This window comes from Phocoena phocoena, chromosome 1, assembly GCF_963924675.1.
Source record: "Phocoena phocoena chromosome 1, mPhoPho1.1, whole genome shotgun sequence".
Taxonomy (NCBI): Eukaryota; Metazoa; Chordata; class Mammalia; order Artiodactyla; family Phocoenidae; genus Phocoena; species Phocoena phocoena.
In genome coordinates, this window is record NC_089219.1 from 186,666,782 (window position 1) to 186,808,767 (window position 141,986).

Below are 141,986 nucleotides of genomic sequence, written 5' to 3' on the forward strand. Positions count from 1 at the left end.
AACTACTGAAGCCTGCGTGCCCAGAGCCCGTGCTCTGCAACAAGAGAAGCCACCGCAATGAGAAGCCCGCGCACCACAACGAAGAGTAGCCCCCACTCGCCACAACTAGAGAAAGCCCGCTAGTAGCAACGAAGACCCAATGCAGCCAAAAATAAATAAATAAATAAACTTTAAAAACCCCAAAAAACTAAATGCCCAGGTGTCTCGGGTGGCTTAAGTCCAGGGTGCCCAGCTGAACCTGGAACTCTGAAAAGTGTCATTTGGTCTCAACTGTGGGGTTTTCTGAGGCTGCCAACTCTAAAGTGGATGTTCTGGTCAAGGGATAAGGGGAGAATGTGTGGGTGGACATTCAAGTGAGTGCTTTGAAACCTCATGTGTACAAAGCTCAGATGTGACCTATTGCCTGTCACTGCCTTGAACAAAACAATTTTCACGGGGTGTCCTGCTGAAGGTGGGCACTTCAATGATCAAAGTGAAGCTGCCTGGCCATGAACTCAACACCATCGTCTCTCCCTTTGCCTCTTTGGCATTCATCCCACCTGCTGGCCGAGTCACCGAGTTACAGTCCTTCCATCCCCCTACTGGATAGAGCCCCTCTGACCCAGGGATTATAAATACATTTGAAACAGTGACATCCTCAGTGTTACCTGTGGAAATGACACTGCCCCCTTGACACCATGCTTCTTTACATCACACCAATTAAAATTAGTCCTTTTTACAAGGTATTTGGATTTATTTCTACTACCTAGACTATTTCCAAGTTTAGATTTTTATTTCTGACTTTTCCTCCTCCTTTTCTCTATATCTCCTGTTAACCTCAAAAATAGAAGAGGCAGTTATTTTACCAGCAAAATGGGTTTATTCAGGAATGGCAGAGAATTTCAACTTGGGACAGGCAAGCTGTGGTGAATCGCAGGTAAGCTGGGAGAGCGCAGAGGGACGTGCTTTCACCAGGTTTAGGAGGAGCTTGGGGACATGTGTTCTGAACAGGACACAGGGGAAGAACAGGGGTCCAAGGCTGTGAGGCTTCTCATTGGCTGCCAGGGGTGGTCAGAGTGGGACCACCACTGGGCAGGGAGGGAATTTCCTTCCCTTTTTTTTAAAGCAGGAGATAAACTGCCTATGTGAAAAATGCCCTCCCTTGTACCAGAGGGAAAAAAGCAACATCTTATCTTCCCTCTTCCTGCTGGTGATGCAGGCACGGGCGTGAAAGGCCCCCCTTCTGGCCTCCCCACTCCATGTAAGATGAGGTTCCTTGATTTCTTCTCACCTCCCCCGCCCACACACACTCATCTCAGCTCCAGGAATTTAAAATACTCCCAAGGTTGGAGGGGAAGGCCCACGGTCAACTCTAGTTTTCAAGCCATCTGAAGAATCCTGACAAGTCTGCATCCTTTTCTTCTCGGCACCCCTTCCCCATGCTCCCCCATCATGTAGCAACAAAATGACATGTAACTGAAGTGACAAACACGGTGAGCCTGGGCAGGGGAGGGGCAAAGGAAGAGGGAGAGTCTTTGTGGGAACAAGATTATCCTCTTGGTGAACAATCAAGGTACCAGGGAGACACCAGGGCCATGCCCAGGCTCATCATTCTTGAGCCAGTGACAAGGCTGTGCAGGTGGTTCCTGCTTTCAAACGACTGAATTACTTACAAAAGTGGGCTCTGTATAGGACCATTAGTTACTTTCTTTTAAAAACCTTTTTATTATGAAAACATAACGTGTTCAGAAAAGCGCATACAAGACGTACAGCTTAATTTATGACATAACCACTATGCAGATATTTAAAAACTAGAACGTTACCAACCTTGCAGAAGCCCTCCTGACCCTGCCCTTCCAGATCACGACCCCCACCTTTGTCATAAATCAAGTATCCATAGGCATGGTGCTGTTTCTGGGAGATTTTGTTTTACCCTTGTGACAAACTGTGGTGTCTCTCCAAAGGAGAAACTCTCCCGTCTGGTTGTCTCTCCAAAGGAGAAACTCTCCCGTCTGGTTGTCTCTCCAAAGGAGAAACTCTCCCGTCTGGTTGTCTCTCCAAAGGAGAAACTCTCCCGTCTGGTTGTCTCTCCAAAGGAGAAACTCTCCCGTCTGGTTGTCTCTCCAAAGGAGAAACTCTCCCGTCTGGTTGTCTCTCCAAAGGAGAAACTCTCGCATCTGCTTTTTCTCCTTGACCGTCTTGGCTAGTCTTAGTCCTCTGCACTTACATATAACTTTTATTTTATATTATTACTTTATTTTAAAAAATATTTATCTATTTATTTGGCTGTGCCAGGTCTTAGTTGCAGCACTCGGGATCTCCATTGCTGAGTGCGGGATCTTTAGTTGTGGCATGCATGTGGGATCTATTTCCCTGACCCGGGATCAAACCTGGGTCCCCTGCATTGGGAGCTCGAGGTCTTAGCCACTGGATCATCAGGGAAGTCCCCTTACATATAACTTTTAGAATCAGTTTGTTGAATTTCACACACACAAAACCTGTTGGGTTTTTGATTGGGATTTTATTAAATTTATATACATCAGTTTGGGGAAAAGTCAACATCTTTACAATTAGTCATGAGTTGGCAAAATTTTTCTTTAAGGACCAGATAAATATTTTAGGCTTTGTGGGCTAAGAGGCAAAACTGAGAATTTTATGTAGGCAAAAACCATCCTTAATTCACAGGCTCCTGAATCTCAATAAATCAGATGTCAGCTTGAATGGATCTGGGCTGTGGTTTTCTGGCCCTGTGAATTTGCTTGCTTTCCTTCAACTTCTCTGGGTAACGCCGTATGAGGTCTTGCGTTGTGGGCTTGCAAATCTGGCAGCTCCCAGTTTCCTAGTTCTCTCTCCAGCTGTGTCTAATCTTCTATTAAAACCTTCCAGTGAATTCTCACTTTTGGTTTTGGATTTTTTTAGATTCTAGAATTCACTTTTTTTTTTTTTCTCACATGTCTGGTATCTCCTTTGCAGAGTAAGCAGTTACTTTACCGTCTACCTCTGAAAGCTCCTGTTTCCCCAGCCTCAGTGGGCCTGTTCCCATGGCCTTTTGTTTTACTGGTTTTATCATCTTGTCTCATATGCTTGGTTACATTTTATTATATTCAGTATATTGTATTAGCAAAATTGTTTGCAGAAAGAATTTGAAGTTTAGGATGGTGACATCTTCCTCTAGAGAGGGTTTTTGTTTGCTCATGCCAAAGGCCTGGGGCAACGACCACTTGGGATCACCTTAATCCAATTTCAAGGGCTGAGATTTTGAAGCTGAGCTGCAATCCATCTTAGAAACTTTCTACTCCCCACCCTGCCTCGCCCTGCTTCCGGGGGGGGGGGGGTAAAGGACCGAGGGCACCAACCCGAAGTGAGGGCAGGCCGCCTGGTCCACACCCCGTGACAGGCCCTGTCCCTGCCTTCTGCAAGGCCGTCAGGACCACCCATCACCCTCCGAACTGCCTCCTCTAAGCTGGGAAACACCCCCAGGAGGAGAGCGTCCATCACACTAAGCCCACTGCCCGGGGCCTCCATCTTCTCCGTGGTCCAGATCCAGTAATTCTCCAAACTTGTGTTAGCGCCCCGATGCCTCCGGACTTTTAAAGTACGTATCCAGCCTTTCGAGCTGCCCTCACTGGGATGGTCAGTCCACCAGTACTGGGAGCAGAGGTCCTCATAGCCACATGGCGGAGTTCTGAGGAGCCTCATACAGTGCGCTAACAGCAGTAAAGTGTCAGTACACCGCCGTCCACCTTTAATTCTGTGTCAAAACAGGAAGGCCCTGGAAAAATCAACTGCTCCCCCACTGCAGCTGCAGCGTCGAGACTCACAGCCGCGGTCGTGGGCTCCCCCTTGTGCCCCGGCGCACACAGCGACCTGACTCACAAGGCTTTCCCCAGAGCCCACCATGTGTGGGGGGCAGGGAGACGACTTTCATTCCACGACAGACACCGAAGGGCTGATTCCTCAGCCGACAGACCCCAGGGTAAATCCTAAGGCGCAGGTCTCAGCCCTCATCTTTTTTCCAGTTATACATTCTTCCCAAGGACGCACAAGAATCTAATCGCCACTGCTTAAATGCCTTTATTTCTTTCAAATCAAGCTGAAAAGGCAGAATAACAACTTGATTTTTTGGCTACTGGAGGAACAAAGTTTGGGGATTCTCAAGAAACGAAACGCAAGTGACCAGTAAATATATAAAAATTTCATAAGAAATAAAATAAATGCAAATTAAAGCAACGAGACGCTATTTTTCCTACTAATAAAGTATCAACATATTCATTTAAGATAATAAATACCCAGTGTTAGGAACTGCTGGGGAGGAGGGTATAGCTGCACAGCCGTTCCGAGCTTTGCGCGTCGGTCAGCAGAGCCGCGCAGACGCACACACCCTGCAAGCCCGCTGCTGCTGACGCAGCCGGGGAAACAGTAGAAAAGCCTGGACAGATTCAGCCACAAGGTTGCACCTTATATCACATGGTTTAGGAGAGGCTGGAGACAATCTAACAGTGGACTGTGAAATAAATTACAGTACAGAAATACAACGGCGGAGATGGACGTCACCTACGGGGCAAGTCAGTATTTTGTTAAATGGAAAAAGCAAGTTATGAGAGTACCACGTGATCTCATATTTGTTTTACAAACCCTACGTTTATTTATACGGTACATACTGAAAAACACTGAGTAGAACATAACACCACACTACCGTCGGCAATCTCTGCATGGTGAAAATATGAATGATTAGAAACATTTTTATACCCACTTTTTTTTTTAACATCTTTGTTGGGGTATAATTGCTTTACAATGGTGTGTTAGTTTCTGCCCTACAACAAAGTGAATCAGCTATACGTATACACATATCCCCGTGTACCTACTTTTGTATTTACCTGCTATTTCTGTGATTAAAAAAGGAAAGAAAAGTCAAAGTCTAATTTAAAAAACACCTTGCCCAGGTTTTGGCTCATGACATGAGGGGCCACATGTCCCCAGAGGCATCTACGTGGTTTTGTTCCTTCTGACCTGAGTGGATATTCTCACAGTTTTTCTGCAAATGCCATAATCATGGACATCTGACCATCCAGCTAGAAAACAGTTCTCTCATTTTCTACCAGAGCTTGTGAGGCTACGGCCGGGGACGGAAACCACCTTTCTAGAGGAGGAGGTTGGTGGCAAAACTGTGCCCAAGGCCCACACTTTAGTTGGGGGGCCCTTAGACCAAGTTCTGGGGAGAAGGAGGGAGGAAGCAACTGGAAAACAGGTCCGAAGGAATGCCTGTAAGGTCTCCACTTAGCCCTCATTTGCATTCTAGGTCTCCTGAGCCTTAGAGGCATGGAAGATGGGAGGATACCTGGAACCTGGTTTCACAGATTCCTTCTGAGATGGTGAGTCGTTTCAGAAGAGAAATGACAGAACTGAGAATCGTACTGAACATCAAACTGTCAGAGCAACCCCACAGCTACAAAGAGAGGCATGTGGATGCAAAGTCTGTACTCTGGGTTAGTCTAGAGATTCCAACTGAATCAGAAATCTGTGAGGACCACGCCCAGCGCATACAGTAATGATGCCACCATCCACTTAAGAAGTCTGTCCTAGGAGCAAAGAGAGAGTTATATGAGAGTTATATGAGTCCGCGTAAGACAAACCAATGAAGTCATGTATGATGTGGCAAAGGCCCGCCCCCTACGTCCTGCCCTCTCCGCTGACTCTAGGAGATCTTGGGAACACAGCCAGGGCTGAGTTTTCCTCGGGGTAGCTGACAGATGGGGTTGGAAATCTGACTTTCAGCTTCACAGGCTATATATAGCAGTGCGGAGCTAATACAAAGAAAAACTACATCAAGATTTGAAGGGAAGAGTGGCTACACCCACCTTGACAATAAAGTCACTGTCAGCCTAGAGGAGAGGCCCCTAAATGTGGTCTTAGAGGCATGTCCAAAGGAATGTATTTCTGATTAGTGGTTTAAATACTGCAGTTGGGAAATGTTTTTACTTTTAGAAAGAATAAATTACTGTAAATAAAGTTAGCCACACAACAGACGTCCGTGCACTTTCCTGAACGAGAAAAAGGCGGGTTTCAACCGTCAGCACCTCATGAGCACCATCCGTCACGTGTCATCACGGCTAAAAGGTTGCATAACTGCTCGGAGGGTGAGAGCCCCAGGGTACAGGACAGCAGGAGGCCGGGAGGGGAGCAGATCTGTGGAAGCGCCCCGTGTCCTAAACCCGGGGGGAAAGGGGGCTGAGCAAAGGCGGTAACGCCTGTGAACTAAGCAGGAGGCCGGCGCTGAGGCCGTGAGGAAGCACGTGGACGCGTGCTGGACGGGGCGGGCTGACGCCCATGACTGACGTTAGTGCAGAGAAGGCGACACGGCCGTCCTTGTGGGGAGTAGCTTTTATAGTGGGGGTGGAGCTGAGTCCCCTCCCCTCAGTCACTCATGGGAAACCCGTTCCAAGGCCACATAGAAACTGTTCTTGTCGTCCAGGCAGTGCCAGCCGATGGGGCCGATCTCGCAGTCTGCGCAGACCAGGAACTTGATGTTGCCCACGTCCTTGGTGAAGCCCACGTTCTCGAAAGTGAACATGTCCTCCACCAGCCAGTGGTCCTGCAGAAGGTCGCCCTCAGGGCTGCCGCCGTCGGCCAGCGCCGGCTTCTTCCTCATGGGCGGGAGGCAGAGCTGCGTGGACAGAACACAGCAGAGCCCTGCTCACTCCGCACGGCCGGCCCCCGAAGCTCCCCCAGCCCAGGCGCCCGGCAGTAAGCCCCAGGCTGCCCCGGTCCTCGCCCACCTCTCAGGAGAAGGGGGAGAGGCGCTGCCTGGTTGCCGCGGTAACCGGGACGCCCTGGGTCCTCAGGACCAGCCGGTTCCTCCCCGCCCCCGCTCCCTCCAGGGCCAGCTCCTCCCGGACACTCGTCTCCCACGTGGCCCCCTCAGGGTTTCCCCCAACCCGACAACCTGCACGAGCTTCCCATGCTGCCCACTGCATGTGTATTCTTTAAAGTGGCTCGGCTGAGGCATAACTGACGCACACGGCACAGATCCAAAGTGCACAGTCTGACACATTCTGGCACACGTATACCGCACACCAACAAAGCTTTACCACGATCAAGAGAACGAGCATATTCGTCACCCCCAAATTTCCTCATGCTGCTCCATTTCCTACTTGTCGTTTCTCAAATCATCTTATCAGTTTACTGGCTCAGTTACTTACCAGGGGGCTCCCTCCACCAGCTCACTTTTCCTGTTCATTACCACATCCCCACTGCCTGGAACAGCAAGAGACACAGAGCAGAACGCAAATATCTGGGACAAGGGTAAACACAGGATGTCTGGCTTCACGCTATTCCACCACTGTTGTTACGAAGATACTGGGTTCATCTTATAAAAGGAATATTAAAAAGGAAAATCTAGTTCGAGAATTTGGAATATTATCTCTAGGACCCTTGCATCTCCCATTCACGAGGAGAAAGCATGCGCACACACGCACGCAATCCCTTTGACTTCTTCCACGTGGTTAGCGGACGCCTCAGCTGCCCCGCCCACTGCAGGACACGTCAGCCAAGCTCCTTCCCTGCTCCTCACTATGGCTGCCGCCAATGCGCGGAGTATTTCCCACCCCATGTTTCACTTCCAACGCACCCCCAAACTCTAATAAAATAGGACGGCCTTAATGTGCTAGCCTAGCATTGGCAATGAGGACAAAAGCAAACAATTTAAAAAGTTTTTTAAAAATTTGACTGACATCGATGCTCTGGTGGGGATGAGAACGTCAGGAAGGCCACAAGAGCCGCCAGTGTGTGAAACACCCTGGAGCCCGCACTTCTGAACTCCAGGCCTGCAGACGCTGGTAGGGTATCCCTGGCAGGGAGGAGGGAGCTCTGATCCAGAAGGTTCCCCCGCCCTGTCCTCCGAGCACTCGGCTTGTTAAAACACATCTGTGCATTTCCCTTTGCTGTGTCACCTGAGGCTTCATCTGAGGACATCATAAAATACGATAGTCCCTCTTCCTGTTATATTGTCATTCCAGCCACTCTTTTTGCCTCATCTGATGGTTAAATGAGTCCCTAATGCTTTGTTTTACCCTGAGTGAAAATGGGAACAGGCAGAGGCAAAGAGAGGTAGGAATCAAAATTCAGGAACCAGAAAACCTGAATTCCAGTCCTATGAGTAATTTTCTGTGGGCCTAAACGTCCCTATGTACATTTCCAGCCTACCTCCTATACTGTCGGTGTGAAATCACATCTTAACTAAATGCAAGAGGAGTGAAATGTGAGGGGAGAAAATCAAAGACTATATAAGCGTTAGCCCTCAGGACATGTCTAGCAAAGGAGCACGAAGCCCCCACATTGTCCCCGTTCGCAGTGCATAAGGCCACCTCTGCTGTCTCCCATTTGATTAGTGACTAAAGGGCAGGACTATTACTAGCCATTCATTCAAGGGGTGAGTCACGCTGGGTCCTGTTCCCGCTCTTCCTCAACATGCCCATTTTTACTGAAATCCTGTTAAGTCAGACCCATGTATTCGCACTTGTCTGTGTATCTGTGCCTGGATCTCAACAAAGTAGAGGACAACGCTAGGGTCACGCTGTGGGATGTATCACGTGGGACACAATGATGCTTTCTGGACAGACTACTGGGGTGGAAATCTAGAAATTAATACCTAATTTGAGGTGGCCAACTCGGCTGTCTGGGGGCCAAAGTCGCCAGACCCCTGACGAGGTGGGTTAGCTGTGCGGCCAGTGCCCCGCCAGCACCCCTGATCCCGGCCAGCTCTCTGAGACGCATTGAACACCACGACGCTGAGATTCTGCTGATGTCTCACTGAAACTTCTTTTGCTTTCTTCAAGAACTATTAACAGTACCCGTTAAAAAATAAAATACTTTCTTTCTCTTTGTAAAAATACATTCTCATTATAGAGAACTTGGCAAGCATGCTGTACTATAGATGAGAATAAAAACTGTCACAGTACAAAGTAAGCTTCTGTTAACCTTTTTTGTAATTTTTCCCCCTTCAGTGAGTACATGTGGTGGTTTTATTATTTTTTATTATTATTTTCTAAAGATACTGACATGGGGAAAGAACCCGTCATATATATATATATATATATATATATATATATATATATATATATTTATTTATTTATTTATTTATTTATTTATCGCTGCATTGGGTCTTCGTTGCCGTGCGTGGTTTTCTCTAGTTGCAGTGAGTGGGGGCTACTCTTCGTTGGGGTGCGCGGGCTTCTCATTGCAGTGGCTTCTCCTGTTGTGGAGCATGGGCTCTACATGCACGGGCTTTGGTAGTTGCAGTGTGCGGGCTCAGTACTTGTGGCTCACGGGCTCTAGAGAGCAAGCTCAGTAGTTGAGGTGCACGGGCTTAGTTGCTCCACGGCATGTGGGATCTTCCAGGACCAGGGCTCAAACCCGTGTCTCCTGCACTGACAGGCGGATTCTTAACCACTGCGCCACTAGGGGAGTCCTTTGTAGTGGTTTTAAAACCACACAAATGTCCACAAATTCTCTGACAACCTTTCCAAGATGTGGAGACTGTGCCTCTCCCCTTGAGCCTGGGCAGGCCAAGGTGGGTGGGACAGGCTAGGTTAGGGAAGGCTGGGCCACTTTTGCAGGTTGCTCTTGGAACAGTTGCCCTGGGAGCCCTGGTGACCCTGGAAGAACCATGGCTACCCTGAGGCCTCCTGGCGGATACCGGGAGGGGCGGCCCATCACAGCCTGTCCCAGGTGCCCGAATCCTCTCAGTCCACAGGCAGACACGGGAGTGGGCAAGCTTCTGAGATGACCCCTCTAACCGCTGCCCCGTGAAACACCATGAATGAGAGAACTGCCGAGCTGGGCCCTGCCAACCCCCAAATTTGTGAGCAAAATAAACGTTAATGTTTTAAGTCACTGTCTGGGGTGATTTTTTTATGCAGCAATAACTAGAACAACACTGCCCAACACACCTGAGGCATGTTCCATTTTAATTCCTGATTTTTCACTGTGATAAACTATACATAACATAAACTGTACCATTTAAATAATTTTTAAGCGGGCAGTTTGGTGCCATTAAGTACGTTCACATTATTGTGCAACCATCGCCACCATCCGTCTACCCTTTTATAACCACACTTGCCAACACCCCTGACCCGCCCCTGCTTCCTAAACCCTGGCAATCACTAATCTGTCGACCATTTCTAAAACTCAAAAATGTCATATAAATGGAATGATACAATAGTAATCTTTCGGGACCAGCTTTCTTCACTCAGCATAATTCCCTGGAGATTCATCCTCATCCAAGTTGTGGTGCCCGTGGTGTGGCATCATTCACCAGCAGAATGCCTGCTGGGCTGTTTCTGGTTTTCGGCTCTTAGGAATAAAGGTGCAGTGAACATTTGTGCACAGGTTTTGTGTGAACATGTTTTCATCCCGCCAGGGATAAAGGCCCGGAGAACACTTGCTGGGTCCTATGTTAGGTGCATGCTTAGTTTGAGAATAATGTCTCGGTTTGCTCTCATTCTCACCCAAACAGTGCTCTATCCTTTCTCTCCCACAATCTCATCTTCCACCCCCCTCTCCTGCCCCAACTGCCCTCTCCCTCAAAAGGTAAGAAAGCAACTATTCCCTTCTCTAACTCATCACCCTTTCCCTACATTATCAAGCTCTTTGGTGTTTCTTTCCTCTGTGACTGTAATTTTCTCTGCCCCAGACTGCACGTGAGATTTCACAAAGGACCGAGTCGGGGGTCTGAACATTTTCTAAAGAAACCGTTCACAGGACTTAAAAAAAAGGACACGTCGGGTGATCGATGGCGCCTGCGACACACGGATTCGCTCCGCCTGCTCTAACCCTTAGTCTCACGGACTGAGAACTTCACTCCCTCATTTACTTAAATCCGAAAGTCTGTGTCCTCCCTCACGCGCGCGCAGTCTCGGGGTAGCGGGCGCGGGACACGGGATCTGTGCAGCGGTGTGAACGACACTCCTAGTGATTCACGACGTCGGCGGGGATCACAGACCCGGGAGCGAGCGAGCGGTCTGAGGGTTCGGGCCTCGCCCCCAGAACGGCCCCCGCGTCCCGTCCCTCCCCCGCCCCGTGCCCACCCGCCCAGTCCCTGCGAACCGCCCCCCAGTTTCCCCGCCCACTCCCCCCCCCCGGGACCCCGCGCCCACTCCCGGGGCGGGGCGTGGCGGCGCAGTGGGAAGGAGGCTGCGGAACGCGACAGCTGGACGAAGGGCACCGACACCTGAGCCTGAGGAAGTAACGCTCAGGCTCCCTAGAAGGTCGGTCTGCAGCGGCCCGGCGTCGGGACCCCGCGGTCGGCAGGCGCGGCCCCGGGGCGCCAGTGTCCGGGTCCAAGCCGAACTGGACCCGGTGTCGCCGCCCCACCCCCCACCCCCGCGTCCCCTTACCTGCCGGCGGGAGAAGAGCGCCGTGCCCGGCTGCAGCACGCGGGAGCCGCTGCGCTGGCACAGCACCGCCTTCCGGTTCCGGCCCTCCGCCGACACCAGGTCGCTCGGCGGCGCCGCGGGCTCCATGGCCTCTACCCCCCGCGGTCGGCAGGCGCGGCCCCGGGGCACCAGTGTCCGGTCGTGTGTCCGGGTACAAGCCGAACTGGACCCGGTGTCGTCGCCCCCCCCCCCACCACCCCCGCCCCCGCGTCCCCTCACCTGCCGGCGGGAGAAGAGCGCCGTGCCCGGCTGCAGCACGCGGGAGCCGCAGCGCTGGCACAGCACCGCCTTCCGGTTCCGGCCCTCCGCCGACACCAGGTCGCTCGGCGGCGCCGCGGGCTCCATGGCCTCTACCCGGGCCCTTGGCGGCGACGCGCAGGCGCGGTCTCAGGGCGACTTCTTCGCACCGCGCAGGCGCGGTCGCGGCGGCTCTCCTTCAGCGCAGGCGCCGCTTCCCGGCCCCCCCCCCCGGACGCCAGTGCGCAGGCGCGGCCGTTCGCCGCCGCCCAGGCGGCCGGGTGTCGGCGTGGTTTTGTTATAGATGCCTCCTGGGATGTGACAGAGCTTCTGCCCAGGCTCGCCTGGGCGTTGGACTTCCCTTACACTGAGTGAAACCTGAGCCAGTCCAGGTGTGCGTTTAGTCCCGTGAACGACGGCGACGTCCTGGGGTCAGACCCCCATCAGCAAATCTCAGCCGCAGTGGCTCACACGGGACGCGACCTACAGGGACACCTGCCTTGTGGGCGGAGGCAGGCGCCTGGAAGCTTCAGTTGCTGCTCTCTGTTCTCATCATACTGACCACTAACTACGTGGCAAGACCTGGTGTTGACGCGCTTCCAGAAACGTCTCGAGTCCCAGTTTCCCCATGGGTCGGTCGTAGCGCAGTGAAGCGGCAGAAGTCGGAAAGGCTGCCTTCCAGGGCCCACGGGTGCAGGCACGGCCGTAGAGCCACTGCTGGGTCGTTACACTGCGTCTCACTCTCTCCGGTTCGTCTTCAGATGTCTAGCTTACTAGTTGTAGTACGGCAGGCGTGGCCTTCCTGAGATGGCAGGGGAGGCAGATAGAAGGGGAGCCAAGCCGCCTGAGAAACGTCTCATCTACCCACCACCCCCTGTCGGCGGCACGTTTTTCTTCTTCCTCTTTGTCCTTCATTAATTCAACATTTGCTGAGCAATTACAGAATATGCTACACCCTGAGGATACTACGACGATAGGCACTTTGTACTGGAGAACACAGTTTAAACAGGAAGACAGACCCAAACCCAAGGACATGTGATAAAGACAATCCAGGGAACAAAGTAAATGGAAGCACAGATCAGGGGTAATTCCATATGGGGAGTCAGAAAAGGCTTTACCTAGGTGACACGTGAATTGGGCATTAAAAGGTGAGTAGGATTTTGCCGGGACAGCAAGATTATTTCATATAGAAGGAACGGTGTAATATATCCACAAGGGTGAGAACAGATTTAGGAATGGTTAAGACCACTGTGGATGAAGCACGTGATACCTGGGGGAAGTGAGGGTGTTAGAGGAGGCAAGTTCAGAACGGTGCTGCGAGTCCAGATCACCATGGGTCTAATGTCATTATAAGGAATTCAAACCTTATAACATGGACAACGGGAATCTATGGACTTTTAGGCCAGAAATATCTGTTTGATATTTACTGAAAATGTGCTGTATGTTCGGTATTGTAATGGCCCTGTCCGTGCTTTAGAAAGATAACTGATGACAAAATGGAGGGGCTAGACTGGAAAGCAAGAGAAGAGTAGAGGTAAGGGTATCAGGAGACGATGCTCCATGAGTCTGGGCAAAAGATAGGGGGAAAAAATACAGGAATGGATTTGGAACAATTAAACTCATGTACAACCTAAAAACGAATCGGATGTCTGTATTGTGGTGGAGGTGACAGGTGACACAAGATGAAGGTGGCTTTAGCTTTCAGAGGTTGCATAACTTAGTGGCTGCCTGCCAGTTAACGGGAGCTAGAAAAACAGGAGGAACCACCAAATAAGGGGTAGCTGTGTGTAGGTCCATGAGCGGGGGAAAGCCCAGAAGATTGGGGAAAGAGTGGAAAGGGATGGAGGGGGCTATTCAGCTGTGGCTGCCATCGAAGAACTATTTGGGAATTTGGTCTGAAACTCAGAAGTCAGCCGTGAAGACAGCCCAGAGCCCAGAGCCATGGGTTCTTCACCCCCTCCCCTCCTCTGCCTCCCCTGGGCTCTTCCTGAGAGAACAAGTCACATGTCTCACAGTTCGATTTAATCGGCAGGCACAATCCCTCTGCTAGAGAAAGGCCGGCCGGCCTCTTTGCTGAACCTCTCTGGCTCCCCCTTCCCTTTGCTCTGGGAGTATCAAGATTTTTGCATTTCTGCAAGCCTTCCGCATAGCTGTTTGCATCACAAACAGCTGTTTGTGGCACAAATCGAGGCAAACGGAAAAAGGACTGGGGCAACTAAAACCCTAAAATTCAAGTGGTTACAAAACGAGCCCAAGATTGCCTCTTCTTTATCCCCTGTGGTTTCTAAGTCCAACTGTGAGAGTCCATGAATATGCAAAATTCAAATAACCTTGTATTGATGGGAGTCTCCGGAGATCTCTTACCTGTCTAACAGAGACACAGCAGAGCTAGTTGGCAAACACACAGGTGAACGGGCTGAAGAGACAGGACCTGCAGCTGATCCCTATGCCTGGTCCCCCCAAATGTCTGCAAGACAGGCACTGGAGACCACTGATTTTCAATATTTTCTTTAAAAAAAATACAAACAAATGAACTTGAGGTCAGTACAACTCAGGGAAAGAGGAAAAAAAGGAATTTCAGAGCAAAGGGAAAATGCATCCTTCCTTAGGTGATCACGTCCCCACACTCCCAATACCCACAGAGCAAGAATGTCACTGCACAGCACAGGGGAGCCTTGGAGGGACAGCGGGTACCGAAACTAACAAAAGGATTTTAGTTGTCGTTGATTATTCTGTCCTGGGATGAATAAAATCCACTTTAAAGACAGGGAAGGGGGGTTCTAATAGCAAAGAACTACACGTACAAAACACAGCAGTAAAAACCACACCTTAGCAGAAGTATGTCCTTAAAAGAATGAGGGAGTAATGAGGCAGCTGAACTTCGAGGCAGCTGCCCCCCCCCCAAACAGTATGGATGCATAACAGTGGAGTGAGTAGCATTTGCTTCAACAGAGGAAGACCTTCCCTGTATAGATGAGTCACGGAAGGGAGGACTACTGTGAAATCACAAGAACTTCGGGTTTATCCCTGGCCCACTGAGGGCCCATTCTCCTCCACCTCTGCTCACCTAACATGTGCTGGCTCTGTCTCTCAGTCCCCAGGGCCCACAAATACCAGGGGGCCATGGAAAGACCCTCAAATAACACTCCCTCCTCAGCCTTCCGGCTGTCGCAGGTTCACTCACATCCCACCACGTCCAGCTCCCTTCCCACACTCTCCACCCGGCTCTGATGCCAACCCTGGCCCCCTGTCCGCAGGCCCCCAAAGTTTTGACAGGGCTCTTCCCTCTGTTTCCCTCCAGATCGGAACTGTGTTGCCCCTGCTACCTGTAGACTAGGAAAGATATTTATTGTTGTGAAACAAGAGTTGGTACCCTTCCAATGATCGAGGTTGGATACCGCCCACACCCCGGCGCTGCGCTCATACCTTAATTCTCTGCAACACGCGAGGCACAACTTAAATGTATGTTCTCCCAAGCGCACGCTGAGTCAGAAACGAGGAGAGAGTGCCCCCGCGGCCGGGAGGAGAGGTGGTCTGGCCTCCCACACCCACTCAGTGTGCAGCCTCCTCCTCTGAGGGTCTGCCGCCCCCCCTCCTCGGGGAAAACCACCAGTGCCAGTGCGAGGGGCGTCAAATAAGCACAATCATCGCGGCACCGGTGCCTGTAATCACCCTGTGCACACAGTGAGAAGCAGACATTCTGGAAAGGATCCTCGGTTCCCTGCGAACTGTGTCGGACTGGTCACTTCTCGCGGAGAACACACACGCCAGCGTCGCAGCGCTGGGTTCCCATGGAGGTCACGACCTCCCAGCTGTCGATGATGGGGTCGTAGCACTCGATGCTGCTCAGCAGGGAATTCCCGTCGTAGCTGAGGGGGAAGAGGCGGGACTGAGCTCTGCAGCCGCACGGCCCCCTCCCGCACAAGGCGTCTCCCTCCCGAACCAAACCCCATCTCCACCCCAGACGCGGCTCGGATCACACCGCTCTGGATGCCTGGTTTAACCCTCACCCTGCAATTGCATAAAGTCTCCCCCGAAGCACCGTGGCCCCGACATAGCATCGCGGGGTGGTCATGCTCGTGACCGTTGTCCAGGAATCGGTGCGAATGTTGTACGCTTCGACAGAAGAAAGGTGGGCTGTACCATCGAATCCCCCAACCACATAAATACGGTCATTCAGCAGGGCTACTCCCGCACCTGGGGAAGAAAAGGTACAGCAAACGAATACCGCTAAGCTCAGGATCTGAATTCTAGAAACAAAACACTGTCACTGACGGCTAGCTGAATTCCAGAGTGGCCGAGGGACGGGGACGGGGCCAGACAGGCCTGGAAGAATCTAGTCCTCACAGGTTACCCGCCTGTAAACCCTCTTGAACTGGCTGTCATCTTCACCTTCGTTAATTCACAGCCCAACCCTTATCCGCAGAAAAGAAGGAAGTGGAAAAACGAAGGCAGTAAAGGGAGGAGAGGGGTTGTGACTGGCTCTGGAGCACGTCTTGCCCAGAGGAGGGGTGCTCTCCTTACCTTACCCCAGCCTGGGGGCTCAGGAAGCCCTCACCCTCAAACTGTACCCTAGTCAAAGTTTCGACTGCCTTTAGTCTCACTGTATTTAGAGACAACAGGCTGGAGGAGAATGGACCTGACTCGTGTTCCCCTCTGTCTCCAGTGAAGACGGGGCTGCAGCCCTGGTCCGATGCCTGGCCTGTGGCTGCACCCTCACTGCACATACAAGGTTTGGACAGCTCCGTCTGTTGCCCGCCCCCCGCCCCCAGATCTGACTGGTCTTACCAGAGCGCTTGGTGGCCATCGGTGTGACATTAGTCCAGTGTCCTGTATGGGGATCATACTTCTCAACTGAATTTAAGATATTCAAGCCATCGTATCCTCCTGAAAGACAAAGCAGAGACCACTCCAGAAAGAATGGTAAGTCCCGATGCCCATTCCCATTCTGCCTTTCTCGAGTGTTTCAACTAAGTCTTTTAGTTCCAGTTCTCCCTCAAGGGTTCCAATAATCCAAAAATAAATCTGGCAGTACCCTGTTTTCTGCTTCCATGAAAAGGAGAATCCCAGTTAATGAAAAATATACTGCGACAGACCGGGGTTCTAGTGGAAGGAAGTCTACGAACTTCATTCTGGTAAAAAGGATCCCACCCCGAGGCTGCCGCCCATCAGTTCTCCCCGCGTCCCAGCCCGCACACCTAGGCAGTAGATGACCCCGCTGGCCACCACGAGGCCTGCGCCTTCCCGGGCCGTCTGCATGTCTCCCAGCATGCTCCACTGGTCGATGTTTGGGTCATACCGCTCCATACTGGTGTGACGCCTGCTTCCGTCAAAGCCCCCAGAGACATAGATCATATCTGCTCAGAATGAACAAGTCACGGCTATTAGAGAACGAGAGCCTTCTAGTAACTCTTTTCTCTACAAATCTCCCACAACTCTTTCCAATGTTTGGGGGCAAAAACAAGTGTTTTTTTAAGGGATAAGTCAAGTAAGTCCTTTTTAAAGAGGACAGCACAATCGAGACATGTAAAAAGAATGGGGTAAGACGGAATCTTCAGAAACATTCCAAGACTAGATGGGAATTTGCAAAAATACAACTAGTGCCAATTCCCCACTCAGCACACTGGAACTTGATTTACCAACTCTGTTGTCAGCGTTGAAACACCCATGAGTATTTCTGAAAGCGGAAAGGCGTATCTGATCTTACCAGTAGCCTCCACGTTTCATAGAGAGGTATGAACCCCGATCCAGCCACCCCAAAATGCAAACACTGCCCTGTGCACCAGCCTACCTCCTAAGGTGGTGGCTCCAGCCAGGCCTCGTCGGACATTCATAGGGGCCACAGAATACCAGACCCCATCTTCGTCTGCTGTGTAGTCTAGACACTCCACTGAGCTGAGGCGGGAACGGCCATCATAGCCGCCAATCACGTAGATCCGGTCGTGGAGGGACACTGAGGCTACATAGCGTCTCTTCCGAGTGATGCTCTAGGATTCAGGAGGGAAGAGGTGCCTCTTGTCATTTCAGTCATGCCAGTCTTAGGCCTCACCTTTTGCTGTCCTTCCTGTTTATCTGTGCACCTCTGCTTCTTCACCTGTCACTGTGAAGCCTCCTGAGCAGAGGTTCATCTGCTGTCTGGATGAAAACCTCTCGCTTGTTGTGACGCTCTTACAGATTAAAGCCTTCGGTACACTTGCCTCCTTCCAAGGCTTCCAAAGGACCTAATGTCCTTCTGTTATCCAGTATCCGATTCCTCTCTGTTCCATAAGGCACTGGGCTAAAGACCGGTATCCTTCCATAAAGTAGAAAGCGATTACCACAGTGCTATCTAAGGGCCAGGACCCGAAGACCCGAAAAGTTACGAGAAATGATCAAAAGATTTCCAAGTTTTCTCAGAATTACTATTGTTCATCCAGCACGGAAACAGAGACACACCAACGGAGAGAGATACAAACTTCCAAGTTCCACTGGATGCCAGTTCAGCTTATCACAGTTTAACACAGTGTTCAGGTTAACAGGGCGCGAGGGGAGCACCCTGCGAGTTGCACAGGCAGCTTGGGAAGGCGCGGGAATGGTGGCGGCCAGCGGAGTGTAACTTGGCACAGGGTCATTAATATTTCTTATGTCTAATTAGTCAATAACTAACTACTGAAACTAACTGCTGTAAGGAACACGATGCTGCTACTAGGCTTTTCTACTCTAAGGGCTGGATTAGTTATGATCTGGAGCCAGGGACTGCATTTAAGCTCTTTCCCCAGGCTTGGTTCCACCACTACTTACTGGCAAAAAGCTCCACTCCTGAGTCTTGGGGTCGTACTTCTCTACCACGTCGATGGGAGACTGCTGGCTTCCGAAGCCCCCGACCACCAGAAGCACTTCGTTGGCTCCTGAGGACAAGGGAGAAGGAGAGAGGTCACTTCCCCATCGCTGCTGGGTAACTCCTCCAGGGAAGGAGGAGGAGAAACAGGGCTAGGATACCTTGTTCTCTGCAGCCCAGAGAAGCCATCTGAAATAGGAGATTCATCGTAAGCCTGCCTAATAGGAAACTATTTCTTCCTGAGAACCTGAATCTCTGAAATTTAAATTTCTGGACAACATTAAAACTCCGGAAGGCAAGCGTGAACACACCCTACACCATTTCAACCCATCTAGACAACTCTGGCTGATTTCACAACAGGCTCCAAGTGCAGGCTGGAGGCTGGAGGAGCTCTCTCTGCCCTTCTCACCCCGTAAAACTCAAAAGGGGAGTTTTTTTGCCATGGCAAAGAATGCTCTCCTAACCTTGTCCCCAAAAAGTTGAGAGTTGTGGCTTAGGAACCAAATGATAGATTAAAAAAATCTTTTCCATGACTTTTATTTTTCCAAATTTGCCGACTATACGACCACATTCCCTGCTAATTCGTCAAAACTGCCAGGTAATCATAAGACTAGGCTTTTAAAGGGAGTCTTGTTCTCTACTATCTTCCCAAACAAGACATTTTGATAGCTTTTGTATCGTCCCCTTTCCCCTAAGGACTTAATTTGGATAATCTTATTCTGATAATATTTCTTTTGAGGAAATCCCCCGTGTATTGTGCTACTGGAGAGAACACTTAGCTGGAGCATTTAGGGAAATTCAGTCCCAGGAGGGCATTTTGTTGACCTGGACTTGAAAGAGCAAATGCAGTACCTTTAAACTGACGAGGAATACAGACAAGCCCCTAATGAAGTCACGGCTCTGACAGTCATCCACAGATGCTATGACCATCAGGGGAAAGCTCACATACTGCTTCAGAACACTCAGCAGGAAGCACGCCACCATCACTTACGAAGTATTCTCGCCAAAAAGTTGAGGCTGAATCTTGAATCTTATCAAGCGTCTAGTCTAACCACCAGTTTACAGGAAATATAGGGGACAGAAGAATGTGTTAAATGAGACTACCCGGATGCAGTCAACAAAATCTAGACTGTGGGAAATTCTACAGGTTTCTTTAACAGATAAATTGCAAAGGGAAACCAAAGCAGGAGGGAAAAAACTATGGATTAAAAGAGACTAAAGAGGACTTCCCTGGTGGCGCAGTGGTTAAGAATCTGCCTACCAATGCAGGGGACACGGGTTCAAACCCTGGTCCAGGAAGATCCCACATGCCACGGAGCAACTAAGCCCGTGCGCCACAACTACTGAGCCTGCGCTCTACAGCCTGCGAGCCACAACTACTGAGCCCACGTGCCACAACTACTGAAGCCTGTGCACCTAGAGCACGGGCTCCGCAACGAGAGAAGCCATTGCAATGAGAAGCCCACGCACTGCAACAAGAAGCCCACGCACCACAACGAAGACTAGCCCCAGCTCGCTGCAACCAGAGAAAGCTCACGCGCAGCAACGAAGACTCAACGCAGCCAAAAATAAATAAATGAAGCCCAACAAAAAATATGTGGAAAAAAATAGTTTCAAAATAAAATAAAAGAGACGAAAGAGTGCTATGAACTCAGTGCAATGTGTGGGCCTTGTCTGGATCCTGACTGGAGCAACTGAAGTATAAAAAACTAAGAAAAATCAATTACGGGAAAACTGAGGAAGTGTGTATGTGTACTTGATATCTGATGAAGATAAATACTTGGCTGTGTGTTTCTTATCTTTTAGAGATACATACAAAAGCATAATATATATGGATGGAAGTTTATCCTGTCTGGGATTTGCTTCAAAATACGTAGGCTACGAGTTGATAATTGTTGAAACTGGACAATAGGTATGGGGGAAATCCTTATATTATTCTGTTTTTATACATGTTTGAAATTTTTCTTAAACCCACACATAAAGCACGGACTTTAACCTCCCCCTCTGAGAGGGCACCTGTCTGTGAACTTACCAAATAAAGTACGTGGCCCCTTCTCCAACGTGAGCAGCCATCTTCTTTTAGAAAACAAAGCATTTGAACAAAGGGCCCTTTTGTATGATGCAGATTTTATTTCTGAAATCCCTCCAAGCTGGGGCAGGCCAGGGCCTGCGTTGGCAGCACTTCCCCGCCATCTGCCCCTTTCTCCCCCTCTGACTTGAGCAGAGGAGGTGAGACAGTGATGAGTCCCGAAAGCACCCACAACAACCGAGGGGATTTTCTATGCTTCGCACATTAAAAAAAATACCATTGATTTTCAGCTTTAATTTCAAACTCTGGAGGACCAATAGCACTCCCGTTGGCTCCAGGCTTCTCAGTAAACGTCCCGGTAACCTGCATCCACAGAGGAACGTGGGCAGGGTGTCAGCGTGAGTCGCTCAGCGACTTATGGCTCTGAACCCTGGGGCTCCTAGACCACTAGAGGCTGGGGTGTCTGAACCTCTCTGCAAGGAAGGCCTACTTTCATTACTTTCCCTGAAAGATCCTGTGTTTTGAAAGACTGCCTGCCACGTGAGTTTAAGTGGTTAACCTCCCCACTGCGGCCGGAGTTCATGTCAGTGCCAACAGAGCTTTTGATAAGGACGAGAGGGCCAGTGTTTTAACACTGAAAACGTGTAATTTTAGTCAATTCTGATGTCTGTTTAGCCTGTGTAGCTTTTTCTAGCACAAAAATGATTTTCTTTTAAAAAGTTTAAAAAATAACTCAAGGGCTAGTATGACTGTCATCCTCACTCACATGTTACCCACCCTTTGGTTAAAAAGATTTAAGAATATTATGTCTTGTGATTATAAAACATATAATATATAAAATACATTTTCACTGTTAAAAAGCTTAAAAAGAAAGTGTTATGAAAAAATTTATAATTCCACAATACAAAGACACAGCAAAACATAAGATTATTTCCTTCCAGCTTTGTTTCTAAATGTTTATAAAACATAAATGGGACCATACTGTAGTGCGTCCTGTTTTTATTTCATTTTCTCAAAATATTAACAAAATCCTTTAATATATGATTTTAATATTCTTAGGCATTTCAGGAGTTCATGATTTGGGGTTACAAATAATCACATATAATCCTATGATAAACATCCTTGAATATGAAACTTTTCCCATTTTCTTAACACAGTAATGGGAGGGCTGTCTAGTGAAGAACATGAACCTTAAAGAAGTCTTTGGATCTATATTATAAGATACTGAGGTTGAAACAAATTCCATTCCCACCAGCACTCTAAAGGCGCCAATCCATTCTACTCTCTGTAGCACCGGTATTGTCTTTTTATTCTTTGATACTTTGGTGGGCAAAAAATTGTATTTATTGTTTTAACTCTTGCCTTAGCACTGCTAAGACTTTATAACTACTTCGGCTTAATCTTGCCCCTTTTATTTAGCAGGACTCCGCTTCTATGAGCCGTACACTCAAGTCTCTAGTGTTTCTTTCTTGCGTGCATTTTTATGAGCTGTTTGCATGCAAACGACTTTAACCTTTTGCTGTGGCTGCAGCAGATTTATTTTCCTGATTTGTCTTACAATGTCGTACGTGATTTTTATTTAGTCAAGTACACTGGCCTTTTCTTTTGCAACTTCTTCTATTGCTTTGTGCCTAGAAAGTCTTCCTCCCTCAGAGGAACTCCTAGGGTTTCACTGTCTTTAGACCCTCAGCTGGGACCACTACTCCAGCAGACTTACTAATGTGAGAAAGAGCCAGGGGAAGGGCTGACCAGAAGGAAGCCTGTTTGTTCTCTGCCAAGGAATGGGGCACTTGCCAAGTTAGATTTTTATCTTTACGATGAGGAAAATCTGTCTAAAACACCTGGTAAGAGCAGTGTGAAAAGGCACATTACTCACACGGAGGCCTCCCGACAGTGCCAGTCACTGTTTTTTTTTTGGGGGGGGGAGGGGAACGTGTGTGCGCTGGGGTGTTTTGTTGGAGGAAAGTGCAGACAGGCTGCAGGACTGCTAAGAACAGGTTCAGGGACCGACATTTCCACGTGCTCAGAAAAGAAGCCAGTGACAAAGGAGGAACTACAATTTCTATTACATCTTTTATGAGAGAGTAATAGGTAAGATTAACAATTAAAACAAAATCCCCACACATTATTTGGCATGCTATTTTTCCTCAGCTGTATATTTAATTTCCTTATGCTGTATGCAAAGAGCCATCATCCTGGTAACTGACTTAGCAACCTCTATGAATAGAGACGGGCAGAGGACAGGATGGCTGGAACAATTTACTTCTAAGGTACTAACGTGGAGATGCTAAATTAAGCATCTCGTAGGGAACAGTTTCATTATTTCCTTCCTAGAACTTTTGAAAAAATGACCTCAAAACTATGAGGGCAGGTAGAATCATATTCTAATCCCTCAAGGTCAGGACAATAAGCAAGTTCTCTGAGCAAGTAGGCGCTTTCTGCTGCCTGTTCAAAGAAAAGCGGGAAATGCACTCTAAAGAACCTTCTGGGTTTGGTGGTTCACACAAATTTTTATTGGACTTAGTTCGATTTAACAAGCAATTATGTACTGGTTGGGACACTTCTGGCTCTACAAGAAAGAAACACATCTTCTGTATTGGAAAGAACTCTAGTGGCTGAATTTAACTCCTTTCATATGCCGAAGAAGAAATGGTAATCCAGAGAAGCTGAAGGACTTGTCCAAGTTCAAACGGCACGTTAGCAGACTAACAGAACCGGGAGGAAAACATCAAAGTAAGCGAAATGTCTTACCTCCTAGTGCCAGATTCTTTCCTCTACATCACCGGCTCACCTGCTACTTACAGAATATATATTTGTTATCTTCTCTGTCAGCTTATGGTAATAACACGGAGGTATAGAAACAAAACACTAGTAGTTAATATTCCCCCGCAATCTCACTTTATTAAAGGTTTAGTGTTTATCCTGTATACATATCGTTTGTTTATGCTCAGGCAAACACACATATGTAGGAGGTTTTGCTTCCTTCTTTTCCCCCACTCAGCGTACACAATTAATCTTACGTGTATCTGACTCAATGCTTTTAACAGTTTCGTGACATTCCATGGTACAGCTGTGCTATAATTCAGTCAACCATTAATCCCCCTTTACTTGGCATTCAGGTTGTATTCATTTTTTTCTGGATATTAGCAATTTATAGTAAACGTTCTTAGGCATATGTCTTTCCTCATATGTGCTTATGTCTGTACTGACACGCTGTTTCTACAGTACAGATTCCCGGAGGTGGGACACACAGGGTGTGCCCGTTTTAAACTCCAGTGACTACCTTGTTCTAATCTGTGGTTCCAGACCTCCTAGTGGAGCATCTTTTAAGCACACGGTGTTCCCTCACGCGTCCTCCTCTGTGTGCTACCTGTGCGCCTCCCGTGCCGCCTTCTGTGGGGTCACTGCTCTTTTTCTTGTTGATACATATGGGTTCTTTTTACAGCAGAAATGTTAATCTTTTGTCATACATATTGAGTATATTTTCTCCCAGTCCCCGTCTTCTGACTTTACGTCTTTTGCCATCAATTTAAAAAAAAAAAAAACTGATGCAGTCAAGTAACCTTGAAGAGTTCTAGGTTTCTCTGTTTTAGTTAAAAAAGGGGAGTAGAGAGAAGGGAGGTTGCTCTCTCATGGATACAGAATCTCAGTTTTGTAAGATGAGAAGAGTTTTGGATACGGGTTGTACAACCGTGTGAATGTATTTAACACCGCTGATCTGTACACTTAAAATGGAGAAGATGGTAAATTTTATGTTATGTATATTTTACCACAATTAAAAATAGAAAAAAAAGGCTCCCACCCAGAAGTTAATCAAATAATTTTCGTATAATTTCTTCTAATATTTTCATGATTTTTCACTTAGCCCTTCAATCTTTTAAAAAAAATTTCCTTTTGTATTTTTTCCATTTATCTTGTGTTGATTACATATCTCTGTATATAACAAGCGATACAGATCACATTTTGTCATCTCCCAGGAATTAACAGAACAGTATCCCTTTAAAAACAACAATAACAAAAAGTAGTATCTCTGGGTGGTGGAATTATGGATGACTCATTTGTTTATTTTTTGCTTCTCTGTATTTCCAAAACTTCTACAGATATGTACTACTTATGCGATTAAAAAATGAGATAAATCATCATTCTACTTAAATCTATCAATGAAAGGCTTAATTATCAATTAACACCTTAGCACACGTGAGTCCACAGTCAGATAAGAGCAAAAATAGGAAGATACCACCCCATATACACAGAGTAATTTATAACCTATGAAATGCTATTACATACAGTTATCTAGGATCCTGGGACAGTGAAATGGAAGTGACGTAACATTTGAGCACAGATTACATGCCAGCTGCAATGTCAGGCATCTTACATGCGTGATGTCATTGGGCCTCCACAACAACCAGTGTGATAAGACATTAGCGTCCTCATTTCAGAGGCGGAAGCATTGGCTCAGACAAGTGGATACCCTGCCCAGGCTCACAACCAGCCAGTCACTGGCTGGGCTGGGATCTGAACCCAGGTCTGTCTGCTGACACGACAGCCTCCGCGCACAGCACTCACGTGTGCCGAGAGCCGTTCTCAGCCTTTCACTTGCTCTTCACGACAACCTTCAAGGGAGGAGCTATGATGGCCCCCATTTTACAGATGAGGCAACTGACACAGAGAGGCTGAGTTTCCTGCCGAACACCTGGCAAGTGGTAAATGGGGACCTGCACCCAACCCACAGTCTGGCTTGAGTCCAGGCCCTTGACCACTGCATGCCATTGCCTCTGACCACCCTGCACTCCTCTGCAGTTCACCACGCTGCTGCTTCCCCTTCCTCTTCACGTGGAGAAGGGCAGGGGCGGGGGAAGCGGACCACTTACTCACTACATGGCATTTGAGATATTTCTAATTCACAGGCTCCAAATATACTGAAATAATAGTGATAACGTATGTTGCATAATACTTGACAATTTATGAAGTGCTTTCACACACTTTATCTCATGTAATCCTCCAAAGAGTTATGTGAAATAGAAGGGAAGATATCCTTGGTTTACAGGAAAGCAAGCCCCGGGTGGTAAAGGGACTTGTACAAATTGACACAATTAATACAAGAGGCCAGCTTACCTAGACGCGCCCTGGTCCTGGGTCCCTGCATCTGACTACGCAGCTCAGGCCTCAGGTGAAACTTCTTTGCTTCGTCGACGAGGTCCCTGCACTGTAAACTACAGCGGATGAAAGGCTGCAATACAGCAGGTAGGAGAGTGAGCTGCAGGACCACCTCTAATAAAAGCATAAATGGCACATATAAAGAATTAAATTCTTAACACAGAAAACCAGTTTCCAAAGCCCTGTGGTTCCGGGAGGGCTGCTGGTAATAATTATGCTATGGGCTTCCGGAATGATTAAAAAAAGATCTTCTGAATAGACGTTACACGATTCAAAGGTATGTGTGGGGTATGTGAGTGGACTATTGAGGAAGAAATTACAAACAGGAGGCAAAGAATTTGAGATGTGACACTAAGCACTGGCATCTTTTCTAATGCAAACGACTGCAAAGCTGTGTCTGTAATTAACTTCCAAAGAGACCAGGGTTGGCCAGAAGCAGGAGCACATGCGCCGCCCGCCCATCTGGGCCTCACCTACACATTACAAATCAGCGGCCCCCAGGGTAGAGTCCAGGTAATGCGCATGGTGAAGGTCAGAAAATGCACCACCGAGATCTCAGGCTGGAGAAACACTTATAAACAAACACGATATGATCCAAGTTGATATTATTGGGTTGACCAAAAAGTTCGTTCGGTTTTCTCCTAAGCTGGCTCTAGTAGCACTTAGCTGACTTTAACTTCATTCAAAACAATATTTTTAGATTGTATTGTGACAGCTGTCATAGCGTGCATTAAAAAACACTTATCAAAATCGGTGAATTTTTCTGTAGCCATTTTAATACTGAAGATGGAAGAAAAAAAGCAACATTCTTGGCATATTATGCTTTATTATTTCAAGAAAGGTTAAAAACGCAACTGAAACGCAGAAAAAGATTTGTGTAGTGTATGGAGAAGGTGCTGTGACTAATCAAATGTGTCAAAAGTGGCCTGCGAAGTTTCGTGCTGGAGATTTCTCACTGGACGGTGCTCCACGGTCTGGGAGACCAGTTGATAGTGATCAAATCGAGACATTCATTGAGAAAATCAACGTTATACCACGCGGGAGGCAGCCGACGTACTGAAAATATCCAAGTCAAGCACTGAAAATCATTTGCACCAGCCTGGTTACGTGAACTGCTTTGATGTCTGGGCTCAGTATTAAGTGGAAAAAAACCTTCTTGACCGGATTACCGCAAGCGATTCTCTACTGAAAGGTAACAAAAATGTTCCGTTTTTAAATTGTGATGGATGATGAAAAGTGGATAGTGTACAACAACGTGGAACAGAAGAGACGGTGGGGCAAGCGAAATGAAGCACCAGCCAACCACACCAAAGGCCGGTCTTCATCCAAAGAAGGTGATGTTGTGTATATGGTGGGATTGGAAGGGAGTCCTCTATGATGAGCTCCTTCCGGAAAGCGAAATGATTAATTTCAACAAGTACTGCTCCCAAGTAGACCTACTGAAAGCAGCACTCGATGAAAAGCATCCAGAATTAGTCAACAGAAAACACGTAATCTTTCATCAGGATAACGCAAGACTGCATTTTTCTTTGATGACCAGGCAAAAACTGTTACAGCTTGGCTGGGAAGTTCTGATTCACCTGCCAGACATTGTACCTTCGGATCTCCACTTATTTTGGTCTTTACAAAATTCTCTTAATGGAAAAAATTCCAATTCCCTGGAATACTGTAAAATGCACCTGGAACAGTTCTTTGCTCAAAAATATAAAAAGTTTTGGGAAGACGGAATTATGAATTTGCCTGAAAAACGTTAGAAGGTAGTGGAACAAAACGGTGAATACGTCTTTCAATAAAGTTCTTGGTGAAAATGAAAAATGTGTCTTTTATTTTTACTTAAAAACTGAAGGAAACTTTTGGCCAACCCAATAAATGCATCAAACTCCTTTCATGCTGGCCTCACCAGAAGTCAAAAATAGACTAGGTAAGCAAAGCATCTTTTCCAAGGCAATTTGGAACAATTTCTGTTTAACAGAGAAGGGGACAAAATTTATCATCCGAAGTTGCTTATGCAAAACACCGAGGAGCACGTAAAATGAAAAGACAACAAAGCACAAAATTAAATTAAGCCATAGACTTTCATTTCTGCCAGGAGACTCCCCGCCCCAGGCCCCCCGGGACATGCTTCCCAGGACGCTCGTGCCTCCTCTGAGGTGACCAGTTCTGAGTTCAGGACACGAAGCTACAGGAGACGCCCACAGCCCTGGGTCCTGTGTGGCTCACCTCGGCATCTATGACATCCGTGATGTACCTGGGCGTCAGCAGGGGCATACGGACGTACTGCAGCAGGTCCGGCAGAGACTCTTCCCGCCCCTCCCTGGCGTGCTTCACCCAGTTGATGACGGCCTCGAAAACCGGCTCTTCAGAATCCACCTGTGAGTGCGTGACCACATGGTGGGGCTGCTCTGTAACCTCGCTTCCCTTCCCTTCCCGCCCCATTCCCGCCACCGTTATTTCCCATCTCCCAGAAATAAGTAGGCTCTTGGAAAAACAATCGTTTCACACACAACTTGCTGATATCATGAAGAGAGTTATAGTCAGATTCGGTGGAAAAAACCTAAGAGAGAGAGTACCTAATAGACCATCAGTCACAAATTGGCTTTAAATTCAGAATTTTCCCCATTCCTGATTTTTTTTCTGGTCATTTCTGAAACTTCAGCAGGGGAAGGGGGAATCTGCTGCCCTATTTGAAACTGGCTCTTTTTTTTTTTTTAATTTTATTTTTATTTTTGGCTGTGTTGGGTCTTCGCTGCTGCACGTGGGCTTTCTCTAGTTGTGGCGAGTGGGGGGCTAGGCTTCGTTGCGGTGCGTGGGCTTCTCATCGCGGTGGCTTCTCTTGTTGCGGAGCACGGGCTCTAGGCACACGGGCTTTGGTTGTTGTGGCACGCGGGCTCAGCAGTTGTGGCTTGCGGGATCTAAAGCACAGGCTCAGTAGTTGTGGCACATGGGATTAGCTGCTCCGCGGCATGTGGGACCTTCCCGAACCAGGGGTTGCACCTGTGACCCCTGCATCGGCAGCCTGATTCTTAACCACTGCGCCACCAGGGAAGCCCCCGAAACTGGCTCCTAAAATAACTTATATTCATAGGTGTTGTCTAAGGACCTCCATGCTCACTCTGGGACCCCTCAGCCAAGGCTGTGAGCAGGAACTTCCCTTACGGCATCGTAAAGAGTGCAGGGTCTTCAAAGCACCGTCAATTAGTATTTGAGCAACTACTCTGTATCAGGCACCGTGCTATTTGAGATGACACATATAATTAATCATTTGGTGAACTTAGGTCTAAGCTACATATGACAGACTGGATAAGGCACATCCTAGAAAACCTACATTACACATGTCCCTGGATAAGCACAAGGTACAGTAACACCTAGTACCTCCCCGAGACTGACACCTGAGGACTAGGCCTGTGTCCCTCCATCAGCCTCTGGAGTGTGTCTGTTCTGAGATAACTTTCAGAGTGTGACAGTGCCCAAAGACATCACTCTGTGGACTTCTCTCAAGAACTGAAAATACAGAAAATGTTTCAGAATGTTCATTCATTTGATGGATTTACCAAACACCTACTAGTGCCAGGATACAACGGTGAACAAATCAGACGTGAATCTTCCTCTTAAGTGGGGAGATAACTGTTAAATCAGAAAAACGAACAATCCCATTCTGTCATTATGTACCACATAGGAAAAGTACAGGGGCTATGAGACAGAATAACACGAGATTTCTTCATTTAGGCTGACGGGACAGGGAATGCCTCCCTGCAGGAGCAACAGGTTTAAACCTGATGGAAGAGTAGCAGTTAGCCTCGGGGCAGACAGAAAGCACTTGGAAAAGCCCTACAACTGCACCGTCCAACACAGTAGCCATGAGCCACATGTGCTATTTACATCTACGTTAATTAAAATGAAGTTAAATTAAAAATTCAGCTTCGGGAATTCCCTGGCGGTCCAGTGGTTAGGACTCCACGCTTCCATTGCAGGGAGCACAGGTTCGATCCCTGGTCGGGGAACTAAGATCCCGAAAGCTGTGAGGTGCGGCTAAAATACCCCCCAAAACCCCCAAAGTCTGTCCTTAATAGCAATGAACGTGGCCAAAAAAAAAAAAAAATCAGCTTCTTAGCCACACTGGCCGCATTTCAAGCTAGTGGCCAGTGAACTGGACAGCACAGACACAGGACCTTTCCACCTTCACAGAACTCTCTATTGGACAGCTTGGGAAACGACAGAGGCTGGTGTGGCAGAATGAATGAGGGAGGGGACGAGAAAGGTCAAGCTGGAGAAGTAAACAGAGCATCAGGAGACTGGATTTCACTCTAAACCGTTAACAGGCTTCAAGTAGGCCAGTGTTGGGCCACACTGATGTCTGGTAAAGATTACTCCGAGAGCCACGGGAGGGTGGTTTAGAAGGGCTGAGAGCTGGGAGGCCAGTTAGAGGCTACTCTGGTCCATCAGGCAAAAGGCGATGATGCTTAGACTACGACAGTGATGACAGAATCTGTGTAAGCAAACTTATGGGAGGTCAAACTAACCCAGCCTACTCACGGATTACATGCAGGTGAGGGTGCAGAAGGGTGGTCATGATTTTTTAGATAAACTTTGGTTAAAGGCAAGGATGACAGGCTAATAGTTCTGAACAGCTGCGTGCTACACTCTGACACATTCTAGGTTTAAATTAGATATATCCATTTAAAATGGGTTTTTCAACCGTGAGCAGAGATCCTCGATCTTACTGAGGACAGAATAAACTAGAATTGCAGAGAAACAGCTAAACTGGGAAGAAAAAAACCCCAATACTAATGCTTCACTATGGAGAAAATAGTCTCCATAATAAATTTTCCCAGAGACTTCGTTTATGTATCAGGCACTGACATTCTTATTTAATGCTCAGAACAGCCCTATGTAGTAAGTACGACTATTATCTACATTTTATGGGAGAGGGATCTGAAGGTCAGCGGTTAGGGGACACGCGTCACACAGCCAAGCCCAAACCCCAGCGTGACCCTGAAGCCCGTGCTGTTTTAAACAACGTGACACGCTGCCTCCATTGTTTCAAGTACCATTGTTTTACATGGTCCAGAGGAAGCGTTAGCCCGGGGGCCAGACATCTGGTTCCTGCTTCTGGCTGGTATATGAAAGAGAAAAAATGTCATTTGCTGAAAAAAAGCAAAGGCCAGTCTCACTGGACACTTAAGGAAGACCGTACGAAAGAGCTCAAACCGGCTTCTGCAGAGGTCAGTTGTTTGCCCTCCCTGTTCCATCTGGTTTTATCCCCCAGTCTCCACTGTTCTAAAATAAATGGTTGCTGTGACTACTTCCAGATCTGGTCAAATAGAAACAGAGCTCACAGCTCCGTGGTGAAGAGAACAGACTGGATGCAGATGGGCGGCACAAGTCCTGCCCCTCCCAGCTGTGTGAGGGTGGTGACTAATCACAGTGCCAGTTTCCTCCTCTGAAAAATGGACACAGTTCTGAGAATTGAACAAGATTTACAAATGCCGGACTTCCCCGGCAGTCCAGCGGTTAAGACTCTGTGCTCCCAATGTAGGGGCCCGGGTTCGATCCCTGGTCAGGGAACTAGATAGAGCCTGCATGCCGCAACTAAGCCCCGGCGCAGCCAAATAAATAAGTAAACGTTTAAAGTCGTTTCTCATTATTATCTCAGGAGAATGAGAGAGGAAAAAAAAATAACTCTTCGCCTCCTTAGAGAATCGAATGTCTCCTCACTGGGGAAAACAAACCCAATAGGTGGACTCCTCCCCAGCACTTGGCTCTGCTAGGTGTCTTCCAGAAGCTCCTAACCAGAGGGCTGGAGCCCTGGAGAGGAATGCCTGGCTGCGGCGACACGCACAGCGCCCGCCGCACTCACTGCAGCTCCCAGCCTAACGACAGATCCACACGCAGCACCCCCCCCCACCCCTGCTCTGCTCAGCGGAGGACGAAGGCTCGCTCCCTGCTGGGCCGCGTCCCTGGGCGCTCGGCACACGGAGGTGGGACCCTACCGCTTCAACGCCCGGTCCGCAGGGCCCTCTCCTCCCATGGGCGCTGATGAGCTGCCTCTGGCTCACCACCTCCAACCTGCTGCCCCGTCCTTTCTGACCCGCTCCCTTTACGATCCTGTTTAAATCCAGAAGGCTTTCTTCTTTCCTCTATGGAACTTCCTCCCCTTGAACAGGCTCATTCTCCTGACACTCAGTCATCATTTTTGTCTTCCTGTTTGTCACCACTACTACACTGGGAATTCTCTGGAAACAAGACTGTCTCTTACGCGCTCTTGGCTCCCCAGCACCTGGCGTGGCGACGGCTATACAGTAAGACATTCTTGGTAAATGTTTTAAAATGCTTATTCCATACTGTTTAATAGTGATTCTTAACCGCTGGGATCACAAATTTCATTGAGGGAGGCAGCGAACTCCCTTCCGTAAATAGGCAAATACGTTTGGCATGCAATTTCAGGGACATTTAATGAAACCTCAGAGTTTAATATGGGCCCTGCTACAGAAGTACAACTCCGCCTTGCTTTGTGGTCTTCTGGCCCAGTCCCGAAGAGAGCTAATGCCAAGCCAAGTCTGTACCTGGATCTCATCACACTTGATGAGCTTTTCCACCTCTCCTTGACTGAGAAGAATGAATTCTTCATGCTGCACCACTTCAGGAAAATGCTTCTGGCTAAAAACCTCAGCTGCTTGCATCAGATCAACACAGTTGTGAGTTTCCGCAAAGTCCCTGATACCCAGGCAGTTAGAAGGGTCCAGCTGGCTTTCCAAGAACTCACAGCAGGCTTGCTTCACGCCTAGGAGAGACAGAAACAGTGAGTCCTTGAGGACACTCGGCCAGGTGGATGGGCCTATATTCTTGGATCACAACATGACGTTGTATCAGAGGAACCCTGGCTCAACACCTAAGAATCAGGTTAGAAATTTTATGCTTTGGAAGTTCAAATCCTATTTTTGTCTTATGTGCTGTGTGGCCTTCTGCAAGGACTTTCCAAACGTCTGCTGCTGCATTAGAACAAGTACGGCAAGACGAATTGCTTCTATGGACACCACCACAATTAAACAAGCATGCCTACAGAACTCCTGGGAAGCAAGCTATAAAATCAACTTAATTTAGCACAGTGTACCTAATTTCTACTCCACATGAAAACTTACTAAGAGACTCCGGTGAAGGAAAAATAGGAGATACGGATAACAATCTCATATTTGTCTAACTGAAAAGCTCAGAGTATAAAATTAATGTTGGAGCTGTGCACTAATGCAAAAACTTCACACTGTTTCAATCATGTATCAAAAACTGAAAATAACAGAAACAGAACTGGAGGTTAGGACAGACAGGTTGGGAACTGGAAGGGGGATCATCTCCAATCCTGTGAAAACTTTACACTTTCATTTTTGTGTGTCAATTTAAATTTTTAATAGATAATTTAAATGATTCAACAAACTAAAGGTACAGAAGGGTTTATATGAATAGTCCCCCTAGCCTCCCTACCCACCTGGCCATCTAGTTCCCTTCCACGGAGGCAACGACGCGTATCAGTTTTCTGTGTCTCCCTGCAGGACTGTTGTGTACATGGAAGGAAAGGCATCTATTATCCCCTCCTCCACTTTTTTAAAAACAAAAAGTAAATGCTCTCTCCCAAAGAGCCAAAGACTCACATTTGGAGGCTACTCTATACTGCAATTGAAATCTCAACTTCTGTGCCATGGGCAGTAAACATGAGGCCCACAGTCTGTCTCCTTAATTTTCATGATTAAGTTTACATCACGAATTTTAAACATCTCCAGGGTCACTGTGGCACGAACAACTTTAGCATCTGTACCTTTCAGCTGAAGCAGGCAGGCTGCAGGGAGCAGTTCCTGGACATTCTCCACCGTCACGTGCACGGTCTCTGTGTACACAAAGTCCAACAGGATTTCCATGGTCGAGGCAGTTAAACCCTGGATATCTACATACGGCTTCCCCTTCTCTGAAAGCTGAAAGTTCAAAGGGTATGAAATCATGGTGGTTATAATTCCACAAGATTAAGGCAGAGTCTCATATACAAGAGCTTGAAGGGACGTTAACAATATTAACTGAATATAGGAGGAACCCTGGCTCAACGCCTAAGAATCAGATTAGAAATTTTATGCTTTGGGAATTCAAATCCTATTTTTGTCTATGTGCTGAAAGAGCTAAAAAAAAAGCTCGACTATTTTGTTTGATTTGTACAAAGCAAACACGGCATATATTTGTAGCTTTTCAAATGGGGGGAGCTATGTGTAACCCAAGAAGATACAGAGGTGACACCTTCCTGGAATATTAATTTTACTTGTGACTAATTTTAAATGCGGCTTTCATATTAAAACAAATACAGACGTAACACCAGATAGAACCAAAAGTTGCCATGAGCATGCCACTAGTGTCCATGAGCTTCTGAGATGAAATACAAACTTCGCTGAGATTTCATGCTTGTAGATGCCCCAGGAGTTGCAGCTCCAGACCCTCCAGGATGAGCCAGCACTGTCCTATCTGTCCCTAGACAGCACACAGGTCATCTTGAGAGGGCTTCTGTTGTACCACTGAAGACAACAGGATTGTCTGATGCTTTTTCAAATACTGGGTTGACTCTCTTTTAGGATTACCGAATTACTGGTGGTACATTTAGTCTAGACTATATCCTTGGAGTTATGAGTATAGTTGAGGCCAGATAATCATAGAAAATGGTTTAGCTGAGGGTAGAAATGTTCAGTTTTACAGGATAGTAAACTATCTGAAAACTGATTACCTTACAAAAATTTTATTAGATTGTAATCTTAGTTTAGAGATTCCAATTACTTACAAAATTCCAGTGCACGTCCATTATGAACTAAATGTCTTTATCATCAGCCCAGAATAATAATCAGAAAGTATTCTCTACCAAAGCCAAGAACAAAATAAATCCCTAACAATACAAAAAGTCACCAGTACGTTATTTTGGAAAAACATTTTACTAACATTTAACACAGTATAAGTATTTACAAACAGAAACATGAGTACATTTATGTCAGGAATTTCTTAGTCAATAAACTATATTCCCATTAGCCAAATAGCTTAAATACATAAATGAGATCACTGTGTACTAACTTAGAGTAACTGTAGTATTTTGCATTAATATTTGCTTTACAACTTTTCAGGGTGCCTCTCATTTACTCTTATTTCATCTGATTCTCACAGCAACCTGGTAAGGCAGTTAGGTCCGATATTACTGCCCTTTAAGACATAAAGGATCTAAGGTTCAGAGAAGTTATGTGACTTAACCAAGGCCTCAACTAATCGACAGATCAGAGCCAGGCCTCCTGCCTCACACTGTGCTCTTTCAGTTGCACCACATTTAAGGAACAATTTAGGGATGGAAGAGAACGAAGAAGCCATCAAGTTCAATCACCCTGTTCTACAGACAACCTAGTGAGGTTAGATGGTCACCAGGGTTCACACAGAATTACTAAGAGAACTGAACCTAAAATCCAGGTCTCTCCCACCTCCTAGAGAAATGAAAATAAAACCAAAAATAAACAAATGGGACCTAATGAAACTTAAAAGCTTTTGCACAGCAAAGGAAACTACAAACAAGACAAAAAGACAACCCTCAGAATGGGAGAAAATATTTGCAAATGAAGCAACTGACAGAGGATTAACCTCCAAAATTTACAAGCAGCTCATGCAGCTCAATATCAAAAACAACAAACAACACAATCCAAAAATGGGCAGAAGACCTAAATAGACATTTCTCCAAAGAAGATATACAGATTGCCAACAAACACATGAAAGGATGCTCAACATCACTAATCATTAGAGAAATGCAAATCAAAGCTACAATGAGGGGCTTCCCTGGTGGCGCAGTGGTTGAGAGTCTGCCTGCTGATGCAGGGGACGCGGGTTCGTGCCCCGGTCTGGGAGGATCCCACATGCTGCAGAGCGGCTGGGCCCGTGAGCCATGGCCACGGGGCCTGCGCGTCCGGAGCCTGTGCTCCGCAACGGGAGAGGCCACAACAGTGAGAGGCCTGCGTACCGCAAAAAAAAAAACAAAAAAAACCAAGAAAAAGCTACAATGAGGTATCACCTCACACCAGTCAGAATGGCCATCATCAAAAAATCTACAAACAATAAATGCTGGAGAGGGTGTGGAGAAAAGTGAACCCTCTTGCACTGTCGGTGGGAATGTAAATTGATACAGTCACTATGGAGAACGGTATGGAGGTTCCTTAAAAAACTACAAACAGAACTACCATAAGACCCAGCAATCCCACTACTGGGCATATACCCTGAGAAAACCATAATTCTAAAAGAGTCATGTACCACAATGTTCATTGCAGCTCTGTTTACAATAGCCAGAACATGGAAGCAACCTAAGTGTCCATCAACAGATGAATGGATAAAGAAGATGTGGCACATATATACAATGGAATATTACTCAGCCATAAAAAGAAACGAAATTGAGTTATTTGTAGTGAGGTGGATGGACCTAGAGTCTGTCATACAGAGTGAAGTAAGTCAGAAAGATGAAAACAAATACTGTATGCTAACACATATATATGGAATCTAAAAAAAAAAAAAAAAGATTCTGAAGAACCTAGGGGCAGGATAGGAATAAAGACTCAGATGTAGAGAATGGACTTGAGGACACGGGGAGGGGGAAGGGTAAGCTGGGACGAAGTGAGAGAGTGCCATGGACATATATACACTACCAAATGTAAAATAGATAGCTAGTGGGAAGCAGCTGCATAGCACAGGGAGATCAGCTCTGTGCTTTGTGACCTCCTAGAGGGGTGGGAGGGAGACGCAGGAGGGAGGGGATATGGGGATATATGTATATGTATAGCTGTTATTCAGCTATACATACGTATAGCTGTGATTCACTTTGTTATACAGCAGAAACTAACACACCATTGTAAAGCAATTATACTCCAATAAAGATGTTAAAAAAAAAAATCCAGGTCTCTGGAACCACTCCTTTAAACAACTTAAATGCAAGGGTATGCAGAACAGTATGGAGGTTCTTAAAAAACTAAACATAGAGTTATTGCACTCCTGGGCATGTATCCGGAAAAGATGGAAACTTTAATTTGAAAAGACACATGCACCCCAATGTTCATAGCAGCACTATTTACAATAACCAAGACATGTAAGAAACCTAAGTGTCCATCAACAGATGAAAGGATAAAGAAGATGTGGTGTGTATACATATATTGTGTGTGTGTATATATGTATACACACACACACACAATGGAATATCACTCAGCCATAAAATAGTAATAAAAACAATTGTGCCATTTGCAGCAACATGGATGGGCCTAAAGATTATCATAGTAAGTGAGGTAAATCAGACAGAGAAAGACAAATACCATATGACATTACTTCTGTACGGAGTCTTAAAAAGTGATACAAATGAACTTATTTACAAAACAGAAATAGACTCACAGACACAGGAAACAAATTTATGGTTACCAAAGTTGGGGGGAGGGAAAATTAGCAGTTTGGGATTCACAGATACACACTACTATATATAAAATAGGTAAACAACAAGGACCTACTCTATAGCACAGGGAACTATATTCAATATCTTGCAATAACTATAATGCAACAGAATCTGAAAAAGAATATACAACACACATGTGTAATTGAATTACTTTGCCGTACACGTGAAACTAACACAATGTTGTAAATCAACTATACTTCAATTAAAAAAAAAAACAAACCTCAAAGGGATAGGAGGATGAGTGAAACAGATGAGGGAGATTAAGAGGTACAAACTTCCAATTACAAAATAAATGAGTCACAGAGATGACATGTACAGCATGAGGAATAAAGTGAATAATACTGTAATACCTTTGAACAGTGACAGATGGTAACTAGATTTGTTGCGGTGATTATTTTATATTGTATAGAAATAATGAATTACTATGTCGTGCACCTCAAACACAGTGTTGTAGGTTAATTATACTTCAGATGAAAAAGACAAGACCATTTGACACTTTCTTGCCTGATGTCAGTTTTTAAAGAAAGACTATAAAATAATCACTGGTGAGAAAAAAAATAAAAGAGAGTTCTTTTACAGAACTCCACACTAATTCCTGAACGTGCAGAGAAAGAGTGAAGACAGGATGCACAACATGTAGTGAGCAGCCAGCAGTCCGAGTCCTCAGTGCTTCCTGCTGGCAGCCATGACATTCGCCCAGTTAAATAAATACCACCACTTCTGGTGCTCTTTGGGGTACTGTACAGGACAGGGTCTGTAATGTCGCCCTGCACAGGGTCACTTTAAAATTAGCCTGGGGCTTCCCTGGTGGCGCAGTGGTTAAGAATCCGCCTGCCAATGCAGGGGACATGGGTTCGAACCCTGGTCTGGGAAGATCCCACATGCCGCGGAGCAACTAAGCCCGTGCGCCACAGCTACTGAGCCTGCGCTCTAGAGCCCACGCGCCACAGCTACTGAGTCTGCGCTCTAGAGCCCGCAAGCCACAACTATTGAGCCCAAGTGCTGCAACTACTGAAGCTCACGCACCTAGAGCCCGTGCTCCGTGACAAGCGAAGTCACTGCAATGAGAAGCACGCACACCGCAACGAAGAGTAGCCCCCCGCTCGCTGCAACTAGAGAAAGCCCGCGTGCAGCAACTAAGACCCAACTCAGTCAAAAATAAATAAATAAATATTAAAAGAAAAAAATTAGCCTGGGTCTGCTGGGGCGACGTGTCAGGCTTCCGCATTCTCCCTACCAGCCATGTGACTGAGCGCTGGTTCAGCAACACACACGACTCTGGCTTTACAACTAGAACAGCGAAATCAGAATCAAGCTAATTTAGGATTAAATCCCCTCTACCATTTACAAGCTGTAAGGCATTTAGCACCTGAGATCTTATTTCTTCATTTGCAAAATGAGATGGTAACAACCACCCCTGGGGTGGGTGGGAGGCGACAATCACCTAACACAGCATCTGCCCGTAAAAGGCGGTTACTGACATTCTCATGACGCGATCTCTCCCACTCAGGTCAGCAGCAACACCCGCACTGATAAAAACCCTGGTGGTTGAGAGGATTTTTTAAAAAGTGTTAACTGTGATGAAATATGTCAGCCATACATATAAGTAGAGATAAACGATATAATCAAGTGGTGTACTCACCATTCAAGCTTAAAAAGAAATGAAGACAATTTATTTAAAATTAAAAAATCAGACTTGAGATATTGGGAGCTGAGGTCTGCAGTGGTCCCCTCTGCTCAGCTGAGTCCCTCACGATTCACCCAGCAGCCTCCTTCACATCTTGGCTGTCTGGCCAGGCAATTACTAAGGCAGTCTTTTTCCTAGTACTCTGAGAGCACTACCTCTCTTCTTGCCAAGCCAACCTGTTTCTAATTCCCTTGTTAAAGGCTTGTGCTCCAGAGCCAGCATATTTTTCTAGGTGATACTTCAAACACCCACAGAGTCAGGCACTAAGCCCTCTCCCTCTCATTTGCAATTACTCTAAAGCCTTCACTGGTAGAATGAAGACTGATTTTCTCCACATATTGTTAGAAGGAATGGGATGAGGACTGAGGCTCACTCCTCCTTCCTTCCCCCCTCCCTCTTCCCCAGTATTCACTTTAAAATATTAAACTTTAGAAGAAGGAAAACAAATTTAAAAATCAGTAAGTAGCGCTTCCCTGGTGGCGCAGTGGTTGAGAATCTGCCTGCCGATGCAGGGGACGCGGGTTCGAGCCCTGGTCTGGGAGGATCCCACATGCTGCGGAGCAACTAGGCCCGTGAGCCACAACTACTGAGCCTGCGCATCTGGATCCTGTGCTCCACAACAAGAGAGGCCGCGATAGTGAGAGGCCCGCGCACCGCGATGAAGAGTGGCCCCCGCTCGCCACAACTGGAGAGAGCCCTCGCACAGAAACGAAGACCCAACACAGCCAAAAATAAATAAATAAATAAATTTAAATTGAAAAGGCAGTAAGTAAAATCCAATAGCTGGTATTTGTTTTACTACATGCTAGACATTGTTCTAAGCACGTCATATGTAATTTTCTCAAGTAACTATAACAGTAACCGTATGCTATTGTGTATTACTATTATCCCTCATTCAGAGATGAGAAAACTAAGTGGCAGATCTCATCCAGAGTTGGCCCACTTAACACCATACTACACAAATTCACTATTACATCAAACTTCTACTATTTTATTCAGTGAAATGAGACAACTGTGAAGTGACGTGTGAGGTTCCACTTGTGAAGAGATGACTCACCACTTACCTCACTGGTGAACATGGCACAGAAGTAATCGCTGCAGGCAGCCAACACAATCCGATGGGCAGGGAAGTCTTTCTGTTCCACTCTCAGTGTCACATCACAGAGGGTATTGCTCTTCCTGAGGGAGTTCATGGAATTGAGGATGGATTTAGCATGAGTATTTGTCATTATGTCTTTGGGGGCCATAATGCCTCCCATCAGGCAATATGGAGAGAGAATGAAAGGGATCCTTGGATTCTGCAGGTACAAGAGAGAGAGAAAAAAAAAAAAAACAATGAGCATATTTGAAGGACTGGAGAAACTAAATATATTCAATTAGCTTTACAAATTAAGGAGGCTCCATCAGACTCAAACATCCACAAGTAGGAAGCACTCCTATTCCTGGTATTACCAACACAATCTAGCCACTAATTATCCCGAGTAAAAATGATCTCTTCTTCCTCTGAATTCCATTATCATCGAGTGCCCAAACCACTTGACATTTATTGTAATCAGTATGCAACTGTACTGTAAGTAGAAAGAGACTATACATTTTCTGCCTATCTTCACAAGGCTGCTGTCTCACATGATAAGGTGAGAAGATAAAATTTCTTAACGGTGTGACATCGCTATTTTTAATATAACCCTAACCCTTGACTAGATTAAGTAGGTAAATATTTAGAGGGTGGGGACCCTGTTTTATATATTTTTTTTCTCTCCTAGCAAGTGTATAATAAATGGTTAGTAATAGAACACAAGAAAAGAAAAACTGCATATTCAACCTAGGGCAATAAAGGCCAGTATCAGTAAAAATAAACTTTTTTTCTAAAGAAGCACACAAATAATTATTTATGATGACTTCCAACTATATCTAGATTTCTTCTTAAAGTGAAACTTCAAATGAGGACCCAATACTTATACTGAATAATGGAAACCATGCAAGCTTATTTATGAACTTTCTCTTAAGCTACTGAAGCTCTTCTATAGAAGGGTCTCCCTACTCTATTTGTAAACATCAATCAGCATTAACAAATCAATATTTGCAGTAATTCTTCTATACTGAGAGAGAGAGACTTACTAGGATAGAAACCTATCAAAACTCTACTACTAATTATACGGCCATAGCCAGTCACTTGTAAAGTTCACCTGTATGCATCAATTAAATGAACTCAGTAATATCAACAGGTTACATATAAAAAAGAATCAATGTAAGAAGTACTTTCGTGGTTGTTGACAGGTTTTAGTCACACTATTTTTTGTTGTTGTTGTTTATTTGCTTCCAGGACAATTTCTGGGGAATGAAATGGGGTGGTTATTAAGAGAGTCTGTCTTATGTGGAATCCAAAACTTTCTGAAAGGATCCAAGAAAATAAAATCAGTCTATAGTTTTCAAGAGTCCACAACTCACAACCATAATTTCATATGAATAGGAAAAACGAGATCCTAAATTCTCATCTACTCCTGTTTATACTTAGCGTATTATTCTGTGAGAGCTCCAACCACTCCGCAAGACCCATTTTACAGAAAAGGTGATTCATCAAAGCATAAGATGATTTTCAAAAAGATTTTCCTTAAGTCAACTTAGTTTCAACTCTGGAGATGTGAGAAAGGTCTGCACAGACACCCCCCCCCCCCCTTTACGGTGAAGACCTTCTCGGGGGGTTACGACCTGGCTCGGCCTGTCAAACCAACGCTACCCCAACGCGGCTCGGTCTCCCTCCCGGGGTTCTCGACCTCCGCCCCGAGGTGACCTGGCCCAGGGCTCCCGCGAGCCTCCTGGTGGAGCGGCTGCGCCGCGGAAGCCTTGGGCGGCGTCGAATTGCGGAGGGGCCGCCTTCCCGGCGGGCGAGGAGCGATGCTGTCCTACCCGACAGCCTGCAGGCGGAGGTCGGGGCGCTGCACGCCAGTAGACTCCTCCTCGCCCGGAGGGGACGACGGTGGGAGAGGCGGGAGGGAAGGGCGTCGGCCGCTGCCCCCGGGACACTCACCTGCGCTCCGGCCCGTGGGCTGGGCGCGGGGCGAGCAGGCGGCCCGGGAAGAACCCAAGCGCCGCCGCCCCGACCCGGAGGCTCCGGCGCGGTCCCGGCGGCCGCGCGCGGTGATGACGTCACGCCAGCACTGTCACGTGGGTGGCCACGTCACGTGACCCGCGGGTGTGCATTGCCGGCTTCTGCGAGCCTGGAGAAAGCAGCGAGGAGGGTTTGGGTGACTGGGGGCGGGGAACTGGGGGCGGAGGGGGGTTCGGGCGCGAGGGCCTGGGTGCCAGCCAGGTGACCGGCTGAGACGATGTTCCCCAGGGCCGCGAGGCGCGGCGGACTGAGAGGATTCCAGAGATTTCTAAGCTAAGGGGCTGACTGCAGGGCGTGTTTCACATGACAGGTATTCAGGAGCCCTCTTACATCGAGAAAACCCACGGAGGCTTCCAATTTCTTCACTTCCATTGTCCACAATGGCCTTTTCGGGCCGACCATCGCTGTGGTGAGAATCCTCTGAGTCCTTCGACCATGGACTTCAGCGTTCTCTGCATCACAGTCGGGCCTGTCATCACCACTGGGTGGTTCTCCTCTGCTTCTGCACTCCGAGACAGTTAAGTGGAAGGAACTTGCGGTCTGTAGAAGCTGCACCCTGCGAGGGAGATTGCGAAGGATCTTCTTCGAAGTCCCAGGAGTCCTCATCTCCCTATTCCGCTTCTGCTGCCTTTCACAGCTCTTGGATGCGGAGCTTCTCACTGATTTCGGCACACTTATCTCAGTAGCTCAGAAGGGAATGAGGTTCCTTGATTCAGTTCATGTGAAGGTCCAAACCAGTTGTGTTTGTACTGTTTTCCTCTGTGGGGCCTTTGATTCTTTAGGGATAATAAAACTATAGCCAAGTGGGTAGCAGTCTAATTTTACGTAGTGTTTCCATCTCTCATATCGTATCTCTGATCTAAAATTCTCTGATTTACATATTGTGAGTGCAGGATTGGTACAAGTTTTATGGGGGGCATTTTGGAAAAGTTCACCGAAATGATGAATGCAGATATCCTTTAACAGCGATTTTAATAAATCTATCCTGTGTATACATTCACACACATGTAAAATGATGTGTGTGCAAGGTTGTTTGTAGATCGTATTGAAAACAAGTATAACGCCCATCAGTAGAGGACTGGTTCAGTAACGTATAGTACATCGATACAGTTCAATACCATGAAGTTGAGAAAAGTGTGCATACTTTGCTATTAGTTGTGTAGAAGGGTTGGGGAAATATAAATAGTCGTACTTGCCTGTATATGTATAAAAATTGCATTTTGAATAATACAAAATAGAGTAGTAACATTAGTTTCTTTGGAGAGAGGAACTGGTTGGTTGGGAGACAGGGCGGGAGGGAGATTTTTTCCTCTGTATATTTTTATGCCTTTTGAATTTTGCATCATGTGAACTAAAAATATGTATAATTTAAATAAAAATAATCTCTTGTTTTCTGGTTGCAGAATAGCACCCAGATGCTTTAATGATATTGCCTAATTCCTGGCTGCTAAACTGAGTTTTTCCAAATATGAGAAGGAACTTAATAAAAGAGGCTTTGTTTAGAATATGCGCACTCCTTGTCCTGAGAGTAAAAGATGGAGAAACTGCTAGCAAGAAAGCCAGCACACTGTGGGAACTAGTTCAGGCTTCTGTTTTCTTCAAGGGTACAGTACAGCCCTAGCATGTTCTGAGTGCTTAAGTTGTGGGAACACGGTCCTCAAGTGAGAATATTTCTACTCGTTTGGACATCTGACTCAGTACGCTACAGCCCAGAGTGATTCTGAGTTTCTTAAGTCCGTTGTTGGAGGGCTGTGTCTGCATGAGGTGAGTCAAATCACCCAGGTTCCACACATTGCCCTGCCTTTTTATTTGGACTCCAGGGATGACTCTGGGTGTTTACAGCTACTGAAGGGTTTCAGTAAGGGAAAACGGGGATGTGCTGTGGAACTCTAGATCAAGTACGTAGAATATAGCTCAAATCTCTAAACCAGCGAGGCAGAGTGCATTGCATTTTTGTGCCACCAGAGTATGGCAGAAATGGGAATGCGCCTCTTAATTACTGAATGTAATCACAGCAGGGACCCAGCTGCTGCTTTGAAATTCATCGTGAATTTGCACCCAGGCCTACCTCATGCCTCCCAAGGGCTGGTTCCTGCCCCTGACCAGTGATAACACAGATACTAAGGAAGGCACTTTCTGGGGGAGATGGGACTCCTCTGTGAGCCGCTTTTACATCAAGGACTTCTTCTCCGAAGGTGCTGAACCTTTCTTAGATTGCAAGACAATAGATGTTCTATAGCTACAGATTAGTCTCTTCCCTGATTGTTTACTTATTGATAGGAAGAGGATAGAGTCAGATTCTTAGCTTTTATTCTTGGCCTCTCTTTAATCAAAACTTATCAATGTTTCTGTCATCACTTACTTTTCTCCTCTATTGCCTAGCACACCGCAGGTCCTCAACAAGTATTTAGGAAGTGCATGAACCATAGCATGCAGTTAGAGAAAGAAGGTAATATTCACCTGATGCTAGTTAGCAGTTTTGGTAAATGTAAGGGATAGTGAAATCAGGATTTTTAAATGATCTGAGTCTTTAGAATCTGGGGTTTAAGTCAGAATGATCTGGATTCAGATACTGCAATCCTGTCATCTTGTGAAAAAGTTTTGGTCTTTTGGGGCCTTAATTTCTTCATCTGTGGAATGGGATAATACCACCTACTTAACAGGGTTAAAAATAAAGACATAAAATAACATGAAAAGTACAAAGAAGATGCTCAAGACATCAAAGAAGATGTCTCGCTCAGACTGTTTCCCTGGTCCTGTCTACTGGAAGATGATGAAGCACATACACATGGGGTCTCACCAATTGCTGGGGGTCTCGTATTTCCTCAAGTACAACATGGATGGAGTTGGACCAGATGTGGTCCGTTTCCTTCCAGTTCTTTCTATACTGGTGGTTGCAAACTCAGATGCCTCCGGGGGCCAAGCAGGTGACCACACCGCTGGGCGGGGCCGAGGATGAACCTGAGAGTGCAGCCCTCTGTAAAGACACAGCCGCTATCGGTCCGAGGTTGACTGTTTCCAAACAGGTCACGTTTGTGAATGTTTGCGGCCTGCAGGCCAGCAGTTTGAGACTTCTGCTATCAGCCCCCTAAGTACTTTTTCAAACTTAAAAATGTTCTGTATTAAACAGATATACTTATTATATATGCAAGAAAAAGTGATCACAGTATAAAGAATACCCAGGTATGCACCTCCACTTTAATAAATATAAGCTTTACTTTAGAAATATCCAGTATGTTACCCTGTCCTTTCCCCTTCAGAGGTAACCATTTTTCTGAATTAACATTTCCTTTTTTAAAGTATTTACCATGTTTATACCCTTAAGCTATCATTAACTTTGCACATTTCTGAACAGTACATCAGTGCAATCACACCAGATATATTACTCCAAGCAGCCCCACTCCCTGCTCCGAATCTTGAGATTCAACCATGTTGTCATCACTGTAACTAGCTCTCACTGCTAAATAGTGTTTCATCATAAGACTAAACCAAGATTTATTTTTCCACTCAAAGTTCTGGACGGTTGGCTTGTCTGCAGTATGTTGCTACAAGGCAAAGCTACAATGAATCTGTTAGTACAAGCTAAGTTTCTCAAGGGTAATGTTTTTCAGAATGTGAGTTGTGACCCATTAATGAGTTATGAAACTTAGTGCGTCAGAACCAGCATTTAAAAAAAAATTTATTTTTGGCTGTGTCACTGTGCACGGGCTTTCTTCAGTTGCAGCGAGCACTGGGCCACTCTTCATTGTGGTGCACGGGCTTCTCACTGCGGTGGCCTCTCTTGTTGCGGAGCACGGGCTCTAGGTGCGCGGGCTTCAGTAGTTGTGGCTCTCGGGCTCTAGAGCGCAGGCTCAGTAGTTGTGGCCCACGGGCTTAGTTGCTCTGCGGCACCTGGGATCTTCCCAGACCAGGGCTCGAACCCATGTACCCTGCGTTGGCAGGCGGATTCTCAACCACTGTGCCACCAGGGAAACCCCAGAATCACCATTTTTTAAATGAAGTAACCCAGGATAGATATCAGATGCATCTCACATTGTATTGTTTCATGTAATGTTTGAATGTTGTAACATGTATACCCCACCATGTCCAAAGTGGTCCTACGGTTCCACCAGCAGCACCTGGTCAGCTTCACATCCATACCAACACTCAGTCTTAGAACTTTTAATTTGTGCCAATCTGGTAGGAGTAAAATGGTGTATCAGTTTGGTTTTAATTTACATTTCCCTGATTACCACCGGAGGTAGAGATTTGTTGGCCTAGTTGGATTAGTTTTAAAAGGATCACTTGTTCTCCTAGTTGTACAGACTTGACCCTTAAAGTGAACCCAACTCTGTAACTCAAGAAGATTCCCATCTGGGGACTTCCCTGGTGGTCCAGTGGGTAAGACTCCGCGCTCTCAATGCAAGGGGCCCGGGTTCGATCCCTAGTCAGGGAACTAGATCCCGCATACATGATGCAACTAAGAGTCCACATGCTGCAACTAAGAAGTCTGCATGCTGCAACGAAGATCCCTCGTGCTGCAACTAAGACCGGCGTAGCCAGAAATTAAAAAAAAAAAAAAAAAAAAAGATTCCCGTCCAATGCCTACATTAGCTCAGAAGTGACTACTGCAGGCCTTTTGCATCCAATGAACAGAACTCGTTGTGAGGCTGGGGAAAATTTGCAAAGGCACAAAAAGGCATGGAATAACCTCTTGAAGAGACCTTAATCAGGGCAGTTTTAAAAGAACTAAAGTCTAGAGTATAAATATCATGTAGTAGACCTTTGATGTTCACAAGGCAGGTATCTTCCTTTTTTTTTTTAAATTTTATTTATTTATTTATGGCTGTGTTGGGTCTTTGTTTCTGTGCGAGGGCTTTCTCTAGTTGTGGTGAGCGGGGGCCACTCTTCATGGCGGTGCGCGGGCCTCTCACTATCGCGGCCTCTCTTGTTGTGGAGCATAGGCTCCAGACATGCAGGCTCAGTAGTTGCGGCTCACGGGCCTAGTTGCTCCACAGCATGCGGGATCTTCCCAGACCAGGGCTCGAACCTGTGTCCCCTGCATTAGCAGGCAGATTCTCAACCACTGCGCCACCAGGGAAGCCCGGCATCTTCTAATTACTGAACTCTACTGCAGCATGACACCAACTTCTCCAGGAAATGTCTGTGCGCTAAGTGGAGACACGTAAAGTGGCCTGGAGCAGCACGTGCTAGGAGTTCAGTTAGGCTCATTCGCTGGCCCGCACACGCCAGCCTGTCAATACCTATGATTCAGATTCGTGCCTCTGCAGAATCTGCAATGATTTTACTGGTTTTAATCCTTTGGACTTAATCCTTTGCAAATAGCTGAGACCACACATGTTAAATCTTTGAATGCCAAGTGTCTTCTGTACTCTTTTATTATCATCATAGTCTTTGCATCAAGATACATAGCAATGATAGCAGGTTTCTTTTTAAAGCTTAGTATTAAATATTAAATATCTTTCCCCACTTTAATTTTACATTACTCTGCCAAGAAAACATGAAAACTCAAGTTATTTGAAGCCTGGACACACTTCCATGATTAGCCGGCTGTGTAAAAGTTGGTGGCTTTGCTCTTCCTGCTGTGTGAGCAAGTCCAGGCCCTAGAAAGATGGGCGAGGTTGTAACTGTTTCTCAAAAGTGTGCTACAAAAACGGATGGCCTGTTATAAGCCAGGTTACAAAGTCAAGACAGGGGTGAGGGAGGGACAGTTTCTTCCAGAAACAGAATTTCTGAAGAGTCCCAGTCCATCATTTTTCCCCAGAACGGTTGGAGGAGGGGTAAACTCTTAACATGAGCTTCAAAGCCCCGTCTCTGTGAGGGGACAGTAGTCGCCTTACCGAGGGGCGTGCGGCCATGTCTGCCCATCCCCACTGCTCTCAGCGAGGGAATGGAGAGTTTATTGCCCAGTGAGTGTGAAGTGGGCTGAAGCTCGGTTGGTTCTGAATTCTCTAAGAGGTTTCTTCTAGAAACAAGACAACTCAGACTCTTCCTCTCACTTCAGCAAAGAAGTTATTTTAAAAGCACTTGGGAAGTTCCTGCTGTGCCCTTGCGGGGCGGCTCAGAGGAGGGAGTCGTCAGTACAGCCCCCTTCCAGGCCGTATCGGAACTCCTGAAGGTTGGAGACCCCGTAGAAGTGGACGAAGGCGGCTGCCACCACCAGGACGTGGAAGATCTGATGAGACTGGAACTGCAGGGACACAAGAGAGGGGCCTCAGGGTGACGGCACGGAAGGCTGGAGGCAGTGGAGAAGGCACTTGCCTCTCCTCGTTCCTCCCTAAAGTTTTTTACATCATAAAAGTGATAGATTTGTTGGAGAAAAAAATTTTTAAGCCCTGTCAGGGATACGCCAAAATATTACTATCGGTCACTCCCCTCCCCGCCATTCTCCCACCTACATGCATGGACATGCATGTAGGAACTCGTGTGCACCCCCAGACACTACCTGACCCATGTCTCTCACTGCCTCTGACTCCGAGCTCTACCTGTGGGCTGGTCTCACCACCACAGGCCCCACTGAAGTGTCGTTTCTTACCCATATGTCGAATTTTCCAGGGAAGAAGCGCTCAGGAATCCGCGCGGCATAAAGGCCGGCTCCGGTGATGTACATCACAGCCATGAGGAAGAACCAGCCCATCTGGCCCACCGTGGTGGCCTTGACAAAGCCCTCCGCGATTGTAAAGTGCATGGTGGGCACGACGCCGCTCAAGCCAAGCCCCAGGAACACCCCTGAACAAAGCAGACACAAGAGCGTCAGGCATGGAAACAGTACCGCTTGGAAGGCACTGCTGTCTCACTCTGATGAGCTACTTTCTGGTGAACAGTACATGTTTATTGGAAATTTAGCGCAAGAAGGAGAACACTCAGCAGACACTTCTTTAACATTCAGAATGGGAAGAAGGCTGTGTAGATGGTGATACAGCTATTCCCTCCTAAGGAGCGCCAAGAACAAACGTCTCACATTCTTCACTACCCGTGAAGCAGCCGAGGAGACCATGTAGGTCAGAACTTCCTGATGGCTGCCTTGGGTACAGAACCGACATGGTGAGGCCTCAGGTAGTTTGCCAGCCAGGGAGGAGCAAGACAGGTTTCCCATTAAGGTCAGGACCCTGACCTCCTGAGGAGACAGAGAGACCCAGACTGGAAGTCGTCAGTGGCCACTGGACACAAAGTAAGTAAACGGACGGACAGAACGGGCGCCGGCTCAACACCATGGCCGTACACGCAACTGCAGGGCAGGGACTGCCTCTCTGTTTCTGCAGACGGCCTCGGTAAAGCATCAGTCTGGCACGTGGTCGGCACTTGATGAATACTTAATTATTTTAAATGAAGGTTAAAACACAGCAGATGTTAAGTCTAAAGGGACCGAAGACTAGTGCTAATCGATGTGTTGCTGCGAGTAATAAAGCTTGAGTCTGGATGAGACAACAGGGAGATGTTTATGCTCACAGCCATCATGTTACTTGGTGACAGTGTTTACGCCCAAAGTATTTTACTTACCAAGCCAAGCCTTCCATTCCTTAGTAAAATAACTTTGGGTGGTTTAATTTTAGCCCCTTGGTTGGAGCTCAGCGACCCTCAGGTTACTAAAATGACTGCTTTGTACATTTTTTAACTTCCTCAAACCAAATATAAGAGCAGCCATTTCTATACTTGTAGCTCATTGACCAGGTTGGTAATTATCTGTCCTATTAACATTTTACTGAAATAGTGTGAAACCTGGGGGAGAACTGAGCTTTGAAAATGCACGCTGTTTTGAAAGTTCTAAACAAACACAGGTCGGGGCCCAGGGCTGACCCCCTTGGGCTCAAGGTCCAAACACCTATGAGGTTTCCGCTCTGTCTCCCGACCCACCTGCTCTCGTCTGCCGGTGCTTAGGAGTGGCAAACCGGTCCCACTGGGCCACAATGATGGCAGAGATGCCCAGGACACAGACGCTGGAGAGGTAGATGAGCCGTGGCTGCGGGGAGCAGTAGAAGGAGTAGTAGAGCCAGGGCACGAAGCTTCCCATGATGAGCAGGGCGATCCCTGAGTAGTCCAGCCTGAAAACAGCCACAGAATGAGCGGAGCGGTGGGAGGAGTGAAGAGCTCCCAGGGCTTTCTGTTCGCCAGCGGCTCTCAGACGTGACCGCCCCCAGCCCCTCACTGCCCATACGATCTGTCCTGTATCCCGAATCAAAACCCCATGAGGTCAAGCACTTCTATTTTGCGGTGGAAAAGTCTGAACTGTATCCCTTTCCCCTGGCTGTGAACAGCTACATCCCCCTCACGGATACTTAAATTCAGGAATTCCACCATATTCCAGCCAGTCTCCAGCTTCCACGCAGGAAGGGCTCTGAGTACTCCCCAGTTCTGAGAGGTTGAGCTCTAAAAACAAAACCCTTAAATTGGGAGTATTATTAAGGTGTACTGTTCTGTTTTAGTCGACTTCTTAAAGATAAAAATGTATTCTTGTTACTGGTGTTACTGAGAAAAACAAAATAACTCACCATCACCTCCAAAACCACCACCACCACCAACAAAAAAAGCAAACAAACAGAACTCCAGGCTCAGAACTGGGGAATAAGGAGAGCCTTAGAGGATGGACATCTGGGGCTTCCAGCAGTATGTGGGCAGCAAAGATAAGCTTCACTGGACCAGTGGGTTGGAGCTTCAGCAGGACGGAGCACAGAAACTTTGCCACGCCCTGAACGGCTTGGGCCACCAGGAAGGTAGGACAGGACTGGGTACTCGGTCCGAGAGAGCAGCCCACTGGTACCCCAAGTTTCACAAAGGGCAGCACTGCACAGGGAGAAAATATACCCACAACTGGGCTCCATCTGTTGAGGAGGCTGCAGTGAAACTTCTCATGAAGGACTTGAGAAAAGTTTCCTGATCCTCTTATACCCGCAAAACAGAAAGGCCTTCCTCTGGCACATCAGGGAATCTTTAGGAGTTGCTGGAGTTTCCAGGACCCTGCCAGCACCTGGATCACAAGGTGTCCCTACCGACGTTCTTCTCACTCACTTGGAAAAGGTCCGAGAGACCTTCTCTGAGTGACAATAGACGGTGTGAAAGAGCCAGGAGAAGCTGAGGCAGAGCACCGCGCCCAGGAAGAACATCCCGAACACCACCTTCTCCTGAAGGGGGGCCATGAAGTACATGTTTGGTCTCAGCATGGTCAGGATTCCCAGAAAGAGAAACAGCACAAAACCTACAGGACGGAGAGAAAAGAGGCCTGAGGAAAAAGGGAACGTGTGATGATTTAAGCCAGCACTCAAGCTACAGGCTGAGCTGTGGGCACCGCAGTCGACAGCTTCCGGAGAAAATGGCACCCGTCACGCAAACCCAGACAGAAAGAGCATCCTCTGAAATGCTGGCGTTTTGTTTCTACCGCGGGGACTGTGAAGTGGGAGGAGCTGCCTGCACCGGGGATGGTTCTGACCACAGAGGACGTCATCTCCTCCGCTTCTAGGCCCCCCCATCCCCGCCTTACAGACCAGCGACAAAGGGCCCAGCAAGCTCACTGGTAGTTTAAAGGCACGATGCCAGCTGTCAAACTGTCGCAACAACGTTGCTTTTCCTTCCCATGGACAAAGGCTGTACAAGTGCTGGCGTTTAAGGAGACAAAACGTCCGATCCTCCACCCACACCACTCACCAAGCAGGTGGGTCCAGATGTTGCCGGTCTCCGTGTGGATGCGGAAGATGCTCTGGAAGCAGGCGCGGAAGGAGGGCATGGGTGGCCTGTGGCCGTGCAACAGGTAGTCGTTGTCCTGCAGCCAGTCGGGGAGCACGTCGTACGGGATGACCCTCCAGCGCCCCTCCCAGACCTGCAACCACACACTCTCTGAGCGGGGCCCCGAGGACGCGAGCCAACCCAAGGACAAGGGGTGAAGGAGAGCATCAGCCTGGCTCCAGAGGGGCCCAGGGAACGGTGGGGCCGGCCTGAGGCCAGAGAAGCCAAGACACAGCACGAGCGAGGCCGCCCCAGGACCGACGGCTCGTGAATGGCTTTGTTCCGTGTCACGATAGTTCACCTGGATACGCTTAGGTAAGTAGATAAGTGTTTCTCAGTCTTTAAAGAGAATATGGCAGGACCTCCCTTCAGCTACTTGAGTTTTAAAATTCAGTAGATGTAGTGAATGAATACAAGGAAATAGAAATTATATATATGGTTTTAAAAATATACATTTACCCCTCTGCCCTCTGCCCCCGGAGACTCTGGTGGCCACCTGTCCATCCTTTCCCCCCTTTAGATACTACGTTCTCACTGGGTTGAGCCTATGACTTTTCAAAGCAGGGCTTCTTAACCTGGGACGTATGGACAATGGACAGTGTTGGAAATTTGGATGGAAAAAAATTTTTATTTTCAATCACTTCTAACTAAATTTAACATTTCCCTCAGTTGTAAGTGTGAGCAAGTCTAGTATTAGAATTTGTGACTCTGTCACCAATAGAAATCACAGATATTTTCATACACTAGTTTTGCAGATATCAAAATATTGTTTCTACTGATTACCACTTAGAAATGATAAATTCTAATAAAATACATTATAGCTTGTCATGCTTGTCATGCATAGCTAATGTATCAATAAAGGTGCCGTGTTACTATATCACATTCTAACATTTTGATGACTGCCAAAGGGACTGATAGCAAAAACAGGTAAGAACTCCTGTTTTAGAATATATTCTGAGCAACGCCAACAGAGTAGGCGGTAAAAATTTAGCCAGATTCCCCTTGCTTTACTTCACCGTAAAGGAAAGCAAGCCCACGCACAGGAGCGAAAGCTCTTCCCCCCAGAGCGTGCCCGCCAGGTGCGGGGAGCCCAGGTGAGCCTGCCCTCCCCCTTCCAGGACAGGACCTTGTACACAAACTCCTCCATCTTCTCCATGGCATGGTGGGCTTGCAGGGGCAGCGTCAGCACCCGCACCTCCTCCTCCTCTTCCTGAGGCACTGCGCGTGCCCGCTCTTCTTCGGCCTGCAGGAACGAAGGAAACACACACACACCCCAGGAGTTCCCTAGTCCAGAGTGAGCGATCCAGAGAAACCCCAACTCACTGCTCTCTGCCCAGCCCCTCTCCCACACACCGGCCTTGTGGCCTTTTCTCCTACGGCATGACAGTGCACCAGTTTACAACTCTGTAAATGCTGCAGCGAAAGCCCAACGCAGCACATGGGGGACAGACGGATGGAGACTGGCACCCGAGGCACACGGGACTAGTGCACCAGGCCTACATGCTCTGCAAGTCCCAAGATCCCACCCTTATCGCTAACACAGCGGTTCCGAACTTGCCCCATTTTCCCGAATATTTCTCTCTTCCAGATCACTGAATGCTCAAAAGAATGGAAAAGACGGAGTTTCAGAGATTCCCCTAACAATTTAAATCTGTGCAGTTCTCTGTTCACTGGCTCTGGGGATGCCACGGCGACTGAAACTCTGCATCCACAGCAGCTCCCGGGAGAAGCAGGGCCTCAGAACTGGTTCCGCGAAAGAAGCTGCAGGCCCTCCCGAAGTGTGCAGCCCGACAGCCCTGCCTCCCAAGCAGAGGCTCCGGCCGTGTGCGGACAGCAGCTCCTCCTCCCGGCTGTTCTTTCCCCTGCGATGCTTCCTCTTAGATTTCGCGACACAGACTGATGCAGACCCCTCTCCCCCTCCGTAACGGAGTCCTTGGTTTCACTCAGGGTGGCAATGCTACTGCAATTTTGCTCAGGCAAAATGAAAAGACCACACCGATGTGCATGAAGCGCTGCCAGGTGCTTTCAGGAAGGGTGGGCCCTGCTCCCCCAGCCCCGCCCCTGGGTGACACAGTAAGAATGAGATGGAAGAGCAGGACAGGTGCCTCCCGGGTGCAGCGTCCATACCAGCCTGTGGCGGCTACTTCCAAGAACTCTCTCTCTACGAGAGAGACTTCTACCTTGTCAAAGCTACACGTTGGCTTTTTTAAAACATCTTTATTGGAGTATAACTGCTTTACACCGTTGTGTTAGCTTCTGCTGTATAACAAAGTGAATCAGCTATACATATACATACATCCCCATATCTCCTCCCTCTTGCATCTCCCTACCACCCTCCCTATCCCACCTCTTTAGGTGGTCACAAAGCACCGAGCTGATCTCCCTGTGCTATGCGGCTGCTTCCCACTAGCTTTCTATTTTACATTTGGTAGTGTATATATGCCCAAGCCACTCTCTCACTTCGTCTCAGCTTCCCCTTCCCCCTCTCGGTGTCCTCAAGTCCATTCTCTACGTCTGCGTCTTTATTCCTGTCCTGCCCCTAGGTTCTTCAGAACCATTTCTTTTAGGTTCCATATATATGTGTTAGCATACGGTATTTGTTTTTCTCTTTCTGGCTTACTTCACTCGCTACAGGGGTTTTTGTTTGTTCATTATACGAAGCCCAGCCTAATCTTGCCTGACTGCTTCCTTACTTCAACCACAGACAGGCACTGGCCACTTGCAGGATTTCAGGTCTTGTGCTAAGCACTGGGGTATAAGCAACTGCTTAGTGGGAGAAACAGATAAAAAGAGCTACACTACAGCGTGATGAGGACTGGGGTAGGGACAGTCCCTTTGGGAGACCAACAGGCCTAAGGGGAGAGGCGGGCCCTGGGGGGACAACTTACTTTGGTTGGGCTGGCGACGCCCCGCTTGCCCTGCTCCTCTAGCAGGGGGCCCAGCTCAGCCAGCTCCACTGTGTCCGCCTCCCTGTTCCCGGCAGGGGCCCCACTGCCCTGGGCCACCACAGGTCCTTTGTGAGAAGACATCTGGCTGGTACCTCAATGCTCTGCGGCTTCAGCTTGGGGAAAGGGTGGGGTCTCTCGGCCCCAGGGGGCAGAGAGTTCCTTGTGATGGAAGACACTGAAAGCAAACACAAACACCAAACACGAAGGGTGTCGACAATTTATTCCTCTTACATCTCATTTCTACGAGGCAATACACAGGGACTAAGACACAGCCCCTGGACTCACAGCCCCTCCAGTCCTAGAGGCCAGTTAAGTGCTTTTGTTCTCCTCTTAACTATCACCCTTTACTTGGAACCTCACTAATCTTAAAGATAAGGCTGAAAACCTAGTTGCTTGCCTCCAAAGGATTTGTTTTTTGCACCAAACGGTCACCACAGAAGAACAGCTACCCACCCGCAAGTCCCTCCCACGCGCACGGAGCGGAGTTTAGCCCACCAGCCCCAGAGCTAGTCTGCCCTACAAAGTCCCGGCCCTGAGACTCAGGAGGCAGACGAGGAGGCCGACACCTGCTGTGACCGCTGCGAGGCCCCCGGCTTAGACATGAGCTAACTGCCGACTGAACTCGGTGGGCCTTACCTACGAATGCTGACACGTGTGCCTCGCACACAAAAGGAACTCGGCTGTGGGCTAGGTGCCCAGTGGTTAGTTTCTCTGCCAGGTCTACTACTTCTCTTATAGGATCACAGCCCGGGTTCGACACCTGGACAGCAAGCTTTCCACACAGCCGCCCCTCACAGCAGCAATAACTTGCCTGGATGCGAGAGGCTGAAGGCAGGAGGCAGCCCAGCCTTGCCCTCTGCCACCAAACAACCGGCTCAGCGAGTTGTCCCAGTAGCCATAGCTAATGACCTATGCCCCACTCAGACGAGTTTTTCAGAGACCTGAGACAGGCACATAGATCCTGTAAGGAAGTAGTCTTTAATCAGGTCCCAGGGAGATGAAGGCGTAGGGAAAGGAGGGGAAAAGTGCCCCAAGATTTCCAGCCCCGCAACAAAGGCGTTTCCTGCTCGCAGCAGGAGGAGCCAGAATATCCACATTTTCTTGCACTGGGGTCACCTGAGCCCCGAAAAGCACAGGGCAGTGCAAAGAGGGCCAGGCAACACCTGCACTCGGGGCGAGCTGCATGACGGGGAGGAAACGGAAGCTCGGGCAACCCACACCTTTCCTCTGGGCAGTCAGCACAGCCCTGCGCACCGTGTCCGTCCCCGGTGGCTGTTCACAGACATCCACCTTTGGCATCGTGTACCAGTTCTTTGTTAACCCAACAGTGATCTCAATTCCTTCTCAGGGATTATCGTGCGATATATGCAGTCAGGTGAGGGCAATCCTCAAGCTTGAAAACAGTCATGCTACTCTCAACACACAAGCACAGCTGAAAGCTACTGGCAGAGCTGGTTCAAGAGAACAGACGCCCATAACTCAGTGCACGCAGACCTGTCTTCGGTGTCAACACACAGGCAGTTCCTCTTCCTCCAAACGTGCAAGACTCTGACAAGAGAGACGCCAGTCCATAGTCATAGCCAACAACTGAGCCCAAGGAGAACAGGAAATTGGAGGCCTCTGAAACCTCAAGAGATAGGCAACCCACGTAAGCAGAAACACTGGGAAATCTTTCTCAATAAGCTGACCACAAAACATATGTCCTCAAAGTGAAGTACTACTGAATAAACAGCTTAAATAAGAAATAATTTATACTGGAGCAAAAACATAAATAGCTTTGGGCATCTTGGAGAAGTCTGAAAAGGGGAATATACTCAGCTATTCTAGAATACTGCTGCCAGTATTTGAGGGGTGGCCACTAAGGCTTAAGCCAGATATATAGATACAGATATTCTCGGGTTCTGGGATACCACACTACATGGATCACAAATGTATACATATCCCTGATCTTGGTCAGAACACGTATTTCAAAATGAATGAATGAATGAATGAATGAGGCAGCATTCCAGCAAGAAGCATACGACCTATTAGCTTCTGTTGCTAGCTAGGGGTTTATGGAATTGTGCTTGTAGGGCTTCCTCCTGTCCCTCTCCCCAGAGTAAGCCAACACATTCACTGAATACTTAACAAATGTATTTAGGGCCAGCACCCTAAGGCACTTTAAGGTACTGTGCAAAATACAAAGTTGAACAAGTTAAGTCATTGTCTTGGAAGAGCCTGTAATCAGATGGCATAAGGTAATCTGTGATATGTACAAAACCAGTGATACAACTGCACTGCTCCAGGAGGACAGTGGACGGAGAACCCCTAAACTAGGATGGCCACACACTAAGTTCAGTTACTTTGAGTGCTGTCATGTCACCACAGTGAGCAAAGTCCACTGTCCAGCTGGGTCTTCTAAACTGCAACAACACAGGGACAGGAAAGGGAGAGAGAGGGGTCGGAGGTGTGGCAAGAAAGAAAAGCCAATGATGAATGCTAGGACCTGAGAATATCACTTGACAGCGTGGGTCACTCACAAACAGCTGGGAATGAACTGCAAGCAAGCGTTTCAGTTTCTACTATATACCACCAGCCTCCGACCCTAAAGTGTTAAGACTGACTCTGGGAACCTCAGGAGAGCCGAAGGTACTTCAGCTTTCTACTAGCTTTCCTATCCTTACCTATTTTAGAGGAAACACATTTTCCCTCAAACTCGCCACACCCAATATAGCAATTATAATTGGGCCAGACTGCACTGAGTGCATTTTTGATGGGATTTCTTCAATTCACGCTGATAAATCTTTACCACTAAGCTTTCCAGCTGGATAACCCTATGACACTAGAGAATAAAGCTGTGGAGGCGGGAAGGTGCTTGTGCTCCTATAAATAAGATCATCTGGTGCCAAACTAGGGAAAGGACTGATTCTTAACTGCCAGCATTTACTGGTAAGTTTATTTCCCTCACACTTTTGGAGACATTTATTTTGTGAACCAGTTCCCAAGTTTTCCAGGCTATAGCACACTCCCTCCCTGGAGTCAAAGGCACAAAACTTCTTCTAGGAGTTTTTAATCTGGGGTCCCTGGGCGCTCAGAGGTTCCATGGGTAAGCTCCATCTTAGGCCTACATGACTCACGTTGTTCTAAAGCAAGGCTAGCCTAGCAGTAAAGACAAAGAACACAGCCATCTTCTCCTCTATCTGCTCTCTTTCTTAGGGAAGGTGCTTTCATAGCACTGCTGGGGGGTAAATGAGTCAAGGCAAAGGCTTATGTTTGAAAACTATCAAATTGCAGTAAGGGAGCCTCAGCTTTCCTATTTGATCACAGTGTCACTGACTTAGAGTCTGCAGTGAAAAATCACAACGTAGCTTTCTTTGTAGCTCTTCTCCAGATAAAGCTATCCCAACAGAAGGGGTCTGTTTTTTTTGATCCCAGAGACAGGTAAGCTTTTCAAATGCCATGACAAAAAGAAAAAAAGTGAAGTATACAGGAATATGAAGGCGTTTCGTACCAGTCCTTGTTTTTAATACCTGGCTTTTAAGTAAATTACACATATATGGCCACTATAGTTACACATTATAGCGATAACTTTATACTGTGAAAGCCCCGATGAAACAAAAGCAAACTAGGCGCACGTCTAAAAAGCCAATCACTTGGAATCAGTTTGCCTAGAGGGCACTTTCAAGGATCTCTTCAATCCAAGATAGCTAAAACTTTATGAACATTAATCACGTCCCCAACATTTCTGAGCGGGAAAAGGGAATCAACTTTGAGTACAGTGAGAGTAACAAAGTCCAGTGGGTGCCATGAGGGACAAATGGACATTAAGGACAAAATGTAACAACTCTGAGGAGTACCAGCACCAGAAAATACCCCACCAGTATTAATAAAGCTTCTGGATTTAAAGATGACTGTTTAGTTCACCAGCATGATCACAAGTACATGGGACAGGAGACTGTAGCAAGTGCGTTAAAGACTTTCCGTGTGGCTTTATAGTAAAGGAGTCAAGGAGATTTCTTAGGGAAAAATAGAGAAAAAACTTTCGGGCCGAGAACGAAGTGCAAATATCTTTTATCCATCTGCGAATACCATTGATTATACACAACACGCGTGGCACTGTCAGGCTACAGAGAAGGCAAAGAGACCAGTTAGTGGCTTCGCATGGCTGCTGGCCTCTATTTTAAGAGGAGGCAGTAACTTCTGTTTTCTACTAAAACCACTACAAGGCTAAATGCCATAAAGTGCTGGAGGAATTCAGAAGAAAAGCTCAATTTTAGTTGGAATAATCAGGAAAGGTATGGTGGAAGATTTTAAGAAAGGATCTTGATAGGTAAAGATGCGATCCAGGCATTCCAGAAGGGTAGTGCTATGAACCTAGGCAGGCTTGAAAGAACAAAGCCCCCAGGGCAGTGAATAATCCACCTTCCATAAGGAAGTCTTGGAAAGGTAAAATGAGGCCAGACTTAAGAAACTGGAGACAGCCTAAAAGCCTACCTACGGTGGTGCACTTTACCTATTAGCAATGGGGAGCCTACTGGGTTAAGGCTGCGCCCTTGTCTGAGTTTCCTTCCTAGTTGCAGGCAAAGTGTTTGCTTAAAATTTCTGCTTATCCTCTGGGGATCATGTAATTTCTTGGCCACTGAGCATGGAATGCTTTCAGATTCTACTCAGAAGTTAGGTATAGTTTTGTGGAGGTCTAACCCTAAGACGTTGCTCACAGGGAACAAGATTGATTCCCCAAGTATCAACCACTATAAGGTAACACAGAAGTTACTCCTGGGATAAAGAAACTTAGTGGCTGCAAGCTGGGAACTATTACCCTGATGCTGCAACCTGTTTGACACCACCCTGCCTAAGTTCCTAGTACTGTATGGATGCTACAAAACGTAAGGAACAACAGTTGCTCCATCACCGGTGACACAACCCCTATAAAGAGAGAAAAGCTGGAGACAGATCCCACGATCACTTCATTTCAGAAAAGAACCAGCCATTATAGCATTCGCTTGAGTTAAGTCAGTGGCCTATATAGTCCCTGCTGTGTTTTCTAGCCTTTCTTCTACATACTGGGGGGAAACTGGTTAATCCAGCTAAGTACTTAGTAAGCCTCCTGTTGCTCCTCTGACACCTGAAACTATGGAAATGAAATTCGCCTTGTCAGTTTCCCTTTCGCCAATGTAGCACCAGAAACCGAGGAGAAACATACCTATTTTCTTCAAATTCGAAGGCTTGACCAAAAATCTCAAACATAGGATGGCATCAATGAGAGATTTCTGAGGGAATGAAATTTCGTTTTTCCCTAACGTACTTTAGATTTTGCTCACATCGCAGCTTTTGGGACTACCTTAAACAAAGGCAAATTGTCCACCAACGTCCCCTTCTCCCCCATCAAGGTGGGCGCACACTCACGGTCTAGGAACCCTAGAGCTCCTCAGGCCACCAAAGGCGGGTACTCCCCGCCGAGAGGCGGTTCCGCGACCCAGGCCTGCAACCCCTCCGCGCTGGCCTCGCGCAGCGTTGGGACCAGGCTCAGCTCCGGCCTGGCGGGCCCGAGTCGGAGCCCAAATCCGGACGTCTCACCCCGACGACTGGGAGGCACGGCAGCCACCGCGGCTGTTGGCAGCGGGGGACGCGGCGCGCACAGGAGGGGCCACGAACGTGGACACCTGACGCGGAGTGGCCGGAGGCGCGGCCGGCTTCGGGCGGGGGTCTCGGGGCCCTCGGAGCCCTCGGGACGCCCGGGCAAGCCGGCTCCACGGCTGCCGCCTCAGGCCCACGCCGAGGCTCCCGGGGGGCCTCGCGCTCCGGTCGACCCCCGCCCTCCCACCCGCTCGCCCCCCGCCCTCCCACCCGCTCGCCGCGGAGCCCCGGGAAACTTACGGCAGGCGGCGGACTCTGCTCGGGGCCGCGGACCCCGCGCTACATCCCGCGGTGCTGGAGACGGCCTTTGGCCGAGCGGCCCGAATCTTCTGCGCCCTCCCCGCGCCGGAAGGGGCGCGCAACCGCACGGCGTCACCTCCGCGGGAGCGTCACCGTCCTCACGGGCGCTCCGCCCCCTTGGCCTCAGCGAGGCCCAATCACAGGCCGGCTTCTCAGCCCTGCCCCGAGCGGGACCCGCCCCTCCATCTGGCCCCGCTCCCTCCAGCCCGACAATCTTTCCTCAGTCCCAATCACAGGCCCGCTCCCTCGGCCCCGCCTCCCCATCGCGGGTCCCCGCCCCTCCTGACGGTCCCCGCCCCTCCGGACGGCCCCCGTCCCCTCCGCGGCTCGGCGGTGCCTCAAGTTCCAATCGTCGCAGGTCCTCTCCCCTCGGCCCCGCCTCCTGCGCTCGGGCCCCGCCCCCTCGCTCTGCTCCAATCATAAAACCACCTCTCAAGGCCTTGCGGGGACCACGCCCCCAAGCTGCAAACTAGGGCGCGTGATGGGGATGGAATTTCAGGGAATTAGACCGAACCCTGCGAAGGAATGCCGAATTTCCTACCCTGCACCTTGTCCTCTAGGATGGGCACTTCTTAATTTCTCTTTTTCAACCTCATGGCTCCTCCCTCCCTTCCGTAAATATTTACTGAGGGCCAATCGTGTGCGAGGCACGAGGCAGGCTGGCTCCTGGCTAGAAACAGCGCGGCGGCGCTGACTGGTCTTCCTGGGGACTTCCTGCTCCGCCCCGGGCTCCCGCTGCGGCCAGAGGGGGACCGCGGGGTGCTGCAGCCCTCGCCTGGGCGACTGACACTTCTCACTTCTCCCAAGGCTGGTACGTGACCAGTCTATTCTAGATGCAGAGAGAAGGTACTTTAGTATGATCCTGTATGGATGCTTCAAGGCAGTGGGATTAATTCTGGTGCTGGTTAAAAGCGTAGCAGGCTCTTGGACTCACATAGACCCAGGCTTCTGTCCCTGGCCAGGCTCTCACCTTGAGCACGTTACCGAACGCTCCACATCATAAGTACCTCGTCTGAAAAACAGAAATAAAATAGTGCTGTTTCACGGGCTCTTTGTCAGGATCGAGATAATTTATGCAGGCTCTTAGTTTGATGCTTGGCAAATCGTAAATGCTTCACAAACCTTAGCTATGATGTGCTGCCCGCTGTATAAAACCCTCAGAAACGTGTGCTGTCCACAGGACTGAGTGTTCTCAGCATGGCGTTACCAGGCTCTTACCTGCTCCCAGGCCTCGTCTTCCTCCACTTTCCCTCTGGCATTTGGGCCTCTGAACTTGCCTGGTTCTCCACATGTGAACTTCTCTTCTGCTTCTCAGGCTTTTGCACGTGCTGGTCTTTCTGTTGCATTGCTCATGCCCCCATTCTCTGCCAAAGGATCCAAGCAACTTACAATTCCCAGTTGTAGGTTTGGCTTTGGATTGAGACAATCCTAGCTTCATATTCAGGCTCTGCCAGCCACTGACCAGCTGTATGACCTTCTGCATATCCTTAATCTCAGACTCACAGGATTATAATAAGGATTCAATTACATAATGATCATTTAGCACAGCGCCTGCTACGAGGCTGTTAACTAAAAAACTTTTTTTCTTCTCTTCCTCATTCTCAGAATCTTTTCCAAACCCTTCCCATCTGCACCTTGTATCTCTTCTATAGTATTAACCACACTGTGTTGTAATTATTTATCGCTGTCTTACTCTAGACGATGAGTTGTTTGGGGTCTAAGAACAGTCTTGGTCATGGTTGAATCCTCAGGACCTAGCACAGTGCTTGGCACGTGGCAGCTCCTTAATGTTTGTATATTGAGTGGATAAGGCAGGAACCCGTGTGAGACAAGGAATGAGCTTCTGTGTGGGAAATTCTCTTTGCTGGGCTGCTTCACTGTGTGAGCCCAACAACCCTAGGCAAGATTTTCCTTTTTGGAGGTGAGGTAGCCGAGTGTGTCTCACAGAGCCCAGTACACACACACACCAGCTGATCAAGACATGTCTGATGGAATACCAGTAACACAATTTAGTGATGGTTCTACCCTGGGGAGCATCCACAAGCCTTTCTTCCAGGGGCCCCAGGGGAAGCAGTATACAGTTCCATGCAGAAAAACAATGCCGACCTTCCTCCTGACCTGATGCATTGTTCTGTTCCAGTGTGACTAAGAGAAGAGCTGAAGAGGTGGCCCTGGTGTGACGCTGGCCAGGGCCAGGCTGTTGCAGCAGGAGAAGGGCGGTCAGGACAGATGTACCTGGGGGCCAACTCTGTCCAGGCACCAACCAGTCTGGCTAGGGCTGGTGGTGTCAGGTTACTTTTTAAAGGACAAGGCTTCTCTTCCAAATAGAAAGACAATACTTTGACTTATTTGCCAGGTACCCTGAAGGATAAATGCAGTGAAGAAAGGGCCAGGAGAAGGAAGGAGGGAAGGAGTGGCCAAACCAAGGACCACTGTGAGGGGTACCTGGGCTCCAAAAGCTTCCCTCTCACTTGTATTCTCCTTCCTCCACCTTAAAAGTCCTCCAGGGAGAAGTTGAGCTTCTGGCTCTGCAGAGACAGCTGCTAAGATGAGTGTGGAGTTTGGTGGCAGCTCACATTTCAGCACAGGGTACAACCGCTCAAAGGTTCTTTGGAAGACCCGGGGGAAATTCTGTGCTGGGAAACCCTTCCTCCCAAGATTCTCAGGCATGAAAAGCCTTGGAAAAAAGGACCCAGACACAACCACCGCTTCGGTAGAACACAAGGGCCTTAGCCCCATTTATTTGCATAAGCCAGAGGTTTCTGCCACAGTAACAGTCTTAGATCGTGGGGAGCCCTTTCCCTCCAGCCTCGGCAGGGGCAGAAGGAGACAGACACACAAACACGTCTTTCAGATCCCTTTCTCTGAGGTCTGAAGAGACCATCTCCTCCTCTCCTGTTTTTTGCCTCTAAAAGATTAGCTTTCTAAGTCTGCACCCCCCACCACACACAGAGTCTGCTATGGGTTAAGCACCAAATGTTAAATCAAACCCATTAAACAGGTTGCTCTTTAACCACAGACACAAAGAAGAGTGTGATGCCACGAAGGAACTGGCCAGTCTTGGAACAAATGTACATGCTCCCTTCTTTCTGATCCGTGGAAGAGTCCGCTCCTTGAGCCTGACCTGGATGTTTCATCACAGGGAGACTGGGGAGCCTTCCAGGGGATGACTCGGCTTTGGCCCTCTTCCACGGCTCTAAGGATGTTGTTCCCGCAGGGACCATCCAGATTCCAGCTCCGGAGAAAGACAAAAAGGCTGACACTGTCGGGAAGGGCATCTAGGGCTTACAGCATTTGAGGGCTGACTGGCGGCAAGTGCCGGCAGCGGGACCAGGGAAGTGAGGGGATGCTCAGTAGGTAAATCGCATCCTTTGCGAGTAGCCCAGTTTGTCCAAGTTGGGGTGGCAGGCCAGCTGCACCATCGGGGGTGGCCCACAGAGCAGCAGCAGCACATCCTCCCCTGGGGCGGGCAGGTGCTCCTGGATCATGTCGGCAGACACAAAGCCCTTGCTGTAGGCCCAATCTGCATGGGGAGAGGAGAGAATGACACTCCAGATCCATGCTGGCAGGGGGGTGCAGCGCGGGGCCGGGGTGGGGTGGTGGCAGTCCAGAAAGGCTCCTGAGAGGGTACAGAGCTGTAGCGGCAGCTGGACGGGTCTACTCAGCCTGCTTCAGCGGCACGGCCAGCCCTGCACCCACCCGGTAAACAGGAACCGCGGGGAAGAGTCCAGGAGACCACTGTGTCCATGAGCTCCGAGTTTGGCAGTGTCGGGCAGGGTCGGTTTCACTGAAACCAGAACCCACAGATGGGCGAGGCCCTGATTTGGGGATGTCCAGAAATGGGGAGGGTACCTTCTGGGGGGTGATCCAGAGTGAACCAGAGCGTAAAGTGGTCGGGGTGTCGGGCCTGCAGCTCCTCTAAGTCCTCCCGTAAGATTATGTCCTTTTCAGTCTGAAATGAAGAGGAGAAGCGAAGTCTTTAGGAACCTTCTCAGGTTCGTAAGCATAACAACATAAAGTGCTCTGCTGTAACAACTTTCCAACCAGGAAAGAAAAAGAAAACTGAAGTTCTAGGGAATAAGCAAGGGTTTTAGGGAGTTAGGATGAGGGGATGGAGAGGGGAACAGCCTTTATTTACACAGTATGAAGGAATAAAGACAGAATATTTAACAAAGGAGACGCAAGGAGCAAGTTTCCATACTCAGGACTAGACTCCTTAAACGTTTTCTTTTTTTCTTTCCTTGTGGGCCAGGGAGGGAATGTGGCTCAGTGCTCTGTCCTCCTTATTGTGGAAGAGGACCCTCTACCCGCAGGGAGGCCTTGGCCAGAGGCTGAGCCAGACACTGGGCTAGTTTTGCCCGCTGGTACCATACCTCTCCCCACACAGTAACTCTGAAGTCCCAGGACTGAGAAAAGCAACGCAACCTGGTTGGCAAAAAGCAGGAAGCACTGGGTTGGATCTTCTGGGTCTTTCAGGATGGCCTGGATCAGCTGCAGCATTGGGGTGATTCCTGCACACAGATGCCCCACGGTGAGATGCGGTGGCCACCCTCCCCATCCCTGCTCCCTAGCTGCCCAAGCCTTTCATCTTAATTCTACTCACTCACCCCTTCACTCTGTCTTCCTTTGTGTCCTAAGTCTCTACATTCCCCCCGTGTCTTCGCAGCACCTACATTTCTGGACAGAGAGGCCCTTCACCCCAAACTCACTACAATTTATATCTGGTAGGTGAATTGTGGTCACGTGCTCAAAGTTCACATAAATTCGTATTGCTGAAATCCTTCTAAGGAACCAATCCAAGACTCTCTGGAAGTCCCTTGGAGGCTAAGGCTCCAGTATCACAGATGACTGCAAGTACCTACTGATTCAACGCTGAGATGCCTGGAGCCCTGGACATGCAGGTTAAGTGCACTTGCTTTGGAACTGAGCAGAGCTGCACACTAACCCTGCCTCTATCCATGTGGAAACGATTCAACCTCTCTGAACCTCTGTGTTCCCATCCGTAAAATGGGAAGGCTTGTACCTATGTCATAGACACATACAGAGTCCAGCAGAGTGTCTAACATAGGGAAATGTCCAATGTTAATTTTCTATCTTCTCCACTGTCCTATTCTTAGCTGCTTCTCCGTTCTCACCTAAAATTTATTAGATGCATTCCATCTGAGGTCTCGGGAGAGCCCACATGATTTGTTTCTCTCATTCTGTCAGTTAAAATAGATTTTGGGGGGTTTCTACCTGATTATGATTTTGTTTTGCAGCAACTGGGGAGCTCTAGGCATTGCTGGGAATGCCCTGATTAAATCTGGCCATGATTACCAAACCTTCTGAGCGTCACCTGGAAGCTGCCACGGCAACAGTCACAATGGTGGGAGGGAGCAGGGGACAAGAACCTGTGCCACCGGCAATCATTCCCAGTTTCCTGGCCACTCGCAGTTCTGGTGGAGACGTTTTGTTGGGCTGAATGCTAAACATCCCTGAGAAGTCGAGTGGAGAGAGGAGTGAAAGAACAGTCAATTCAGGGAACTAAGTAAACAAATGCAAAATCGAAAATACGTCCCAGGCCAGTTCTGCAGCTGCTGTGGAATCTGATCCTGGAGCTTAGGTGTTGAGCCAGCCCTGACAACAAGACACTTCAGGGGCAATGGGGCCAGGACTGTCTGTCCCATATTATGAGCTACGAGTCAGTTTAGGAACACACAGTGAGTCATAAGCTGACTCCCACAGAGGGTCACTCCCTGCTCAGGGCGACAGGCATGAGGCCAGGTGTGAATCTATTTTCCCAAGTGGCACAGAGCAGCTCCCAGGCTTGCTAATGCACCCGGCTGTTCCCACTGGAAGGGCTGAACGTAATCTCTGGCTCTCTGCATAGCTCGGCCTGAGGGGCGGCTCTCTGAGGGAGAGAAAGAGAGGCCCGTGTTTGCATTAGTCATCTCCAGGGCTGTCACAGTGGGTGAATTCATGTGGATGGAGAACGGATCCCTGTGTCAAGAGGGGCTGAGGAACACGCCTTTCTATAACGTCAGGGCTGTGTTTACAGGAGGGGCAGCTGGCCCTTACCCATGTGCACACACACACATGGACACACAGAACCACACCGTGTGGAGAGGACGCCGGGCACCAGAGACGTGGGAGCTAGGCCGTTACCTTTCCCAGCGTAAGTGAGCAACCCACTTGGCCCCCGAAACTCCACCACGTCCCCAGTCTTCAGGCTATCCAGGTACTGAGACATCTTCCCCCCCTCAGGAAATTTGGGGTGCACACCCTTCAGGTAGACCTGATAAGACAGAATGGAAAGTACTTTGTTTGGAATGTCCCTGGTTTCTGAGCCCCCTGTTGACTGAACCTGCCTGAAGCAGGGCAGGGATGACACACATGCTCTCTCTTCCCATTCCACATACTTTCTTCATGTCCACAAAGGACACGCATCTCCTCCTATCAAACACATCTTGGAAGTTTCTACAGATCCCAGAGGGAGGAGGATAAGGGGCTCCTGGGGCTCCTTCCAACCTTCTTACCTTGATGACAAGATCCACATAGCCTTGGTCCTCATCGCTGGTGACGGGAGTGTACGGCCTGATGACCAGGCTGCCATCGATCCGGGCAGAGAGGTAGACATGTTTGCCTGGGGACCACATGCAGAGCTACATAAGGGCTCCTGTGGAGGTGCTGCATTCCTGTTACCTTTCAAAATAATCTGGGAGGTTTGAGAGGACAGAAGCGTCTTGCTCCGTGCTGGGGTCCCAGTGAGCAACCAAGCAGGGAGGATTCACCCCTCTGAGCCCCCAGCTGGATCCCTCATAAACTCCCCTCTGCTGAGATTCTTATCAATGACTGCCCAGGACCTTAGCAGTGAGTTGAGGGTCTGGGCAATGGGGAAAAGATTAGTGCTTGCTCAGCGGGGATATAAGCAAATCCTGCAGGAAGGAGGGAGGACTGCTGAGAGTTGAAGATGTCTGGGGGCACAGAAGGCACACCCTAGAGTGGCCCAGGGCACCTCACAGCCTGGAGGATATGCAGCCTGGTGGGGAAAGGGTGATGGGGTGGGGAGGCACAAGACTGAAGCAGCGCGTTTCAGGAGACCCCAGAAGGGGGCTCACCCTATTAGAATACCAGGGAAAGGAGCCCGCGCCGCAGTTCTTACCCACAGGCAGCCCCAGAACGTGGTGGGCGGTGGGCAGGGCAAAGCGGAACCTCTTGGTGTTGTGGTTCACGGTCTGGAGGATGGATGACAAGCGTCTCACCAGGCAGGTCTGGTGTCGCCAACTCCCCGGGGCATCCCAACCACAGCCGAGCGGAACTCCGGTCCCCTCCGCTACTCCACAACTCACTGTCTTGTCTAGCAGTCGCAGCAGGTACTTCTCATTGGGGTCCAGGAGCGTGATCCGCGGCCGGCGGGACCTCCGCACCAGGTAGGAGCCCAGAGCCAGGCCGAGCAGAGTCAGCAGCCCCACCCCCAGGGAGGCCAGCAGGACTGGGCTCTGCGGGCAGAGGGGGCAGCGTGACCGTCGCGCCGGGGAAGAGCCCAGGGCGTGGGCGGTGACGGGCCCCTACGACCTGCCCCCCGGGTGGCGACCCCGAACTCCAGCGCAGGAGCAAGCCGAGCTCAGGGGGCAGCCTGGGTGGGGTCCCCAGCGCGAGCGTGCGGTACCGAGACCCCGGCATCCGGGGCGGGGTCGGCGGTGAGAGCCCCTGGTCCGGACCTGAGTGCCGGGAACCAGAAGGGGCGGAGTCCCCTGGTACGGGATACGGAGCGAGGGTCTCACCGGCTGCAACCCCATCTTCAAGAGCCGCGTCCTCCACCTCGCAGCCAGCGCCCAGATCCCACAATGCGCCGCGGGGCGGGCCGGAGGCGGGGCATGGAGGGGGCGGGGCATGGTTGGGCGGGGGCCGGTGGGGGCGGAGTCACTCCGCGCCCCACCTCTTTCCTCCGGACTCGGCTCCCAGGTACTCCCAAAAGGAGGGGCTGCAGCTCCAGACCCTCCTCTCCAGCCTTCTGTTCCTGCTACTAAGACCACTTAGCGTCGAGCAGGGAGGGAGTCCTGTCAAACGTAGAACCACACCAAGCTGGAGCTGGAAATCTCCAAGCCTGCAAATTGCTCAGCAGGGAGGAATCTGGCGTTCAGAGAGAGACAGGCTCAAAGTAGAGCAGGAGGGCCTGAAACTGATCATTGTGTTGTCGCCTTAGTTCTTCAAAGGGCAGACTTTCAACCAGAGGATTCACAGGCTGGCCAAGTCTCCTCGGGAATGACAGTGGCATCTTCATTTCCTGCTTCCGTGACTGGTTTTGCTCACATGGCCAGGCCCTCACGCCATCAGGCTCATTCAGGAGCTCCTTTTGGGTCCAGATCAAGCTTCTCATCTGGATCTGGGTTCTCCAGCCCCCGGGGCCAAAGACCTGGCTTTGGGGAAAGACTGGACTGAATCGGAACCTGGACGACTTCCTCAACTTCTTTCTGATTCTTGTCTACAGATAGATAAGTGGTGTGAGACATGTAATGTGCTTAACATGTGGCCTGTCATAGAACAAGACACTCGACAGATACCAGCTGCCACAATGACTCTGCGGACCGTGATGATGCCCGGCTAGAGATTCGAGCTGAGCCCTGCTGGCAGCAGAGGCGGGGGACAGGAGGAGCCGGTAACAGGTGCTGAGGGCCAGGAGCCACACATCGGCCGAGATGCCCATTCCCTCTCATTGGCCTCTCCCGTTGCGGAGCACAGGCTCCGGAAGCGCAGGCTCAGCGGCCACGGCTCACGGGCCCAGCCGCTCCGCGGCATGTGGGATCTTCCCGGACCGGGGCACGACCCTGTGTCTCCTGCATCGGCAGGCGGACTCTCTACCACTGCGCCACCAGGGAAACCCTGACGTTTGCTCTTGATTTCTCCTGAGGCCTTTCTCCCTAGCCTGTAGATGCCCGTCTTCTTCTCACTGTGCGTTCACATGGTCTTCGCTCTGTGTGTGTCTGAGTTGGCAACCTTTTTCTGTTTGGGTCAGATGGTAAATATTTTGGTGGCATACGGCCTGTGTAACAATTATTCTGCTTTGCTGTTGTAGCATGAAAGCAGCCATAGATAGTATGTAAATGAATAAAAGTTACTACGTTCTAATAAAATTTTACTTACAAAAACAGGTAGTAGATCCTCATGCAGGATTGCCAAAATCCCTCAAATAAGCTGATACACAACCCCTTACAGACCCACAGAAAAGTACTCAGAGACTGTTCTGGGAGGCCGTCCAGACTCTCCAGTCTGGATTTGGACACAGAGAGACACCCCCAAGTGACCCAAAGGACACTGCTTAGGTGACGAGCACTGACCTCCAGCCTACCCACCAGAGAAGTCACCTGATTCCTGCCCAGGCCTGCACGTGGCCCCATCCACCACCATCCAGCCATGTTCCAGGCCAGCTCAGAATGGTCTTCACCAGACTGGACAATGCGTGGTGAAGCTCCAGGCTCAGAAGAGCCCCCTAATTCCAGCCTCCTGAGACAACCACCCTTCTCAGTCATGTATACATCTAAGAAAGATAAAAATTCCCATGTTCCATGCATTTTGTGTTGACCAGTAAAATGAAAGCAAAGTCTTAGGGTGAGGTTTCCGTTTAAAAATTCCAAAAAGAGCTTTTTCAGCTGACAAAAACCTTTTTTGCATTGGCCTGGTAACTCTTCTTTACCTTGTTATTTTGCTATGGCTCTCAACCAGACGCTATGTATATTTTGTTCAGCTGTTCTAGTTGTCTTCACTGAGAAGTTTCAAATTATCTAGATTGCTATCATAAAAAAGCTTTTATGTACGACTTGAAGAGATCTTCAAGACACAACCATTAAATGAAAACACTCAGGCTTCAATACAGTAGATTCACTACAAAATTATTAATTAATGCAAAAAAATCTACACATTTCTGTTCAGTGTAATTACAAATAAGGAAACTACAGAAGATTCTGTTACTGGTGGTTTGTCTGATTCTGAGCCCTGTAAAAACTCTCCTGATTAAAACAACTATATATGTGACTCTGAAGGACATTGATTGTCTCTGTGTCCCATTGATTCTTCTCTTAGGTGACTTTCTTCTCGGCTTCTCCTTTGAGCAAAGTGACTGTAGGGAGAAACTTCCACAGTAGGTAAGACTTGGGTTTTGGCCTCAAATAATGTGGAGGTGACTCTTAGTTTTGCCTCTTATAGGAATTTATATAAATGGAATCGTACAGTATGTGGTCTTTTGTATCTAGCTTGTTTTTTGCGTTATGTTTGTGAGATTTATCCGTATTGTTGTGAGAGCAGTTTATTCATTTTCATTGCTGAGTACCGGTCCGTTGTATGATGAGATCAAATTTATTTACCCGGTCTACTACTGACGTTCGTTTGGGTTGCCTCCAATTTGTGACCATTACAAATAATGCTCCTATATACACTGTCGTACATGTCTCCTGGGGCGCAGGTACTTGAATGAGTGTTTACCTAGGAATGGGATTGCCCCATCATCAGGTGCACGATATTTGATGCAGTGGATTCTGCAAACAGTTTCCTAAAGTGATTGGGCCGGTTTGCACTTCCACCAGTAGTGATGAGAAGTCTTGCTTTTTTACATCAGAAGTTGACAAATATTTTCTGTAAAGGGCCAGACAGTAAATAGTCTAGATTTTGTGAACTATACAGCCTCTGTGGCTGCTATTCAACTCTGGCCTTGCAGCATGAAAGCGGTCCTAGACAATGTATAGACAGGTGATCATGGCTGTGCTCCGATACAGCTGTGTTTGCAAAGCAGTTGGTGGACTGTGTTTGGTCCATGGGCCATAGTTTACCAATCCTTGTTCTCTGATACATCCTTTCCCACATGCGGCACTTCAGTCTTTTTCGTTTTAGCCATTTAAATTTTTATTTGCTGTTCCCTGAGGAGAAATGAGATGAGCTCCTTTTGAAACACTTCTTCTTTTGCAAAGTTCCTTGTTGAAGTTTTTGGCCCACTGGGTTGCCTGCCTTTTTCTCATTCATCTGTACTAGTTCTTTATACATTTCTGGGTGGACGTTCCTTGTTCTATGTACTACAATACTCCTCCCACTGCGTGGCTTGCCATTTCTTTCTCTTCGTGATGTTTCTTCATATGCCATTAAATTCAGCCTATATTGAAGATTTCTTTCCTTATATTTTCATTGCTTTTTGTTTCTTCTAGTTTACTAAATTCTTATGATGGATGCTTACCTTTTTGATTTTTAGTCTTGTTTATTTTATAATTTATAGTCTCACTTATTTTCACTTAAGCCTATAAATTTCCTTCAAGAACAGGGTTAACTGCATGACCCAACTTTTCCTATTAGTAATTCCATTATGGTTCAGTTCTAAATATTTTCTAACTTCCATTACTATTTTTCTTTAGCTTATGAATTATTTAGAAATATGTGTGTATGTTAAAAAATATGGGTTTAAAAATCTTTCTTTTTATCATTAAGTTAGAAAACAGGTAGGTTAGAAGCTAATTGTATTGTTGTCAGTGAACTTGGGGTGTCACTTCAATTCTTCGGGACTTGTTGAGACGCTTCCCAGTCAATTTTCATGTATGTCCCATGTATGCCTTTAAAAAAATATAAAGGATGCAATGTTCTATATGTGCCCATTGGATCAAGCTGGTTGATTGTATTCCAACCTTACTAATTTTGTTTTTTGGCTGGGGAGAGTATTGTAGATCTATCAGTTACGGAGATATGTTAGAATCTCCCACTACGATGGTGAATTTAGCAATTTCTCCTTGGGTGCTTTGTTAATACTAATTTTGTCTCCTTGAGGTAAAGTCTACAGTTAAATACATTGTTTTAGCTCCCTAATAAGGTTCATCTTTCATCAAACAACCCCTAAGATATGTCTCGATCTTCTTTATCTCTGGTGATGCTTCTTTTTGATGCTTCTTTTTTTCTCCCCCTTAATGTCTGTCTTGTCGGATATCATGTATTTTAGTTGTATTAGTCAGGTATATCTTTTTTCCATGCTGTTTCTTCCAGCTTTTCTGTTATTAGGTTATCTCTTTTCTGTTATTAGGTTATCTCTATTAGGTTATCTCTTTTCTGTTATTAGGTTATCTCTCTATTAGGTTTTCTGTTATCTCTTATAAATAGGAAAAGCTGTATATTTTTTTAAATTAAGACAATCTTTTTTAGCTAATGAGTTTGGTTCATTTTCATCTATCAGGTAATATTTATATTTATGAATTTATGCTATTACATCAAGTATCTTCTACTTTTCTTTTTTCTCCCTCTCTTTTTGCCTTTCAGGAGACCTGGCTGAATTTTTCTTTTCTTTCTCATTACTTTTTTTTTTTTTCTCTCCCTCTCTCTGGTTTTGGCAGTGAACACTCTTTCTAGCCTTTGGAGTTATCCTAGAAATTTAACGTGAATATTTTAACCTAATATTTGAAGTTAATACAATAATGATTTTTTTTCCTTCTGGTTCTCACTATGGTGTCTTATTTCCTTGTGTGTTTTGTGGTTTTTTTTTTTTTTTTTTTTTTTTACTATGAGCTTCTATTCTTTAGAACTTTGTGAGGATTCTTTTTTTGAGTCCTAAATGCTTCAAAAGATTTGTATTTGCCTTTTCCGGGCATCTTGGCGGAAATTACCAACTTGAGTAGTGGCCAATTGAAAATATTATTTTGGCTGGAGATTTTTGAGATCACCTTGTAGTGTTGATTCAGGTGGCTGCAAATCTACACAAGGGACAGCTTGTATTTGGGAATATCAGGGGAGGTATTTTCCCCTCTAGTAGATTTTGTTTCTGTCCCGTTCAGTGGTGTGTATTTTTCCCTAGTTCTCTCTGTTGAAATGTGCAGCCCTTGCTGTTGCGTCTTTACGTGGTTGTCTCCCGTATCTTGAAATCCTAGGTTATCCTGACCTTTTCCCGTCCCTTGCACCCTGCTCAGCCCAGTGTCACAGGCACTTGACTAATTCCCTCAGGACAAAAGCCAGTTTCAGGCCTTATTTACCTATCTGGAGTCCTAGTTTTGTTTAGTTTTTTGGTCTCTGAGAATTTCTCATATTGTTTTCATTCCAGTGATACACATAACAACGGCTTTTAAGTGTTGTGTGTAGCATATTTAGTTGTTTTAATCAGGAGAGTTTTTACAGGGTTCATAGTCAGACAAACCACCAGTAACAGAATCTTCTGTAGTTTCTTTATCTGTAATTACACTGAACAGAAATGTGTAGATTTTTTTGCATTAATTAATAATTTTGTAGTGAATCTACTGTATTGAAGCCTGAGTGTTTTCATTTAATGGTTGTGTCTTGAAGATCTCTTCAAGTCGTACATAAAAGCTTTTTTATGATAGCAATCTAGATAATTTGAAACTTCTCAGTGAAGACAACTAGAACAGCTGAACAAATATATACATAGCGTCTGGTTGAGAGCCATAGCAAAATAACAAGGTAAAGAAGAGTTACCAGGCCAATGCAAAAAAGGTTTTTGTCAGCTGAAAAAGCTCTTTTTGGAATTTTTAAATGGAAACCTCACCCTAAGACTTTGCTTTCATTTTACTGGTCAACACAAAATGCGTGGAACATGGGAATTTTTATCTCTCTTAGATGTATACATGGTATCCCATGATGTTATTCTGTTTCTAATGAAATGGGAGAATAAATATCCCAGTGAGAGACAATTAGTTATATTCAAAGATTTCTTTCATAAGTTTAAATTTAGGAAATATTTCAAAACCAAAAAAAGACTACAAACCTCCTCATGTATGTTTTTTTAAAAAAAATATTTATTTATTTGGTTGCACCGGGTCTTAGTTGTAGCAGGCAGGCTCCTTAGTTGCGGCATGCATGTGGGATCTACTTCCCTGATCAGGGATCGAACCTGGGCCCCCTGCATTGGGAGCACGGAGTCTTATCCACTATGCCACCAGGGAAGTCCCTTCATTTATGTTTTTTTTTTTTTTTTGCGGTACGCAGGCCTCTCGCTGTTGTAGCCTCTCCTGTTGCAGAGCACAGGCTCGGGACGCGCAGGCCCAGCGGCCATGGCTCACGGACCCAGCCGCTCTAAGGCATGTGGGATCTTCCCGGACCGGGGCACGAACCCGCGTCCCCTGCATAGGCAGGTGGACCCCGAACCACTGCGCCACCAGGGAAGCCCCTATCTATTTCTTTATCACATTTTCTTTATCCATAATAGTGTTGTTTCGACAAGGCCATCTATCTAAAAACTGTAGCCTTCTAACAGGGCATAACTTTTTGAACTAAAAACTTTTCTCCTCCCCCTCTCTTCCCCACTTTGAATCTTCTCCCAATTTTTGCTCTCTTTTCCCTCCCTCTTTCTCCTCTGGGAACCAAAAAACAAAAAAGCAAACAAACAAAAACTATTAAAAGTTTTGTATTGAAGTTAGGATGGTTAGAGAAGATCTAGAACATTTTTTTAAATTAACAGTTATGTGTAACCTTGATGTACAATTTATTACTTTTTCCTTTTATGGTCAGTGATTTTTAAAATCCTGTTTAAGAAATATTGTATACTACAGGGTTGCAAAGATAGTCTCTTATGTTTCTTTCTAGAAGCTTTACAATTTTGGTTTCTCCCCGCAGCTTTATTGAGGTACAGCTGACAAATAAAAATTATATATGTTTTAAGTGTACAACTTGACATTTTGATACACATTTACATTGTGAAATAATCACCACAATCTAAATAACATACCCATCACCTCTCATGGTTACCATTTCCTTCTTTCCTTTCTTCTCTCTCTCTTCTTTTCTCTTCTCTTCTTTTGTATTCTTTCTTTTGTTATTAATCTTAAGGCCCTTAAGACCTACCCTCTTAGCAAATTTCATGTGTAAAATACAGCAATGTTAACTATAGTCACATTGCTGTGCATTAGCTCCCCAAAGCTTATGAATCTTCACATCCTTTGAGAAAATCTCTGCACTTCTCCCTTCCCCTGGCCCCTGGCAACCAACGTTCTACTCTGCTTCTCTGAGTTTCATTATTTTAGATTTCACACATAAATGAGATCATGCAATGTTTGTCTTTCTGTGTCTGGCTTATTCCACTTAGCATAATGTCCTCCCAGTTCATCCATGTTGTCACAAATGGCAGGATTTCCACCTTTTTAAAGGCTGCACAATACTTCACTGTATACCTTTATATACCACATCTTCTTTATCCATTCCTCTGTCAATGGACATTTAGGTTGTTTCCTGCCTTGGCATTGTGAAGAGTGCTGCTATGAACATGGGAGTGCAGATGTATTTTGGATAATCTGATTCCAATTCCTTTGGATATATGAGTACCAAGAAGTGGGATTGCTGGATCAGAAGTTAGTTCTATTTTTAATTTTTTGAGGAACTCCCATAATGGCTGTGCTAATTTATGTTCCCACCAACCGTGTACAAGCGTTCACTCTTCCCCACATCCTCACCAACGCTTACTTAAAAAAAAAAATTTAGTGAAAGCAATTCTAACAGAAGTGAGGTGATATCTCATAGTGGTTTTGGTTTGATTTTCCCTGATGATTGGTGACATTGAGTATCTTTTCATGTACCTGTTGGTCACTTGTATGTCTTCTTTTGAGAAATGTCTATAAAGGTCCTTTGTCCACTTTTAATTGGGCTATTTTTTTCTGCTATGGGGTTCAGTGAGTCCCTTATATATTTTGGATATTAACCCCTTATCAGATAAATATCTTGCAAATAAACATTTTCTCCTATTCAGTAGGCTGCCTTTTCATTTTGTTGATGTTTCCTTCACTGTGCAGAATATAGTGTTAGTTTTTACCTTTAGGTCTGCGTTCATCTCAAATTCATATTTGCATATGGAGTGAGGTAGGGGTTGAGGTTCATTTTTTTTGCACTGATATCCAGTTGTTTCAGCACCATTTTTGGAAAACAGCTTCCCTTGCCTTCTGAATTACCTTGGCATCTTGTCAAAATCCAGTAACTGTGTAAGCCTGAGGCTAGTTTTACTCTATGTATTTCCACCGACCTTTCTTTACTACGCTGTGAATAGTATCACATCATCTCCCCTCCCCCCAGCTCTGAGGTCATAATGATGGTCTCCTGTGTGTTCTTCTTGGAGTTACGCAGGATGGAGTTTTCAGTAGGAACGTGTGTTAGGGTTTCAGTCATCCTAGCTTCTCATGTGGATGACTACGCATCCTGGTGCTGTTTGCTCTCCCCAGGCATTTGCAGCACCATCTCTATGATAAATTAGGTTTCTCTACATCCCTATTTCTCAGGGATGGTTTTCTAACCTTGTGCCTAAACCATGGCGTTGTGAAGAGAATAATTTATTATTTTTTTTAGTTTTAAAGTCAGCTTTATTGACATATAACTTACAAACCATTTTTAGCATACAGTTCATTGAATTTTAACAAATGTTTGCGGTTATGGAACCACCGTTACCACCCTCAGGATACAGAACAGTCCTGTCCCCCTAGAAAGCTGCTTTGTGGTCCTTTACAGTCAATCTCTGTCCTCCCCTGGCCCCCCCAATCCCCAGTCCCAGAAAACCACTGATACGGTTTCTATCAGTATAGTTTGCCTTGTCTACAATTTATTTATGTTAATCTCTTTATGACTTCTGATGAACATTTGAGTTGTTTCAGCTTTTGGCTACAATGAATAAAGCTGCTCTAAGAATTCATGGGCAAGTTTTTGGGTAAGTGAGAGTTGGATGGCTGGTTTGTGTGGTAGGTACAGATTTAATTTTGTAAGAAACGGCCAGGCTGTTTTGCAGACTGGCTGCACCACTTTGCATTCCCACCAACAACGCTCATCCACATCTTTGGCAACACCTGGTATTTCAGTCCTTCAGTTTTAACCATTCTAGCAGGTGTGTGCTGGTATCTCACTATGGATTTTTCCCTTTTGTAAATTAAGATATAACTTACACATGGTAAAATCACCTTTAGAGTTCTGTAACTTTTAAAAAAAATTAAATTTAATTGTATTTATTTTTGTATACAGCAGTTTCTTATTAGTCATCAGTTTTATACACATCAGTGTATACATGTCAATCCCAATCGCCCAATTCAGCAACCCCCCCGCCCCCACGGCGTTTCCCCCTTGGTGTCCATATGTTTGTTCTCTACATCTGTGTCTCAACTTCTGCCTTGCAAACCGGTTCATCTGGACCATTTTTCTAGGTTCCACATATATGCGTTAATATACGATATTTGTTTTTCTCTTTCTGACTTACTTCACTCTGTACGACAGTCTCTAGATCCATCCACGTCTCAACAAGTGACCCAGATTCGTTCCTTTTTATGGCTGAGTAATATTCCATTGTATATATATACCACATCTTCTTTATCCATTCGTCTGTCGATGGGCATTTACGTTGCTTCCAGGACCTGGCTATTGTAAATAGTGCTGCAAGGAACATTGGGGTGCATGTGTCTTTTTGAATTATGGTTTTCTCTGGGTATATGCCCAGTACTGGGATTGCTGGATCATATGGTAATTTTATTTTTAGTTTTTTAAGCAACCTCCATACTGTTCTCCATAGTGGCTGTATCAATTTACATTCCCACAACAGTGCAAGAGGGTCCCCTTTTCTCCACACCCTCTCCAGCATTGGTTGTTTGTAGATTTTCTGATGATGCCCATTCTAACTGGTGTGAGGTGATACCTCATTGTAGTTTTGATTTGCATTTCTCTAATAATTAGTGATGTTGAGCAGCTTTTCATGTGCTTCTTGGCCATCTGTATGTCTTCTTTGGAGAAATGTCTATTTAGGTCTTCTGGCCATTTTTTGGATTGGGTTGTTTGTTTTTTTAATATTGAGCTGCATGAGCTCTTTATATAATTTGGAGATTAATCCTTTGTCCATTGATGCGTTTGCAAATATTTTCTCCCATTCTGAGGGTTGTCTTTTTGTCTTGTTTATGGTTTCCTTTGCTGTGCAAAAGCTTTGAAGTTTCATTAGGTCCTATTTGTTTCTTTTTGTTTTTATTTCCATTACTCTAGGAGGTGGGTCAAAAAAGATCTTGCTGTGATTTATGTCAAAGAGTGTTCTTCCTATGTTTTCCTCCAAGAGTTTTTTATAGTGTCTGGTCTTACATTTAGGTCTCTAATCCATTTTGAGTTTATTTTTGTGTATGGTGTTAGGGAGTGTTCTAATTTCATTCTTTTACATGTAGCTGTCCAGTTTTCCCAGCACCACTTATTGAAGAGACTGTCTTTCTCCATTGTATGTCCTTGCCCCCTTTGTCATAGATTAGTTGACCAAATGTGTGTGGGTTTATCTCTGGTCTTTGCATCTTGTTCCACTGATCTATGTTTCTATTTTTGTACCAGTAACCTATTGTCTTGATTACTGTAGCTTTGTAGTATAATCTGAAGTCAAAGAGTCTGATTTCTCCAGCTCCATTTTTTTCCCGCAAGAGTGCTTTGGCTATTTGGGGTCTTTCGTGTCTCCATACCAATTTAAAATGCCATTGATAATTTGATAGGGATTGCATTGAATCTGTAGATTGCTTTGGGTAGTATAGTCATTTTCACAATATTGATTCTTCCAATCCAAGAACATGGCATATCTCTCCATCTGTTGGTATCATCTTTAATTTCTTTCATCAGTGTCTTATAGTTTTCTGCATACAGGTCTTTTGTCTCCCTAGGTACGTTTATCCCTAGGTATTTTATTCTTTTTGTTGCAATGGTAAATGGGAGTGTTTCCTTAATTTCTCTTTCATATTTTTCATCATTAGTATATAGGAATGCAAGAGATTTCTGTGCATTAATTTTGTACCCTGCAACTTTACCAAATTCATTGATTAGATCTAATAATTTTCTGGTGGCATCTTTAGGATTCTCTGTGTATAGTATCATGTCATCTGCAAACAGTGACAGCTTTACTTCTCCTTTTCAAATTTGGATTCCTTTTATTTCTTTTTCTTCTCTGATTACCGTGGCTAGGACTTTCAAAACTATGTTGAATAATAGTGGTGAGAGTGGGCATCCTTGTCTCGTTCCTGATCTTAGAGGAAATGCTTTCAGTTTTTCACCATTGAGAATGATGTTTGCTGTGGGTTTGTCGTATATAGCCTTTATTATGTTGAGGTAGTTTGCCTCTATGCCCACTTTCTGGAGAGTTTTTGTAATACATGAGTGTTGAATTTTGTCAAAAGCTTTTTCTGCATCTATTGAGATGATCATATGATTTTTCTTCTTCAGTTTGTTAATATGGTGTATCACATCGATTGATTTGCGTATACTGAAGAATCCTTGCATCCTTGGGATAAATCCCACTTGATCATGGTGTGTGATCCTTTTAATGTGTTGTTGGATTCTGTTTCCTAGTATTTTGTTGAGGATTTTTGCATCTATATTCATCGGTGATATTGGTCTGTAATTTTCTTCTTTTGTAGTACCTTTGTCTGGTTTTAGTATCAGGGTGATGGTGACCTCACAGAATGAGTTTGGGAGTGTTCATTCCTCTGCAATTTTTTGGAAGAGTTTGAGAAGGAAGTGTGTTAGCTCTTCTCTAAATATTTGACAGAATTCACCTGTGAAGCCATCTGGTCCTGGATTTTTGTTTGTTGGAAGATTTTTTATCACAGTTTCAATTTCATTATTTGTGATTGGTCTGTTCATATTTTCTGTTTCTTCCTGGTTCAGTCTTGAAAGGTTATACCTTTCTAAGAATTTGTCCATTTCTTCCAGGTTGTCCATTTTATTGGCATAGAGTTGCTTGTAGTAGTCTCTTAGGATGCTTTGTATTTCTGTGGTGTCTGTTGTAACTTCTCCTTTTTCATTTCTAATTTTATTGATTTGAGTCCTCTCCCTCTTTTTCTTGATGAGTCTGGCTAATGGTTTATCAATTTTGTTTATCTTCTCAAAGAACAAGCTTTTAGTTTTATTGATCTTTGCTGTTGTTTTCTTTATTTCTATTTCATTTATTTCTGCTCTGATCTGTATGATTTCTTTTCTTCTGCTAACTTTGGGTTTTGTTTGTTCTTCTTTCTCTAGTTCCCTTAGGTGTAAGGTTAGATTGTTTATTTGAAGTCTTTCTTGTTCCTTGAGGTAGGCTTGTATTGCTATAAACTCCCCTCTTAGAACTGATTTTGCTGCATCCCATAGGTTTTGGATAGTCGTGTTTTCATTGTCATTTGTCTCTAAGTAGTTTTTGATTTCCTCTTTGATTTCTTCAGTGATCTCTTGGTGGTTTAGTAACGTATTGTTTAGTCTCCATGTATTTGTGTTTTTTACTTTTTTTCCCTGTAATTGATTTCTAATCTCATAGCGTTGTGGTTGGAAAAGATGCTTGATATGATTTTAATTTTTAAAAATTTACTGAGGTTTGATTTGTGACCCAAGATGTGATCTATCCTGGAGAATATTCCGTGCACACTTGGGAAGAAAATGTAACCTGCTCTTTTTGGACTGAATGTCCTATAAATATCAATTAAGTCTATCTGGTCTATTGTGTCATTTAAAGTTTGTGTTTCCTTATTAATTTTCATTTTGGATGATCTGTCCATTGGTGTAAGTGAGGTGTTGAAGTCCCCCATTATTACTGTGTTTACTGTCGATTTCCTCTTTTATAGCTGTTAGCAGTTGCCTTATGTATTGTGGTGCTCCTATATTGGGTGCATATACATTTATAATTGTTATATCTTCTTGTTGGATTGATCCCTTGATCATTATGTAGTGTCCTTCCTTGTCTCTTGTAGCATTCTTTATTTTAAAGTCTATTTTATCTGATATGAGTATTGCTATTCCAGCTTTCTTTTGATATCCATTTGCATGGAATATCTTTTTCCATCCTCTCACTTTCAGTCTATGTGTCCCTAGGTCTGAAGTGGGTCTCTTGTAGACAGCATATATATGGGTCTTATTTTTGTATCTATTCAGCCAGTCTGTGTCTTTTGGTTGGAGCATTTAATCCATTTACATTCAAGATGATTATCAATATGTATGTTCCTATTACCATTTTCTTAATTGATTTGGGTTTGTTTTTGTGGGTGTTTTTCTTCTCTTGTGTTTCTTGCCTAGAAAGGTTCCTTTAGCATTTGTTGTAAACCTGGTTTGGTGGTGCTGAATTCTCTTAGCTTTTGCTTGTCTGTAAAGCTTTTGATATCTCCATCGAATCTGAATGAGATCCTTGCTGGGTAGAGTAATCTTGGTTGTAGGTTCTTCCCTTTCATCACTTTAAATATATCATGCCACTCCCTTCTGGCTTGTAGAGTTTCTGCTGAGACATCAGCTGTTAACCTTATGGGAGTTCCCTTGTATATTATTTGTCATTTTTCCCTCGCTGCTTTCAATAATTTTTCTTTGCCTTTAATTTTTGTCAGTTTGATTACTATGTGTCTTGGCGTGTTTCTCCTTGGGTTTATCCTGTATGGGACTCTATGTGCTTTCTGGACTTGGGTGTCTATTTCCTTTCCCATGTTAGGGAAGATTTCGACTCTAATCTCTTCAGATATTTTCTCGGGTCCTTTTTCTCTCTCTTCTCCTTCTGGGACCCCTATAATGTGAATGTTGTTGCATTTAATGTTGTCCCAGAGGTCTCTTAGGCTGTCTTCATTTCTTTTCTTTCTTTTTTCTTTATTCTGTTCCACAGCAGTGAATTCCACCATTCTGTTTTCCAGGTCACTTATCCATTCTTCTGCCTCAGTTATTCTGCTATTGATTCCTTCTAGTGTAGTTTTCATTTCAGTTATTGTATTGTTCATCTCTGTTTGTTCTGTAATTCTTCTAGGTCTTTGTTAAACATTTCTTGCATCTTCTCGATCTTTGCCTCCATTGTTTTTCCGAGGTCCTGGATCATCTTCACTATCATTATTCTGAATTCTTTTTCTGGAAGGTTGCCTATCTCCACTTCATTTAGTTGTTTTTCTGGGGTTTTAGCTTGTTCCTTCATCTGGTACATAGCCCTCTGCCTTTTCATCTTGTCTAACTTTCTGTGAATGTGGTTTTTGTTCCACAGGCTACAGAATTGTAGTTCTTCTTGCTTCTGCTGTCTGCCCTCTGGTGGATGAGGCTATCTAAGAGGCTTGTGCAGGTTTCCTGATGGGAGGGACTGGTGGTGGGTAGAGCTGACTGTTGCTCTGGTGGGCAGAGCTCAGTAAAACTTTAATCTGCTTGACTGCTGACGGGTGGGGCAGGGTTCCCTCACTGTTGGTTGTTTGGCCTGAGGCAGCCCAACAGTGGAGCCTACCTGGGCTCTTTGGTAGGGCTAATGGCAGACTCTGGGAGGGCTCACGCCAAGGATTACTTCCCAGAACTTCTGCTGTCAGTGTCCTTGTCCCCACGGTGAGCCACAGCACCCTCCCCCCACCTCTGCAGGAGACCCTCCAACACTAGCAGGCAGGTCTGGTTCAGTCCCCCCTGGGGACTGCTCCTTCCCCTGGGTCCCGATGTGCACACTACTTTGTGTGTGCCTTCCAAGAGTGGAGTCTCTGTTTCCTCCAGTCCTGTCGAAGTCTTGCAATCAAGTCCCACTAGCCTTAAAAGTCTGATTCTCTAGGAATCTCCTCCCGTTGCTGGACCCCCAGGTTGGGAAGCCTGACATGGGGCTCAGAACCTCAACTCCAGTGGGTGGACATCTGTGGTATAAGTGTTCTCCAGTCTGTGAGTCACCCACCCAGCAGTTATGGGATTTGATTTTGCTGTGATTGTACCCCTCTTACCGTCTCATTTTGGCTTCTCCTTTGTCTTTAGATGTGGGGTATCTTTTTTTGGGGAGTTCCAGTGTCTTCCTGTCGATGTTTGTCCAGCAGCTAGTTGTGATTCTGGTGTTCTCGCAAGAGGGAGTGAGAGCACGTCCTTCTGCTCTGCCATCTTGGTTCAGGTTCCTCTTTGTCCAGCTGATGGATTTAAAGTCGGGTCATGTGATTTAAAAACCAGTGGCAGGGGACTTCCCTGGTGGCATAGTGGTTAAGAATCTGCCTGCCAATGCAGGGGACACGGGTTCAAGCCCTGGTCGGGAAGATCCCACATGCCGCAGAGCAGCTAAACCCATGCACCACAACTACTGAAGCCTGCGCTCTAGAGCCCGCAAGCCACAACTACTGAGCCCGCATGCCTAAAGCTGTGCTCCTCAACAAGAGAAGCCACCGCAATGAAAAGCCCACGCACCACAACGAAGAGTAGCCCCCGCTCACCACAACTGGAGAAAGCCCGCATGCAGCAACGAAGACCTAACACAGCCAGAAAAAAAAAAAAAAAGTGGCAGCTGATCGATTTAAATCCCAGTCATATGACATGAGGCAGGGTGCTAAAAACTTCTTTTTCATCTCTGGCTTGGAATATCATATTTATAACTTGGTTATTCTTATGACTTAGAAAATGAGCTGTCTCTCCTTGGAACCATCAGGAGAAAAATACAGTGTTTCAGGTTCATTCTTTAAAGCAACTTCTCACGGTTAAGGTGTATTGACTAAAAGATCTTCCTTCTCCAAGAGATTCTAAACCTCTGTAGGACACTTCATTGCAATTAGAGGAAGAAGAGGAATGAAATCAGGCCAGCAGTTGCAAGAAGCCATGCAGCCCCCAGGACTAGGGAAGGAGGCGGGAGGAGGGGCTGAGAGTTGCCATTAGAGCAGACAGCCCCCAGAGGGCACAGAAGTGCCGGCAGAGCCCACCTGCGACTCCCACTTTGGCACCCCAGGATCAGAGTTGGGTTTGGAGATGGGGTTGCTGTAACCCCAAGGAGGTGAGCAGAGAGGAGGAGTTGATTACCGTTCTCCTCTGACCTTCTGGCCCAAATTGCCTGGCTTCACAGGGGGGACAGAATTTTGCTTTCAGCATCCGATGGGGCACTTCCAGGCTGGTCGGTTTGCCCAGTGGCCCGGCAGCCTGACAGGCTGTCTGCGGTGTGACCACCCTTTGTTTCTCCAGAAGCTGTACATCAGAGGGTGCGCAGGTGCGGGCGCCCATTCACTGCCCCCCAGGGGGACGGCACCCTCCCTGGCTGTACCCTATGATCACCAGGTACTTGAAATGACTGCAAGTTTTTTGACTTCAAGGAAAAGTCCACATAACCGCTTCTGCCTCATAATGTGTGGGATTCACTATAATGGAAGGACATTATAAAGAACAGGTGGAAAACTCACCTGTCGATCTCCACGTAGGAGTTTATTTTGCATGAATCCCTCCTACACAGTAGATAGCAGAGGATTATTTTTGTTCCTGTATGTGTAGTTGTGGCAGAGGATGTAGATATGGTGATTTGAAGCCCTCAAAGGACTATTCTCAGAACCCTCAAGACTTCTCTCGATTGGAACCGAAAGAGACCTGGAAAAGGAGGAAAAGGAAAGGAAGAGGGAGAAAGAATGACTGTTTCTCAGTAAATTCACCGTCTTGGTTGATTGTTCTGTCTTCTCATTTCTTCAGTGTTCCTTTCTTCCCCTTTTATTCCCTTCATCTGTGATGTGAGGACTATCTTTAATATACATATTTTAAAATTAATTAATTAGTTAATTTATTTTTGGTTGTGTTGGGTCTTCGTTGCTGCACACGGGCTTTCTCTAGTGGTGGTGAGTAGGGGCTACTCTTTGTTGCAGTGTGCAGGCTTCTCATTGTGGTGACTTCTTTTTGTTGTGGAGCACGGGCTCTAGGCACACGGGCTTCAGTAGTTGTGGCGCGCGGGCTCAGTAGCTGTGGCTCGCGGGCTCTAGAGCGCAGGCTCAGTCGTTGTGGCACACGGGCTTAGTTGCTCCGCGGCATGTGGGATCTTCCTGGACCAGGGCTTGAACCCTCGTCCCTTGCATTGGCAGGCAGATTCTTAACCACTGCGCCACCAGGGGAGTCCTATCTTTAATATTACGTTTGGATTTCTTTCAGTTTTGTGTGTGTGTGTATGTGCGTGTGTGTGTATGATTATTTTAAGTTGCTGATCTCTTAATTTCAAATGCACTTTAACAAAGCTGCATTTTTACTCTCCTCCACCACAACTACTGAATTTGACATTATATTTTACATCTACTTGCTTTGTGTGTCCCTTAACTTCTTATTGTGGATATAGATGATTTTATTACTTTTTTCTTTCATCCTTCCTACTAGCTGTGTACATGGTTGATTTACTACCTTTACTGAATATATTTGCCTTTACCAATGAAGTTTTTCCTTTAGTAATTTTCCCTTCATTAGTTTTATGTTTCAGTTGTGGCCTTTTCTTTTTCACCTCGTGAAGCCCCTTTAAGATTTCTCATAAAGCTGGTTTGGCGGTGCTGAATTCTTTTAGTTTTGCTTGTCTGTAAAACTTTAGATCTCTCCATCAAATCCGAAGGAGAGCCTTGCTGGGTAGAGTATTTTTGGTTATAGGATTTTCCCTTTCATGACTTTAAATATACCATGCCGCTCCCTCTGGCATGCAGAGTTTACCCTGAAAAGTCAGCTGATAACTTTAAGCAAGTTCCCATGTTTGTATTGTTTTTCCTTTGCTCCTTTTAATAGTGTCTTTTTTATCTTTATTTTTTTGCCATTTTAATTACAATGTGTCTTGGTGTGGTCCTCTTTGGGTTCATCCTGTTTTGGCCTTGCTGTGTTCACTGGACTTGGATGTCTCTTTTCTTTCCCAGGTTAAGGAAGTTTTCAGCTTGTATGCCTTCAGGTGTGTTCTCCACCCCTTTCTCTTTCCTTTTTGCTTCTGGGACCAGTATAATGCAAATGTTAGTACACTTGATGTTGTTTCAGTGGTCTGTTAAATTTTCCTCATTTCATTTTATTTTATTGTTTTACTGTTCATCTTCAGTGATGGCCAGTACTCTGTCCTTCAGTTTTCTGATTCATTCCTCTGTATCATTTAGTCTACAGTAGTGTCCTTTTAGTGTATTTTTCATGTCAGTTATTGTATTCCTCATCTCTGTTTTGTTGTTCTTTAATGGTCTAACTCTTTTTAAAAAAATTCTAACTTCTTGCTCTGGTCATCGGTTTTCTCCTGAGTTCTTTGATCATCTTTACAGCCCTTACCTTGAACTCTTTCTTGAGTAGATTGGCTATCTCCACTTCACTAGATCTTCTTCTGGGTTCTTATCTCGTTCCTTCATTTGGATCGTGTTTCTGTGTCACCTCATTTTTCTTAACCTGCTGTTTTTATTGCTATGTATGTAGTAGGTTCATTACATTTCCTGACCTTGGAGAAGTGGCCTTTTGTAGGAGAGGTCCAATGTGTCCCAGCAGCCCACTGTCTCCTGGTCACTAGAACTATATGTTCAAGGTGTACCCCCTATGTGGACTGCTTGGGCTCTTCTGTTGTGGTGGGCTGACTCCTGTGGGTGGTCTGGTAGGCTTGGCTGCCCCCAGAGTGCTTGTTTGCTAGACTCTGCCATGTATGGAGGCTGTCTCTGCTGCTTGGTGAGGCTAAATCTTAAGGCAGCTGGCTGCACAACTCTGGGGGACACCAGATCTAGTGCTGGTTCACTTATGGGTAGAATTGCAGTCCAGGTGATATCAGGGCTAGTGCCCAGTCGCTGGTCCTGGGGCTATGCTGGCTACTGGGAGGAAGACACAGGTCCTGAGCTCTGGCTGCAGGGCCCAGGAGTCCCAGAGTTGATGTTGGATTGCTGTTCCTGACACAGCTATCTGCAGGGTCTGGGGTATCCCACAACTTGTGTTGGCATTCTGATGGGCAGGGTCAGGACCCAGCTGAGTCCTCCATGGCTGTTTCTGCCCTGCAATTGAGTGGCCTGGTTACACAGGCTGCTGGGCTGTGGTATTCCTGGAGCTGGTGTGTACCTGTTGGTGTATGAGGCTGATCCCAAGGCTAGAGCAGCTTTGCTGTTGGGTAGGTCAAAGCTCCATCCAGTCCCTGTGCAGTAATCACCTGCCGACAGGTGAGGCTGATTCCAAGGCCAGAGCAGGCTCACTTGTCGGAGTGACCAGGGATTCTGGGGCTGGTGCCTTCTCACTGGTGGGTGGAGTTGAGATCCAGGGTCTCTGGCTGGAAGGTCCTGGGTCTAGTGCCTGTGCACTGAGGTGTGGAGGCTGGTCCTGGGGCTTTTGGTGGCTGGGCCATGTCCAGGACCAGCTGTGCGTTGAGGGGGACTTAAGGCAGCTTGTTTGCTGGTAGATGGGGCTGTGCCCCTGCTCAGTTAGTTGCTTGGCCTGCAGCATGCTAGTACTTGTGTCTGTAGACTGGTGGAAATGGGTGGGGCTAGGTCCCGAGGCTAATAAGCTAGGGGGAGGATTCTGAACTTAAGCTGCTGGTACCAGTGTCCACGAGGTAGAAGGAGCTCCCAAAAATGGCTGCTGCCACTGTCTGTGACCTGAGGGTGAGCTGTAGTTGCCTCCTGCCTCTCCGGGAGACTCCAAGATCAGGAGGTAGGTGTGACCCGGGATCCTTTCAAATTACTGCTTCTGTTCTGATTCCCGGAGCATGTGGGATTTTGTGGGCATCGTTTAAGGGTGGAATCTCCATTTCCCACAGTCCTCTGGCTCTCTGGAAAATAAGCCCGACTGGTCTGCAAAGCCCAACTTTCTAGAGACTCTTCTTCCCAGCACAGGATCCCTGGGCTTGGGAGCCCAATGTTGGGTTCATACCCCTTGCTACCTGGGAACACTTCTGAAATTGTAATTATTCTCCCATTTGTGGACCACCCACCTGGTGGTATGGGTCTTAACTATACTAGATTTTGCCCTTCCTTCCTGTCTTGTTGTGGTGTCCTTTTATGTCTTTAGCTGTAAAAGATGTTGTATGGTAGGTCCCGGCCTTTTTCATCAGTCAGTGCTCTGTAAATAGTTGTGACTTTGGTGTACCCGTGAGAGGCATCAGGCGCTGGGTCTTTCTACGCCACCATCTTGCACAATCTCTCCACTTCATTCTTAAACCATATTATGTAATTTTTCATAGTATCCTATTTGATTTGTGACAGTTTGAAGTTTATTATAACTCATGTTTACTTGTCTGTTTTAAAAAATTGAGGAGTGCGTTCATTCATTTTGGAATGAAGGTAGTGACCTGTGAATTTCCATACCTCAAAAATCAAGGATATGACAAAAGCCTTTTCTACCTGTTACCCTCAAACTCTGCACCCAAACCCAGCCTGGGAGTTAACCTCTTGCACCCATGCTCACCCTCTGTTTTTGGACTGTTAACCATCATTACATCTGTATGTGTGTTGACGAAGTGAATTATAGTCTTTCCAGGTTTTTTTTTTTCTTTAGGGAATAGTCGTACTATAAATGTACATTTACTGGTCTGCTGAAGTTCAGATATAAACCTGTTAAACACATCACCAGAATTGGAATTGCTTGTATATACACTTTGATAAATTTTAGAGACAGTGGTAGAACAGAATTAAATTGTATTTCAAATGCCACAATATTCTCACACCATGAAAACCCTTCCCTTTTTTAATATATTTGTGTGTGGTTTATATTTATGCCCACATTATATTTCCCAGAGGTGGGTAAATGTTATGTTTCTTGCTAAAACATTTACTCTGTTGTTCAAAGTCAGGCTTTTAGTGGTTTTAGTGTGATCATATTTCCATGAACTTGCAAGTACAAGATGTTCTCTCACACTGTCTTTTACTCCCTGCTGTTTTATATTGCCCTTCTAATTCTCAGTCCTGGTCTTTCTTTATGCTCTTCATCAACCTGGATAGATTATACTATTTTCTCCCTTATTCAAGACCAATAGAACAGAATAGAACATCCAGAAATAAACCCTGATATATGGCCAAATGATTTTTGACAAGTTGCCAAAGGTTTTCAAAGTAGAAAGGATAGTCTTTTCAACAAATGGTGCTGAGAAGTCTTGTTGTCAACATGCAAAAGAAGGGAGATGGACCCTTAGCTAACATTATATACAAAAAATTACTGAAAATGTATCAAGAAACTGAATATAAGACCTAATAAGATAAAAAGTCTTAGAGGAAGACACAGGACACAAGAGCTTCATGACATTGGATTTGGCAGTGTTTCCCTCAATACGAAGGAACAACAAAGCCACAGCTAAGAAAAAATAAACAATTTGCAGTACATATTTTTTTTAACAAGTGTGTATCAAAGAAACGTAAAAAGAATAAAATGGCAACCCACAAGATGGGAGAAAATATTTGAAAGCCATCTATCTGACAAGAGATTTCTATTCAGAATATACAGAGAACTCCTACAACTCAACAAAAAGCAAACACCCTGATTCAAAAATGGATAAAAGACTTGAATAGATGGTTCTTCAAGAAAAGATGTACAAATGCCTAAGCCCTTGAAAAGATGCTCCATATCACTAAATGCATGTTTGTATACTTGTATGCATGCATACACACACAAACACACACACACACACACACACACAAGCAGAAAACAAGTATTGGTGAGGATGTGAAGGAAAATGGAACCCTTGTTCTATGTCAGTGGGAATGTAGAATGATACAGCTGCTTTGCAAAACAGTATGGCAATTTTTCAGATATTGAAAAATAGAATTACTGCATGATCCAGTAATTTTATTATGAGGTATACCCAAAGGAATTGAAATCGGGGTCTTAAAGAAATATTTGTACTCCGATGTTTATAGCAGTAATAATCACAGTAGCTAAAATACGAAAGGAACCTAAGTGTTTATCCACCAGTTCCTGGATAAGCAAAATGTGGTATACCCATATAATAGAATATTATTCAGTCTTAAGAATGAAAAGACCTAGGAATAAGCTACAACATGGATGAATCTTGAGAAAATCTAGCTACCAAAAATGCCATTTTTGTGACTTTTAGCGAGTCATTACAATACAACTACTTATTTCAGTTATATGGGGCACTTAGTGTAGTCAAAATCACAGAAATTGAGAGGGTAATGATGCTTTTCAGGTGGTTATGGAACAAAAAGGGAAGTTATGTTTAAAGGTTATAGAGTTACCATTTTAAAAGATAGAAAAGAGTTAGAAAGATAAATGGTGATGTTGGTTGCCCAATAATGTGAATGTATTTAATATCACTGAACAGTGCACTTTATAATAAACATGTTATATTTGATGTTATTTGATTTTACCAACATAAAAAATTGGGAAAGAATGTACTATCAAGAAAAGGAGTGGACCTGGGGTAGAGCAGAGAGTAGTCAGAAGGGTGAGACATTGCCTATGTTGAAGAAGAAGAGCTGAGAGTTTCACTGGCCAGAAGAGACTTTATAAAAAAAAATATTACTCTGAGGGTGTATTAAATAGATATTTATGGGTGTACTGCTATCTCCCATGCGTTATCTTTTTTTTTTTTTTTCTGTGGTACGCGGGCCTCTCACTGTTGGGGCCTCTCCCGTTGCGGAGCATAGGCTCCGGACGCGCAAGTTCAGCGGCCATGGCTCACGGACCCAGCCGCTTCACGGCATGTGGGATCTTCCCGGATCAGGGCACGAACCCGTGTCTTCTGCATCGGCAGATGGACTCTCTACCACTGCGCCACCAGGGAAGCCGCCATGCATCATCTTAAAGAACCTTTAATAAAGTCCATAAGGCTTGCTGACGCTTTTTAAAAAACTAGATTCCCTATGGGATAATTAGAGGGTGGTACTTAAGTCTATGTCTAGGTTGACAGATTTTGCAGGGAAGACGAACTTGAGAACAGTGGAGACCCTGAGAGTGTAAGTACATGGAAATTAGGAAAAAAATAATAAAGAGAATTAGGAAAACTTTAGACTTCTAAGGTCAGGGATTACTGAGTCAGACCTGAGATTTCTAAGCGGTTATACATTCAGTTGCTATTTGGATTACTTGTTGATAAAGATCAGTGGAAAAACTAGAGTCGTTTCCAAGTGTACGTAAGATATAATGAGAGGTTGGAGGTGGAACATAGGGAGGCCCAGAGAAAAGTGGGAAGGTCATATTGGGCCACGATGGTGGTAATATCCTGCAGAACAGATGGTAGGGCAGACTGTGGATTCATCTTTCTTATTTCGGCTCCCCACCTCATCCTTAATAATTCTTTGGGAATATTTCATTGCTCTGTGATGCAGGTACAGAATTCGAGTGAGGAGACTACACCCTCAGAGTCCAGCTGTCTGAGTCCTCAGTGTGCTTCAAATGACGGAGAGTTATTGCTTCTTTATGAGAAGAGTTAGTACCTTGTAGCCAAGCTTAAGCTGGAGCTTATGCAATATTGATTCCATTTTATATATACTGTTGGCATGGAGGTCCCTCCTCCTCTTTCCTTGACCATTATGAAATGGATCTATGTTTCTCAATATTTGGGTATATCAGATAAATACATTAAGTAAAGGAATCCTATATATTGCTTCCTGCATAGTTTGCTCTTTCTTGTTTCTCTTTTACCTTTACTAAATTAGCACATGGAGAGACCTTGAAATGTTCTAATCAGGAGAGATTAATTTCTTAAAGAAGAAAACATAGAAAACATTTTTATCCACTTTCACATTGAGGATCAAGGGGAATGACATCAGTGAAAATGTCACAAACTCTGGCTTGTGTCCGTCCCCAGAATTACTGACAGGTGGTAAAACCTGTCAGAAATTATCTTATCAACACATGTAAGTTTTCTTTTCTTTTCGCCATGTAGATTTATCTTTCATTGAAACTTTACTTACTACAGGATGTGGAGAGTAAACAAGGAAGTAGAAACTGTGTTTCCTGATGAGAGAATCACTAAGTCACATTAGCAGTGCTGGGCTATGTCTTACCAAGACCGTAATTAAAACAAACAAACAAACAAACACCTTTTTTTTTTGTAAGTCAGTTCTGACATTTCATAGTTAAAGACTAACAGATACAGACTTAGATTTACTAGAATTGAGTATAATTTTGATTGTACCTGTGTTGAACGTTTGAGCATGACCTGCTACAATATTTCGTTATACTTATTTTCACAACTGACAAATTCCATTTTCCACTACTGATATGTTTCATGAAGGAATGCATAGGTCACTAACCCCAGCTGGTCACAGGTAAACTCTGCTGCATGGATTATTGTATGTTTTCCTGCTGTAAGACCCTCCATTCTCAAGTATCATGCCTGCAGAATATCGGGGCTCTTCTTTTTTTCTGGATAAAGCTTAGACAATCACCTAATTTTATGAGAAATATATAAATTGTATTTGCATATTCTTCAGTTTATTTATCTTCTCTTTCAAGTCCTAAGTGCAAATAGTAAAGTGATTTACAAGAGGGTGGTAAATAAGATGGCTACGTTTATGCTCCAAAATTAGCAATAAATCATAATACAATTGTAAATGCATTATTGTGTGATTAATATATAGATACTTATGTAGATGCAATTTTAGTAATGCTTTGTGGAGAGCCTCAGAATCTAGGTATTAAAAAAAAAAAAAGGAGTTCTTGAAACAATCAGGGAATAATAGAGAAGTCTTTATGTCTATAATTATCAATTTGAAATAATGCATTTTCCCAGAAATAAACTAGGCATAAAATTGTAGCAAAAAGGTACGGGAAATGAAACACCATGTGAGATGGCCATACAAGAAAAAGACTATTCTCGGAGAATAATGAACCATGTGGAGTTCAGCAGAAGGGTAAGACAGATTCAGAGAGTAATACTTTGGAGAGCCCAATTATGAGTTCCTCATATTTCATCTTTGGAGAGACGGTGGTCATTTGAAATAGGATGTTATAAGGTGACATTAACATACTTAAATACTTTCATTTAGAAATGGCAACTTAGAACCAGAATAAATGAAAGAGAACACAAAATTATGTTTTTGTTGATTTTTAAAGACCTCAAGTGAGTGTTGATAATTTAAAAATACATGGTGTCTTGAGTAAAGTTCCATGGAATTTGAGATCTGTAAAAAAGTGTTTCCTTTCTGTAATGCTTGGATGCAAATTGGGCATTTTTGCAAGAAAGAGATTTCAGGATGCAAATCTCATGTCTCTAAGGTGGGAAGTCAGTTCCTAGTGGAACATTCTATTAAACTTGCGAGAGTAGAGAAATATTTCTTTGGAGGGAAGAGGTCACGAATCCGTTTTTAATAAAGTTAGTGGCTTATAGTATACAGAATAAGCAAAATGGCTACTTCTGAACTTTAAGAAAAAAATAATATAGTTTTTCTGCATTTATATTATGAAACTGATGTAAAATGTCAAAAACACTTTACTTTGAAAAACAATGTAATCAATTTGGCATAATTTATATATTGAACCCTCGGTACCTACACACAAAAAACTTACATTTAGGAAATATTTTCAAGTATAGATGATTTACAATGTTGAATTTCTTTTTAATATTTTTTTGGAGTATAATTGCTTTATAACGTTGTGTTAGTTTCTGCTGTACAAAAAAGTAAATCAGCCATATGTATACATATATTCCTCATATCCCCTCCCTCTTGAGCCTCCTTACCACCCTCACTATCCCACCCCTCTACGTCATCACAAAGCACCGAGCTGATCTCCCTGTGCTATGCAGCAGCTTCCCACTAGTTATTTTACATTTGGTAGTGAATATATGTCAATGCTATTCTCTCACTACGTCCCAGCCTCCCCTTCTGCCCCCTGTGTCCTCAAGTCTGTTCTCTACATCTGTGTCTTTATTACTGCCGTGTCACTAGGTTCGTCAGTACCACTTTTCAGATTACATATATATGCATTAGCGTACGGTATTTGTTTTTCTCTTTCTGACTTACCTCACTCTGTATGACAGACTCTAGATCCATCCACCTCACTAGAAATAACTCAGTTTCGTTCCTTTTTATCACTGAGTAATATTCCATTGTATATATGTGCCACATCATCTTTATCCATTCAACTGTCGATGGACATTTAGGTTGCTTCCATGTCATGGCTATTGTAAATAGTGCTGCAGTGAACATTGGGGTACATGTATCTTTTTGCATTATGGTTTTCTCAGGGTATATGCCCGATAGTGGAATTGCAGGGTCAAATGGTAGTTCTATTTTTAGTTTTTAAGGAATCTCGGTACTGTTTTCCATAGTGGCTGTGTCAATTTACATTCCCACCAACAGTTCAGGAGGGTTCCCTATTTTCCACACCCTTTCCAGCATATATACAATGTTATGTTAATTTCTGCTGTGAACCAAAGTGATTCAGTTATATATATATTCTTTTCCGTTATAGCTTATCACAGGATATGGAATAGAGCTCCCTCTGCTATATAATAAGACCTTGGGTTTATCCATCCTATGGATAATAGTGTGTATCTGCTACTCCAAAATTCACAATGTTTCCCTCACCCCCTTCTTGACAACCGCAAGTTTGTTTTCTGTATCTGTGTGTTTGTTTCTGGTATGTTCTTTACCGAGGATTACAGTGTACTGAGTCGAGATCTCTGTGCTATACAAGTAGGTCCTTATCGATGATCTATTTTCTCTATGGAAGGATATGCATGCTAATTTCAACCTCCTTGTTTATGCCTAGCCCCATTCCACCTTTCCACTTTGGTGGTCATAAGTTTGTTTTCTAAATCTGTGGCTCTGTTTCTGTTTTGTAAGTTCATTGGTATCCACTTTTAGATTCCACCTATCAGTAATATCATATGATAAGACTCTTTCTCTGTCTGACTTATGTCACTTAGTATGATCCTATCTAGTTCCACGCGAGTTGCTGCAACTGGCCTTATTTCATTCATTTCATGGCTGAGAATTATTCCATTGTACGTAAGTACCACATCTTCTTTATCCATTATTTTCCTTCCAAGGACATTTAGGTTGCCCCCAAGTCGAGGCTCTTGCAAACTGGGCTGCCCTAAACGTGGGGGTGCACATGTCCTTTCCATTTATGGTTTTCCCAACGTATACGCCCACGAGTGCAAGTGCCGTATGTGCTGTAGCTCTATTTTCTAGATTTTTAAGGAAACACCATACACTTCTCCAGGGTGGCTGTTAGCAATTTACACTCCCAGCATCGGCTTAGCAGGGTTCCCTTTTCTCCATGCCCTCTTCTGCGTTTCTTGTGTTTACACTTTGTGAGGTTGGCTCTTCTGACTGGTGGGAAGTGATACTTCTTTGTAGTGTTGATTTGCATTTCCTGCATGTCTGGTTGGCCCAAAAAGGTGTAAGGGTTTTTCCTTAATCTTGCTTCAATCCCCATTCTGGTTACTGGGGCAACCTGAGCCTTAGGGAAATTCCTCTTCCTGACTGGAATTTAGAGTGGCATGTGCCTGTCCAAACATGTAGGGATTTTGTCTCATTCCTTCCCCACCTTCCCCTCCATCCCCTGGACAAATTCCAAGCCATGCATCCGGCTGTTGAAGGTGCTGACTTCCCCAGGTGGGGAGACTCTAAGGAAAGAGGCTGGAGGGGGAACCCGAGCACCAGCAGATGTGGAGATGGGGTGACTTTTCCAATCTCTTCCCGCCCACGCGGTCCCCCATCCTCTGGGTGTCTGGCCGGGCACCGGGTGGTTTCCAGCGGTGTGGGCTCGGGCCACCCAGCAGGGAGCAGCCCTGATCCCGCGCCTAAAGCGCCACCTGCTGGTCTCTCCGTCCTCCCGTCAGGCACGGTCTCCATCTTCCCCCCTGCCTCGGATGGTCCGTCCCTTCACTGTCTGGCGATCAGCCTCTCATCCCCACCGCCCCCAACCCTAGCTCCACACCCCTGGTCCTGCCTCGTGGATGGCCCAGGACCCTCCCTGGGCTCCCCGCCTGCCCACCCTTGGTCTGTGTCCTCAGTCCTCCCATGGGGACAGGTGAATATTCCCTCTGGAAGCTCCAAACATTTCACCCCAACATCTTCCCCAGGGCCGGCCCCATATCCCGTCAGGTTGTTCCACCCTCACCAAGCCCCCAACTACATGGCAAGGGCGGGCATCAGGCCTGCTGCATGCTCTGCTGTGTGTCCTGCTGTATACACAGGCATGACCCTGCCCCAGGGTGCAGGAAAACCAGCCCTCCTGCGGGATGTGGGGAGACAGACCGACCACAGGGCGGACATCCGCTCTCCGCTCACCAGGCAAGGGCAGCCGGGGTCTCGCTCATTTGACCATTTCTCACCCAGCCGGACCGTGACCTGGCTTTGTTCCCACCCCTGTTGTCCCTTCACTGGCCTCACTCTTGTGAGCAGAGCGGGACAGTGTGGTCAATGGTCAGAGGCTGAAGCACAGTGACACTGGCTGACACGCGTGCACCCATGCTGACCACGCGGAACGGGCACTGCACCAGGGCCCGTGCGGTGTGGGTTCACCTGCCCACAGAGAGGCCGGGCCTCTGTCATGGCTCCAGAGGTCACCTTGAGTCTGACGGGAATGTCTGTGCTCCATGGGCCTCGCTCCAGGCTGGTCTGTGCTGATGGCATGAGGCCTGGTGGGGCTTCCTGGGTCCCCCTGGGGGCTTGGAGACCAGGCATATGGTGTCCCCGACGTCGACCTGACAGACCCAATAAGCCCTGCACCTCAGGACTCAGGTGGGCTTCCCTGGGCTGCCACAGCCGAGGAAGCTGGACCCTGCTCATCCCCCTGTCCTCGCTGATTTTAACTTGCATCCTTCACCATAATATACCCTGGGTATAACAGCTTCAGGGAATTCTGGGAGCCTCCAAGAAAAAAGAAGCCGGGGAGGGGGTCTCTGGGTCCCCGACTTTGCAGTTGGGGTCAGAAGTCGGTGGGGAGGATCTTGGGGCCCTGGAATCTGAAGGGCCCCCCTACCAGGGGAGGGGTAGGAGACCCTGGGTGGCAGTTAAGCTGAGTCCAAGGCCCTCCTGCGTAGGAGGCTTCCTAGCCCCGGGGATCCTGAAGCGGCCGGCTCCCTCCTCCCCTCCGCCTGCAGGCCTGGTCCCTGCTCTTGAGAGATTCCCTAGGGTGGCGTCCTGGTGCTGGAGGTGCCCCGATGCTGTGGCCTCCTGAGTCTCCAGGGAGGATAACGGGAGTGGGGGAAGACCTGTTCACAGAAAGGGAGCTTCTGCCGGAACAGAGCCTGGGTCTGCTGCGCCCGAACCCAGGTGCACTGGGGCAGGAATGTGAGAGCGAGGCTCCCTCCCCTCCCAGGACACACAGGACACATGGACGCTGGTCGCTGGACTCCCACACAATATTAAAATCTCCCACGCAGGCCTGATGGGTGAGAGACACTAGTTAAAGACTATTAATGGGGCCAGGGGGGCCCAGGGAGCGAGGCTGATGTGGGGAGAGTTGGAAATCACCCAAGGACGCACTATCCCTGCAGCGACCCCCCAGGTGAGCCCAGGTGGAGGTGGACCCATCAAGTCAGAGCCCACATTCGGGGTCTTTGGGGGACAAATAGCCAAGCACCCCCAGTACTTACCTCCACCTGCTGCAGTTAGGGCCTGCCCTGTCTTCTTCATGGCCAAGTTCTCACCCCTCCCAGAAGCCCTCTTGGGGGCTAATGGGATGGGGGTGTCCATGGCAGGACTGGAGGGTCTGTGGTGGGCTGGAGGCCTCGTGGCAGGCAGGAGGGCTCCCACTGACCCTGCCGGTCCATACCTCACGGTCATAGGCCCGCACAGAGTCCACCAAGCTGTGGATGTGGTAGAAGGTGCAGAGGTCCGGGGACCGGTCCAGCCCATGCAGGTGTCTGACCACCGAGCGGTCTGTGTGGAGTATTCCCAGGGAACCCTGCCGTGCTCGCACTCTCCCGGGAAGGACACGTCAGCACGGTCCCTGGAGTGACCGGGAGGTCAGCCAGAAGTGCCCCCCACCCAACCTCACTGTTACCACAAGAAACAAGAGACAACTCCATGCAGAAAGACAGAACATCACCAGCCTGATGCTGTCCTGAGAAGGTCGGCTGGCATCTGGGAACTGGGTGCTATGGTGGGTTGAATGGGGAGGTCCCCCCAAAAGTTATGTCCATGTCATGCCCCCCAGAATATGAGAATGGAACCTTATTTGGAAGTAGGGTCTCTGCAGGTATAATTAGTTATGGATCTGGAGATGAGGTCATCATGGATCCAGGTGGCCCTGAATCAGTGACAGTGTCCTTCTAAGAGACTAGAGGAGAGACACAGACACACAGGAGACACCATGTGAAGATGGAGGCAGAGACGGGAGGGATGAGGCCACAAGCCCAGGGACGCCTGGAGCCCCCAGAAGCTGGAAGAGGCGGGAAGGACCCTCCCCTGGAGCCTCTGGAGGGAGCGCGGGCCTGGGACACCTTGACCTCAGACGTCTGGTCTCCGGGACTGAGAGAGGACAGGTTTCTGTTGTTCTGAGCCTCCGTTTGTGGTCGTTTGTCAACAGCTGCCCTGGGAAGCTAATGCAGCTGGTGAGCAGTTCCCTGGCCTGATCTAAACCCTCCCGCCTCCCGTTAGGGGCAGCCCCCTGCGCCTGCGCCTGTGCTGTGTGCACAAACCATGTGGTTCATGCTGAACCCCGGCTCCTCTTCTGGGCACCGGCATTTTGGAGGGTGAGGGCAGAGCACACCACGTGACCAGCCCCCAGCCGGGTACCAAGCCTCTAATGAGCTTCCCTGGGGGGACGGGGGTGGGGGTAACTGTAATGGTTCTGCCCTTGTTGCTGGGGGAAGAGACACCCTAGAGACCCTCGAGGGAAGGAGGGGACACGAAGGGTCAGAGGTGACCGGAGCAGGGGCCCTCCCTCCCGTGCATCCCTACTGCGTGCTGTGACCCATCTCAGCTGTGAGGACACAAGTCACAAGCATGTGCTGGGTCCTGTGAGCCTCCCAGCCGATACCTGAAGGTGAGGGTGGCCCTGCAGACCCCAGCCCTCTCCTCCACGTCTAGTAGGTGGAAGACCCACTTCTCCTTGCCATTCCAGAAGCGGTTCTGGGGCTGTCCTGGGAGGGCTTCTGGGATTATGCAGGCTGAGCCCCTGTTGCTAAGTCCCCACTATCTCACAAGAGCCTCCAGAGCAAGCAGTTTGCCCTGTTGCCTGAATGATCATCCACCAGTTTTCTGAGGAAAGAATCAGGGGTTTCTGTAGCAGCGTCTGCAGGCAGCTGTGCGTCTGGGCCCAAGTTCACGTCTTCTGTGTACGCACCGAGAACCTTCCTTGACACATGCCCCCGGCTGACCCCCTCTGCATGCCGACCACAGGCCCCAGTGCGGGCGTCAGACTGCCCGCCCGTCTCAGCCTCCTGTTGTTGTCAGAGCTGCTCCGGGCCCTGCTCAAACCCGTGCACCCACCTTTCACAGGGCTGTCCTGCACCCCCACCTTCAGCAGGAGTTCCCCTAAGTATTTAAGTGAAGGGGTCCAGAGGTAAGAAAAGACGCTACAAACAAATGAACAGATGGAACCAACTGGGACCAGGATGGCAACGAGTGGGACCTCCAACCGACCCCGAGTCTCATCACATGTTGAATTTACTACATCAGCATATTAAGTGACACACCCACCGGCGGCCATGGCTGGACATGAAGGACCAGAAATGGGTAAAAGGAGGTGGTACCCCAGCCCCTTGGAAAAAGCCCCGCCCCTTCCCCCGAAGGCCTCTTCATCCCACCACTAGCCTCCCTCCTCCTCCCTGTCTTTACTCTTTAAAATTAAACCACTCTCTCCAGGGGGGCCAGAAGGTGATCTGTGAACTTAGTTCCCGCTTCTCCATTCTTTGGCCGCTGAATAGAGCCTGTGCTGTGTTGGTCTCGGCTTTGGTTCTGTTATTTGCCTACTTGAACCCACGTGGAAAAGGGAAACCTCCCCCGCTGAGGCAGAGCGCCTTGCAGGCTGGGGCCCGAGCAGGATCCACATGACTTCACTTGGTAACAGTCTGTAAGGGGACGGTGGTCTCTACCCACGGGGTGGGGAGGGAACACCTACAGCCACAGCACCAGCTCCGTGGATGGCATGGCCCCTCGTGGGCCTGGACCGTGTGCTCTCGTCCCCCCACGCCTGACACCCCTGACAGTCGTGACGCGGTGACACTGGCTGCTGGGCCTCCAGTCAGGGGGGACCAGAGGCAGCACCTGGTGCCAGGTGAGACGTGCCTTTTCACGGGCAGGGGACATAGGAGATATTAGGACTTTGTGTCTAGAAAACAAACCAAGCGGCCAGAAGGTGATCTGAGCCGTGGACTTGAAACCCACGTGCGAGGTGAGGGCTCCCCCTGGACACTGGCTCGGGAGCTTCCGCACAGGAGAGACCACACCCGTGCTTCCCGCCCGACCCCTCCAGGCCTCCCTGCGGGCACAGCTGGACCTGCGCCCCTCACGCTCCCCGACCCAGAGCCTGGAGGGCTGATGCTGCCAGGGCCTGGGGACGCGACGGGTCCCTCCACCAACGCTGCTCGGCCCCTCCTCCCCAGTGACCAGGGGAGGGAAGCCCCGTGGAGTATGAGGCCCGGCACAGGCAAAGCACACCCCCCGGGACCCCCGGCCCTGCCCTGCTTCCTCAGGCCCACCGCTTGCCCCTCCCTGTGCCCATGTCCCACCGACCCACATTCCCGGTGTGGACGTCCACGTGCACAAGCCGCTCCGTGTCCTGTTCCCGCATGGGACACCCCCATCCCTGCTTCTCCCTAATGACGGCCTGGACCCGAATGTTCTGGGCAGGAAGAGGGCCGAGGAGGACGCCGGTCTGTCCCGCCTGCTTCCCAGGGGCCCAGACACAGGGCTTGGACTGCTGGGCCTTGCGGTCTGGATGCTTCCAGGTGTGGGATGAAGCTGCCACTGCCCGCTGGAGCTGCTCCTTCCGAGATTCAGGAAACAGGGGGACCCACCAAACGGAGCCCGTCCCCAAGCTCTGCTGCAAGTCTGCTCGGATTTGCTCTCCCGATCCTGAAGACAGACCTGCGGGAAACAGGGCCTGCGATTCCCACACTGACGGTGTTCCGTGAAATTTCCACTAGACCCCTTCCTACCCTGTTCGGAGCAAATTACTAGTCAGTCCATGCTACCATCACCCCACGAGCAGAGCAGGAAGCTGAGGCTCCGAGAAGCCAAGTAATGCAGCCGGAAGCACAGCTGTGGGACCACGGAGCGGGGTCTGCACCCGCTGCCCGCCCAGGGGGACTGCCCACTCCCCGCAGCTTCCACGCCTGTTCCCTTCACCCCCTCCCCGGGCCAGCTCGCAGAGCCTCCTCTTGGGGGGATTCACTTACCTTCTTCTAACAGGATCCGTCTCACTATCCTGTTCTGGGATCACCCGGAAGCTTGTCACTGAAGCAGGATCAGCCTCACGTCACCAGGGCAGCTTTCCTGGATCACACGCACCACCTGCACGTCCACTCCCAGCTCAGACCCAGAGAGGCCCCCTCGGCCCCGAGCCCCATGGCTCTGCCTGGGCTCCCACCCCCTCCTGCCTGCTCTGTCCCTCTCATGTCCCCTGCAGCGTCACCAGGAGCTCCCACCTGCCCCAGGCAGGCTGTCTGCTCTGTCCTGGGGAGGCCTCCGTGGTGTCAGGTGGAAGACAGAAGAGGTACCCGTGGGGCCTCCCTCACGCAGCACAGTGGCCAGCACCCGCCTACTCACCCCATCACTCTGGATGGACGGGTTCAGGGGGCCTGTGGCATCTCCCGGTTCTCATCTCATCCCAGCGCCGCCCATAGGGAAGTTGCTAAGCAACTCTGTGCCGGCTGCATACACACGCCCCCCTCGCAGCACACGGGGCTCTCGTGGCCAGGCCCCTCCCGGGATATGGAGCTCACCTGGGCAGGTACCCAGCAGCCCCCGGGGCCCTCGTGGCCAGGCCCCTCCCAGGATATGGAGCTCACCTGAGCAGGTCCCCAGCAGCCCCCGGGGCCCTCGTGGTCAGGCCCCTCCCAGGATACGGAGCTCCCCTGGGCAGGTACCCTGGCAGGGCTGGACACACAGGAACTGTGAACGTAGCCCTCATTGCAGAGCACCCCCAGCCCACCTGTTGGTCAGAGCTGACACAGAGCACCTCAGAGCAGGACGTGAACTAACAAACAGCAGCTCCGGGACACGTCTGTGACCCTGGGCTTCACTCTGTGTGGCCTACTTCCGCCTGGTCTTCCAGAAGCTTCCACTGCAGCCGGGGCACCAGGCCTCTGTCTCCACCCACCACCCCTCCTCTCCCTGACTCCTGGGTTCCTCTCATTAGGAGAGGGTTTTCTTGAAGTTGTCTCCCACTCACGGGCCAGATAAAATGATTAGAAAACAAGCCGGAGCCGCAGCCCCTTGTCTATCCTGACTCAGGAGCCCACACCTGTTCCTTGGACCTGGCCGGTGCAGCAAGGCCCATTTTCTGCAGCTATGAGCCCCTTAGGGGCGAGGATTGGCTGACCTGGGCAGCCTGACCCGGCCGGCCAGCCCTCCCCAGGTGTGCCTGGGTTGAGATCATTATAAACACCGCTCCAGGGAGCAAGAGCCCCTGCAGCTGTGCCTGACGCCATATTCTCTGCCCTGTCAGCAGTGTCGGGGCTGGGCTGGTGGGTGGGAGTGAGGGGTCACGGCTTTGTGGGTGGCCCAGTGGGAGTGGGCTCTGCTGGACTTTCTGCAGGAGTTGCCAAGCTGCCACCTGCTAAAGAGGATGTGTCACCCGTAACTGCCGCTGGAATTTCTCCCCAGGCAGAGGTGAGGAAGGAAAAAAGCAGTGGGGGCCGGGACAAGAGGGGTGCCTCAGGCAGGGAAATGGAAAGCTTCCAGAAGAGCTCCCGTGGCCAGGACCATCCTGGCTGGCCTGCAGGCACCAAGTCGGCCAGTGTGCTGTCGCGGCTCCACGGCCCTTCCTCTAGGCTTTCATGTCCTTGTACATATTCAGGTGTTTTACCTGGGAAGGGTGGGAGCAGTTCAGCAGCAGCTGGCCTGGGGCTCAGCTCACGTTTACTCACAGACGCCTCGGCACGGTCCCCCAGCTTTGCAATGAGGACGCTCCTTGCGGGGGGGCTGCTGGCTGCATGCGAGATGATTCCCCACCTCTGACCAACTTCAGAATTGTTTACCGCTGGAGCAAGTGCCCTGATAGGGTTTTCCTCTGTATAACTGGTGGATTCTGTTTTCTTTTTTCTTTTTTGGTTCAAGGTAGATTTTATTCCTCTTTTTTGTATTTATAGATATAAGCATGGAAATAATTCATTCATATAAATACATGTATGTGAAGGGAATAACTTTTTTCCATTTTCTAAAAAATTTTATTTTTCATTTTATTTTATTTATATTTTATACAGCAAGTTCTTACTGGTTATCTATTTTATATATATAAATGTATACATGTCAATCCCAGTATCCCAACTCCTCCCACAGCCACCCCCCCCACGGCTTTCCCCTCTTGGTGTCCATACATTTGTTCTCTACATCTGTGTCTCTATTTCTGCTCTGCAAACCGGTTCATCTGTACCATTTTTCTAGGTTCCACATATATGCATTAATATACAATATTTGTTTTTCTCTTTCTGACTTACTTCACTCTGTATGACAGTCTCTAGATCCATCGACGTCTCTACAAAGGACCCAGTTTCATTCCTCTTTATGGCTGAGTAATAGTCCATTTTATATATGTATCACATCTTTATCCATTCGGCTGTCTGTGGGCATTTAGGTTTCTTCCATTACCTGGCTATTGTAAATAGTGCTGCAATGAACATTGGGGTGCATGTGTCTTTTTGATTTATGGTTTTCTCTGAGTATATGCCCAGTAGTGGGATTGCTGGATCATATGGTAATTCTATTTTTAGTTTTTTAAGGAACCTCCATACTGTTCTCCATAGTGACTGTATCAATTTACATTCCCACCAGTAGTGGAAGAGGGTTCCTTTTCTCTGCACCCTCTCCAGCATTTGTTGTTTGTAGATTTTCTGATGATGCCCATTCTAACAGGTGCGAGGTGATACCTCATTGCAGTTTTGATTTGCATTTCTCTAATAATTAGTGATGTTGAGCAGCTTTTCATGTGCTTCTTGGCCATCTCTATGTCTTCTTGGAAGAAATGTCTATTTAGATCTTCTGCTCATTTTTGTATTGGGTTGTTTGTTTTTTTAATATTGAGCTGCATGAGCTGTTTATATATATTGTAGGTTAATCCTTTGTCCATTGATTCATTTGCAAATATTTTCTCCCATTCTGAGGGTTGTCTTTTCGTCTTGTTTGTAGTTTCCATTGCTTTGCAAAAGCTTTTACGTTTCATTAGGTCCCATTTGTTTAGTTTTCTTTTTTATGGCATTACTCTAAGAGGTGGATCAAAAAAGATCTTGCTGTGATTTAAGTTAGAGTATTCTTCCTATGTTTTCCTCTAAGAGTTTTATACTGTCTGGTCTTAAATTAAGGTCTCTAATTCATTTTGAATTTATTTTTCTGTATGGTGTTAGGGGGTGTTCTAATTTCATTCTTTTACATGTAGCTGTCCATTTTTCCCAGCACCACTGATTGAAGACACTGTCTTTTCTCCATTGTATAGTCTTGCCTACTTTGTCACAGATTAGTTGACCATAGGTGTGTAGGTTTATCTCTGGGCTTTCTTTCTTTTTTTTTTTTTTTTGCCTTTTACACCTTTATTGGAGTATAATTGCTTTACAATGGAGTGTTAGTTTCTGCTGTATAACAAAGTGAATCAATTATACATATATCATCATATCCCCTCCCTCTCGCATCTCCCTCCCACCCTCCATATCTCATCCCTTTAGGTGGTCACAAAGCACCGAGCTGATCTCCCTGTGCTATGTGTCTGCTTCCCAGTAGCTATCGATGTTACATTTGGTAATGTATATATGTCCATGGCACTCTCTCACTTCATCCCAGCTTACCCTTCCCCCTCCCCGTGTCCTCAAGTCCTTTCTCTACATCTGTGTCCTTAATCCTGTCCTGCCCCTAGGTTCTTCATAAACTTTTTTTTCTTTAGATTCCATATATCTCTGTTAGCATACGGTATTTATTTTTCTCTTTCTGATTTACTTCACTGCGTAAGACAGACTCTAAGTCCATCCACCTCACTACAAATAACTCAGTTTTTTTTCTTTTTTTGCCTGAGTAATATTCCATTGTATATATGTGCCAGATCTTCTTTATCCATTCATCTGTTGATGGACACTTAGGTTTCTTCCATGTCCTGGCTATTGTAAGTAGAGCTGCAATGAATATTGTTGTATATAACTCTTTTTGAATTATGGTTTTCTCAGGGTAAATGCCCAGTAGTTGGATTGCTGGGTCGTATGGTACTTCTATTTTTAGTTTTTTAAGGAACTTCTGTACTGTTATCCCTAGTGGCTCTACCAATTTACATTCCCAGCAGCAGTGCAAGAGCGTTGCTTTTTCTCCAGTAAATGCCTCTCCAGCATTTATTGTTTGTAGATTTTGGATGATGGCCATTCTGACTGCTGGGAGGTGATACCTCATTGTAGTTTTGATTTGCATTTCTCTAATGATTAGTGATGTTCAGCATCCTTTCATGTGTTTGTTGGCAATCTGTATATCTTCTTTGGAGAAATGTCTATTTAGGTCTTCTGCCCATTTTTGGATTGGGTTGTTGTTTTTGTGATATTGAGCTACACGAGCTGCTCGTAAATTTTGGAGATTAATTCTTTGTCATTTGCTTCATTTGCAAATATTTTCTCCCATTCTGAGGGTTGTCTTTTTGTCTTGTTTATGTTTTCCTTTGCTGTGCAAAAGCTTTGAAGTTTCATTAGGTCCCATTTCTTTATTTTTGTTTTTATTTCCATTACTCTAGGAGGTGGATCACAAAAGATCTTGCTGTGTTTTATGTCAAAGAGTGTTCTTCTGTTTTCCTCTAAGAGTTTTATAGTGTCTGGTCTAACATTTAGATCTCTAATCCATTTTGAGTTTATTTTTGTGTATGGTGTTATGGAGTGTTCTAATTTCATTCTTTTACGTGTAGTTGTCCAGTTTTCCCAACACCACTTACTGAAGAGACTGTCTTTTCTCCATTGTATATCTTTGCCTCCTTTGTCATAGATGAGTTAGCCATAGGTACGTAGGTTTATCTTTGGGCTTTCTATCTTGTTCAATTGATCTATATTTCTGTTTTTGTGCCAGTACCATATAGTCTTGATTACTGTAGCTTTGTAGTACAGTCTGAAGTCAGGAAGTCTGATTCCTCCAGCTCTTTTAATTTCCCTCAAGACTGCTTTGGCTATTCGGGGTCTTTTGTGTCTCCATACAAATTTTATGATTTTTTTGTTCTAGTTCTGTAGAAAAAGCCACTGGTAATTTGATAGGGATTGCATTGAATCTGTAGCTTGCTTTGGGTACTATAGTCATTTTCACAATATTGATTCTTCTAATCCAAGAACATGGTTTATACCTCCATCTGTTTATAACATCTTTGATTTCTTTCAGCAGTGTCTTATAGTTTTCTGAGTACAGGTCTTTTACCTCCTTATGTAGGTTCATTCCTACATATTTTATTCTTTTTGTTGCAATGGTGAATGGGATTGTTTCCTTAATTTCTCTTTCTGATCTTTCATTGTTAGTGTATAGGAATGCAAGAGATTTCTGTGCATTAATTTTGTATGCTGCAACTTTACCAAATTCATTGATTAGCTCTAGTAGTTTTCTGGTGGCATCTTTAGGATTCACTATGTGTAGTATCATGTCATTTGCAAACAGTGACAATTTTACTTCTTTTTTTACAATTTGTATTCCTTTTATCTCTTTTTCTTCTCTGATTACTGTGTCTAGGACTTCCAAAACTATGTTGAGTAATAGTGGTGAGAGTGGACATCCTTGTCTTGTTCCTGATCTTAGAGGAAATGCTTTTAGTTTTTCACTATTGAGAATGATGTTTGCTGTGGGTTTGTCATATACTGCCTTTATTATGTTGAGGTAGATTCCCTCTATGCCCACTTTTTGGAGACTTTTAATCATAAATGGATGTTGAATTTTGTCAAAAGCTTCTCCTGCATCTGTTGGGATGATCATATTTTTATTCTACAATTTGTTAATATGGTGTATCACATTGATTGATTTGTGTATATTGAAGAATTCTTGCATCCCTGGGATAAACCCCACCTGATCATGTTGTATGATCCTTTTAGTGTGTTGTTCAATTCTGTTTCCTAGTATTTTGTTGAGGATTTTTGCATCTATATTAATCAGTGATATTGGTCTCTAATTTTCTTTTTCTGTATTATCTTTGTCTGGTTTTGGTATCAGGGTGATGGTGGCCTCATATAATGAGTTTGGGAGTATTCCTTCCCCTGATAATTTCTGAAGAGTTTGAGAAGATTGGGTGTTAGCTCTTGTCTAAATGTTTGATAGAATTCACCTCTGATGCCATCTGGTTCTGGACTTCTGTTTGTTGGAAGATTTTTAATCACAGTTTCAATTTCGTTACTTGTGATTGGTCTGTTCATATTCTCTATTTCTTCCGGGTTCAGTCTTGGAAGGTTATACCTTTCTAAGAATTTGTCCATTTCTTCCAGGTTGCCCATTTTATTGGCATAGAGTTGCTTGTAGAGGTCTCTTAGGATGCTTTGTATTTCTGTGGTGTCTGTTAAACTTTTCCTTTTTCATTTCTAATTTTATTGATTTGAGTCCTCTCCCTCTTTTATTTGAGTCTGGCTAAAGGTTTATCATTTTTGTTTATCTTCTCAAAGAATCAGCTTTTAGTTTTATTGATCTTTGCTATTGTTTTTATTTCATTTATTTCTGCTCTTATCTTTATGATTTCTTTCCTTCTATTAACTTTGGGTTTTGTTCTTCTTTCTCTAGTTCCTTTAGGTGTAAGGTTAGATTGTTTATTTGAGATTTTTCTCGTTTCTTGAGGTAGGCTTTTATTGCTATAAACTTCCCTCTTAGAACTGGTTTTGCTGCATCTCATAGGGTTTGGATCATCGTGTTTCTGTTGTCATTTGTCTCTAGGTAGTTTTTGATTTCCTCTTTTATTCCTTCAGTGATCTCTTGGTTATTTAGAAACGTATTTTTTAGCCTCCATGTGTTTGTGTTTTTTACGTTATTTTCCCTGTAATTGATTTCTAATCTCATAGCATTGTGGTCGGAACAGCTGCTTGATATGATTTCAGTTTTCTTAAATTTACTGAGGCTTTATTTGTGACCCAAGATGTGATCTATCCCGGATAATGTTCTGTGTGCCCTTGAGAAGAATGTGTAGTCTGCTGTTTTTGGATGGAATGTCCTATAAATATCCATTAAATCTATCTGGTCTATTGTGTCATTTAAAGCTTGTGTTTCCTTATTAATTTTCTGTCTGGATGATCTCCATTGGTGTAAGTGAGGTGTTAAAGTCCATTGCTATTATTGTGTCCCTGTTGATTTCCTCTTTTATAGCTGTTAGCAGTTGCCTTATATATTGAGGTGTTCCTATGTTGGGTACATATATATTTATAATTGTTATATCTTCTTGGATTGATCCCTTGATCATTATGTAGTGTCCTTCCTTGTCTCTTGTAACATTCTTTATTTTAAAATCTATTTTATCTGATATGAGTATTGCTACTTCAGCTTTCTTTTGATTTTCATTTGCATGGAATATATTTTTCCATCCCCTCACTTTCAGTCTGTATGTGTCCCTAGGTCTGAAATGGGTCTCTTGTAGACAGCATATATATGGGTCTTGTTTTTGTATCCATTCAGTGAGCCTGTGTCATTTGGTCGGAGCATTTAATCCATTCACGTTTAAGGTAATTATCGATATGTATGTTCCTATTATTATTTTCTTAATTGTTATGGGTTTGTCTTGGTGGGTCCTTTTCTTCTCTTGTGTTTCCCACTTAGAGAAGTTCCTTTAGCATTTGTTGTAGAGCTGGTTTTGTGGTGCTGAATTCTCTTAGCTTTTGCTTGTCTGTAAAGCTTTTGATTTCTCCATCAAATCTGAATGAGATCCTTGCTGGGTGGAGTGCTCTTGGTGGTAGGTTCTTCCCTTTCATCACGTTAAATTATCATTCCACTCCCTTCTGGCTTGTAGATTTTCTGCTGAGAAATCAGCTGTTAACCTTATGGGAGTTCCGTTGTATGTTGTCATTTTTCCCTTGTTGCTTTCAATAATTTTTCTTTGTCTTTAATTTTTTCAATTTGATTACTGTGTGTCTCGGCATTTTTCTCCTTTGGTTTATCCTGCCTGGGACTCTCTGCACTTCGTGGACTTCGGTGGCTATTTCTTTTCCCATGCTAGGGAAGTTTTCAACTATAATCTCTTCAAATATTTTCTCGAGTCCTTTTTCTCTCTGTTCTCCATCTGGAACCCCTATAATGTGAATGTTGTTGCATTTAATGTTGTCCCAGAAGTCTCTTAGGATGTCTTCATTTATTTTCATTCTTTTTCTTTATTCTGTTCCATGGCAGTGATTTCCACCTTTCTGTCTTCCAGGTCACTTATCTGTTCTTCTGCCACAGTTATTCTGCTACTGATTCCTTCTAGTGTATTTTTCATTTCAGTTATTGTATTGTTCATCTCTGTTTGTTTGTTCTTTAATTCTTCTAGGTGTTTGTTCCTTAATTCTTCTAGGTCTTTGTTAAGCATTTCTTGCATCTTCTCGATCTTTGCCTCCATTCTTTTTCCAAGGTCTTGGATCATCTTCACTATCATTATTCTGAATTCTTTTACTGGAAGGTTACCTATTCCCACCTCATTTCGTTGTTTTTCTGAGGATTTATCTTGTTCCTTGATCTGGTATAAAGTCCTCTGCCTTTTCATTTTCTCTATCTTTCTGTGAATGTGGTTTTCCTTCCACAGGCTGCGGAATTGTAGTTCTTCTTGCTTCTGCTGTCTGCTCTCCAGTGATTGAGTCTATCTGAGAGGCTTGTGCACGCTTCCTTATGCGAGGGACTGGTGGTGGGTAGAGCTGGGTGTTGCTCTGGTGGGCAGAGCTTTAATCTGCTTGTCTGTGGATTAAATAAAAGTTTAATAAAAAGTTTAATCCGCTTGTCTGCCGATGCATGGGGCTGGGTTCCCTCCCTGTTGGTTGTTTGGACTGAGGCGACCCAGCACTGGAGTCTACCTTGCTCTTGGTGGGGCTAATGGTGGACTCTGGGAGAGTTCATGCCAAGGAGTATTTCCCAGAATTTCTGCTGCCAGTGTCGCTGTCCCCATGGTGAGCCGCAGCCACACCCCACCTCTGCAGGAGACCCTCTAAAACTAGCAGCTAGGTATGATCATTCACCTATGGGGTGACTGCTCCTTCCCCTGGGTCCTGATGTGCACCCTACTTTGTGTGTGTCCTCCAAGAGTGGAGTCTCTGTTGAGACTCTGAGTCTCTGAGTGCAGTTGAGACTCTGAGACTCGGAGTGGAGTCGCACAGACTCTGGGTCCTGTGAAGCTTCGATGTTTTGTGGTTCTAGAAATCCTATAGGAGACGGTCCACAGCAGGTGAAGCTAATGCTGTCATAGAGGTGGTGAAGCCAAAGATCTGTAGTTCCGACTAGAGGTGCTGATGTACATACAGGACAAAACCATCTCGTGTGAATGTAGTTCAGGCACGTTTAAAATGAATGCAGTCATGTTAATGCCTAACATCTTCTATCTTGTGCCTCTCCTCAAGGACCCCCTCCTCAGTTCCTGAGGCTCCTGTAAGTCATGTACAGGGGAATGGAGAGTGGGCTCTGTCCAGTCTGAGCCCTGAGTTACTCTGTGTGTATCTTAGGATACTTTGTATTTCTGTGGTGGCTGTTGTAACATCATCTCTTTCAGTTATGATTTATTTGGGCCCTCTCTTTAAAAACAATACTACTGTTGTCTTTTATTCTTTACAGAAGTTTAATAAGTGTTTGATCTACTACCCTTACTCTATGTATACTTTTTGCCATGAGGTTTTTACTTTTGTTTGTTTTCTTGTTACTGTCAATAATTAGTGAGAATTCTTTTAAGCTACCTTCAACATTGCTTATAAAGCTGCTTTATTAGTGATGACAGAGCTTTGATGGGAGTCGTGTTCTGGTTGTAAATTAGAATGCAATGTGCCAGCAAAAAGCCCCTTAAGTGTATGTCTCATTACTTTTTGTTCTTTTTTTTTCCTTTTTTTCTCCCTTTTTTCTTGTTCTTTTTTTAATTTTAATTTTTTATCAGAGCAAATTTGATTAAAATGTTTTGTTTGTTCTAGGTGTGTAAGATGTGGTTCTTTTACACATATACATGTATCTATACTTCTTCAGATCGTTTTCTCATGTAGGTTATGACACAATGTTGAGTAGTCTTCTCTTGGTATTCCGTAGGTCTTTGGTGATTATATATTTCACATGTGTTTCTATATCTCTGTTAACCCCAATATCCTAATGTATCCAGTCCTCACACCTTTCCATTTGGTGAACCATAACTTTGTTTAATGAATCTGTGATTGCCTTTCTCTGTGGAAATATCTTCATTGGTATCAATTTTTAGCTAACACCTATAAGTGATATTATAGGATATGTGTCTTTTGCTGTCTGACTTAGTACAATTTACCTGATTACCTCTAGAATCATCTACGGTGCTGCAAATGGCATTGTTTCATATTTTTCCCTAGCTAATATTCCATCTGTACATGTACCAGTTCTTCTTTGTCCACTCGCCTCTTGATGGACTTTTTGGTTGCCTCCATGTCTTGGCTATTGTAATACTGCTGCACTGCACATTTGCCTGCCTGTGTCTTTCCAATTCTGTCTTCTTATGTTATAGGCCCAGGAGTGGGCCTCCTGTATCATATGGTATCTCAGGGTTTACCGTTTAAATGCACCACGATTCTGTGCTCATTAGTGGCTCTTTCCAGGTTACATGCCACTTAAAGTTGAGGGTATGCATTTCTCCACAACACCTTCAGCATTTACTTATTTATTTTTAACATCTTTATTGGAGTATAATTGCTTTACAATGGTGTGCTAGCTTGTGCTTTACAACAAAATGAATCAGTTATACATATACATATGTTCCCATATCACTTCCCTCTTGCATCTCCCTCCCTCCCACTCTCCCTATCCCACCCCTCCAGCCGGTCACAAAGCACCGAGCTGATCTCCCTGTGCTCTGCTGCTGCTTCCCACTAGCTATCTACCTTACGTTTGGTAGTGTATATATGTCCATGCCTCTCTCTCCCTTTGTCACAGCTTACCCTTCCCCCTCCCCATATCCTCAAGTCCATTCTCTAGTAGGTCTGTGTCTTTATTCCTGTTTTACCCTTAGGTTCTTCATGACATTTTTTCCCCTTAAATTCCATGTATATGTGTTAGCATACGGTATTTGTCTCCCTCTTTCTGACTTACTTCACTCTGTATGACAGACTCTAGGTCTATCCACCTCATTACAAATAGCTCAATTTCGTTTCTTTTTACGGCTTCAGCATTTATTGTTTGTAGTTTTCTTGCTGATGGATATTCTGACTGGTGTGAGCTGATACCTCTTTGTGGTTGAATTTGCATATGACTCACAATCCTTTGAAATTGAGCTTTAAGCCATGTTCTTTTTATTTTTCAAACTGTGATTACAGCTTAGCTCTTCAAAGTGTTTTCTTAGAGTATGTGTTACATTTTGAAATTTATTGGCCATTACCTCCCTCAAAACATTTTGAGGGCAGGTTTCATTTGCAGCCCTGCAGTACTTGTTCACATGAAGTGACCATTAGCACAGGCTTTAAAGCTGTTTTTGCAGGTAACGGCCAGATTGCGGCAGCCTTTCTTTGTTCCCCATGCTGGTACTAGGGAAACAGAGCTACCGGCCAGTGGTCTTCCTCGGTTATAAATTAGAGTGGAATGTACCCGGATAAACCCCCAAAAGCTGATGCCTCCTTACTTTTGTTTGTTTTTTAAATTTAATTTATATTTTTATTGGAGTAATATTCCATTGTGTATATGGACCACTTCTTGGTGCATTCCTCTGTTGATGGACATTTTCGTTGCTTCCAAGTGTTGGCTATATTAAATATTGCTGGAGTGCAAGATTGCCAGCCTGTGACTTTTTGATTCTCATTTTCTCAGGTGATAGGCCCAGCAGTGGGTGTGACTGATTGACTAGTAGCTCAATGTTTACCTTTTCAAAGCACCTCCATTGTGTTTTCATTAGTGGCTCTTACCATGTCTCCCTTAGAACCGAGGGTACGAACTTCTCCACAATCCCTTCAGCATTTATAGTTTGCAGCATTTTTGATAATGGCCAATCTGACTGCTGTGACCTGATAGATTTTTGTAATTTGGGTTTGCATGACTTTAAAAATTCCTAAAATTCATCATTTTCCACGCCTTTTTCCTTTCTGTTAAAAATAAAGTGTGAGTACAATATATCTCTTGAAGCTGTCTTCTTGGAAGGTTGCCCTATTTTGAATTTTTGGTCGATATTCGACCCCAGGATTTTTTTGGAGGGCAGATGTCATTACAGAACTGCAAGTTTGGTGAATATTTAGTGACCATTAGCACTGGGTTTAAAGCTGGTGTTGTGGGAAACGGCCACAAGGAGGCAGCATTTGTCCTTTCCCAAATCTGGGTACTAGGGCAGCAGAGCCTTTCTGGAAGTCGTGGTCTTAGGTTTTAAGTTAGAATGGAATGTGCCAGGAGGAATGCCCATAAGTTTATGTCTCATTACTTCTTCTTGGTTTTTAAAATTTATTTAATCGGGGTAATGATTAGATATTGTTTGTCCAGATGTACACAATCTAGTTCATTTGTACAATATATATGTCTATTCATGTTCAGATCTTCTTCCCATGTAAAATATTACAGAGTGTTCCGTAGACCTCCCTTGCTATATGGTCCGTCTTTTTGATATATGTTTATAATATGTATTTGTATACATATGGTAACGCTAATCTTAATTTATCCATTCTGCCCACCTTTCCCTTTAGATAAGCATACTTAATTTCTAAGTCTGTGGGTGTCTTTCTCTGTGGAAATATGTTCATTTGTGTTAGTTATTAGATAACGCCTATAAGTGATATCATAGGATATATAGGTCTTTTGCTTTCTGACGTACCTCATATTCTGTGATTATCTCCAAGCTCATCTATGGCGCCTCAAATAGCAGTGTTTCATTGTTTTCCATGGCTAATATTCTATTGTGAACGTGGACCACTTCTTCTTCATCCATACATCTGTTTTTTTTTTTAAAACATCTTTATTGGGGTATAATTGCTTTACAATGGTGTGTTAGTTTCTGCTTTATAACAAAGTGAATCAGCTATACATATACATATCATACATCTGTTGATGGACATTTTGGTTGCTTCACCGTCTTGGCTATTGTGAATAAGGCTGCAGTGAAGCTTTTGCAGCCCGCGTCTTCTCGATTCTGGTCTTCTCAGGTGAGAGGCCCAGTGGTGTGACTGCTACATCGAATGGTACCTCAATTTTTACTTTTAATCGTAGCTCCTTTCTGTTCTCATTATTGGCTGTTACCACTTTACATCTCACCAGCAGCTAGAGGGTACACAGTTCTCTAAATCCCCTTCAGAATTTATTGTTTGTAGACCTTTTGCTGATGGTCAGTCGACTGGTGTGTGTTGAAACCTTTTTGTTGATTAGATTTGCATGAGTCTAATAATTCCTGAGGTTCAGCTTTCACCCATTTTCCTTTTTTTAAACAAGAGAGTGAGTCAAACTTACCTCTTCATACTATCGTCTTGAAAATTTTGCCAGTTTTGAATTTTATTGTCTATTCCCTACCTCAGCACAGTTGTTTAGGGCAGGTGTTCTTTGCAGCCCTGAGTCCTTGTGAATGTTAAGAGACCATTAGCTGTGGGCTTAACGTCGTTCTTGTGGAAAACGGCCACAAGGCAGCAGAATTTCTACATTTCCAACTCTGGGTTTTTGGGCAGCAGAGCCTTCCTGGAAATCGTGTTAGTAGGCTGCAAATTAGAGTGGAATGTGCCAGAGCACATCCCCACGAGCTTATATCTCCTTACTTCTTGTTTGTTTTATAAATTTAATTTTTATTAATTATCAGAGCAAACTTGATAAAAATATTTTGTTTCTCCTAGGTGTGCAGAATCTGGTTCATTATATCAATGTATCTGTCATTTATCTCTGGATTCTTTACCATGTAAATTATTACAGAGTGTTGCGTAGACTTCTCTTGGTATTCTATAGGTATTTTGTGATTGCATATTTCATATGTATTAGTACATGTCTGTTAACCCCCATATCCTAATTCACACATTCCTTACACTTTTCCATTTGGTTAAACATAATTTTTCTTCTTAATCCATGCTTTTCCTTCTCTTGGAAATAAGTTCATGAGTATCAACTTTTAGATAACACCTAGAAGTTATGTCATAGGATATCTGTCTTTCAGTTTCTTTCTTACTTCAAGTTGGGTGATTATCTCTAGGTCCTCATATGGTGGTGCAAACGGCACTGTTCCATTGTTTTCCATGGCTAATATTCCATTGTTTACATGGACCACTTCCTCTTTGTGCATTTTTCTGTTCATGGACATTTTGGTTTCTTCCAAGTCTCGGCTATGTTAAATGTTCCTGCAGTGCAGGATTGCCAGCCTGTGTCTTTTCCATTCTGCTCTCCTCAGGTGATAGGCGCATCAAAGGACCTACCAGATCACATGGTAGCTCAATTTTTACCCTTAAACGCACCTCCATTATGTTCTCACTACTGGCTGTTACCAGTTTACATCCCCCCAGCAGCTGGAGGGTACACAGTTCTCTGAAACCCCTTCAACATTTATTCTTTGTAGACTTTTTGCTGAAGAACATTCTGACGGCTGTGAGGTGAGCATTTCTCTCATTGGATTTGCATGGCTTTATTCATTGCTGATGTTGCGCATTTTCAATTCCCTTTTATTTTAAAGAGAAAAAAGAGAAAAGACAAAATGTGCGTAAAACATGCCTCTTGACATTGTCTTCTTGAAATGTTGACGTCTTTTGAATTTTCTGGTCGATTACGACCCCAGGACATTTTTTGAGGCCCGGTGTCCTTTACAGTACTGCACATATTCTGAATATTAAGTGACCATTACCTCTTGGTTTAAAGCTGCTGTTGTGTGAAACAGCCACAAGGCGGCAGCATCTCTCCTTTACCAAATCTGGTTACCAGGGCCACAGAGCCTTAATGGAAGTCCTGTTCTAGGTTGAATATTAGAATGGAATGTGCCAGGAAAAATTCCTTTCAGTTTATGTCTCATTATCTCTTGTTCATATTTTTAATTTAATTTTTATTTTTTATCGCAGCAAATTTGATTACAATGTTTTTTTTTGTTCTAGGTGTGCAAGATGTGGTTCTTTCACACATATACATGTATCTATACTTCTTCAGATCGTTTTCTCATGTAGGTTATGACACAATGTTGGGTAGTCTTCTCTTGGTATTCCGTAGGTCTTTGGTGATTATATATTTCACATGTGTTTGTATATCTCTGTTAACCCCAATATCATAATGTATCCAATCCTCACACCTTTCGATTTGGGGAACCATAAGTTTGTTTAATGAATCTGTGATTGCCTTTCTCTGTGGAAATATCTTCATTGGTATCAATTTTTAGGTAACACCTATAAGTGATATACGTTAGGTGTCTTTCGCTTTCTCACTTACTACAAGTTGCATGATTACCTCTAGACTCATCTATGGTGCTGCAAATGGCATTGTTTCATTTTTTTCCCGAGCTAATATTCCATCTCTACATGTAACAGTTCCTCTTTGTCCACTCATCTGTTGATGGACTTTTGGTTGCTTCCATGTCTTGGCTATTGTAATACTGCTGCAGTGCAGATTTGCCTGCCTGTGTCTTTCCAATTCTGTCTTCTTATGTTATAGGCCCAGGAGTGGGCCTGCATATAGTAGCTCAATGTTTACCTTTTAAAGGCACCTCCACTCTGTTCCCATTAGTGGCTCTTACCAGGTTATGTCCCACTTCAAATTAAGGGTATGCATTTCTCCACAACCTCTTCAGCATTGATCGTTTGTAGTTTCTTTCCTGATGGTTATTCTGAATGGTGTGAGCGGATACCTCTGTGTGGTTGGATTTGCATGTGTCTCATAATCCTTTGAAATTGAGCTTTCAGGCATGTCCTTTTATTTTTCAAACGGTTATTACAGCTTAGTCCTTCAAATGGTTTTCTTGAAATATGTGCCACATTTTGAAATACTTTGGCCTTTACTTCCCTCAGGACATGATGAGGGCAGTTTTCCTTTACAGCCTTGCAGGACTTGTTCATATGAAGTGACAATTAGCATAGGTTTTAAAGCTGCTTTTGCAGGTAATGGCCAGAGGGTGGAGCGTTTCATAATTCTATGAAATGTAACTGAACACACAATACATATTTTTTCTTTTAAATTTCCATTGTTACTTTTTTAAAGTACAATTATAATTGAAGTTCTTAGTAACAAGTGAAGTTTAAAAGACTAAAGGAAAAGATAATATTTTACCACTTGCCATCCTTTCCCATTTACTGAAACGACCAGCATAATGTGTAGATTTCTCATTTTATCCAGGTGTTCTATACATCTGGAATATCATGCTTCTCACTGTAGAAAAACAGACTTAGCTCTCACACTTTTTATAGACTACATAACAGTCCATAGAACAGAAGTACCAACTATTTCAGACTTAGCTTTTTGAGGGATACTCAGGTTACTTTCTGTTTTATTTTGTTGTTCTTTTTTTGGGGGGGTAGGAGTTTATTATTTATTTATTTATTTTTGTTGTGTTGGGTCTGAGTTTCCATGTGAGGGCTTTCTCTAGTTGTGGCAAGTGGGGGGCCACTCTTCATCTTGGTGCGCGGGCCTCTCACTATCATGGCCTCTCTTGTTGCGGAGCACAGGCTCCAGATGCGAGGGCTCACTGGTTGTGGCTTATGGGCCTAGTTGCTCCACGGCATGTGGGATCCTCCCAGACGAGGGCTCGAACCTGTGTCCCCTGCATTAGCAGGCAGGTTCTAACCACTGCACCACCAGGGAAGCCCCCTATTTTGTTGTTCTGCTAGTTTGTTTTAACCCAAGAAAATATTTTTTTAAATACAAAAAAACAAAATTAAGCTAGGGGTAAGGATTAGGGTTTAGGGTTAGGATACGGGTTAGGATTATTGTACGGCTTAGTGTATGGTTTAGGGTTAGGGTTATGGTACGGGTTAGTATTAGGGTACAGTTTAGGGTATGGCTATGGTTTAGTGTTAGGGTACGGGTTAAGGTATGGGTTAGTGTTAGGGTATGGGTTAGGATTAGGGTACGGTTTACGTTCAGGGTTATAGTTAGGTTTAGTGTATGGGTTAGTGTTAGGTACGGGTTAGGGTAAGGGTTAGGGTTAGGTTTAGTGTTAAGGAACGGGTACAGTTTAGGGTACAGGATAGGGAAAAACAAAGGGTTAGGGTTAGGGTACGTGTTAGGGTACAGTTTAGTGTTAGTGTACGGGTTAGGATTAGGGGACGGGTTAGGGTAAGGTTTAGGGTTAGGGTTAGGGAACGGGTATGGTTTAGGGTACAGTTTAGGGTATGACCACGGGTTAGGAAAAGGGTAAGTGTTAGGGTACGGTTTAGTGTTAGTGTACAGGTTAGGATTATGGTACGGGATAGTGTAAGGGTTAGGGTTAGGGTTAGGGAATGGGTACGGATTAGGTTACAGGTTAGGGTATGACAACAGGTTAGGGTTAGGGTACGTGTTAGTGTATGGGTTAGGATTAGGGTACGGGTTAGGTTATGGTTTAGTGTTAGGGGATGGGTTAGGATTAGGGTACGGGTTATGGTACGGTTTAGGGAAAGGGTTAGGATACGGGGTAGGGTTAGGATAAAATTTAGTGTATGACTATGTGTTACTGTTAGGGTACATGTTAGCGTATGGGTTAGTGTTTGTGTACAGCTTAGGGTAAGGGTTAGGGTTAGGGTTAGGGAACGGGTACGGTCTCAGGTACAGGTTAGGGTATGGTAGCGGGATAGGGTTAGGGTACGTGTTAGGATGAGACTTCTTTGTAGTGCAGATTTGAATTTCCCGCTTGCTTGGTTGGCCAAAAAGTGTGTATGTGTTTTATCCTGAATATATTCAGGAAAAAACGCATATGCAGTTTTTGGCCAACTGCATCACTGTCGAAGTTCTGCTGCTTTTCATGTGATTTAAAGGCGACTCCAACCAACCTCTCGAAATCAGTTTCCTGCAATTCTGCCTTGCTTTCGAATCCTCTTCTTTGCCTTAACTCAATATATTTTTAACCGATAGTTGTCGTTTATGACTCTGCAGGTTTGTGAACTGCAGTGCCCCTGAGCTCCATTTTTCAACTCCCTTTTCTGTGAGCTGGCCACAAAACTGCAGGATTGCTTCAGGCCCTATTCTAGTTCTGGGTTGGCAGGCTAAGCCTTTGGTTAATTCTTCTTCCTGATGGGAAATTAGAGTGAAATGTGCCCGACCAGACACCTACACTGAATCTCTAATTTGCTCCCCCTGTTTCCTTTCATTCTCTGCACAACTGGCACACTGTGAGAAATAGGAAGTTAAAGGCGCTGACTCTCCAAGTGGCGAGGTTGTTAGTAAAGAGGCTGGAATGGTGAACCCGAGCACCAGGAGAGGAAAAATGACGTGCATTTTAGAAACCTTTCCGGATCACACGGTGGACCATCCTCTGGCTTTCCCATGTATGTTTTTCCTGTAGGAAGATTCCCTTAAACCTGGAGAGTTGAGACTCATGGAATGGGTAGCACGCAGTATTACTTTAAAGGGTCTGCATTCGCTCACCCAGCTGCACCAATCCTCTCAGTCCCAAGTGTCCAACCTTATGTCTAACGTGGCTGTGGGTGTAGATGTGGTCAATCCAGGTTGCATCACAACCCCTGAACGAATTTCTCTCTCTTTTGTTGTCTTTGGTTTTTTTTTTTTTTTTTTTTTTTTTTTGCGATACGTGGCCCTCTCACTGCTGCGGCCTCTCCCGTTGGGGAGCACAGGCTCCGGACACGCAGGCTCAGCGGCCAAGGCTCACGGGCCCAGCCGCTCCGCGGCACATGGGATCTTCCTGGACCGGGGCACAAACCCACGTCCCCCGCATTGGCAGGCGGACTCTCAACCACTGCGCCACGAGGGAAGCCCCTGTGTTTTGTTTTTGAAATTTATTTTTATAATGGGGTTTAGCTGATTTTCACTGCTGCGTTTATGCCGCTCTACACACCCTTGATTCCCTTACGAAGACATATGAATACATAGGTTTTAAGATTCTTACTAGTCAGATATATTCTTCTGCGGTGAATAGGGGGTGTTGAATCCAGTTCGTTGAGCAAGGAGTAGGTCTTGTCTATTACATATTTGGCTTATGGAACCGTATCTGAGCTAATTTAAACTCTGGTTTTATGCATCACTCCAACTCACCTGTCCGCTTAAGCAGGCATAAGTGAGACCCTGTTCTGTCTCACCTAAATGTGAGACCCTGTTCTGTCTTGTAATTCAGATCATGTGTAGCCATGTTTACATTCCTTCTATAAGTGATATGTTATGACAAGTTCCTTTTTCTGTGGGACTTCTTTCACTTAGAATCATCGTACGAAAATCCGCTTATTATGCTGCTTTAGACATGATGACATTGATTTCATGGCTGAGTTATATTTCATTGTACATAAGTACCACAATTTCTTTATCAATTTTTCTCTTTTGGGGATATTTAAGTTGTACAGTAGTCGAGGTTTTTGTAAACACAGCAACCCTAAGCTTTGGGCTGGCTGTGTCTTGTTGATTTTTAGTTTTCCCAAGCTATAGGACCATGAGACGAAGTGCTCTAGGCTCTGTAGCTTTGTTTTTTAGATGTTTCAGGAAACACCATACACTTCTCCAGAGGGGCTGTTGGCAATTTACATCCTGCCCATCAGCATGACATGGCTCCCTGTTCTCCATGGCCTGTCCTGCCTTTCTGGTTCTTACACTTTTTTCGGATGGCCCTTTTGACTGGTGGGAAGTGAGACTTCATTGTTGTGTGGATTTCCATTGCACGCTTGCTTGGTTGGCCAAAAAGGGCGTATGCGTTTTTTCCTGGATATATTCAGGAAAAAACGCATACACCCTTTTTGGCCAAGTGCATCATTGCCAAAGATCTGCAGCTTTTCATATGCTTTAAATGCAATTCCAATCTACCTCCTGAAATCTGTTTCTTGCAATTGTGCCTTGCTTTCAGGTCCTCTTAGCAGCCTTACCTCAATATATTTTTGGACGATAGTTGTCCTTTATAACTCTGAAGGTTTGTGAATTGCAGTGCCCCTGAGCTCCTTTTTTCAACTCGCTTTTTGTGAGCTGGCCGCAAATCAACAGTGTTGCTTCAGGCCCTAATCTGGTTCCAGCGCGGCACGCTGAGTCTTTGGTTAATTCTACATCCTGGTGGGAAATTAGAGTGAAATGTGCCCGTCCAAACACCTACAGCTAGTCTCTCATTGGTTCTCCCTATTCCCGTTCATCCTCCGCAGAAATTGCACAGTGTGCCAAACAGGAGGTTAAAGGCACTGACTCTCCAAGTGGGGAGAGTGTTAGTAAAGCGTCTGGAATAGCGAACCCGAGTACCAGAGGACAAATAATGAGATGCGTTTTAGAAACCTTGCCCGATCACACGGTGGACCATACTCTGGGTTTTCCATGCATGTTTTAGCTGTAGGAAGAATCCCTTAAACATGGAGAGTTGGGAACCATGGAATGGGTAGCACGTAGTATTTCTTCCAAGGGTCTGCATTTGCTCACCGAACCGCACCAATCCTCTCAGCCCCAAGTGTCCAGCCTTATGTCTCACTCAGCTGTGGGTGTAGATGTGGTAAATCCAGGTTTCATCAGAAGCCCTGAACGAATTATTTAAGAATTTCTCTCTCTTTCACTGTCTTTGTGTTTTGATTTTGAAATTTATTTTTATAATGGGGTTTAGCTGATTTTCACTGCTGTGTTTATGCCGCTCTACACACACTTGATTCTCTTACAGTGACATATAAATACATAGGTTTTAAGATTCTTACTAGTCAGATATATTCATCTGCGGTGAATAGGGGGTGTTGAGTCCACTTCGTTGAGCAAGGAGTAGGTGTTGTCTATTACATATTTGGCTTATGGAACGGTGTCTGTGCTAATTTCAATCATCTCTGGATTTATGCAGCATCCCAACTCACCTTTCTCCTTAAGCAAACATATGTTTGTTTTCTAAATGTGAGACTCTGTTCTGTTTTGTAATTCAGTTCATGTGTAGCCAAGTTTACATTCCCTCTATAAGTCATATCTTATGATAAGTTTCTTTATCTGTGTGACTTATTTCCTTAGAATCATTGTACCTAAATCCACTCATTATGCTCCTACAGGCCTGATGATATTGATTTCATTGCTGAGTGATATTCCATTGTACGTAAGTACCACAACTTCTTTATCCATTTTCCTCTTTCTGGGATATTTAAATTGTACCGTAGTCGAGGTTCTTGTAAACACAGCAGCCCTAAACTTTGGGGTGGCTGTGTCTTGTTGATTTTAATTTTCCTAAGCTATAGAGCCATAAGTGGAAGTGCCCTAGGCTCTGTAGCTTTGTTTTTTAGATGTTTCAGGAAACACCATACACTTTTCCAGAGTGGCTGTTGGCCATTTACATTCCACCCATCAGCATAACAAGGCTCCCTGTTCTCCATGGCCTGTCCTGCCTTTCTGGATTTTACACTTTTTTCAGATGGCCCTTTTGACCGGTGGGAAGTGAGACTTCATTGTAGTGCAGATCTCCGTTGCAGGCTTGCTTATTTGGATAAAAAGAGTGTATGCGTTTTTTCCTGGATATATTCAGGAAAAAACGCATATGCCCTTTTTGGCCAAGTGCATCATTGTCGAAGTTCTGCCGCTTTTCATATGCTTTAAATGCAGTTTCCATCTACCTCCTGAAATATATTTCCTGCAATTGTGCCTTGCTTTCAAGTCCTCTTTGCAGCCTTACCTCAATATATTTTTGGACGATAGTTGTCCTTTATAACTCTGCAGGTTTGTGAATTGCAGTGAGCCTGAGCTCCTTTATTCAACTCGCTTTTTTGAGAGCTGGGCGCAAAACCGCAGGGTTGCTTCAGGCCCTCTTCTGGTTTCATCAGGGCACGCTGAGCCTTTTGTTAATTCTTCTTCCTGGTGGGAAATTAGAGTGAAATGTGCCCGTCCAAACACCTACAGCTAGTCTCTCATTGGTTTTCCCTATTCCCGTTCATCCTCCGCAGAAATTGCAAACTGCCAAACATGAGTTTTAAGGCACCGACTCTCCACGTGGGGAGATTTTTAGTAAAGCGTCTGGAATGGAGAACCCGTGTACCAAGGGACAAAAAATGAGATGCGTTTTAGAAACGTTGCCCGATCACACGGTAGACCATCCTCTGGGTTTCCCATGCATGTTTTAGCTGTAGGAAGAATTCCTTAAACCAGGAGAGTTGGGACCCATGGAATGGGTATCATGCAGTATTACTTCAAAGGGTCTGCATATGCTCACCAAACCTCACCAATCCTCTCAGCCCCAAATGTCCTGCCTTATGTCTCACCCAGCTGTGGGTATAGATGTGGTAAATACAAGTTTCATCACAAGCCCTGAACAAATTATTTAAGAATTTTCTCTCCTTCACTGTCTTTGTTTTTGAAATTTATTTTAATAATGGGGTTTAGCTGATTTTCACGGCTGTGTATGCTGCTCTACACACACTTGATTCTCTTACGGAGACATATAAATACACACGTTTTACTATTCTTACTGTCAGATATATTCGTCTGCGGTGAATAGGCAGTGTTGAGTCTAATTCGTTGAGCAAGGAGTAGGTGTAGTCTATTACATATTTGGCTTATGGAACGGTGTCTGTGCTAATTTCAATCTCTGGATTTATGCAGCACCCCAACTCCCCTTTCCCCTTAAGCAAGCATAAGTTTGTTTTCTAAATGTGAGACTCTGTTCTGTTTTGTAATTCAGTTCATGTGTAGCCAAGTTTATATTCCCCCTATTAGTGATATCTTATGATAAGTTTCTTTATCTGTGTGACTTATTTAACTCAGAACCATCGTACATAAATCCATTCATTAAGCAGCTACAGAACTGATGACATTGATTTCATTGCTGAGTGATATTCCATTGTACGTAACTATGAAAACTTCTTTATCCATTTTTCTCTTTCTAGGATATTTAATTTGTACTGTAGTCGAGGCTCTCGTAAACAGAGCAGCCCTAAACTTTGGGGTGGTTTTTTCTTGTTATTTTAAGTTTCCTGAGCAGTAGGGCTATAAGTGGGTTTAGGGTTAGGGTTAGGGTTAGGGAACGGGTATGGTTTAGGGTACAAAAATGGTTTACGGTGAGCGTACGTGTTAGGGTATGGGTTAGTGTTAGTGTACGGTTTAGGATTAGGGTAAGGGTTAGGGTAATTTTTCGGGTTAGGGTTACAGTTAGGGAATGGGGACGGTTTAAGGTACAGGTTAGGGTACGACAACGGTTTAGGGTGAGCGTACGTGTTAGGGTATATGTTAGTGTTAGTGGACGGCTTAGGATTAGGGGATGGTTAAGGAAAAGGCTTCGGGTTAGGGTTAGGGAATGGGGATGGTTTAAGGTAGAGGTTAGGCTACGACAAAAGTTTAGGTTTAGCGTACGTGTTAGGGAAAGGGTTAATGTTAGTGTATGGGTTAGGATTAGGGGATGTGTTAGGGTAAGGCTTAGGGTAAGGGTTAGGGTTAGGTTTAGGGTTAGGTTTATGGAACGGGGACGGTTCAGGGTGTAGGTTAGTGTACAACAAAGGTTTAGGGTGAGCGTACGTGTTAGGGTACGGGTTAGGATTAGGGGACGGATTATGGTAAGGCTTCGGGTAAAGGTAAGGTTCCGGGTTAGGGGATGGGAACGGTTTAGGGTACAGGTTAGGGTACGACAACGGTTTAGGGTGAGTGTACGTGTTCGGGTATGGGTTAGTGTTAGCGTACGGGTTAGGGTAAGGCTTCGAGTAAGGGATAGGGTTAGGGGACGGTTTAGGGTACAGGTTAGTGTATGACAGCTGTTTAGGGTGAGCATACGTGTTAGGGTACGGGTTAGTGTTAACGTACGGGTTAGGATTAGGGGACGGGTTAGGGTAGGGCTTCGGGTAAGGGTTAGGGTTAGGGTTAGGGCATGGGGACAGTTTCGGGTACAGGGTAGGGTACAATGATGGTTTAGGGTGTGCGTACATGTTAGGGTATGGGTTAGTGTTAGAGTTCGGGTTAGAATTAGGGGAAGGGTCAGGGAAAGGCTTCAGATAAGAGTTAGGGTTAGGGTTAGGGGATGGTGTAGGGTACAGGTTAGGATACGACAATGGTTTAGGGTGAGCGTACATGTTAGGGTACGGGTTAGTGTTAGTGTATGGGTTAGAATTAGGGGATAGGTTAGGATAAAGCTTCGGGTAAGAGTGAGGGTTATGGTTAGGGTGAGGGTTAGGGTTAGGGCATGGGGATGGTTTAGGGTACAGGTTAGGGTGCGACAACAGTTTAGGATAAGTGTATGTGTTAGGGTACTGGTTAGTGGTAGCGTATGGGTTAGGGGTAGGGGACGTGTTAGGGTAAGCTTCGGGTAAGGGTTAGGGTTAGCGTTAGGGGATGGTTTAGGCTACAGCTTACAGTACGAAAAAGGTGTAGGGTGAGCGTACGTGTTAGGATATGGGTAAGTGTTAGCGTACGGGATAGGATTATGGGACGGGTTAGGGTAAGGCTTTGGGTAAGGTTTAGGGTTAGGGTTAGGGGACGGGGAGGGTTTAGGGGACAGGTTAGGGTACGACAACAGTTTAGGGTGAGCGTACGTGTTAGTGTGCGGGTTAGTGTTAGCATACGGGTTAGGATTAGGGGACGGGTTAGGGTAAGGCTTCGGGTAAGGATTAGGGTTAGGGTTATGGTTAGGGTTAGGGGATGGGGACCGTTTAGGGAACAGGTTAGGGTACGACAACGGTTTAGGGTGAGCGTACGTGTTAGGATACAGTTAGTGTTACCGTACGGTTTAGGATTAGGGGACGGGTTAGGGTAAGGCTTCGGGTAAGGGTTAGGGTTAGGGTTAGGGGACGGGGACGGTTTAGGGTACAGGTTAGGGTACGACAACGGTTTAGGGTGAGCGTACGTGTTAGGGTGCGGGTTAGTGTTAGCGTATGGCTTAGGATTAGGGGATGGGTTACGGTAAGGCTTCGGGTAAGGTTTAAGGTTAGGGTTAGGGGACGGGGACGGTTTAGGGTACAGGTTAGGGTACGACAATGGTTTAGGGTGAGCTTACGTGTTAGGGTACAGGTTAGTGTTAGAGTATGGGTTAGGAATAGGGGATGGGTTAGGGTAAGGCTTTGGGTAAGGATTAGGGTTAGCGTTAGGGGAAGGGGATGGGGACGGGGACGGTTTAGGGTACAGGTTAGGGTACGACAACGGTTTAGGGTGAGCGTACGTGTTAGGGTATGGGTTAGTGTTAGCGTACGGGTTAGGATTAAGGGACGGGTTAGGGTACGGGTTAGGTTAGGGTTAGGCTTAGGAGACGGGGACAGTTTAGAGGACAGGTTAGGGTATGACAACGGTTTAGGGTGAGCGTACGTGTTAGAGTACGTTTTAGTTTTAGTGTATGGGTTAGGATTAGGGCACGTGTTAGGGTAAGGCTTCTGGTAAGGGTTAGGGTTAGTGTTAGGATTAGTGGACGGGGACGGTGTAGGGGACAGGTTAGGGTACGACAACGGTTTAGGGTGAGCATACGTGTTAGGGTACGGGTTAGTGTTAGCGTACGGGTTAGGATTAGGGGACGGGTTAGTGTAAGGCTTCGGGTAAGGGTTAGGTTTAGGGTTAGGTTTAGGGTTAGGGGACGGGGATGGTTTAGGGGACAGGTTAGGGTACGACAACGGTTTAGGGTGAGCATAAGTTTTAGGGTACGGGTTAGTGTTAGCGTACGGGTTAGGATTAGGGGACGGGTTAGGGTAAGGCTTCGGGTAAGGGTTAGGGTTAGGGTTAGGGTTAGGGGACGGGGACGGTTTAGGTGACAGGTTAGGGTACGACAACGGTTTAGGCTGAGCGTACGTGTTAGGGTACGGGATAGTTTTAGCGTACGGATTAGGATTGGGGATGTGTTAGGGTAAGGCTTCGGGTAAGGGTTAGGGTTAGGGTCAGTGTTAGGGTTAGGGTTAGGGGACAGGGACAGTTTATGGGACAGGTTAGGGTAGGACAACGGTTCAGGGTGAGCGTACGTGTTTGGGTACAGGTTAGTGTTAGCGTACGGGTTAGGTTTAGGGGACAGTTTAGGGTAAGGCTTCGGGTAAGGGTTAGGGTTAGGGTTAGGGGACGGGGACGGGGACGGTTTAGAGGACAGATTAGTGTACGACAACGGTTTAGGGTGAGTGTACGTGTTAGGGTACGGTTAGTGTTAGCGTACGGGTTAGTATTAGGGGTCGGGTTAGGGTAAGGCTTCGTGTAAGGGTTAGGGTTAGGGTTAGGGGACGGGGACGGTTTAGGGGACAGGTTAGGGTACGACAACGGTTTAGGGTGAGCGTAAGCGTTATAGTACGGGTTAGTGTTAGCGTACGGGTTAGGATTATGGGATGGGTTAGGGTAAGGCTTCGGGTAAGGGTTAGGGTTAGGGTTAGGTTTAGGTTTAGGGTTAGGGTTAGGGGACGGGGATGGTTTAGGGGACAGGTTAGTGTACGACAACGGTTTAGGCTGAGCGTACGTGTTAGGGTATGGGTTAGTGGTAGCATACGGGTTAGGATTAGGGGACGTGTTAGTGTAAGGCTTCGGGTAAGGGTTAGGGTTAGGGTCAGGGTTAGGGTTAGGGGACAGGGACAGTTTAGGGGACAGGTTAGGGTACGACAGCGGTTCACGGTGAGCGTACATGTTTGGGTACAGGATACTGTTAGCGTACGGGTTAGGATTAGGGGACGGGTTAGTGTAAGGCTTCGGGTAAGGGTTAGGGTTAGGCTTAGGGTTAGGGGAGAGTTTATTGGACAGGTTAGGGTACGACAACAGTTTAGTGTGATCGTACGTGTTAGGGTACAGGTTAGTGTTAGTGTACGGGTTAGGATTAGGGGAAGGGTTAGGGTAAGGCTTCGGGTAAGGGGTATGGTTAGGGTTAGGGTTAGGGTTAGCGGACGGGGATGGTTTAGGGGACAGGTTAGGGTATGACAAGGGTTTAGGGTGAGCGTAAGCGTTAGGGTACGGTTTAGTGTTAACGTACGGGTTAGGATTAGGGGATGGGTTAGTGTAAGGCATCGTGTAAGGGTTAGGGTTAGGGTTAGGTTTAGGGTTAGGGTTAGGGGACGGGGACGGTTTAGGGGACAGGTTAGGGTACGACAACGGTTCAGGGTGAGCGTACGTGTTAGGGTACGGGTTAGTGTTAGCGTACGGGTTAGGATTAGGGGACGGATTAGCGTAAGGCTTCGGGTAAGGGTTAGTGTTAGGGTTAGGGTTATGGTTAGGGGACGGGGACGGCTTAGGGGACAGGTTAGGGTACGACAACGGTATAGGGTGGGTGTACTTGTTAGGGTATGGGTTAGTGTTAGCGTACGGTTTAGGATTAGGGGACGGGTTAGGGTAAGGCTTCGGGTAAGGGTTAGGGTTAGGGTTAGGGGACGGGGACAGTTTAGGGGACAGGTTAGGGTACGACAACGGTTTAGGGTGAGCGTACGTGTTAGGGTATGGGTTAATGTTAGCGTACGGGTTAGGATTAGGGGACGGGTTAGGGTAAGGCTTCGGGTAAGGGTTAGGGATAGGTTTAGGGTTAGGGTATGGGGACGGTTTAGGGTTCAGGGTAGGGTACGACAACGGTTTAGGGTGAGCGTACGTGTTAGGGTACGGGTTAGTGTTAGCGTACGGGTTAGGATTAGTGGACGGGTTAGTGTAAGGTTTAGGGTTAGGGTTAGGGTTAGGAGACGGTGACGGTTTAGAGGACAGGTTAGGGTACAACAACGGTTTAGGGTGAGCATACGTGGTAGAGTACGTTTTAATTTTAGTGTACGGGTTAGGATTAGGGCACGTGTTAGTGTAAGGCTTCTGGTAAGGTTTAGGGTTAGGGTTAGGGTTAGGGTTAGGGGACTGGGATGGTTTAGGGGAGAGGTTAGGGTACGACAACAGTTTAGGGTGAGCGTACGTGTTAAGGTACGGGTTAGTGTTAGCGTACGTGTTAGGATTAGGGGATGGGTTAGTGTAAGGCTTCGGGTAAGGGTTAGGGTTAGGGTTAGGGTTAGGGGACTGGGATGGTTTAGGGGAGAGGTTAGGGTACGACAACAGTTTAGGGTGAGCGTAAGCGTTATGGTACGGGTTAGTGTTAGCGTACGGTTTAGGATTAGGGGATGGGTTAGTGTAAGGCTTCGGGTAAGGGTTAGGGTTAGGGTTAGGGTTAGGTTTAGGGTTAGGGTTAGGGGACGGGGACGGTTTAGGCGACAGGTTAGGGTACGACAACAGTTCAGGGTGAGCGTACGTGTTTGGGTACAGGTTAGTGTTAGCGTACGGGTTAGGACTAGGGGACGGGTTAGTGTAAGGCTTCGGGTAAGGGTTAGGGTTAGGGTTAGGGTTAGGGGACGGTGACGGTTTAGGGGACAGCTTAGGATACGACAACGTTTTAGGTTGAGCGTACGTGTTAGGGTACGGTTAGTGTTAGCGTACGGGTTAGGATTAGGGGACGGGTTAGGGTAAGGCTTCAGGTAAGGGTTAGGGTTAGGGTTAGGGTTAGGGGAGAGTTTATTGGACAGGTTAGGGTACGACAACAGTTTAGTGTGATCGTACGTGTTAGGGTACAGGTTAATGTTAGCGTACGGGTTAGGATTAGGGGACGGGTTAGGGTAAGGCTTCGGTAAGGTTTATGGTTAGGGTTAGGGGACGGGGACGGTTTAGGGGACAGGTTAGGGTACATCAACGGTTTAGGGTGAGCGTACGTTTTAGGGTACGGGTTAGTGTTAGCGTATGGGTTAGGATTAAGGGACGGGTTAGGGTAAGGCTTCGGGTAAGGGTTAGGGTTAGGCTTAGGTTTAGGGTTAGGGTTAGGGGACGGGGAAGGTTTAGGGGACAGTTTAGGGTACGACAACGGTTTAGGGTGAGCGAAAGTGTTAGGGTATGGTTTAGTGTTAGCATACGGGTTAGGATTAGGGGACGGGTTAGGGTAAGGCTTCGGGTAAGGATTAGGGTTATGGTTATGGTTAGGGTTAGGGTTAGGGGTCGGGGACGGTTTAGGGGATAGGTTAGGGTACGACAACGGTTTAGGGTGAGCGTACGTTTTAGGGTATGTGTTAGTGTTAGCGTACGTGTTAGGATTAGGGGACGGGTTAGGGTAAGGCTTCGGGTAAGGGTTAGGTTTAGGTTTAGGGTTAGAGTTTGGGTTAGTGGACGGGGACGGTTTAGGGTACAAGTTAGGGTACGACAACAGTTTAGGGTGAGCGTACGTGTTAGGGTACAGGTTAGTGTTTGCGTACGGTTTAGGATTAGCGGACGGGTTAGAGTAAGGCTTCGGGGAAGGGTTAGGGTTAGGGTTAGGGGATGGGGACGGTTTAGGGTTCAGGTTAGGGTACGACAACTGTTTAGGGTGAGCGTACGTGTTAGGGTACGGGTTAGTGTTAGCGTACGGGTTAGGATTAGGGGACGCGTTAGTGTAAGCCTTCGGGTAAGGTTTAGTGTTAGCGTTAGGGTTAGGGTTAAGGGACGGGGAGAGTTTAGGGGACAGGTTAGGGTACGACAACGGTTCAGGGTGAGCGTACGTGTTAGGGTATGTGTTAGTGTTAGCGTACGGGTTAGGATTAGGGGACGGGTTACGGTAAGGCTTCGGGTAAGGGTTAGGGTTAGGTTTAGGGTTAGGGTATGGGGACGGTTTAGGGTTCAGGGTAGGGTATGACAACGGTTTACGGTTAGCGTACATGTTAGGGTACGGGTTAGTGTTAGCGTACGGGTTAGGATTAGGGGACGGGTTAGGGTAAGGTTTAGGGTTAGGGTTAGGGTTAGGAGACGGCGACGGTTTAGCGGACAGGTTAGGGTACGACAACAGTATAGGGTGAGCGTACGTGTTAGGGTACGTTTTAGTTTTAGTGTACGGGTTAGGATTAAGGCACGTGTTAGGGTAAGGCTTCTGGTAAGGGTTAGGGTTAGTGTTAGGGTTAGTGGACGGGGACGGTTTAGGGGACAGGTTAGGGTACGACAACAGTTTAGGGTGAGGATACGTGTTAGGGTACGGGTTAGTGTTAGCGTAAGGGTTAGGATTAGGGGACAGGTTAGTGTAAGGCTTCGGGTAAGGGTTAGGGTTAGGGTTAGGGGACGGGGACGGTTTAGGGGACAGGTTAGGGTACGACAACGGTTTAGGGTGAGCGTAAGTTTTAGGGTACGGGTTAGTGTTAGCGTACGGTTTAGGATTAGGGGACAGGTTAGGGTAAGGCTTCGGTTAAGGGTTAGGGTTAGGGTTAGGGTTAGGGTTTGGGGACGGTTTAGGGGACAGGTTAGTGTACGACAACGGTTTAGGCTGAACGTACGTGTTAGGGTACGGGTTAGTGTTAGCGTACGGGTTAGGATTAGGGGACAAGTTAGGGTAAGGCTTTGGGTAAGGGTTAGGGTTAGGGTCAGGGTTAGGGTTAGTGTTAGGGTACAGGGACAGTTTAGGGGACAGGTTAGGGTACGACAACGGTTTAGGGTGAGCGTACGTGTTAGGGTACTGGTTAGTGTTAGCGTATGGGTTAGGATTAGGGGATGGGTTAGTGTAAGGCTTCGGGTAAGGGTTAGGGTTAGGGTTAGATTTAGTGTTAGGTTTAGGGGACGGAGACGGTTTAGGGGACAGTTTAGTGTACAACAACGTTTTAGGGTGAGCGTAAGTGTTAGGGTACGGTTTAGTGTTAGCATAGGGGTTAGGGTTAGGGGACGGATTAGAGTAAGGCTTCGGGTAAGGATTAGGGTTATGGTTAGGGTTAGGCTTAGGGTTAGGGGACGGGGACGGTTTAGGGGATAGGTTAGGGTGCGACAACGGTTTAGGGTGAGCGTACGTGTTAGCGTATGTGTTAGTGTTAGCGTACGGGTTAGGATTAGGGGACGGGTTAGGGTAAGGCTTTGGGTAAGAGTTAGGGTTAGGGTTAGGGTTTGGGTTAGGGGACGGGGACGGTTTAGGGTACCAGTTAGGGTACGACAACTGTTTAGTGTGAGCGTACGTGTTAGGGTATGGGTTAGTGTTAGCGTAAGGTTTAGGATTAGCGGACGGGTTAGAGTAAGGCTTCGGGGAAGGGTTAGGGTAGGGTTAGGGGATGGGGACGGTTTAGGGTTCAGGTTAGGGTACGACAACGGTTCAGGGTGAGCGTACGTGTGAGGGTACGGGTTAGTGTTAGCGTACGGGTTCGGATTAGGTGGCGGGTTAGTGTAAGCCTTCGGGTAAGGTTTAGGGTTACCGTTAGGGTTAGGGTTAGGGGACGGCGACGGTTTAGGGGACAGGTTAGGGTATGACAACGGTTTAGGGTGAGTGTCATTGTTAGGGTACGGGTTAGTGTTAGCGTACGGTTTAGGATTAGGGTACGGGTTAGGGTAAGGCTTCTGGTAAGGTTTAGGGTTAGTGTTAGGGTTAGGGTTAGGGGATGGGGACAGTTTAGGGGACAGGTTAGGGTACGATAAATTTTAGGGTGAGCGTACGTGTTAGGGTACGGGTTAGTGTTAGCGTACGGGTTAGGATTAGGGGACGGGTTAGGGTAAGGCTTCGGGTAAGGTTTAGGGTTAGGGTTAGATTTAGGGTTAGGGTTAGGGGACGGGGACGGTTTAGGGGACAGTTTAGGGGAAGACAACGGTTTAGTGTGAGCGTAAGTGTTAGGGTACGGTTTAGTGTTAGCATACGGGTTAGGATTAGGGGACGGGTTAGGGTAAGGCTTTGGGTAAGGATTAGGGTTATATTTAGGGTTAGGGTTAGGGTTAGGGGACGGGGACGGTTTAGGGGACAGGTTAGGGTACGACATCAGTTTAGGGTGAGCGTACGTGTCAGGGTATGGGTGAGTGTTAGCGTAAGGTTTAGGATTAGCGGACGGGTTAGAGTAAGGCTTCGGGGAAGGGTTAGGGGTAGGGTTAGTAGATGGGGACGGTTTAGGGTACAAGTTAGGGTACAACAACGGTTTAGGGTCAGCGTACGTGTTAGGGTATGTTTTAGTTTTAGTGTACGGGTTAGGATTAGGGCACGTGTTAGGGTAAGGCTTCTGGTAAGGGTTAGGGTTAGTGTTAGGGTTAGTGGACGGGGACGGTTTAGGGGACAGGTTAGGGTACGACAACAGTTTATGGTGAGCGTACGTGTTAGGGTATGGTTTAGTGTTAGCGTACGGGTTAGGATTAGGGGACGGGTTACGGTAAGGCTTCGGGTAAGTTTTAGGTTTAGGATTAGGGTTAGGGATTGGGGATGGGGACGGTTTAGGGGACATGTGAGGGTACGAGAAAGGTTTAGGGTGAACGTACGTTTTAGCTTATGGGTTACTGTTAGCGTACCTTTTAGGATTAGGGGACGGGTTATGGTAAGGATTCGGGTAAGGGTTAGGGTTATGGTTAGGGTTAGGGTTAGGAGACGGGACGGGGACGGTTTAAGGGACAGTTTAGGGTACGAGAACGGTTTAGGGTGAGTGTACGTGTAAGGGTATGGGTTAGTGTTAGCGTACGTGTTAGGTTTAGGGGTCAAGTTAGGGTAAGGCTTCGGGTAAGGGTTAGGGTTAGTGTTAGTGTTAGGGTTAGGGTTAAGGGACGGGAACGGTTTAGGGGACAGGTTAGGGTACGACAACTGTTTAGGGTGAGCATACGTGTGAGGGTACTGTTTAGTGTTAGCGTACGCATTAGGATTAGGCGATGGGTTAGTGTAATGCTTTGGGTAAGGATTAGGGTTAGGGTTAGTGTTAGGGTTAGGTTTAGGGGATGGGGACGGATTAGGGGACAGCTTAGGGTACGACAACGTTTTAGGGTGAGCGTACGTGTTAGGGTACGTGTTAGTGTTAGCGTACGGGTTAGGATTAGGGGACGGGTTAGGGTAAGGCTACGGGTAAGTGTTAGGGTTAGGGTTAGGGTTAGGGTTAGGGTTAGGGTAAGGGTTAGGGGACGGGGACGTTATAGGCAACAATTCAGTGCACGACAACGGTTTAGGGTGAGCGTACGTGTTAGTGTACGGGTTAGTGTTAGCGTACGTGTTAGGATTAGGGAACGCGTTAGGGTAAGGATTCGGGTTAGGGTTAGGGTTAGGGTTAGGTTTAGGGTTAGGGGACGGGGACAGTTTAGGGGACAGGTTAGGGTACGACAACGGTTTTGGGTGAGCGTACGTGTTAGGGTACTGGTTAGTGTTAGCGAACGGATTAGGATTAGGGGACGGGTTATGGTAAGGCTTCGGGTAAGTGTTAGTGTTAGGGTTAAAGTTAGGGTTAGGGTGAGGGGACGGGGACGGTTTAGGGGACAGGTTAGGGTACGACAACGGTTTAGGGTGAGCGTACGTGTTAGGGTACGGTTTAGTGTTAGCGTCCGGGTCAGGATTAGGGGACGGGTTAGGGTAAGGCTTCGGGTAAGGGGTAGGGTGAGGTTTAGGGTTAGGTTTAGGGTTAGGGGATGGGGACGGTTTAGGGGACAGGTTAGTGTACAACAACGGTTTAGGGTGAGCGAACGTGTTAGGGTAGTGGTTAGTGTTAGCGTACGGGTTAGGATTAGGGTATGGGTTATGGTAAGGCTTCGGGTAAGAGTTAGGGTTACGGTTAGGGTTAGGTTTAAGGTTAGGGGACGGGGATGGTTTAGGGGACAGCTTAGGGTACAACAACGGTTTAGGGTGAGCGTACGTGTTAGGGTACGGGTTAGTGTTAGCGTATGGGTTAGGATTAGGGGACGGGTTAGGGTAAGACTTCGGGTAAAGCTTAGGGTTAGTGTTAGGTTTAGGGTTAGGGTTAGGGGATGGGGACGGTTTAGGGGACAGGTTAGGGTACGACAACGGTTTAGGGTGAGCGTACGTGTTAGGGTAAGGGTTAGTGTTAGCCTACGGGTTAGGATTAGGGGACGTGTTAGGGTAAGGCTTCGGGTAAGGGTTAGGGTTAGGGTTAGGGTTAGGGGACAGGGATGGTTTAGGGGACAGTTTAGGGTACGACAACGGTTTAGGGTGAGTGTACATGTTAGGGTACGGGTTAGTGTTAGCGTACGGGTTAGGATTAGGGGACTGGTTAGGGTAAGGCTTCGGGTAAGGGTTAAGGTTAGGGTAAGGGTTAGGGTTAGGGTTAGGGGACGGGGACGGTTTAGGGGACAGGTTAGGGTACGACAGAGGTTTAGGGTGATCATACGTGTTAGGGTACGGGTTAGTGTTAGCGTACGGGTTAGGATTAGGGGACGGGTTAGGGTAAGGCTTTGGGTAAGGGTTAGGGTTAGGGTTAGGGTTAGAGTTAGGGTTAGGGGACGGGGACAGTTTAGGGGACAGGTTAGTGTACTTCAACCGTTTAGGTTGAGTGTATATGTTACGGTACGGGTTAGTGTTAGTGTACGGGGTAGGATTAGGGGACGGGTTAGGGTAAGGCTTCGGGTAAGGGTTAGGGTTAGGGTTAGGGTTAGGGTTAGATTTAGGGGACGGGGACGGATTAGGGGACAGGTTAGGGTACGACAACGGTTTAGGAGAGCGTACGTGTTAGGGTACGGGTTAGTGTTAGCGTACAGGTTAGGATAAGGGGACGGGTTAGGGTAAGGCTTCGGGTAAGGGTTAGGGTTTGGGTCAGGGATAGGGGACGGGGACGGATTAGGGGACAGGTTAGGGTACGACAATGTTTTAGGGTGAGCGTACGTGTTAGGGTACTGGTTAGTGTTAGTGTACGGGTTAGCATTAGCGGACGGGTTAGGGTAAGGCTTCGGGTAAGGGTTAGGGTTAGGGTTAGGGTTAGGTTTAGGGTTAAGGGATGGGGACGGTTTAGGGGAAAGGTTAGTGTACGACAACTGTTTAGGGTGAGCGTACGTGTTAGGATACGGGTTAGTGTTAGCCTACGGGTTAGGATTAGTGGACGGGTTAGGGTAAGGCTTCGGGTAAGGGTTCGGGTTAGGGTTAGGGTTAGGTTTAGGGTTAAGGGATGGGGACGGTTTAGGGGACAGTTTAGTGTACGAGAATGCTTTAGGGTGAGCTTACGTGTTAGGGTATGGGTTAGTGTTAGCGTACGGGTTAGGATTAAGGGACGGGATAGGTTAAGGTTTCGGGTAAGGGTTAGGGTTAGGGTTAGGGTTAGGGTTAGGTTCAGGGGACGGGGACGGTTTAGGGGACATGTTAGGGTACGACAACAGTTTAGGGTGAGCGTATGTGTTAGGGTATGGGTTAGTGTTAGCGTACGGGTTAGGATTAGGGGACGGGTTAGGGTAACGCTTCGGGTAAGTGTTAGGGTTAGGGTTAGGTTTAGGGTTAGGGTTAGGGGACGGGGACAGTTTAGGCGACCGGTTAGGGTACGACAATGGTTTAGGGTGAGCATACGTGTTAGGGTATGGGTTAGTGTTAGCGTACGGGTTAGGATTAGGGGACAGGTAAGGGTTAGGCTTCGGGTAAGGGTTAGGGTTAGTGTTAGGGTTAGGGTTAGGGTTACGTGATGGGGCCGGTTTTGGGGACAGGTTAGGGTACAACAACGGTTTAGGGTGAGCGTACGTGTTAGGGTACGGGTTAGTTTTAGCGTACGGGTTAGGATTAGGGGACGGGTTAGGGTAAGGCTTTGGGTAAGGGTTAGGGTTAGGGTTAGGTTTAGGGTTAGGGTTAGGGGACGGGGACGGTTTAGGGGACAGTTTAGGGTAGGACAATGGTTTAGGGTGAGCGTATGTGTTAGGGTACGGGTTAGTGTTAGTGTACGGGTTAGGATTGGGGACGGGTTAGGGTAAGGCTTCGGGAAAGGGTTAGGGGACGGGGATGGTTTAAGGGATCGGTTAGCGTACGACAACGGTTTAGGGTGAGCGTACGTGTTAGGGTACGGGTTAGGGTTAGCGTACGGGTTAGGATTAGGGGGCGGGTTAGTGTAAGGCTTCGGGTAAGGGTTAGAGTTAGGGTTAGGGTTAAGGTTAGTGTTAGGGGACGGGGACGGTTTAGGGGACAGGTTAGGGTACGACAACGTTTTAGGGTGAGCATACGTTTTAGGGTATGGGTTAGTGTTAGCGTATGGGTTAGGATTAGGAGACGGGTTAGTGTAAGGCTTCGGGTAAGGGTTAGGGTTAGTTTTAGGGTTAGGGTTACGGTTAGGGGAAGGGGACGGTTTAGGGGACAGGTTATGTTACAACAACGGTTTAGGGTGGGCATACGTGTTAGGGTACGGGTTAGTGTTAGTGTACGGGTTACGATTAGGGGACGGGTTAGTGTAAGGCTTTGGGTAAGGGTTATGGTTAGGGTTAGGGTTAGGGTTAGGGGATGGGGACGGTTTAGGGGACAGGTTAGGGTACGACAATGGTTTAGGGTGAGCGTACGTGTTAGGGTACGGGTTAGTGTTAGCGTATGGGTTACGTTTAGGGGACGGGTTAGGGTATGGATTCGGGTAAGGGTTAGGGTTAGGGTTAGCGAACAGGGACGGTTTAGGGGACAGGTTCGGGTATGACAATGGTTTAGGGTGAGCCTACGTGTTAGGGAACGGTTTAGTGTTAGCGTATGGGTTAGCATTAGGGGTCGGGTTAGGGTAAGGCTTCGGGTAAGGGTTAGGGTTAGGGTTAGGGTTAGGGTTAGGGGACGGGGACGGTTTAGGGGACAGGTTAGTGTATGACAATGGTTTAAGGTGAGCGTACGTGTTAGGGTACAGGTTAGTGTTAGCGTACGGTTTAGGATTAGGGGACGGGTTACGGTAAGGCTTTGCGTAAGCGTTAGGGTTAGGGTTAGGGTTAGGGTTAGGGGACGGGGACGGTTTAGGGGACAGTTTAGGGTACGACAATGGTTTAGGGTGAGCGTAACTGATAGGGTACGTGGTAGTGTTAGCGTAAGGGTTAGGATTAGGAGACGGGTTAGAGTAAGGCTTCGGTTAAGGGTTAGGTTTAGGGTTAGGTTAGGGTTAGGGTTAGAGTTAGGGGACGGGGACGGTCTAAGGGTAAGGATAGGGTACGACAACTGTTTAGGGTGAGCGTACGTGTTAGGGTACGGGTTAGTGTTAGCGTACGGGTTAGGATTACGGGACGGGTTAGGGTAAGGCTTCGGGTAAGATTTAGGTTTAGGGTTAGGATTAGGGTTAGAGTTCGGGGACGGGGACGGTTTAGGGGAAAGGTGAGTGTCCGACAACCGTTTAGGGTGAGCCTACGTGTCAGGGTACGGGTTAGTGTTAGCGTACGGGTTAGGATTAGGGGACGGGTTAGGGTAATGCTTCAGGTAAGGGTTAGGGTTAGGGTTAGGATTAGGGGACGGGGACGTTTTAGGGGACAGGTTAGGGTACGACAATGGTTTGGGGTGAGCGTATGTGTGAGGGTACGGTTTAGTGTTAGCGTACGGGTTAGGATTAGGGGTCGGGTTAGGGTAATGCTTCAGGTAAGGGTTAGGGTTAGGGTTAGGGTTAGGGTTAGGGGACGAGGACGGTTTAGAGGACAGGTTAGGGTACGACAACGGTTTAGGGTGATTGTACGTGTTAGGGTACGGGTTAGTGTTAGCGTAAGTGTTAGGATTAGGGGACGGGTTAGTGTAAGGCTTCGGGCAAGGCTTATGTTTAGGGTTAGGGTTAGGGTTAGGGTTAGGGGACGGTTTAGGGGACAGGTTAGGGTACGAGAACGGTTAAGGGTGAGTGTACGTGTTAGGGTACGGTTTAGTGTTAGCGTACGTGGTAGGATTTGGGGACGGGTTAGGGTAAGGCTTCGTGTAAGGGTTAGGGTTAGGGTTAGGGTTATGGGACGGGGACAGGGACGGTTTAGGGTACAGCTTAGAGTACGACAACGTTTTAGTGTGAGCGTACGTGTTAGCGTACGTTTTAGTGTTAGCGTACCGATTAGGATTAGGGGACGGGTTTGGGTAAGGCTTCGGGTAAGGATTAGGGTTAGGGATAGGGTTAGGGTTAGGGTTAGGGCTAGAGGACGGGGACGGATTAGGGGACAGGTTAGGGTAGGACAAAGCTTTAGGGTGAGCGTACGTGTTAGGGTACGGTTTAGTGTTAGCGTATGGGTTAGGATTAGGGGACGGGTTAGGGTAAGGCTTCGGGTAAGGTTTAGGATTAGGGTTAGGGGACGGGGATGGTTTAGGGACAGGTTATGGTACGACAACGGTTTAGGGTGAGAGTACGTCTTAGGGTACGGGTTAGTGTTTGCGTACGGCTTAGGATAAGGGGATGGGTTAGGGTAAGGCTTTGGGTAAGGGTCAGGGTTATGATTAGGTTTAGGTTTAGGGTTGGGGACGGGGACGGTTTAGGGGACAGGTTCGGGTACGACAATGGTTTAGGGTGAGCGTACGTGTTAGGGTATGGGTTACTGTTAGCGTATGCGTTAGGTTTAGGGGACGGGTTAGGGTAAGGCTTCGGGTAAGGGTTAGGGTTAGGGTTAGTGTTAGGGTTAGGGGACGGTGACGGTTTAGGTGACAGGTTCGGGCACGACAACAGTTTAGTTTGAGCGTACGTGTTAGGGTACGGGTTAGTGTTAGCGTACGGTTTAGGATTAAGGGACGAGTTAGTGTAAGGCTTCGGGTAAGGTTTAGGGTTAGGGTTAGGGTTAGGGGATGGGGACGGGGACGGGGATGGTTTAGGGGACAGGTTAGGGTACGACAATGGTTTAGGGTGAGCGTAAGTGTTAGGGTATGGGTTCGTGTTAGCGTATGGCTTTGGTTTAGGGGACGGATTAAGTTAAGGCTTCGGGTAAGGGTTAGGGTTAGGGTTAGGGGATGAGGACGGTTTAGGGGACAGGTTAGGGTACGACAACGGTTTAGGGTGAGCGTACGTGTTCGGGTACGGGTTAGTGTTAACGTACGGGTTCGGAATAAGGTACGGGTTAGGGTAAGGCTTTGGGTAATATTTAGGGTTAGGGTTAGTGTTAGGGGATGGGGACGGCTTAGGCGACAGGTTAGTGTACGACAACGGTTTAGGGTGAGCATACGTGTTAGGGTACGGTTTAGTGTTAGCATATGGGTTAGGATTAGGGGAAGGGTTAGGGTAAGGCTTCGGGTAAGGGTTAGGGTTAGGGTTAGGGTTAGGGTTGTGGTTAGGGGACGGGGACGGTTTAGGGGACAGGTTAGTGTACGACAACGGTTTAGGGTAAGTGTACGTGTTAGGGTACGGTTTAGTGTTAGGGTACGGGTTAGGATTAGGGGACGGGTTAGGGTAAGGCTTCGGGTAAGGGTTAGTGTTTGGGTAAGGGTTAGGGTTAGAGTTAGGGTTAGGGGACGGAGATGGTTTAGGGGACATGTTAGGGTACGACAACGGTTTAGGGTAAGCGTACATGTTAGGGTATGGGTTAGTGTTAGTGTACGGGTTAGGATTAGGGGACGGGTTAGGGTAAGGCTTCGGGTAAGTGTTAGGGTTTGGGTTAGGGTTAGGCGATGTGGACGGGGACGGTTTAGGGGACAGGTTATGGTATCACAATGGTTTAGGGTGAGCGTACCTGTTAGGGTACAGGTTAGTGTTAGCGTACGGTTTAGGATTAGGGGACGGGTTAGTGTAAGGCTTCGGGTAAGGGTTAGGGTTAGGGGTAGGGTTAGGTTTAGGGTTAGGGGACGGGGACGGTTTAGGGGACAGGTTAGCGTACGACAATGGTTTAGGGTGAGCGTAACTGATGGGGTACGGTGTAGTGTTAGCGTAAGGGTTAGGATTAGGAGACGGGTTAGAGTAAGGCTTTGGTTAAGGGTTAGGTTTAGGGTTAGGTTAGGGGTAGGGTTAGAGTTAGGGGATGGGGACGGTCTAGGGGTCAGGATAGGGTACGACAACTGTTTAGGGTGAGCGTACGTGTTAGGGTACGGGTTAGTGTTAGTGTACGGGTTAGGATTACGGGACGGGTTAGTGTAAGGCTTCGGGTAAGAGTTAGGTTTAGGGTTAGGATTAGGGTTAGAGTTCGGGGACGGGGACGGTTTAGGGGAAAGGTGAGTGTCCGACAACCGTTTAGGGTGAGCGTACGAGTCAGGTTAAGGGTTAGTGTTAGCGTACGGGTTAGGATTAGGGGACGGGTTAGGGTAAGGCTTCGGGTAGGGGTTAGGGTTAGGGTTAGGGTTAGGGGTAGGGTTAGGGGACGGGGACGGTTTAGGGGACAGGTTAGGGTACGACAGTGGTTTGGGGTGAGCGTATGTGTGAGGGTACGGTTTCGTGTTAGCGTATGGGTTAGGATTAGGGGTCGGGTTAGGGTAATGCTTCAGGTAAGGGTTAGGGTTAGGGTTAGGGTTAGGGTTAGGGTGAGGGGACGGGGACGGTTTAGAGGACAGGTTAGGGTACGACAACGGTTTAGGGTGATTGTACGTGTTAGGGTATGGTTTAGTGTTAGCGTACGGTTTAGGATTAAGGGACGGATTAGTGTAAGGCTGCGGGTAAGGGTTCCGGTTAGTGTTAGTGTTAGGGTTAGGGTTAGGGGAAGGGGACGATTTAGGGGACAGGTTAGGGTACGACAACGGTTTAGGGTGAGTGTTCGTGTTAGGGTACAGGTTAGTGTTAGCGTAAGTGTTAGGATTAGGGGACGGGTTAGTGTAAGGCTTCGGGCAAGGTTTAGGTTTAGGGTTAGGGTTAGGGTTAGGGGACGGGGACGGTTTAGGGGACAGGTTAGGGTACGACAACGGTAAAGGGTGAGCGTACGTGTTAGGGTACGGTTTAGTGTTAGCGTACGTGGTAGGATTACGGGACGGGTTAGTGTAAGGCTTCGGGTAAGGGTTAGGGTTAGGGTTATGGGACGGGGACGGGGACGGTTTAGGGGACAGCTTAGAGTACGACAACGTTTTTGGGTGAGCGTACGTGTTAGGGTACGGTTTAGTGTTAGCGTATCGGTTAGGATTAGGGGACGGGTTAAGTAAGGCTTCGGGTAAGGTTTAGGGTTAGTGATAGGGTTAGGGTTAGGGTTAGGGTTAGAGGACGGGGACGGATTAGGGGACAGGTTAGGGTAGGACAAAGGTTTAGGGTGAGCGTACGTGTTAGGGTACGGTTTAGTGTTAGC

The 141,986-nt window shown here is 46.5% G+C and overlaps 4 protein-coding genes across 5 annotated transcripts; all 4 read right to left on the reverse strand.

Annotated features, from left to right (window-relative positions):
- Positions 1-6,356: 6,356 nt before the first annotated feature.
- On the reverse strand, positions 6,357-11,833 carry RABIF (RAB interacting factor). Its single transcript, XM_065893710.1, has 2 exons — positions 11,631-11,833; positions 6,357-6,643 (listed from the first exon to the last, which is right to left on the reverse strand). Exons 1-2 carry the CDS (start codon positions 11,754-11,756, stop codon positions 6,398-6,400), a joined length of 372 nt encoding a protein of 123 aa, XP_065749782.1. The 5' UTR covers positions 11,757-11,833; the 3' UTR covers positions 6,357-6,397.
- A 3,557-nt stretch (positions 11,834-15,390) lies between these two features.
- Positions 15,391-42,301, reverse strand: KLHL12 (kelch like family member 12). Of its 2 annotated transcripts, XM_065886512.1 has the most exons (12): positions 42,237-42,301; positions 39,885-40,128; positions 33,459-33,612; positions 32,215-32,432; positions 27,872-28,021; positions 25,610-25,724; positions 18,429-18,535; positions 17,440-17,635; positions 16,847-17,005; positions 16,437-16,535; positions 15,659-15,845; positions 15,391-15,517 (listed from the first exon to the last, which is right to left on the reverse strand). In XM_065886512.1, exons 1-12 carry the CDS (start codon positions 42,299-42,301, stop codon positions 15,391-15,393), a joined length of 1,821 nt encoding a protein of 606 aa, XP_065742584.1. The 2 variants fall into 2 exon arrangements, with proteins under 2 accessions (XP_065742584.1, XP_065742585.1); XM_065886513.1 differs by lacking the exons at positions 17,440-17,635; positions 18,429-18,535; positions 42,237-42,301 and having other exon boundaries at positions 39,885-40,079.
- A 4,973-nt stretch (positions 42,302-47,274) lies between these two features.
- Positions 47,275-60,557, reverse strand: ADIPOR1 (adiponectin receptor 1). The gene is made up of 8 exons (XM_065891868.1): positions 60,451-60,557; positions 54,535-54,769; positions 52,773-52,889; positions 51,569-51,740; positions 50,936-51,122; positions 49,784-49,971; positions 48,465-48,658; positions 47,275-48,119 (listed from the first exon to the last, which is right to left on the reverse strand). The coding sequence occupies exons 2-8, from the start codon at positions 54,673-54,675 to the stop codon at positions 47,991-47,993; spliced, it is 1,128 nt and encodes a 375-aa protein (XP_065747940.1). The 5' UTR covers positions 54,676-54,769; positions 60,451-60,557; the 3' UTR covers positions 47,275-47,990.
- Positions 60,558-63,226: 2,669 nt separating this feature from the next.
- Positions 63,227-68,334, reverse strand: CYB5R1 (cytochrome b5 reductase 1). The gene is made up of 9 exons (XM_065872926.1): positions 68,274-68,334; positions 67,839-67,988; positions 67,652-67,724; positions 67,026-67,132; positions 66,655-66,784; positions 65,901-65,984; positions 64,936-65,021; positions 64,363-64,462; positions 63,227-64,033 (listed from the first exon to the last, which is right to left on the reverse strand). The coding sequence occupies exons 1-9, from the start codon at positions 68,286-68,288 to the stop codon at positions 63,861-63,863; spliced, it is 918 nt and encodes a 305-aa protein (XP_065728998.1). The 5' UTR covers positions 68,289-68,334; the 3' UTR covers positions 63,227-63,860.
- Positions 68,335-141,986: the final 73,652 nt, after the last annotated feature.

Excerpts from the sequence above, each read along its gene's own strand:
- RABIF (XM_065893710.1), bottom strand. The coding sequence starts at position 11,756 with ATGGAGCCCGCGGCGCCGCCGAGCGACCTGGTGTCGGCGGAGGGCCGG. Across the intron at positions 6,644-11,630 it reads CGCTCTTCTCCCGCCGGCAG|CTCTGCCTCCCGCCCATGAG; the intron begins GTGAGGGGACGC and ends CTGTCCACGCAG.
- KLHL12 (XM_065886512.1), bottom strand. The coding sequence starts at position 42,301 with ATGGAAGTGAAGAAATTGGAAGCCTCCGTGGGTTTTCTCGATGTAAGA. Across the intron at positions 18,536-25,609 it reads CAGGACCAGGGCGCGTCTAG|GAGCCAACGAAGTGCTTCTG; the intron begins GTAAGCTGGCCT and ends CCTTGTCCTCAG. Across the intron at positions 15,518-15,658 it reads AGACTTTATGCAATTGCAGG|CTACGACGGGAATTCCCTGC; the intron begins GTGAGGGTTAAA and ends CTTCCCCCTCAG.
- ADIPOR1 (XM_065891868.1), bottom strand. The coding sequence starts at position 54,675 with ATGTCTTCTCACAAAGGACCTGTGGTGGCCCAGGGCAGTGGGGCCCCT. Across the intron at positions 51,741-52,772 it reads TGGAGGAGTTTGTGTACAAG|GTCTGGGAGGGGCGCTGGAG; the intron begins GTCCTGTCCTGG and ends GTGTGGTTGCAG. Across the intron at positions 48,120-48,464 it reads CTGGAAAATTCGACATATGG|TTCCAGTCTCATCAGATCTT; the intron begins GTAAGAAACGAC and ends GTGTCCCTGCAG.
- CYB5R1 (XM_065872926.1), bottom strand. Across the intron at positions 64,463-64,935 it reads TCCTGCTTTTTGCCAACCAG|ACTGAAAAGGACATAATCTT; the intron begins GTTGCGTTGCTT and ends TCTTCATTTCAG. Across the intron at positions 64,034-64,362 it reads TCTGGATCACCCCCCAGAAG|ATTGGGCCTACAGCAAGGGC; the intron begins GTACCCTCCCCA and ends CTCCCCATGCAG.